This window comes from Hevea brasiliensis, chromosome 4, assembly GCF_030052815.1.
Source record: "Hevea brasiliensis isolate MT/VB/25A 57/8 chromosome 4, ASM3005281v1, whole genome shotgun sequence".
NCBI classification, from domain to species: Eukaryota; Viridiplantae; Streptophyta; class Magnoliopsida; order Malpighiales; family Euphorbiaceae; genus Hevea; species Hevea brasiliensis.
In genome coordinates, this window is record NC_079496.1 from 95,743,255 (window position 1) to 95,887,433 (window position 144,179).

The following is a 144,179-nucleotide window of genomic DNA, read 5'->3' on the forward strand; positions in this document are numbered from 1 at the left end:
CTACCCATATCCATATACTCCAAATACACACCAACTCACACCCACAACTTCAGATTCTCAAAATACAGCAATCAAAGTAATATCATCAAGTATAAATGTAAAACAGGGCATGCCTAATATTTAACTACATAAATATAAGTATAAGTGATGCATGAACATGCCAGAAATATAATAATGTTAAAATTATAAATAAAATAAATATCTACTCACGGATTGATCAGAAACTGCTGCAGTGGCTGAGAAGTGAAGGATGACTAATCCTGAACACCTAGATAATTATATTATAAATCTATAAGTACTAACCCAAATCAAGGATTTTAAATAAATAAGGACATCCTAATTTTGTGCCGAAAATCTGGCAGAGTCTCTCCTGTACTTAAGACATACCCAACCTATAAAGTAGTTCAAATAACACTTCTTAAATCACACATCTCAACCCATATCTCATCAATATCATATGGCCTCTCCTGGGCTCTCCAAACCAGGTAATAGTCAAAATTTGAAAAAGTATGTTTTAGCCCCTAAAACGGATATTCTGCAAAAATCATCAAAAAAGCTCTAAAAATTTTAAAACTTTGCCTTGCGGTCCTCAATAATATTATAAAGCTATTGCAAAAAGAATTATAATTTTCTAATAACTCCCGAATATTTTATGGATTTTTATTCTAAACCCGACATTAAATAATTGAAGAAACTTTGGGTTCGGGTTTACTTATGCCAATTCTAAACCTTGAAATGCGTCCGGGGCATCTACAAATGGTGGGTTAGCCTTTAACTTTGATCCGGTTTCAAAATGGTTCTAACAGCTTATCTGTTCGGCCCTAAATTGCAGATCCAGGCAATGATCTAATTTTCACGAAAACGAAAGTAACTACGCGAAGTCCATAATACCAGAATTAAAATAAAATATTTACATATAAAATAATTATTTGAAAATTAGGGATGTTACATTTTTCTTTAGCATAAAATAAAAATTTTTGTACAAATATATTTTTTGTTAGTAAATTATTTGTGGTATTAATTTTTAGTCATTTTTTTTTGGTATAATATATATGGGGTAATTTTTTTTGTAATTTGTCTTCTAAATATTTTTTTATATTTAATTTTTTTGTTTATATTTTTTTTATAATAGTTATTGTTAGTAATTTTTTTGATAATATTTTATATTAATTTTTTAGTACTAATTTTTCATTAATAATTTATTATTTTAGTAATTTTTAAAAAAATTATTTATTTGAATTTTTATTTATTATTTGGAAATTTAATTTTTCATATTTTTTTTTAAATTAGCAACCTACTTTTTTGTTGCTAAATTAGTTATAAATAACAATCGATTTACAAAATTGTTGCATGCAAATTAAAATTGCCAGGGAAAATATCATTTCAAATCTTTTTAAAATAAATCTAATTAGTTAAAAATAATAAATTTTATTAAAAATTCTAAATTAAAAAATATTCAAATATAATAATTTTATTCAAAACCTAATCTGACTTATCAATAGTGAATGGTATATTTACTTGACAAAATCAAATTCGAATCCCTCACTTTCTAACTCTTCTATTAAATAAATAAATAAATAAATAAATAAATATATATATATATATATATATATATATATATATATATATAATAAAATTCATTTGTTTCAAAGTGTCTTTAAAACATAATGAATTTTAATTTAACAATATAAAAAAATTATAAGATTATAAATTGAAACCTATGGAAGCCTATCATATTAAACTACATTATCAACATGTTATCATTACAAATTTGTTCCCTTTCAATTGTTTGGAAGTAATTATTCTTCAATTGGACAATAAAAATTAAATTACAAGAAGTGGATGATCTCTCATCAATCATTGTGACTGAATTTTTTTTATTATGTTTGAATTGTATGAATGGCAATAGCAAAGACATGTTTATTAGAAGGGGACAATTGCTCCTCTTTGTTTATACTAGGGGCTAGGACTAGCATTTGAGTATTATTAAAATTTCAAACTATTCCTCACGTTAATATTTATCTTCATTGATATTGACATTGATATTTATCTTCTCTGTCTTCATTGATATTTATCTTACATCTAAATAAATAAATAAATAAATTTTTATTTATTTAGCCATAAAAATAATTTGAGGATATTACTAACAAATTAAGCTCAAAATTAATGATATAAAAATCAGGAATTCAGAATTTTTTTTTCCTTAAATATAAATTATGTTGTTTAATTTTCAACAAATGCACGGATTATTATCATTATGTATTATTATGAATTTTTTTTATTTCCCACTAATTAAATTAGTGAGCTATTATTCCTAATATTGTTTGATTTTGCATTCATATTATTTGAAGAGAAATTTTTAGGTAGATTCTACCACATTATTAATTTAAATTAAGTCAAAAAAATTATGTTATGATCATAATTAATATAGATGATATAAGTGATTTAATTGATTTAATTTACAAATGACGTGATAGACGAAATCTATTTAAAAATATCTCTTATTTAAATGGAGAAAAAAAAGGGGAAGTTTGTGGTAATTTCATGACTAGTAATTATATATTTATTTATTTATTTTTAAAATGTAATATTAATATTTTCTTATATATTGAAGATAATATTAATTATAAAATTACACCATAATTAGATGAATTGTTATTTTCAATGTGGTATAACACTTCTAAAATTAGAGTTATGTATAAATAACTGAAATTGTTATTGAATTAAAATTAAAGGGCTAACTTTATAATTAGGAGTATAATGAAAATGGATAAAATGGTTGGCATGCATAAAGTATTAAAGAACCTTTATAGAAGGGTCTCTCACTAATTATTGAGAGTCTTGAGACTTGAGAGACTTTGCTTTATTTTTATAACGCACCTTTTGTAATATATTTGGTGGCCTAGAAAGTAATTTAATTATGTTTAGAAAAAATAATATAGGATTAAATTATTTTATTTATTAATTATATTATGGAAGTATATTGATTTCTTATATGTAATGGGATGGATGCATAGAATGAGATTTTAAGTCTAATACTTTATTTTTATGATTTGATTGATAGTGAATTGAGTTTTGAGATTGATATAGCTTTTATTATAATTGATATAATATAGATTATACTTGTCAACAAAAATTAAATAATTTTTGCCAAAATTGATAAATTTTGGTAATTTTTCCAAAATACTTTCTGATATATATATATATGTAAAAGCATAAAAAATCAATTTATAATTTGAAAATTGATTAAAAACAACCAGTTTAATTTTAATGTGATCTTTTTTTAAACTTTATTTTTTTTTTCTGCATCAACCAAATTGGTTTATTTAATTAAGATAAATTATGCCATTCAAAAAAAACGTTTAAAATTTGATTCGGTCATAACTTTTCGTACTTCTATTCGTTTTTGTCAATTAACCATTAGTTAGCGAACTAAAAAGTGATAAAAAATATTGAAGTGTTAATAATGATAAAAATTAAAGTGTACATAATAACACAATTTAGAGATTTAATAATCATAAAATTGAAAAAAAAAATGAAGAGACGAAAGTGTATGAGAAAATTAAAATTTATAGATGCTTTTATTTTTTTTTAAATATATAAATTTAGATATTAATTATGGCGTATAATATAGAAATAAAAAAATTCATGAGAAATAAGAATTAAAAAAATAATTTACCCAATTGATTAACAATGATCTTTCTCAAACAATTCTTAATAATAATAATAATAATAACAATAAAATCAAAATTGCAATTTTTTTTGGTTTAAAACAGATTGAATTTTTTTAATTTCCAAAGATACAGAAGATACCTCTATTCCTTTCATCCAATGGACACTAGAAATAAAGTGAAGTGGGATGATGAAAAAGGGTAATAATAAATGCATGGTGAAGGGAAAATGCTATAGCTTGAGAACAACCGTCCAGCAAATGGGTAGCCCAATCTTTCGTCCCAAGCAAAAATAATGTAAAATGCCAATTCAGGGGAGATGATGGGACCCATCAATGAAATGAAAATGGAGACCCGCCGAAGAAGGAGATATGCGCCGCCTGGTGGAGTCCCACCACTTCCCACTAACGCCACCACTTTGGTGTTTCATTGACATGTTTGTGCTCTCCATATACCCCCTATCCCCTATCTATTTCACTAGGTGACCCTCACTTCTTCTGCCTTTCATCCTTTTGTAGCCTTACAATCCATGCTTGCTTTTCATTTTTCAATTTGTAGAAGGTTGAATATATAAATTTATCTTGAATTTTATCATAAACGTCTAGTGATATTTTGATTTTCTTTAAAAGATTTTGTAACGACAATTTAATTTTTAAAAAAATAAATTAAGAGAATGTTGTGATCGCATGTATAATCACATTATCATGGATAAATGAAATTGACATGAACAAGTGAAAGTTTAAATTTTTAGAAAATTGAGAAGTTTATTTTTTAGTTCTCCACTTGGAAAACTAGCATATTTGAACATGAAACTCTATTTTACAGTTTTCTTAGAAAACTTTTGTAGGAAACTACTCTAATTTTTCTTAAGTGAACATACTCTAAAAAAATTCACATATTTCAATTAAAATCAAGTAATCCTAAAGTACTCGGGCGTGGTGAAAGGCAAATCTTGGAGTGGAGGTCGCAAGTAGAAGCTACAACAAGGGATTACAAGAAGAGGAAACAAATAGCTTTCGTGAACTATGATAAAACCGACAAGGAAAAAGAAATGACAGTGACCAATTAAAATATCATTGACAAGGAAAAAATGGAAGAGAAAGTTAAAAGAGGAGCAAAGCCAACTACGAAGTAATATTGCAACAAGACGAGGCAGCCACTGCTAAGTGTCGATTACTACTCTGTTGCAAGAGATAAATACACGAGATGGGTTGAGGCTATAAAGGAGAGGAAGGCTGTGAAGGAGAAGGATTTTATTGTATTTAGTAGTTTCTAGTCTATCTGAAGCTTAGTTTATTTTTATTTTTATTTTTTTAAAATTTTTATTTTTTTTTTTAAAAAAAAATTCCTTCCCTTCGTTAGAAACAACTGAAGAAGGAATGAAATGAAAAGAGCAGAGCCAATAGACAGAATTACAATGGTGACTTATTACAACTAAAAAATAAGTGATTTTGAAAGAAATACGTTGATAAAGCGAATTTGTTTTACCATTAGGTTTTTCTTTTTTTCTTTTTTTTTTTTTCTTTTCCATGCTGGAATTTTTCTCTGATCTCTCACTTTCTCCTTTGCAGGGGTGGTGAAAGAAGGGGCTAAGGGTGGCTTTGTGCTTTGGTCAGCACGAGGCCTCCTAAGTCCGTAGCAAACTAACTTACATCAAACTTTCATTTGAGGACCTATACTATTCAAATAAATACTTTATTAAACATAAAATATAATTATAATTCTTTTATATTGCAAAACACTAAGTGGCAAAGCACAGTAGTATAATAGCAAAATTACATGTCACCATAAAAAGAGTTTCACAAAATGTATATATACATTTAAGAAAAAATGAGGCATTTACCTCTGGAACTCAATTGGCCAAAATATGCTAATTGGATCTTCTATGTTTGTTCTTGAAGGGGAAGACAAAGAAAGAGAGTAAGCCAAGAAACCCTATGTTGGGGAAAAATAACATAAAATAAAATATTTAGATTTAAGCATATGAATGTGCAACAATCACATAGAGTTCATAGCACAAACAGTTCACATTAAGGTAGTCTATGTCACTAGGGGTTCCTTAGCCATTCCATAATCATATCATATCATCATTTATCCCAGATGCCTGATTTATTATAGGAGCTCCTCAAGACTTTCTCTTAATAATATCATATTTGTCGCATGGTATTTTGTGGTCGCCTGGACAAACACTCACCGAAGTGGGAAAGGGTGAGGAGTCGCCACTTTAATTTTGAGGAAAATTAAAGAAAACCATTTATGATAAAAAAAAAAAACTAAAAACCACTTTAAAAACAGAGATTCTAGGTTCGGGGTCCGTGTACAGGTAGGGAAGGTGTTAAGCACCCCACCTCGTCCCTCAGTGAGGGTAAGCAGATTTAATATTATGCTCTTTATAAATTAAAGTCAATAATTAGGGGGTTAAAATGATGATGTTAATCCTTTGGACAGATAAAAAGGAATATTTGATATTTCACTGGTTCAGGTTACCCGAGTACGTAAGTACATGAGATAACCCTTAGTGAGTCGGTGTTGTGTAGCGAGTTTTTGTTTAGGAGGTTACTTTGTGTATTGTGATATTTTAGTTTGGATTTAAGAGAATTCGGGTAAAAACCTCTCCCGATCTCTTAGAGTAATCTGTTTAAAGTTTAAGTGAGGAATCTCGGATAAGAACTCTCCTCTAATCTCCACATATTTAATAAAGTTTTTGGTTGAGAATCAGATAAGAACTCTCATCCGATCTCTTCAAGCATTTAAAGTTTAGCGTGAGGAATCTCGGATAAGAACTCTCCTTCGATCTCCACATATTTAATAAAATTTTTGGTTGAGAATCGGATAAGAACTCTCCTCTGATCTCTTTAAGTATTTAATTTAGAGTTTAGCGTGAGGAATCTCGGATAAGAACTCTCCTCCGATCTTCACATATTTAATAAAATTTTTGGTTGAGAATCGGATAAGAACTCTCCTTCGATCTCTTTAAGTATTTAATTTAGAGTTTAGCGTGAGGAATCTCGAATAAGAACTCTCCTCTGATCTCCACATATCTATTAAAATTTTTGGTTGAGAATCGGATAAGAACTCTCCTCCGATCTCTTATTTATTAAAATTTCGTCTTGTACAATCTTATGAATTAAGGAATGTAGTGACCGACGGCGCAAAAGACCCACGTGTAGATTTTTGAACCCACTGAACCTTATCTAGAGGGTAGACACGATACTAAACTTCTTGCCGATCTCTTATTTGATCGCCTTATCAGAAATCTTTAGTCCGATCTCTTTGGTTGCTCGCTAGGAATCCGAATTTATCGGATTCCCGATTTATTACATCATCCTCTGGGCTCGCTCCATGGCCCGACCTCTAGACTTATTTGGTTTAACCCACTATTTGACCTTTTGTTACAACTTTCTTTTTTATCATTTTTATTTTTTTTGAAAACTCTTATATCGAAATTTCCATGCCTACGCTCTTTTGAATAGTTATAAGTTGCCTACGGGATGAACGTCTACTGTTGAAGAAAATAAAAACCAGATGATGATAAAAGGGATTTACAAATAAAAATAAGAGAAGATATAGGAAATGACTACTGGCCTAGACAACTTGTTCTGAAACTGGATATGAAAGAAACCTTAAAAAAACTGGAGAAAACCAACCGAGGATATTCAACAAAATAACAGTTTACTGCAACTGTTTTGGGATTTTAGTGTAACTGAACATAGAAGAAATTTTAAAAAGGAAAGCTGGAGAAGATAGACAAGGGCATTCAACAAAATGGCAGTTAAAACACTTACCTGTGGAAGATTGAGGCTATTGAACTAACTCTGGAGCCACAAATATTGCTGCATTGAAGGCTGGTGGTATAAGGACCAATGCTTACTTTGAGATTGGGAGAACCAAGTTGAAATGCGGTAGAACCAAAGCGACGAAAACCGGGTCAGAATAAGATCAAGCTGAAAGAAATAATGGGTTGAGATTGGGGGTGATGCAGACGAGACTGAACGAAAATGATTGAAAATGAAGAATTTCAGGATTCATAAACTCTGTCAATGGAGATACTCAAGAAAACTAGTTCCTGAAGTTCCTCGGTTTTATGTAAGCTCAAAGTAGCAAGACTGAATTAATTTTCAGAGTCTTTCCACTATAATCACCACCACCCTTTTTTTGTCCGTCCTCTCTACAGTATTGCATGCAGGTATTTATAGGGAACGGGTGTTACTAATGAAGGGTCAGGATCTTCCCTTAGGGAGATGGAAGGTTTGGATTCAAAAGGACATAATCCAATGTCTAAGAATTAAAGAGAATCAAAATGGATGGCTAGGATCCCAATTCAGAATATTTGTCCTTTCTCTTTTCCAATCCAACGGCTCAGGATCTTCCTGTCAAGATGGATCCGAAGGTAGGGAATAAAAGGCGCCGGTCCTGTCGTCTACTTTTTGATCCAAGGGCTCCGGGTTTATCCTTACGAGTAAAATCAACGGTGGAGATTGAAAAGCATAGGACTGTCATAACTGTCCTGGCGTTTGTCAGCATTGTGGGTGATTCTGCACATGAAGCGTGCGGTGAAGATTTGATCTTGCCTGCAGCGCTTTAACTACCTCGACTCTGATTATGAAGGAGGTTATTGGAAGTCTTTTGTCTTCTTTTTCGATCTTCGTTCCTTCCGTTCTCTTAGTCATAACTCTTTTTCGATCTCTCTCACATTAGGTCCCTCATCCCTTCCCGATTTGAGATCGCCTAAACGATGAAGTTTGATCTTTAAATGTTCTCTTAATGATGTAATCCGATCTCTTGGGATCGCCCCAAATGGTGAAATCTAACCTTGTGGAAATGAAATGAAATTTTATTTAAAGGTCCTTATTTAATTATTGCATTGGTGAAATTTCCGATCTCTGATGTGCCTACCCGATCTGGTTATTAACTAAATTGTCTTTAGCCGGTCTGTGACTCTGAACATTTACCTTATTTCGACGACCTTAGCTAGCCAATCTCATTTTATTTTATTTATTGTGTTTCTGGAACTTTCCTGCGACGCGTCAAAAAAGAGGGCAAATTACACCAACCGATGCACCGCTTGGGACTCTGTGAGCATTGAATGCTCACACGGGTATAAATAGAGGGAGGGTCCCTCAGTTGCTCCCCTATGCCATTTTCAGCAGTCTGCTTGCAATTTCAACTTTCTCTCATTTCTTTAAGTTTTTCCGGTACCGATCACACTCCGGTAAGGACTTTAATCCTTCTCTTACTTAAGCTTTTTTATTTCTTTGAAAATGAGTGGCGTTGAGGTCAGAGAGCGACAAGCCCTCCTTCCGTCCATGTCTCATGGTCATCAGATGAAGTCGAGGTGGTCAGGCCAAGTGGGCAATCTGAGCCTCCTACGACTTCCGCTTTAGTTCGTGGTCGAGCAGCTCAATCAAGACAGACATCTTCCTCTGGTAGAGAAAATCTTCCGGTGGATGAATTGCCGTCAGTCCTCCAGGAAACCGATCTGCAATCCATTAGCCAAGAATACAACCTTCGAACCGACTCCTTCGAGCTTATCAGATGCCATGGCGATCTCCGAGCCGATCACTTTTTCGATGAAAATGATGCGATCATGGTGTACGAAGAGTAATTAAAAGCCAGGCTTCGGTTTCCCCTTGATGACTTCTTCAAGGACGTCCTGAAATTTCACCATGTCTCAGTAGCCTAAGTACATCCGAACTCGTGGCGAATTCTGGTAGCTTTCAGAGGCTTATGCCTGGCCAAGAAGCTCGATCCTACTGCAAAGGTTTTTGCCGAGCTACATAGGCTTACTCGCCGAAAGGACGACGAGTACTGGTTCTTCCAGGCAAAACCGCACTGTGGGCTTTTTATTGATCTCCCCTTTTCACTGAAGAATTGGAAAAATTGCTTCTTCATGTTGAGGAGCAAGATTCCAAATGGTTTCGAGGGTTTCCCCCGTAGCTGGCAATATCTGGTCCCGCCAATTCTGAAGCATGTCGCTTTGAGTAAGGATGAGGGTGCCATGGTAATGGAACTTAAGGATCAAGTGGCCACCCAGAAGTTCTCTTGCTTATATGCGGTGATGGACGAGCTGAAACATTGGATGATGCGGCTGATCACCGATGAAGGATACGAGCTTCAGCTCTCTGACCTTAGCCCTGGTACCTTTCCCATCTCTGATCTCTGAACCTTAGCGAACTCACTGACTTTTCTTTGTGCAGGTATGGTGGGCAGCGAGGCTTCCAAAGAGAGCCGTAAGCGGAAGAGGGAGATCTCCAGAAAGGTGCGGGAAATGAAGATCGTCGCGGTATCACAGACGCCGAGGTGAGATTCAGAAGAAGTGCCAGGAGACTCGTCCCGACCTTCGGGATAACCGGTCCCGGAAGTAGAAGTAGCTCTTTTTTCCCCTCGACCAGAAGGGCCACCGCCTCCACCTATTCCCGCAAGTGCGGAAGGGGGACCTTCCCAACCTACTGTGAGGACCTTTTCCCATAGCGCCCAGGTCCTCATTCACTCTCTGGAGAAGAACTGATCTGTTCGGGAGAACCCAGGCTTGGCCAAAGTTCTGGGCACTACCATATGCCTTCAGGAGGATCGGAATAGGCTGACCTCGGGTAGCATTGCAATCTCCTGGCCCAGACGATGAGTTTGAGCATAGAGAGCTTGGTGAACCAACATATAATCAGGGAAAAGCTGATCTTCTGAGGCAGAAAATTCTAAAAGCGGTCAAGGACGCATCCTCTGCCCAAGCTCAACTTTCATCCGCCCAAGATTATATTGCCGAACTTGAAGGTCGGATGAAGTCCTATAAGTATAAATTGGCCTAACAGGCTCATGAACTCAGAGAGGCTCGGGCGCTCCGAACTGCTGATGTCGCTCGCCTCACTGAAGAACTCAGAGCGAAAGAAAAAGAGACTATGACAAGGGAAGCTGGTGCTTATGTGAACACCCACAACGACCTTTTGGCTGAGCTTAGGAGGCGTTATCCTGAGGAAGACTTCTTTTGGATGGTGGACCTGGCTCTTCGAGACGAAGAGAAGAGCGAGGAGGAATCAGAGAGAGAGAGGGAGAATGAGCGAAATGTACCGAGAGATCAGGCTGGGGGAGATCCTCCAGCCGAATGACTTGTAAATGTTTACTTTGGAATGAAATGAAGTCTTTTGCTCAATTTCTTGTTGAGATCGGAAAATGTCCAAATTGTATGAGTACTTAATTGTTTTGCATGCACTGGACGGTAAACTTTAAAAGCAACCATTAACCAAATTATGAGAGATCGGAAAAACATTACAAATAAACTTGAGATTAGGCTGAGCCCCGACCAAACACCCGGTAAATCTTTAGAACATTAGAAAGACTTGATTTGAATTTTAGGATCGGGATCATCAATAGACCAGACATAAACCTTTAGCTTTATTTTGAGAAATAGACCGGACATAAACCTTTTAACTTTATTTTAAGAAATATCTGGAACACACAAGTGCAGGACCTAATTCTAGCATTAGCTAAATGATTTTCCACTACATTTGTAAAGAGAGATCGGAGACGAGACCGAATGGCATGGGGACCGGGTGTTGGTTTGATTCCCTTCGACGAGAGATCGGAAATGAGATTGGATGGCATGGAGACTTGACATTTGTTTGACCTCCTTTAACGAGAGATCGGAAAGCCATCGACTAGATGGGAGATCGATTTATTTCCTGGTCGAGTCATTTGTAACCGAAAAATGTCGGGTGGGAATCGATTTCAAAGTCGATTGACTTCGGGGGTTGGCCAAAATATGTTGTCGACAATATTAAACAAATAGGGCCAGAGACATAGAATAGTCTTACCTGAGCATCCTGTGGCATAAATAAAGTAAGGTCGTATTGCATGTATGCCATAACCTTTACTTCACTTTCCTTTCCCATTGGGAACCAGTGGGTCATCCATGGACTACCAACACAAGATAACAAATTATACAATATCTTCGTGATATGCATTTCTAATAAATACAACTAATCATATAATTATAATTAGGATATATCACATAGCTATAGTGATGCATGAACATGCATGGAATGTAATAAAAACAATTTAATAGAATTAGTTAAAAACAGTTAAGTAGGTTCTACTCATAGACTAGTTGACCCTTTAATGTTATTGAAATTATAAAGACTGATAATACTGTTAGTTAGATTAACATATGCATATATGCTAACTTTTATTAAACACTTGATCATTAATTAACCTTAATTACATAAATAACTTAATTATCCTGCCAGAAATTTGGTACAGTTTCCCTGTAACTAGGCCTATCCTCCTTGTAAAGCAATATAAACATAGGGCCTCAAGTCCACAACAATCTCACAATGCCTAACTGGAGCTTACAACAATCCTAATCTAAGTCCAATAGTTTAATTCTCCAGTCAGAGTTTCTAATCCCTCTATAGTCCAATCACTTATGTCTAGTGTTCCAAAATTTATAGAAATATTACTGGAGGTCCGCTGCAGTATTCTTATATTATTACAATTTATTTTACATAATTATATCATGCTAGGAATATTTTATAAATTAATTATAGATAAAACTACCCAAGTTGAGATCAGGATTACCATTGTCAATTTTGCTACTTGAAACAGTGTCCAGAATGTCTAAAAAGCTTTAGGATTGATTGTAAGCATGACTAGGTTCTAGTTTAACCTACCAGGTGCTCGAATTAGGCCGAAAAGCTAGTCCCGAGTACTAGAAAGTTATCATCAATTCGATCGTATCTAAACAAAGCCTAAAATGTGTTATTAGTTATCATATAATTGTATTTAATAAATAGGAATTAAAAATGCTTGAAAATCTCATTGAACGATCTGGACCATCTAATGATCGCCTTTCTCAAATGATGTCTGATCGGAGCAGGGGTTAGCCCTATCTTGAAGGGTCCAACTTATTGAGTTCATTTATAGTTTCAGGGTTATCGATCCAATGATTGAGCTGGCTTGTTCCATCTTCCTTGATCAAGCTATACACAACACAACCAATGGTGGTTTTGGTCTAAAAGGGAAGCTTGAGCTACTACAAATTTGATGCCATTGATCCCATGCCCTTACATCACCAAAGATGGCCGAAATCGACCTTAGAAGTTCTCAGCCTACAAGCGGGCGTTACCTTGGTTTCCCTCTTTGTACGACATTGCTACCCACTAGCTAGTTTTCCTTCAACATTGTCAGTGATACACCATGGCCAAGGAGGAAGCTCACTAATAGTTACTATTTGATCAAACCAGCAAAGCGAGAGAGGAGAGACTAGTTTCTCATGGATGGAAGTGAGAGAGGGAGGGTAGGTGTAGTGTGCTCTCATTGGTGGGTTTAACCTCTTCTTCTTCTTCTTCTTCTTCTTCTTCTTCTTCTTCTTCTTCTTCTTCTTCTTATTATTATTATTATTATTATTATTATTATTATTATTATTATTATTATTATTATTATCATCATCATCATCATCTTAAAAATAGTTAAAAAGCTAAAATATCTTACCTACCACGTAATATATTCATATAAAACATAATTTAATCAAATATTTATTCTAGATCAATAATTGATAATAATATAATAACTACAACAGTAAGTATTATATTTGACACAAATTAGCATTTTAATTAATTAAAATGTCATCAATTAATATTAATTATCTCAAAATTATATTATTTTCTTTTTTTATCTTTTTATGTATTTTATTAGCCTCTATTAGTCGAAAATGTACGAATACTTTATCTCCATACGGTTATTCCAAGAGACTCCAGGAAGGGGTATTAGAATTTTACTTAGATCTCTCCATTTAACTTAAATCTCATAATTTTACATTAAAACTTAAAACAACCTTAAACCAATTCTTTTACAAAATACTACCCTAAAACCTTTAAACAAACTAAGAAGAAGGAAAAGAAAGCTTACATCTTCTACCTAGGGTTTCCAAAGGGAGGTGTTCCTCCCACTTCTTTCCAATTCACTTGAAAAAGGAGAAAAAAATGGTGTTCTTTACCCTTTTTAAGAGGTTTAAAGGGATTCTCGTTCATATGGGAGCTATGGTGGAGAGTTTTACAGCTAGAAAGGAGATGAAACAAAGGGAGTAGAGAAAAGGGAAGCGAGTTGGAGAGAGTGAGGAAGAGAACTGGTGAAGCTCCTAACCCTTTCATTTTTATATTTTGTCCAGAGCAATCTCAGTGGTTGAACTTACTTGGACATGCTTATTAAAATTTAATCCCTCTTTTCTTCTCTCTTGAAACACTCCGCTTTCTTTCATTACAAAAAATCTACCGATATAACAATGAATTCTACCAATGGATTTGGATCCGTTGGTAATTACCAATGGATTTTAAAATCTGTTGATAAATTGAGACATAAAAAAATGGTTTTTCAAATTACTAATGGATTAGCAGATTGTGAAATGGGTAGCTAAATTACCAACGAATTTTGAAATTTGTTGCTAATTTATTAGACATAAAAAAATTGAGTGTTTAAATTACTAACAAATTTGAAACCGTCAACATTCACTAATGGATTATAAATCCATTGGCAATGTATGAGACAAAAAAAAAATTGGGTGTTTAAAATTACAAACGGAATTTAAATTCGTTGATAACTTACCAACCAATTTCAAATCTATTGGTATTTTACTAACGGATTTTAAATCTGTTGATAATTTGTAAGATGTAAAAAAAATTGAGTAATTAAATTACCAATGAATTTCAAAATCCATTGATAAATTACCAAGGAATCCATTGGCAATTTAAAAGTCTTAAAAATGAGTGTTTTAAATTACGAACAGATTTAATAATCTATTAGTAATTTGCCCACAAAATTTTGAATTTCATTGATAATTTGTGAGATATAAAAAAACTAGGAATGGTAAATTACCAATAGATTTTGGAATTTTACCAATCCATTAGTAAATTTCAAAGGAAAATCCACTTTTCTTTTTTAAAGTTTACCTTTTTTTTTTTTTTATTTCTGAATGGATTACCAATGAATTTTAAAATCCATTCGTAAATTTCAAGGAGAAAATCCTGCCTTTCTTATAAGAAAACCAACTTTTTTTTTCCTTAATTTACCAATGATTTTTAAATTTTATTGTTAATTTGCCAATAGATTTTAAAATACGTTAGTAACCGTATGAGAGAATTTTTTTTTTTTAATTTTGCAACACATTACAATCCTTTGCTAATCTGTTGGTAAAATGCTCATAAATACATATAAACATATATTTCCTTTACTCATTTCAATCATTTCATAATTTTCTTTTCTCCTGTTTCAATTTTCCTTCTCCTTTCTCTTATTCCCTATTTTTCTCTCATTTCCTTATATTTTGTTTCTCTTTTTTTTTTTTTTTCTATTCTCTCATTATTTTCTTTTCTTTTCTCTCTCATTTTCTTCCATTTTCTCTTTTTTTTATCCTCTCATCATTTCTTCTTTTCTCTCATTTTCTTGCGTTTCTATCATTTTCTTTTATTTTCTCTCATTTTCTTTTCACTTTCTTCGTCATTTTATTATGTTTTTCTCATTTTTTTTATCCTTTCTCTATTTTTTTTATTTTTTTAATCATTTTCTTCACTTTCTTTTTCATCTACCTTTTAATTTTTACCTTATATATTTTCCATTCTTATTAATATAATCTTCCCTCGTCTCATTTCCTCATCTTTACTTTTATCCTTTTTCGAATACCACTTTTTCCTCATATTATAATTTATTTATAGTAATTATTAGTGATAAAATAATATCATATTTATAATAATAAAATAATTTGAAGGAAGAAATAATCTAAAAATAATAATAAAAAATTTTATTATTATTATTATTATTATTATATATATATATATATATATATATATAGATTTACCAACAAATTTTAATCTGTTGATAAATTTACCAATGGATTGCATTGCTAATTTTGATTTCTTTATTAGATTTATCGAATTTGAGGCAAAATTTGTAACATTCTCATTTTAGCTAGTCCGTACAGTCTACTGTTCCGGTGACCAGTGTCGGTCCGGATAGTTAGAACGATCAGAAAAATATTTAAACTAAAGTGAGGAACCAAAAATTAACTAAAATAATTAATAAAAAAAATTAATTAATAAAAAAAATTTAGGAAAAATTATAAAACAATTCTTAGGACCCCAGAGAAGGGTCATTGAGGTTCTTATGACATTAGAATGCCAAGAAAATTCTAAGAAAAATTTTTCAATCGGTAAAGACAATTTTTGCCCGTTAAGCCAAACGGAGGGCATTTTGATCATTTCATCTTCAGAGATGATTTTTGGGCCAACTTGTCCATTTAAATAAATAATTTGTATAACATAAAATATGATTAAATGTTGTTAAAAATTTAATTGAAATTAATTGGACAAGAAAAGGATGAAAAAATAAAAGAAATTGAAATTATGACATCATAAGGATGCCATTAAAAGTCTCTAACCCAATCAAGTGTTGACACATGTCACCAAGGTATTTAAAAAGACTTAAGTGGCAGAAAAAGAAAGAAAAAGAAGCCCAAAAATTCGTGAAGCTCCTCTCTCCTTCTTCTTCATGCCACCCCCTTTGCCCTCCATAACCAAAGCTTTACCAAGCTTGATTTCTTGGGTTTCTATCCATTAAAACCTAAATTTCCCAACACAAAAAATTGTTCTAGCATCTTGGAGATTCTTTTGGGAGCAAAAAGAAAAGGAAAGGAAGAACTTTAGCAAATTGGAAAGCTCACTCCTTTAAGGTTAGTGACCTAACCATGAAATTTTCTTTAAATTTATGTTAAGAACTTTGAATATGTGTAAATTACAAAGAAAAAAAATTGTTGAACACCATTTGGATGGAAACCCTAGATTTTTGGTAGCCATGGTTAGGGTTTGATTGTGTTGAGTTTAATGAAATTAAAAGGCTATCATGGCTTCCCACAACATGTATTTACTAAATGGATTGATGAAATGAAGTGAAAATGCATTTGGAGTGATGTTTGAGATGTTAGGGTTAGGGTTTGGGGTGGAAAATGGGACTTTGAGCATGTAATGATGAAAGTGAGTTTTAATGGTCAATTAGTGATCATTTGGTTATGTGTAAACAAGAAATGAGGTGGTTTGATTAGTGGGAATTGCAGTTGGTGTGGCTGCCCATGGTGACCTGCAGAATTGGACATGAGTCCAGCAAGTTTGGGCAGCCATATCTTGAATTTTACGGGTTCAATTGGTGCAAGGCCAATTGGACATGAAACTAGACACATAATGGCACAACTTTGGTGAAGAAACCATGCCCATAAAATCAAACCAAGTGGATCAAAAGCTTGCTCAAATCCGGGTGAACTGCAGGCTGTTTCTGCAGAATGACCAAATGAACAGTAATTGTTCATTTGGCCATAACTCAATGTAGAAAGGTCCAATTGACCTGAAAGTTTACCAGCAACAACCTGATATATAGGCCAACAACTTTTATGAAGAAACCTACCCAAAATTATGACCAGAACCTATCTAACAAGTGAGTTGCAGTTGGTGACCTGCAGTCTGATTCTGCAGAATGACTAAATGAACAGTGATTGTTCATTTGTCCATAACTCAATGTAGAAAGGTCCAATTGACCTGAAATTTTACCAGCAACAAGATAAGATATAGATCAAAAACTTTCATGAAGAAACATACCCCAAATTATGAGCAGAACCTATCCAACAAGGGAGTTGCACTCACTGTTCACTGCACTATAGATATGGTAAGTCCAGAAAAATTCCAATCCGGCCAGTTGTGATTTTTGGACCATAACTTGAGCTACAAAACTTCAAATGGAGTGATTCAAAAAATGAAATTCAACTAGAAAAAATAAGGAACAACTTTCATGTTGATCATTTTACCAAATTCCAGTTGCAAAAATGACTAATGAAACAGTAAAAATGAGGCATGAAAACTGAAAATTCTGCTTACTTAACATTAAGCTTAGAAATGGTATTGGCAACTAATACCAACAAAATTTGAATGCAAAATGTGGTATGTTGGGAGTATTAAAACTAATGTACCTATTGTCTATGCAAAAGTCAACATTTTGGTTGACTAATGAAGTGAATAGTAACACCAAAACTTGAAATTCAAAAAATTGTAAAACTTAAAAGTGTAAAATGCCCTAGTATACCTAACAAGATTGGTTTTGATAGCTTGACATGCCAATAGGGTTCTGTTAGCAGTACTGCATATGGCTTCATACCATTATGTGTTTCATGGCTTGCCCATGCCATTCTGTGAAATAATAGCCTTTGGCTATGTTATTTGAGTTGATATGCTTGGGTTTTGACCCTGATAATTATTACGACTTATTCGCTCACATTACACGGGTGACACAATGTGACCGATGGTGTGATGGTTCGAGGTACTTAGTACCCAGTGCCGGTTTACCCATTTATCCAGTCCAGTCAACTAGTATGGGTTACTCGGGCAATGATAATAAATCGTATCAAATTTTAAGTGAATAATACTACAAACAATACCAGAAATTAAGTCTACCTAAAAATGAAATCAACACTCTGCATAATTATTTTATTTTATTTTATTTTATTTTATATTGTCACCACTAAGCAAAATTGCTTAGCGCGTCACTTTTGCCACGCGCAGGTACTGGAGACCTAGCTGGGGAGCCCAGCAGACATCAGACGGGGTGAGTCTTGAGTATGTCAGAGTCCAGAGTCACCTCACATCTGCACTGCATATGGTAGGACATTAGGACTATAGGTGGCCCTTTTGTATTTTGCATTTTGTATTAGTTTGGATTGTAACTATAAACTCTTGTAATTATGTATTAATGTAAATATATGAAATTTCATATTATTGAGATTTTCTGCATTATGTATGTTGATAAATGAAATGTTGAGAATTATTTGTGAATATGCTTCAAGTGATGAAGTGAACAGAAAAGTTTTGAAAATAATATCGTGATTGAGATTGAGATTTTGAGATTGACTTGAATATATATAATGGAGTTTAGATTTGGAAATTATTTTGGAAGTGTTTTTTTTAAATAGGTTCAGAAGAACTGTTTTGCCAAATTTACAACTGGCACTCTGCCAGATTTTCTATAAAATTTACGGATAAATTCAGATTTATTAAAATTGAAAATAAATGAATTATAAAGGGATAAATTGTAATAGAAACATAAATTGGTGCTCCGGCACATTGAGTGGCATAACTTGCTCGGCTACATTGTAGACGGGTAAGAGATGTCACATTTAGTGGTATCAGAGCATCGGTTTAGGCATTTCTGGGCCTAGATAGAGTACATACTATTGCATTGCATTTGTAAGTGTTGAGGTGAAACTGATGCAGATCTGTTTATTTTCTTATTTTGAATAGGATATGGATCCTGCTTCGCAAAGAGCAGTTGAGGATGAGGTGGAGAGTCGTGCTCCACCAAGGGCTGAATCTGGGGGCAGGGTAGAATCTGCTCCACCAGCAGCTGAGGCACCTGCCCAACCTCAGTTTGCATTATTTCAGCAAATGACTGAATTCTACCGACAAATGATGGGGGCAATTCCACCGCCACAACCACAGCCACAACCACCACCAGCACCACAGAAATGTCATTTGGAGAAATTGAGGAAGCATGGGGCTGTAGACTTCTTTGGGAAGAGGGAGGATGATCCCATGGCTGCAGAAAATTAGTTGGATAGAACCATCAGAGTGCTGAAACAGCTAAATTGCACCCCCGAGCAGAACCTGGTGGGTGCTGTGTCCCTGCTTCAGGATGATGCATATCAGTGGTGGGACACAGTAACCAGTGAGGTGCAACCTGAACGGATCACTTGGGAATTCTTCCTCACAGAGTTCAGGAAGAAATATATTAGCAAAGTGTATTTAGAAGAGCGAAGAAGGGAATTTATCAGTCTGAGACAGAGACAGTTGTCAGTGGCTGAGTATGAGCGTGAGTTTGTCAGACTGAGCAGATATGGGAGGGAGATAGTCCCTACAGAGGCAGAGAGGTGCAGACGGTTTGAAGAAGGGCTCAATGACAACATCAAAGTCATGATCACAGCACTGGAGATTACGGATTTTTCTAAACTGGTAGATGCAGCATCAAAAGTGGAAAGGGTCAGAATCAATGAACAAAATAGAAGGGAAAGACAGCAGAAGAGGGGTCCGGGTCAGTCCAGTACATTTTCTGCTCCCAGTAAGAAGAGTAAGGGTCCTCCTGCTCAGAGTTCAGGACCACCACAGGGTCAGGGTCAGTCTCAGGGGCCCAGACCACAGTTCACACCTAGGAGAGGCCAGTCCACACCATCAATGGGCAGCTCTCCAGGGATGGTGTTTAGGGGACCAGCCCCTGCATCTTCTGCTTGTCAGCATTGTCAGAAGTGGCATAAGGGAGAATGTTGGCGAGTGATCGGTGCATGCTTATGGTGTGGATCGACAGAACACCAGATCAAGAATTGTCCGAAGAGGACTACTACAGTTGCTCCAACACAATCTGACAGACCTACTCCTGCACCATAAAGGGGTAGGAAGCCCGGTAAACCTGAGGTAGCTGGTCCATCACTGAGGCCTGCATTTGAGTCAGCTGAGAGGCCTGACACTAGAATACCAGCCAGGGCCTATGCCATTAGAGCTCAGGAGGAGCAAGATGCCCCGGATGTCATCAGGGGTATGTTTTCCCTCTACAACACTTCTATACATGCATTGGTGGATCCAGGATCCACTCATTCCTACATTTGCATCAAACTACCCATAGAGAGGGGAGTTCCAGTAGAGGAGAGTGATCAAGACATTCTGGTCACAAATCCACTAGGCAACAGTGTGGTAGTAAATAAAGTGTATAAGGGTTGCCCGTTGAGGATTCAAGGGTATGAATTCTCGGCAGACTTAATTGAGTTGCCCTTCCACGAGTTTGACGTGATTTTGGGAATGGACTGGTTGTCACATCATCAGGCAATAGTTAATTGCAAATTGAAGAGGATTTCTTTGAAAACTTCTGAGGGTAATGAGATCACTGTTGTGGGTGAAAGGACAGATTTTCTGTCCAATGTTATCTTAGCCACGGTTGCAAGAAGATTGATGAGAAAAGGCTGTGAAGCTTACCTAGCGCACGTGGTTGATACTAGGCAAGCTAAGCCAAACCTGTGTGATATACCCACATTGAGAGACTTCCCAGATGTGTTTCCTGAAGAGTTGCCTGGTTTACCACCAGAAAGGGAAGTTGAGTTTGCTATTGAGGTAATGCCGGGTACAGCACCCATTTCTATTGCTCCTTATAGGATGGCACCCACTGAATTGAGGGAGTTGAAAACTCAGTTGCAAGAGTTGCTAGATAAGGGGTTCATACGCCCCAGTGTGTCACCATGGGGAGCTCCGGTGTTGTTTGTGAAGAAGAAAGATGGAACTTTGAGATTGTGTATTGATTACCGGCAGTTAAACAAAGTAACTGTGAAGAATAAATATCCGTTGCCCAGAATTGATGATCTGTTTGATCAGTTGAAAGGAGCCGGTGTATTTTTAAAAATTGATCTCAGATTAGGGTATCATCAGTTGAGGGTAAAGGATGCAGATGTGTCAAAAACTGCATTCAGAACTCGGTATGGACACTATGAATTTTTAGTCATGCCATTTGGTTTGACAAATGCACTAGCAGTATTTATGGACCTTATGAACCGTATCTTCCATCCATACTTAGATCGGTTTGTAGTGGTCTTTATAGATGATATTCTGGTGTATTCCAATACCAGGGAGGAACATGATGAACATTTGACGATTGTTCTGCAAATCCTGCGAGAAAAGAAGTTGTATGCTAAGTTGTCCAAGTGTGACTTTTGGATGAGTGAGATCTCTTTTCTTGGACACATAGTATCAGCTAAGGGGATTAGAGTGGATCCCAAAAAGATAGAAGCAGTAATGGAATGGAAGCCTCCCAGAAATACAACTGAGGTCAGAAGTTTCTTGGGGCTAGCTGGGTATTACAGAAGATTTGTGAAGGGGTTCTCTCTTATAGCTGTTCCAATGACTAAGTTGTTACACAAGAATGTGAAATTTGGCTGGAACGACAAGTGCCAAGCCAGTTTTGAGAGGCTGAAGGCTATGTTGACAGAAGCACCAGTGTTAACACAGCCAGTGTCGTGAAAAGACTTTGTGGTCTACAGTGATGCCTCACATAATGGGCTAGGGTGTGTATTGATGCAAGAGGGCAAAGTGGTCGCCTATGCTTCCAGGCAATTAAGGCCACATGAATAGAACTACCCTACTCATGACACGAGTTAGCGACAATTATCTTATGCTTGAAGATATGGAGGCATTATTTATATGGTGAAAAATGCTACATCTATACAGACCACAAGAGTCTAAAATATTTGCCAACCCAGAAGGAGCTCAACCTCAGGCAGAGGCGATGGATTGAGTTCCTGAAGGACTATGATTGTGTGATTGATTATCATCCTGGGAAGGCAAATGTAGTTGCTGATGCTTTAAGCAGGAAGTCCATCACAGCTTTAAGATCACTAAATGCCTGTTTTTCCTTAGCTCAAGATGGAGCTATTTTGGCTGAGTTGCAAGTGAGGCCAACCTTGCTACCGCAGATACAAGATGGGCAGAGGGCAGATGAAAAACTAATGGCCATTATGGGTAAAATTCCAGAGGGTAAGGAAACTGATTATGAGGTGAAAGCAGATGGGTGTCTGCACTACAGAGGAAGAGTGTGTGTACCAGATGATGGGGAACTGAAGACTGGTATTCTGAAAGAAGCACACACTAGTGTTTATGCTATGCACCCAGGAAGCAAAAAAATGTATAATGATTTGAAGCCTCATTATTAGTGGCCTGGTATGAAGAGGGATATAGCTAACTATGTGACTAAGTGTTTGACATGTTAGCAAGTTAAAGCAGAATATCAAGTTCCATCAGGATTGCTACAACCTATAAGCATACCTGAATGGAAATGGGACCGCGTCACTATGGATTTTGTTAGTGGTCTACCTCTCACCCAAAGGAAGCATGATGCAGTGTGGGTGATAGTGGATAGATTGACAAAGTCAGCACATTTTCTGCCAGTTAGGACTAACTACTCATTGGAGAAGCTAGCAGAATTGTATATCAGTGAGATAGTTAGACTACATGGAATCCCACTTTCCATCATATCTGACCGAGACCCAAGGTTTACATCGAGATTCTGAAAAAAGTTGCAAGAAGCCTTGGGCACACAACTCCGCTTTAGCACGACTTTTCATCCCCAGACTAATGGACAGTCAGAACGAGTAATCCAGGTAAACCTAAGAACTAATTGAATTTTTTGCAATTAATAAATTGAAATGATAGTAACAATGTGAATTATGTGATAGATCCTGGAGGATATGCTAAGGAGTTGTGTCATTGAGTTTGAGGGGAGTTGGAATAGATACCTCCCACTGGCAGAATTCGCATACAACAATAGCTACCAAGCTAGCATCCAAATGGCCCCGTATGAAGCACTGTATGGGAGAAAATGTAGAACCCCAGTGTGTTGGACTAAATTGGGTGAAGATAAGCTGGTAGGACCAGACCTGGTGAAACAGACTGAGGAAAAAGTGAAGATAATCAAAGCTAACCTGAAGATTGCCTCAGATAGACAGAAGTCTTATGCCGACCTGAAGAGAAAAGAGATAGAGTATGCAGTTGGCAATAAAGTGTTTCTCAAAGTCTCACCGTGGAAGAAAGTACTGAGGTTTGAGAGAAAGGGTAAATTAAGCCCTAGGTTCATTGGCCCATATGAAGTCATTGAACGTGTGGGACTAGTGGCCTATCGGCTAGCTTTACCACCAGAACTGGATAAAATTCACAATGTGTTCCATGTTTCTATGCTGAGAAGATATCGCTCAGACCCTTCACATGTCATTTCCATGGAAGAGATTGAAATCCAATCGGACTTGACATGTACAGAGGAACCTATACAAATCCTAGCTCAGGAAGTGAAGGAACTGAGAAATAAACAAATTCCACTGGTGAAAGTGCTTTGGAGGCAAAACAACACTGAAGAGGCAACTTGGGAAAGTGAAGAGATAATGAGGCAACAGTTCCCTCAACTGTTTGCATCAGGTAAATTTCGAGGACGAAATTTTTATTAGAGGGGAAGAGTTGTAACATCCTCATTTTAGCTAGTAAAATGCAGTCTCTTTATTCCGATGACGATGTCGGTCGAACCTAGAAACGTTGGAAAAATATTTAAACTAAAGTGAGGAACCAAAAATTAACTAAAATAATTAATAAAAAAAAAATTAATTAATAAAAAAAATTTAGGAAGAATTATAAAATAATTCTTAGGACCCCAGAGAAGGGTCATTGAGGTTCTTATGACATTAGAATGCCAAGAAAATATTTAGAAAAATTTTTCAATCTGTAAAGACAATTTTGGCCCGTTAAGCCAAACGGAGGGCATTTTGGTCATTTCGTCTTCAGAGATGATTTTTGGGCCAACTTGCCCAGTTAAATAAATAATTTATATAACATAAAATATGATTAAATGTTGTTAAAAATTTAATTGAAATTAATTGGACAAGAAAAGGATAAAAAAATGAAAGAAATTGAAATTATGACATCATAAGGATGTCATTAAACGTCTCCAACCCAATCAAGTGTTGACACATGTCACCAAGGTATTTAAAAAGACTTAAGTGGCAGAAAAAGAAAGAAAAAGAAGCCCAAAAATTCGTGAAGCTCCTCTCTCCTTCTTCTTCATGCCACCCCCTTTGCCCTCCATAACCAAAGCTTTACCAAGCTTGATTTCTTGGGTTTCTATCCATTAAAACCTAAATTTCCCAATACAAAAAATTATTCTAGCATCTTGGAGATTCTTTTGGGAGCAAAAAGAAAAGGAAAGGAAGAACTTTAGCAAATTGGAAAGCTCACTCATTTAAGGTTAGTGACCTAACCATGAAATTTTCTTTAAATTCATGTTAAGAACTTTGAATATGTGTAAATTGCAAAGAAAAAAAATTGTTGAATACCATTTGGATGGAAACCCTAGATTTTTGGTAGCCATGGTTAGGGTTTGATTGTGTTGAGTTTAATGAAATTAAAAGACTATCATGGCTACCCACAATATGTATTTACTAAATGGATTGATGAAATGAAGTGAAAATGCATTTGGGGTAATGTTTGAGATGTTAGGGTTAGGGTTTGGGGTGGAAAATGGGACTTTGAGCATGTACTGATGTAAGTGAGTTTTAATGGTCAATTAGTGACCATTTGGTTATGTGTAAACAAGAAATGAGGTGGTTTGATTAGTGGGAATTGCAGTTGGTGTGGCTGCCCATGGTGACCTGCAGAATTAGACATGAGTCCAGCAGGTTTGGGCAGCCATATCTTGAATTTTAAGAGTTCAATTGGTGCAAGGCCAATTGGACATGAAACTAGACACATAATGGCACAACTTTTGTGAAGAAACCGTGCCCATAAAACCAAACCAAGTGGATCAAAAGCTTGCTCAAATCCGGGTGACCTGCAGGCTGTTTCTGTAGAATGACCAAATGAATAGTGATTGTTCATTTGGCCATAACTCAATGTAGAAAGGTCCAATTGACCTGAAATTTTACCAGCAATAAGCTGAGATATAGACCAACAACTTTTATGAAGAAACCTACCCCAAATTATGACCAAAACCTATCCAACAAGTGAGTTGAAGTCGGTGACCTGCAGTCTGATTCTGCAAAATGATTAAATGAACAGTGATTGTTCATTTGGCCATACCTCAATGTAGAAAGGTCCAATTGACCTGAAATTTCACCAGCAACAAGATAAGATATAGACTAACAACTTTCATGAAGAAACCTACCCCAAGTTATGACCAGAACCTATCCAACAAGGGAGTTGTACTCACTGTTCACTGCACTATAGATATGGTCAGTCCAGAAAAATTCCAATCCGGCCAGTTGTGGTTTTTAGACCATAACTTGAGCTACAAAACTTTAAATGGAGTGATTCAAAAAAGGAAATTCAACTAGACAAAATAAGGAACAACTTTTATGTTGATCATTTTACCAAATTCCAGCTGCAAAAATGACTAATGAAACAGTAAAAATGAGGCATGAAAACTGAAAATTCTGCTTACTTAACATTAAGCTTAGAAATGGTATTGGCAACTAATACCAACAAAATTTGAATGCAAAATGTGGTATGTTGGGAGTATTAAAACTAATGTACCTATTTTCTATGCAAAAGTCAGCATTTTGGTTGACTAATGAAGTGAATAGTAACACAAAAACTTGAAATTCAAAAAATTGTAAAACTTAAAAGTGTAAAATGCCCTAGTATACCTAACAAGATTGGTTTTGATAGCTTGGCATGCCAATAGGGTTCTGTTAGCAGTACTGCATATGGCTTCATACCATTCTGTATTTCATGGCTTTCCCATGCCATTCTGTGAAATAATAGCCTTTGGCTATATTATTTGAGTTGATATGCTTGGGTTTTGACCCTGATAATTATTACAGCTTATTAGCTGTTCTGTTGCACACCGGGAGACACAATATGACCGATGGTGTGATGATCCGAGGTACTTAGTACCCAGTGCCGGTTTACCCATTTATCCAGTTCAGTCAACTAGTATGGGTTACTCGGGCAATGATAATAAACCGTATCAAATTTTAAGTGAATAATACTACAAACAATACCAGAAATTAAGTCTACCCAAAAATGAAATCATACACTCTGCATAATTATTTTATTCTATTTTATTTTATTTTATATTGTCACAACTAAGTAGAATTGCTTAGCGCGTCACTTTTGCCATGCGCAGGCACTGGAGGCCTAGCTGGGGAGCCCAGCAGACATCAGACGGGGTGAGTCTTCAGAGCTGTATCAGGAGTTCAGAGTCACCTCACATCTGCACTGCATATGGTAGGACATTAGGACTATAGGTGGCCCTTTTGTATTTTGCATTTTGTATTGGTTTGGATTGTAACTATAAACTCCTGTAATTATGTATTAATGTAAATATATGAAATTTCATATTATTGAGATTTTCTGCATTATGTATATTGATAAATGAAATGTTGAGAATTATTTGTGAATATGCTTCAAGTGATGAAGTGAACAGAAAAGTTTTGAAAATAATATCGTGATTGAGATTGAGATTTTGAGATTGACTTGAATATATATAATGGAGTTTGGATTTGGAAATTATTTTGGAAGTGTTTTTTTTAAACAGGTTCAGAAGAACTGTTTTGCCAAATTTACAGCCGGCACTCTGCCTGATTTTCTATAAAATTTGTGAATAAATTCAGATTTATCAAAATTGAAAATAAATGAATTATAAAGGGATAAATTGTAATAGAAACATAAATTGGTGCTCCGGCACACTGAGTGGCATAACTTGCTCGGCTACATTATAGACGGGTAAGGGGTGTCACAAAATTAATGAATTGAAATTTGATAGCTTGAATTTTATGGAAAAAACAACGAGAGAAAAATATAAGAGATGTCAATTATAAAGAGAGAAGATAGAGAGTTTTGTTTTCTAAGAAAAATAATTTTTCACATCATTTTTTTTTAAATTGGTCAAATTTGATTAGATAAATTTTTAGAGAATTTAATTGCGATTATTTAAAAAAAAAATTACTGGCTGAATTATTAAAATTATAAAGCTATGTTTTAAAACTCGAAATTGCTCAGTTAATTAATCCAAAATTTCTAGAGTCGGGCTTATGACCATTTTAATCGTGATATCCATTTCTCTAAAAGATAACTCTAAACTACTACTGATATTGATAATGCGAGTTTATTATCAGTATTTTTGATATATTTATTTATATTATTGATAAAGTAGTTGTTCACAAAAATAAAATTAATAAAATATAAGTATATAAAACATTTTATTTAAATATTTAAATTCAACTATCAAACTTTGTTTTGAAGTAAAATTTGTTCAATTTAATTATATAAAATAAATTGTTACAATCTCATTAAAATTAGTTAATGGAATATTCATATATTTCCTCTAAGTATCATTTTTTATTATACACTTAGACATAAAAATTAATAAATTATTGATCAATTAAATATATAAGCAATATATCAACATAAAATATAATATTATTTTTATTAACTTTATATTTATATTATAATTAAATCGCCATGTGATGAATATTGAAGTAATTTTTTTAATCTTGAAAATAGTGTATGTAACACCCTTCAAATTATAGTGTTTAGAACTGACCTTTAATGAGTTTTTTTATTCAACTCTTTTCAATTATTATATATATATTTTTATTATAATTGAATATATTTTTAAGATTATTTATATATGTTGAAATTAATTTTTTTTTAAATGATGTTAAGAGTATAATATTTCAGTGTGTGAACCAAATGAGCTTTATATATTTTTAAATAATTTTAGAATATTTTACACAGAATTAAAAAAAGATCATTTGAATTTTTTTACCAATTGAATTGATTTTATTATGTGACTAAACATGCAATTGTTACTATATTAAAATAGGAATATAAAATACTAAAAAAATGAAATGTAATTATTATTTAGTCTAAAGTATTGAAAATTTTTAATTATTAGCCCTTTTTGTATTTCTTTTCACAAAAACCTTTACTTCATTTTTTAAAAAAAAATAAATTTTATAAAAAAAATAGCTAAAGAAATAAAAAATTTACTGACAGTTCATAAATTTGCAAAAGATTTATATATAATTGTCACGACCCAACCTATGGGCCGGACCGGCACTAGGACCTTGGCCAGCCTAAAGCCCCCGAGGCCCGTAGTAAGCCTAACTGTTCATTTACCCAATGCTGAGGCCCATTTGGGCCCAATTTCAAGAAAACAAACGGACAGAGTCCGGCCATAAAATGGACTTACCAACGGGGAGTTTTTGACTCACCCGACCTGTAAACACAATAAACAATCCATTGGGGAGCTCAGCTCACCCTCCACATACTCATCAACATAATAATAAATGGGAGCTCAGCTCCCTCATCCAATCCATCAAACAGACTTAAAATATTAAGTTTACAGGTCCAACATGATAATATAATATTACAGACCAATTTCAAATAATTACTGCTAACACATGCGGAAATTCTAGGAGTAATTAAAATTACACAATATTGATAAACAACCTGCGAGGTAGAAAAGCAGGTTAACCCAGAACAAAATATCCTCCTGTGGCCTGTAAAAATTTTTGAACAGGAGTGAGCGTTCGACTCAGAGAGTAAAATATCAATTTTAACCATAATCTCTATAACTATCTAAAACTCATGCAACCTGTGGAATGAAATGCAACATCAGCAATAAATTCACATCATAGCATCAAAAAGGTAATTTGGAGCACTCACACACTCTGTAGTATCAATCATAATTTATTGGGGTGATCCCTATCTGACTCTCTTAAATCCAACACAGTGCGTGAAGAACTCAAGCGGACTTTCGCTTAATAAAGCAAATCGAGGGTCAGTGAAGAACTCAAGCGTGACTACCCCTCGAAGAGCAGGTCCCGTGAAGAACTCAAGCGTGACTACCCGTCCTATCCATAGTCCACACCACATCACACATGCGCCAACGCATGCACACTGCTCCAAATTACCACAACAACAACACTCATGGCACATTAACAGTTATGAATGCAACATAATTCGTGCCTAGAGTTTAACTACATAAATATATGCATATAAGTGATGCATGGGCATGCTGAACATATAATAATATCGAAATTACAATTAAAATTAATATTTTACTCACAAACTTGTGACAAATTCTTGTGGCGGTGGGCGGAGGAAGAAGGTGTCGCTCACGACAATTACATTACATCTATTTAATAAATTTGACACAATACAAACAAAGAAAAATATCAAATCGTCCTAAGTCGTCTAGAAAATCGTGAGTCTCCCTATACCTAGGACCTACCCAACTGCAAAGGGCTAAAAGCACTTCTATACTCACAATCCATATATCAACAGTTCAATCATATCACACAGCCCCTCCTGGGCTCATCAAATCAATCATCCATCACAATACGCAAAATTTCAATTTAGTCCTTATTATTGATCATTTTTGCAAAAACTACCCAAACAAGCTCTAAAAATTATAAAACTTTGCCCCGTGGTCCTTAGCAATATTACTAAGCTATTGCAAAAAGAATCGTAATTTTCTAAGCTACCACGAATATTTTATGGATTTTTAATCCTATTTAAGCACTAGAAAATTACGTAAAAACTACGTTCGGGTTTACCTTTGCCGATTCCGACTTCGGGGACGCGCTCGGGACGTCTGACAATGGGGGGCTAGCCAAAGCCTCGGTCCAATTCGGAGACTTTTCCGTGCAGTGCATGCGGCGAAATTTCTGAACCGATCCAAGCTGTCGAATTTTCGCGAATCGAGGATACCTACACGAAGCCCATAACACGGGGGTTAGTACATAAATTTTTTAGAATTTTCTAAGCTCATTTAATGGTCGAAAATACACTGCGAAGTTCCATGGGACCCACCGAAAAACGGTGTCGAAAAAATTTGAAATTTATGTCGTTGCGAAGCTCTCGACGAATGGAGCGTGCTGGTGGCCTCGGTTTCCTCGTGGGATTCACGATTTTCGAGAAATCTAGCCCAAAAGTCGAAATGGGCTAAAATCTTCGAGCAAAAATCGGACAATCGCTCGATGGATTTGGCGTTCTTGGTGTCTATGGAAAGCTCGCCGAGTAGATGATTTTGGACACAAGACCGATCAATCGGTGGCGGATCGGCTGATTTGGCGAAGAAGTCGAGCGGCAGCGTGCGCATGGCGTTTTCGCGCTCGTTTTTCCGGCCGGGCGGCCGGCCCATTTTGGTGAGGCGGCGCTGCTGCGGCTAAATTTGGCCGTGGTGAGAGAAGGAGAAAGCGAGAGAAAAGGAGAGAGCCATCGCGCGAGAAGAAAAAAGGAAGAAGGAAAAGGGCGGTCGATTCGGCCGGTCCGATCCGATTAGATTCGGCGGTTCGATTCGAAATACAAAATTTTGAATTTTTACTGCCTCGGGGCCAAGCGAGGTCCAAAAATTGAAAAAATTCCATAAAACTCGAGAAAAATCGTAGACTCCAAATATATTTTTAGTTTTGCCACGTGGTCTTTAAATTAATTTTTAAAAATCATCAAAGTTTATATTTTGGAAAAATCGAACCCGATTTTTAAAATCAGAAAATATAAACTTTGATGATTTTAAAATTAATTTAAAGACCACGTGGCAAAACTAAAAATATATTTGAGTCTACGATTTTTCTCGAGTTTTATGGAATTTTTTCGAATTTTGGACCTCGCTGGCCCCGAGGCGCAGTAAAAATTTAAAATTTTGTATTTCGAATCAAACCGGCCGAATCGATCGGACCGGATCGGCCTGATCGAACGGCCCTTTTCCTTTTCTTCTCCGGCGATGGCTCTCTCCTTTCTCTCGTTTCTCCTCTCGCCCGACCGGCCACCGACGACCGGCGGCCGCCAACCGGCCGACGCCCGACGCGCGTGAAAACGCCATGCACGCTGCTGGGCGTCGACTTCTTCGGCCGATCCGCCACCGATTGACCGGTCTTGTGTCCAAAATCATCTACTCGGCGAGCTTTCCATAGACACCAAGAACGCCGAAATCCATCGGCCGGATTGTCCGATTTTGCTGGAAGATTTTAGCCCATTTCGACTTTTGGGCTAGATTTCTCGGCGTGAATCCCACGAGGAAACCGAGGCCACCAACGCTCCATTCGCCGAGCTTCGCAACGACATAAATTTCGAATTTTTCGACACCGTTTCGGTGAGTCCGGAACTTCGCAGCGTATTTTCGACCATTAAATGAGCTTAGAAAATTTTGAAAAATTTATGTACTAACCCGTGTTATGGGCTTCGTAGGTATCCTCGATCGCGGAAATTCGACGATTGACCGGTTCGCAAATTTCGGGCGATGCACTGCATCGAAAAGTCTCGTTGGACCGAGGCTTTAGCTAGCCCCATTGTCGACGTCCCGAGCGGCCCTCAAGTCGAATCGCAAAGGTAAACCCAAACCTAGTTTTTACGTAATTTTCTAGTGCTTAAATAGGATTAAAAATCCATAAAATATTCGTGGTAGCTTAGAAAATTACGATTCTTTTGCAATAGCTTAGTAATATTGCTAAGGACCATGGCAAAAGTTTTATAATTTTAGAGCTTATTTGGCGCTTTTGCAAAATGATCAATAATAAGGACTAAATTGAAATTTTGCGTATTGTGATGGATGATTGATTTGATGGGCCGAGGAGAAATGTGATATGATTGAACTGTTGATATATGGATTGTGAGTATAGAAGTGCGTTTTAGCCCTTTGCAGTGTAGGTCCTAGGTATAGGAGACTCACGATTTTCGCACGACTTAGGACGTACTTGATATTTTTCTTTGTTTGTATTGAGTCAAATTTATTAAATAGATGTAATGTAATTGTCGTGAGCGACAGCCTTCTTCCTACCCGGCGCCACAAGAATTTGTCGTCAAGTTTGTGAGTAAAATATTAATTTTAATTGTAATTTCGATATTATTATATGTTCACATGCCCATGCATCACTTATATGCATATATTTATGTAGTTAAACTCTAGGCAGAATTATGTTGCATTCATAATGTTAATGTGCCATGAGTGTTGTTGTTGTGGTAATTTGGAGCAAGCGTGTGCGTTGGCGTGCGTGATGTGGTGTGGACTATGGATAGGCGGGTAGTCACGGCTTGAGTTCTTCACGGGACCCGTTCCTTCGAGGGGTAGTCACGCTTGAGTTCTTCATTGGGACCTCGATTTGGTTTATTAGCGAAAGTCCGCTTGAGTTCTTCACTGCACCAGTTGGATTTAAGAGAGTTGTATGGGATCACTCCCAATAAATTATGATTGATACTACGAGTGTGTGAGTGCTCCAAATTACCTTTTGATGCTATGATGTGAATTTATTGGCGATGTTGCATTTCATTCCACAGTTGCATGAGTTTTAGATAGTTATAGAGATTATGGTTAAAATTGATATTTTACTCGAGTCGAACGCTCACTCTGTTCAAAAATTTTTACAGCCACAAGAGGATATTTTGTTGCAGGTTAACTGCTTCTACCTCGCAGTTGTTTATCAATATTGTGTAATTTTAATTACTCTAGAATTTCCGCATGTGTTAGCGAGAATTATTTGAAATTGGTCCAGAATATTATATTATCATGTTGGACTGTAAACTTAATATTTTAAGTCCGCTTGATGGATTGGATGAGGAGCCGAGCTCCCATTTATTATTATGTTGATGAGTATGTGGAGGGTGAGCCGAGCTCCCAATGGATTGTTTATTGTGTTTACGTGTCGGTGAGTCAAAAACTCCCTGGTAAGTCCATTTTATGGCGACTGACTGTTTGTTTCTTGAAATTGGGCCCAAATGGGCCTCAAGATTGGGTAAATGAAGCTAGGCTTACTACGGGCCTGGGGCTTTAGGTCGCCTGTGTCCTAGGCCGGTCCGGCCCATAGGTTGGGTCGTGACAAATGTGGTATCAGAGCTTAGGCTCCAGATTCTTAGGGAATGTTGTCTAAAGTGTTGGGAAGAGTCTATTAGGAGTCACATGCGGAAATATAGGGTCCACATTCGTCTTGCATTGTCATCTTTGCTTCTAGTTTCTGCTCCATATGTTATGTATAAATATGAGTCTATAGAGCTGTGTAATGTGCAGTTTTGAATTTTGTGGGCTAATGCTGCTGAATTTCAGGAAAATGCGTAGAAACAGGAGAGCTGCCACTGCACCAAAGCCAGATGTGCCTGATGAGGTGTCAGCACAGGATGAGGCGCCTGCCCCGAGGAGGCGGGGTAGGAGGCCTAGAGCTGCTCAAGTAGAAGAGCAGCTACCCACAGTTCAGGAACAGTCTTTCATGGCACAGGGTCCTATGGACCCCATGGCAGCTACTCTAGCTGGTCTGCAGAGAACCATCGACATGATGGCGCAGTATATGGTCCACCCTCTATAGCAGCAGCAGTCCACCGCACCAAGAGAGGAATCTTACAAACAGATCATAAATTTCAAGAAGTTGGTGCCTGGAACCTATGATGTGTCAGACGATGCATATCGATTTTTAGATTCTCGCATGACGGCGAGCAGTCTGATTGGTGATAGAAGATTGATAGAGTGTATGCAGCACGTCATGGGGCCCATGCCTAGGCAATGGATGAATGACTACGTGTTACCCCGGATGGAGGGTTTGACATGGGCTCAGTTTGTGGAACTTTTTATCAACCGGTTTGTGCCAGAAAGTTTCAGAGATCAGAAGCAGTGGGCCTTTGAGGCCTTAAGGCGAATGGCAGTGCAGCAGATGAATATGCTCTGCAATTCGGAATTGAGCAGATATGCCCCTACAAAGATATCTCTGAGAGACTATGAAGGTGAAAAGATTCCTAAAGGGGCTTGACAGGAGATATGCAAACCTGGCCATGATGTCTGATCAGTCTTTTGATGTGGTGGTTGACCGAGCTAGACAGATTGAGATCAGTTATGCTGTAGATGACAGCGGAAGAGCAAAGAAAAACAGAGCAGAGGGTTCCTCAGGTGTCCCTTCCATGGGTACTCCGGATAGTGGTGGCCAAAGTAATTACAGAGGAAAGAGTAGGAACAAGAAAAGTGGTTTTAGACACAAACCACGAGGATTCAGACCAGGGTACGGATCCAGCAGTGGTCACGATTCGAGTACAGCGATTGGTGCTGCTCAGATCCTCCTTGGCACCTTGTGCACAGTGTGGAAGAGGACATTCAGGACCTTGTTTGATGGGATCAGGAGTATGCTTCAGGTGTGGCCAATCGGGTCACTTTGCTAGAGAATGCCCCATGTTCAGCGAGCCACAGATGGGGTCACAGGGTTCTGTTGCGAATGTTCCTCGACAGTTGTATCCGGGCGCTTCCAACATGGCAGCGATACCAATGTGGCCGAGGACATGGGGGACGTGTATTTGGAGGCGGATCGAGGTAGAAGTCGATGTCGTGGTTACGCCACTCAGGGGTCAAGTCAAGCTGGTTTTCACCCTGACCCACCAGGATGCTCAAGCTTCAAATGCAGTTGTGGCAGGTATTCTTCTGGTCTGTTCTTATGAGGCTCGTGTTTTGATAGATCCGGGTGCTACGCACTCATTTGTCTCCCCTGTGTTTGCCATGAGGTTGGGTAGAAACCCTACAACTTTAGAGTGCCCTTTGTCAGTAGCTACCCCACTTAGTGACAACATAGATGTAGATATGGTATTTCCGGGTAGCCCAGTGGTAGTGGATGGAAAGATCCTCCCAGCAGACTTGGTTCCTCTACCAGTAATGGATTTCGATGTAATCCTGGGGATGGACTGGTTGGCAACTCATTATGCCACCTTAGACTGCAGGAACAAAAAGGTATACTTCCACATACCTGGTGTGGAAGAGTTTAGCTTTGATAGTGACAGGAGCGTGGCTCCATATAATTTGGTGTCAGCGATTAGTGCCAGAAAAATGTTGAGGCGTGGATGCCAAGGGTATTTGGCATTGGTGAGAGATACATCTGTAGAAGATGTCAGCATGGAAAATGTTCCTGTTGTCAGAGAATTCATGGATGTCTTCCCTGAGGAGCTTCCAGGGTTGCCACCAGGAAGGGAAATAGAGTTTTGCATTGATGTTGTGCCAGGTACAAACCCCATATCCATGCCACCTTACAGGATGGCACCAGCAGAATTGAAAGAGCTGAAGGAGCAACTACAGGAGCTTTTGGACAAGGATTTCATACGTCTGAGCACTTCACCCTGGGGTGCTCCTGTTCTATTTGTGAGAAAGAAGGATGGGTCATTGAGGTTGTGTATCGACTACAGACAGCTGACAAAGGGTACTGTGAAGAACAAGTATCCTCTTCGTCGGATCGATGATTTGTTTGATCGGCTCAAGGAGCTAGATTCTTTTCAAGATAGACTGCGGTCGAGCTACCATCAATTGAGAATCAAGAATGAGGACGTGTCCAAAGCGGCTTCGGGACAAGATATGGTCATTATGAGTTCTGGTGATGTCTTTTGGACTCACTAATGCACCAAAGACCTTCATGGACTTGATGAATAGGGTGTTCAAGCCATTTTTGGACCGTTTTGTCATCGTATTCATAGATGACATTCTGGTATACTCTCGGACCGAGGAAGAACACGTGTGGCACTTGAGGATGGTGTTGCAGACTTTGAGGGAGCACCAGCTATACGCCAAATTTTCGAAATGTGAATTTTGGCTAGAAAACATCTCATTCTTGGGACACGTGGTTTCTAGAGCGGTATTCAAGTGGATCCCAAGAAAATTGAAGTATGGCCCGATTGGCTTAGGCCTACAACAGTCACTGAGGTGCGAAGTTTTCTGGGTTTAGCTGGCTACTATAGGCGTTTTGTACAAGATTTCTCGAGGATAGCAGCTCCCTTAACTAAGTTGACCAGGAAGAATGTTCCATTCATTTGGACAGATGACTGTGAGGTGAGTTTCGAGCTCAAGGAGTGTCTAACCACGCCTGTGTTGACACTACCTGTGAGTGGTGAAGGATACACCGTGTATTGTGACGCCTCCAGAGTTGGCCTAGGGTGTGTTTTGATGCAGAATGGAAAGGTAGTGGCTTATGCTTCAAGGCAGCTGAAGAGGCATGAGCAGAACTACCCCACCCATGATTTGGAAATGGCGGCTGTAATCTTTGCACTGAAAATCTGGAGACACTACCTGTATGGCGAAGTGTGCGAGATATACACCGACCACAAGAGTTTAAAGTACATCTTCCAACAGAGGGACTTAAACTTGAGACAGAGGAGATGGATGGAGCTTCTGAAAGACTATGATTGCACCATCCAGTACCACCCTGGGAAGGCCAATGTTGTAGCAGATGCCTTGAGCAGAAAATCTTCTGGCAGTTTGGCGCACATTTTAGTAGAGAAGAGACCATTGATTTAGGAGGTACATGAGTTGATGGATCAAGGTTTAATCCTAGATCTTTCAGATGAGGGGGTATTGTTGGCTCACTTTTCAGTGAGGCCAGACCTGAGGGACAGAGTTAGAGTTTCCCAGCACAGAGACCAACAATTGATGAAGATCGTAGAAAGAGTACAGCAAGGTGAAGGTGGTGAGTTTGGATTTGCCAATGATGGTGCCCTAGTACAAGGTTCTAGGATATGTGTGCCCGATGTGGACAACCTCAGGAATGAAATCATGCGAGAGGCACACTACACACTGTACAGTGTCCACCCAGGTTCCACCAAGATGTACCATGATGTGAAAGATAGCTATTGGTGGAATGGCATGAAGAGAGACACTGCAGACTTTGTGTCCAAGTGCTTGACTTGTCAGAAGGTAAAGTTTGAACACCAGAGACCGTCAGGGAAGCTGCAAGAGCTCCCTATCCCAGAATGGAAGTGGGAAATGATCACTATGGATTTTGTGACTGGATTGCCTCGTACCACGCGAGGATATGATTCGATATGGGTAATTGTAGACCGCTTGACCAAATCAGCTCACTTCTTACCTGTAAAGACTACATACTCTGTGGCACAGTATGCCCGGCTCTACATTCGAGAAATAGTCAGATTGCATGGAGTTCCGGCTTCCATAATATCTGACAGAGGGCCCCAGTTCACTTCTCGGTTTTGGAGAAAGTTGCAGGAGGCACTTGGCACCTGATTGAACTTGATCTGACCTTCCACCCTCGCAGACAGACGGTCGAAAGGACAATCCAAACACTGGAAGACATGCTTCGCATGAGTGTCTTGGATTTTGGAGGTCAATGGGATGAGCAGCTAGCTTTGGTGGAGTTTGCCTACAACAACAGTTACCACTCCAGCATAGGGATGGCACCCTATGAGGCACTATATGGAAGAAAGTGTAGGTCTCCTCTGTGTTGGACAGAAATGGGGGAAGCGAAGGTGCACGATGTAGACCTGGTGCAGTACACTTCAGAGATGGTTCCCTTAATCAAGGAACGACTGAAGACAACTTTCAGCAGACAGAAGAGTTATGCAGACCCCAGACGGAGGGATGTGGAGTTTGCAGTGGGCGACTATGTATTCCTGAAGGTTTCTCCAATGAAGGGAGTCATGAGATTTGGAAAGAAGGGCAAGTTGGCACCTCGGTATATTGGACCTTTTGAGGTTACGGATAGAATTGGAGCAGTTGCCTACCGGTTGGAGCTACCACCCAACCTCTCTCACGTTCATTCCGTGTTTCACATCTCCATGCTCAGGAAATACATTCCCGATCCTTCTCATGTACTGCAGCCGGATGGGATAGAGCTAAAGGAGAATTTGACATTTGAGGAGCAACCTGTAGCCATAGTGGACTACCAAGTAAGACAGCTAAGATCCAAACAGATCCCTATGGTTAAGGTTTTGTGGAGGAGTCAGTCGGTGGAAGAGTGCACCTGGGAGTCAGAACGGGACATGCGTAGCAAGTACCCTTACTTGTTCAATGTATAATCATGTACTTTATTCTGCCTTGTGTAAAAATTCGAGGACGAATTTTCTGTAAGGGGGGAAGAATGTAACACCCCCAAATTTTATTATTTATGAGTATTTTTGGTATTTTAATTTTATTTAAATTTTAGAAATTTTTTTGAGATTTTTCGGGTGAGTCAAAAACTTCCCGTTGGTAAGTCCATTTTATGGCGGGACTCTGTCCGTTTGTTTTCTTGAAATTGGGCCCAAATGGGCCTCAGCATTGGGTAAATGAACAGTTAGGCTTACTACGGGCCTCGGGGGCTTTAGGCTGGCCCAGGTCCTAGTGCCGGTCCAGCCCATAGGTTGGGTCGTGACAATAATAAAATTATATATTAATAAATCTCAATCTAAATGAAATCCTATTTATACATAAAAAAATTTCAAAATTGTTACTTATTAACTTAGGTTGATAAGTAATTCTAAACTTAGATGGTCCTTGAAAAAAAAATTTAAATAGTCCTAAAATAAATGGTGTAATACTTATAATAATAATTTTAATTCTACAAAACTAAATTAAATTATAAATTAAAAAAAAAACACACCGCCAATATTAAGAAAATATGCATATGCAAATATAATATATAAAAAAATATCATAAATTTTTTTAATTAAAATTAATACCTAAAACATCCAAATAAAAGAAGAAATTAAATTTTCATTATTTTTGTATAAAAATATTAAATTAAAATTAAAAATTTTAATTTAATTCAATTTTGTTATTTAAATATTTTATGCAAAAATTTTTATTCCAATTTATAAAAATATAAAAGAGAGGGTATGATATTAAAATTATTATTATTTTTTTATATCAATGTCAAGCTGATATAATAATAAAAAATTTAACAAAAATATGCTAAATAACTTTATTGTTTATAAATCAATATCCAAAAAATTTTATATTATAAATTAAGTGAAGTTCATGAATAACTTCATTATAAGGGTTAAAATTAAAAGGTGAAGAGATGAAATTTACACAAAAAATTAAAAATTCATTGAATTCCTAATACAAGTGAAATAATATAATTTATATATTTAATATTCATGCATTCATACATTATATAATAATCTATAACATATGTGAAACTTAAATTTGATCCGTTTATTTTGATTATTGATTTGTTATTATATTAGTAGTATTGTTTGATTCATCTTTATTATGTGTTTACTATAAACATAATTTCAATGAAATTATAATAAAATGACGAGTAAAATTATTTAATATTAAATATACTAATGTGCATAAAAATTTAAATCGACACTCACATTATAGATATTCAAAAATAAAATTATCATATTTTTAAAAAAGTTATTTTATAATTTTACTGTGCATGAATTTTCTAATAATAATAAAATAATAGTTATAAAACATTTCCTATATATATATATATATATTAGAAATTTATATAAAAAAAGAATCGTTAAATTTATTTTTTCCCCATAAAAATCATTAGAATCAAATCCAACGGTGGAAGGAAGCAGCGGCTGGTAAAGTGTATTCCAATAAGGTACTTACTGGTTTGAAAGTAATGAAGACTGTAGTCTGTTCCATGAATTATTCAATTTGATAGTGGTCCAATAGTTTGAAGACGGAAGGATACATTGGATGGTGAGGATTGAGACAATTAATCCAAAGTTGTTAGGAAGTTAACCATTTCTCTTGAATAAAATCTCCCCCCCTGGCACAGGAGAGTTTCAGTACTTGGGTCTGTACCCAGTTCCTCTGTTCCAGGATTTCTCTGTCCTGATTCGAGAGACCACAGTAGTTTCACCTCTTTTAAATTCTCTCAAACTAATGCTATTGATCTGCTTTCTTTAAACCAATCTCTGATCTGCCATTTTCATGGAAAGAACAAGAAAGATCATTATCTGTGCAATACAATTTCATTCCAACGTTTATATCTCATCAAGATCGATTCACGGCTTCTTTTATTTTTGTTTTACATATCCATTTTAAAGTTTTAGAATCTTTGATTTGGGTCTCCTGTTTTTGTCATCTCAGAGACCACAGATAAAAACCCAGAAGCTTTTTTGAACAGATCTCTTTCTTTTTCTTTGAAAACTAGCAGTAGATCATCCAACACTTAATGGCCAATCTGTTTCCAAGCTCTGTTTTCAGAAGATTGGAGGCGGCTATTTGGGTTGCAAAGTTGGTGTTGTTTTCAGCAGGGATCATATCCACTGTAATTTTGTTCAAAGTGGCAATAATCCCATTTGCATTTGATCTTATTCTTTCTTCTTTACCCAAGATTTGGATCTCTCTCCGTAGTTGGCTTGCTCCACCTTACATCTATATCATTCTCAACTTCATCATTATCACCATTGCTGCTTTCTCCACGCTTCAGCATCAAAATTACACCAAACCATCCTCTGCAAAAACCCATTTTCTTTCTACAGACAAAAGTCCAAGCAATTTCTGGCAAGACATGGACGTTGAAGAAGATGAAAAACAAGTGAACTTTGCGACACCCATTAATCCATCTCAGGAGCCCTGCAGCTCCTCTGACTCTGGTTTGATAGATTCTGGTAAATCACTCCAGATGGGAGAAGAGAAGATGACAACGGCGATCCCAGAAGATGCAACAGAGGACACGATGGAGCAGACGTGGAATTTGATCATGGAAGGCCAAGGGAAGGTACAGTCGCGGAAGCTGAAGAAGAGCGAGACGTGGGACACACCTCCTCGGGTGGTGGTGGTGGCAGCAGCAGCAGCAGCAGCAGTGGCGGATGATGATGATGATGATAATGATGAGATTGATCCGGTGGCGTGGGCTCGGCGAGAGCTGAGAAAGTCGGAGACGTTCAGTGACAGAGCATCGTTAAGGAGGGAGAAATCGATGAGTCCAGAAGAGTTGAATCAACGAGCAGAAGCGTTCATTAAAAAGTTCAATAATGAGATGAGACTTCAGAGACAGGAATCTTATCAACGTTCCATGGCGATGTTTAATCGTGGTGTTTAGTTTGTAATTAAATATGTTTGGGTTTGTTCATCCTTTGCATTAGGGCAAATAATTGAAGCTTTGGTCATGGAGTTTTAATTGAGATGTTGTCCAAAGTTGAACATTAGAGAACCTTTTTTCAGAAATGAAAATTATGAATTTGGTGTACCAAATTCATAATGAAGAGAGAGAGAGAGAGAGAGAGAGAGAGAGATTAAGTAATGAAAGGAGATTCTGTTTATTTCAATTATGTCTTTAATTCCATCTTTTTTGTAACATATTCGTAGGGATGTTCCCTTGGAGTATCAACTCTCAAACAATGTTGCCTTTTTTTCTTTCTTTTTTTCTTTTTTTTTTTAAAGATTAATTCAATTTAATAATAGTTATGTATTAAAATGATGACAAATTTACTCAACTTTAAATTATAATATTGCTTTTTTCTTAAAAAAATAGCATAATATTTGCTTTTGTCATGATTTCAATAGTACTACAATATTATGATTAATAAAATTTCGGTTTTGAAAATTTAAATTCCTATCATGTATTAGATTAATTTTAAAAAAATATATAAAATTATAAAATTTAATTAAATATCAAAATTAATTTGTGGATTAAAAACATAAATGTATGCATGAGTTTCACTTATTTTATATGTAAATTTCTTTCTATGTGTTTTATTTTGAGTTTACAATAAATAAAGTTAAAAAATTATTCTAAATATTAAAAGCTTAAAATTTTTTTTATATAAATTAATGAAAAATTAATAAAAAATAATTAAAAAGGCTTATCATTAAAAAGAAAAAAATTAAAGAAATTCAATAAAAATATTCTGTTTCATTAAAAAAAAAAAAGAACTTACAATCAATAAAAATGATTTTTCTTTATAGAAATGGAGAGAGAGAGAGAGAGAGAGAGAGAGAGAGAGAGAGAGAGAGAGAGAGAGAGAGAGAGAGGGGACTAAAAAGGTTTGGATTTTCAAATCATGCAACGTTAAAGAGTGGAATTTGAATTAATCTTTATTTGTATCCTAATTTAATTAGGCGAAATTAAAGACCTATCTTCTTTTAAATTTTTATTTAAATTTATTGTGTTTTCTGACTCTAATTAATTTTCGTTAACAATAGATCTTAAATCAATTTAATGAATTAATTTTGAGATTCTTGAGAAAAAAAAAATAAAATTCATGCGATACTAAATTAAAAGTACTTCATTTAAGTAAATTATTAAATGCATTTAGTATATTAAAAAATAATACACCCACCACTAATAAAAAATCAATTATTTTCTAAATTTAAGAGCATGAAACTCATAATTTAAAGCGTGAAGAGGCACATGCACCGAAAATATTTAATAATTTACCATTCATCTATTATAAATAATAATATATGTAAATATGCATGCCAATTACTTAATGGTTGATAAGTCTAATAAATATAACAAATCAAAAATAAAATTTTAAGAGCATAATATGTTCAAATATTAGCTAAAGTGAATTATTATTATTATTATTATTATTATTATTATTATTATTATTATATGCCTTGTTTTTGGTCAGATAATATAATCACTTATATATCATATTAAATAATTATCAAAATTAAGTGAGACTGCCATAATTTGAATAATATTCACATTGAACAAACTATAACAACTTGAAATTTTATGACTAGTGAAAGTCCTCAATACCAAATTTAACAAATAACGGCTTATTGAAAAAAAAAAGTCTAATAGTATTGTCTTTTGACAATTTTATCTTACCCTGTCAATAACAGTAGAATCGATGATAGTTTCAAAACATACAAAAATTTTATTCAAATTTTTTGAAATTTTAAAAATTATTCAACCTTACCAATGCTATCAATTATTTTTAAACTTTATTTTGATATTCATGATACATCAAAATTCTTAATTATTTTATCAAATTGAATGATTTTAGTCATACATTCTCTTTCCTCATTACTACTAATTCTCATCACTGTTTAATACTTAATAATTATTAAAATAAAATTATGAAAGAGTTAATGAGCATGATAACATTAGATTTTTCATGGTAGCTATAAACAAATTGAAAAATAAAGTTAAAAATTCAATAGATGAAAATTAGATATAATTTTAACAACTTTTAGAAATTTAACCAATTTTTCTAAAATTGAGAGGATTTAATAAAATTATCAAAATACGATAAAGTTTGACTTTTTTAACTAATAACCCGTAAATTACAAAATAATTTATTGAAGGTTTGTGTGGTGTTAATTTTATTTTTATTACTCGAATTATAAATTATTTTTTGAAAATAAATTGAAGAAACAAGAAAATCAGTTTTCTATTTCTTGTATTACAACTTGTTTTTCTTTTGTTTTATAATATTAAAAAAATAAATTTTATATAAATTTTATGAATAATCGGATAATAGAAGTTAAAAAGATGGAATCTCTAAATAAAACTATGTGACATGCAGAATCTTTAATTTTAAGTTGTATGCAAATGGCTATTTTCCAATTTGTCGTTTACAATGGCGCTGTGCTTTTTATTGGGACGGGATAGACAATAGACAATAATAAATCCCACAGTTTGAGTCCTGCCTTGAGCTGTCAATCCACTCTACTTGGGGCCAAGATAAGCTTTTGTTAAAAAAAAACTTTGCCCGACATAAGAGTCCAGCGCAAGAGGAACCTGCTTGTAATGAATAATGCATAGCAAGAAAATACAATATAACTCATTATTTTGGTTTGTTCGTAATATAGGTAATATTAACTTAAGATAAAATTTGTTATCTCGTTTTATATTTATTTTTTAAATAATTATTTAGTCCTTATGTTTTAATTTTATTAATTACTTTAGCCTATATTTTAAAAAATATATTAAAAAAGTCATTTAATTTTGACTTTGTAATATTCGTTATTTTTTTTTGTTTATTTTATTATTAATAATAAATGAAAAGTCTAAATTCCTTTGCTTAACCTTCTACCCTCCTCCTATTCTGTAATACCCTTTCTTAGGATATCCGGAATCCACACTAAAAAATGGAATGTTTCTTAAAGTCGCTAAGAAAAGAAAACCCAAAGGAAGTAGGTATTGGAGAGACAATGAGAAAAGAAAAGTTAAATTTTAAAAAGTTGTCCAGGTATTGTTGACCGTTGAAGTTTACAAGTTCGGGAGTTGAAGTTGCTGAGGATAGAATATAAACCCCAAGGGTTTAAAGCCTCACCAGCTCTTTCCCTCACTCTCTCCACTTCTTTCCCATTTTCTCTCCTTTCCCTTTGATTCCTCTCTTTATAACTCTATAACTCTCTACCGTAGTTTCCATATGATGGAGAATCATCCCAAATCTCTCAAAAAGGTAAAGAGCACCCTTTTCCCTCCTCTTACAAGTGGTTTAGAGAAGAAGTTAGGGAAACTCCTCCTTTTGGAAACCCTAGCTAAGAGAGCTAAGCTTCATTTTCTTTCTTCTTAAGTTGTTTGAAGGTTTTAGATTAGTATTTTGTAAAAAAATTGGATTAGAATGAGTTTAAGGTTGCTTTAGAGTTTAGTATAAAAGTTATAGTATTTGATTTTAAATCTAAAAAATTTAAGTTAATAAAGAATGTTTATACTTCTTTAAAGTCTAAAATGATATAATAGACCTAAAATGAAAATCATAGGATTGAATGTTGGGATTTAAGAGTTTAAACCATAAGATTTGCACTGAGGACGAATTCAAGGAAATCCTAGGTTCGACTGTTGAAATATGAAAGTTCAATAGTCAAAACGTGTGAATAGTCACATAAACAATGCATGGCAATTTTGACCATTGAACATGCACTGATTGAGAATTTCAAATAGGATTCAATCAGTTTAAGTCTTTATTAAGAACCTCCAAATCCCTTTCCTTGTAAACTTAAAGATAAGGCATAAAGGACCTAAAGTCAAGGAGTTTAAGTGTCGTCTAGCAATAAATGAAGTAATAAAGTCCAACAACTCTTAGTGCGTAAAACCTACCAAACTCTTTTAAATAAATTTTTTAATGCATACACATGCATTCATGCATTCATGCATCATGATATATTTTATTAGATATAATTGCATTTAAGGGTAATTTATATAAATGTGAGTTTTATGCTCACGAATATATTGCATAATTACTTGTGATGAGCTGGTAATTTATGGATGACCCACTAGTTCCGAATTGGAAATGATACGATAAAGGAAAGGAGTGACATCCATGAATAATGAGCTCACTATGTTAGAGATGTTTGGGTAAGTTAATTTTGTGTCTTTAGCTCCACTTATTTGATATGATATGATAAGAGAAAGTCCTGAGAAGCTCCTATAATGGGCTAGACACATTGGATATATGATCATGGTTATGACATGGCTTGGGAAACATGAATCACTTGATGTGATTCATTTGTATTATGATAACATAATGGGAATGTTGCACCTTCATATGCTTGAAGATAATTATTTAATTATATGTTTTATTCCCTTATGTAGGCTTTTACTTACTGAGCCCTAAGCTCATTCCCTTCTTCTACATTCCCCTTAAGGAAAAATAGTTGAAGATACAATCAACATTTCCAGGCTATGAGTTCCAAAGGCTATCAAGTCACTATGTTTTAAAAGGTATATGTAAAGATTTTAAAACTCTTTTTATGATATGTAGTTGTGTAAAGATTTGATGTGCTTGCTATCAAATATTTATGATGTAAATGAATTGTTTTATATGTATAAAAAAGAGTTTTATGACATTTACGAGCCCAATTAATGTTTATGAATGTAATGTTCGAGCTTGCTATGGGTTTAGGTGGCTCCTTGCCTACTTGTTCCCTTAGCATTGTAATGGTCTCGAATTTGGGTCATTACAAAGAAGGTATCAAAGTACTAGATGCCAGTAAAGCAAAGTAATGAGAAAGGAAAAGAAAGAAAAAGAAAATGAAAGAAAAAGTATGGCCCACTTATGTGAAAGAAAATGAATTTTAAATGGCAAGCACAGTAAATTTTGTATACATGTTTCATGATTTTAGATGCTGACTGTATATTTAATATCTTAGTCCTCTCTTGTAAAGTTTTGTTAGTCAGTAAGTATGCGTTTAAAGTCAAGTAAAAGTTTGTTAAGTCATTAAGAGCCATTGGGTATGGAACCAGGATTAATTGACCCTAGAAGGAATTCCTTTTTGGTTTTAAGGTCTGAACTTGATTTAGAAATGAAAATTGAATAGAAAAGTAAAAGACAAATTAGGAAACTATTTGGGGGTTTTTAGGAGGCAATGTGGTCATCAGAAATAAGTTTGGGCGGCAAAGTAAAATGAAAAGAAAGAATGTAAAGAGGGGCTTGGGCAATCGAAAGTGCCTAGAGAACAGATATTAACATTGCCTAGATAAAAAAGCTTATGGGTTGTGCTCTCTTTTGTAGTGCCCAACTTGCTATTGTTGCCAAATATGCTCTAAGGTTGTCTAGGTTTATCATCATAAATGAGTCATCCATTAGATTTCATTTGTGTATTTCTGGGTTAAAATTTTGTAATTTGATTGAATTTGTTTTGAGATAGCTCTTGGGTTTTGAGGTTTCACATGTGAACTACAAGGAAGAAAAAAGCTTATGGGTTTTTCTCTCTTCTATAGTGCCCAACTTGTTGCCAAAAATGCTCCAAGGTCGTCTAGGTTTCCAATTCAAAAATTGGATAAAATTTCCAAGAATTTAAAAAATAGGACTATTTTGCCAAAATTAAAACATAAATTTGTGTGAAGATATGAATATTTTTATAATTAGACCTTTTTTTTAATTAGTGAAGGAAAAGGAGTCTGAGATCACTTACGATAGGTCAATCCAAACCATAATTTTTTTATATTAATTAAATATAAAAAAGAAAGTTGACTACTTAGATGTGGGGAGGGAACTCCTCATGCATGCAGGACATGAAAGAAAACTTCCTTTGTAAAAGCTATCGTTTCAGTTGCATATGGCTCAAATTGGGTGGAGTGTATAGTGCAGAGTCAAGTTCCATAGGCATAAAATTGAGAGCATTTTCTAACTATAAGAGTGCTTTGTGTGGTTCATTTTTGTGCTTATTGGGTATGTCTAAACTATGTCATCCTTTCTCTCTCATTTGAATTAATCCCTTAGAGCAACTAGTTGTGAATTTTTGCAATTCTAGGTACATTATTATGAATTATAGAACATAATTGGTTATTGCAATGTGATTGTATTCTAAACTAGTGATACAAGGTTAGGGCAAAGGGTTAATACCTACATGACATGCATAAACTCTTTGTAACATGAATGTTTAGTTTGTACATTTTGATCTACCATTAAAATTTAAATTTTTACAAATTTAGAAACATTATTAATGAAACCAATTTAGGGTTCACTTACAAACATAATAAAGTGTTAATAATCTCTTTAGAAAGTAGACATGACAATGATTTCGATAGTATCATGCTTCAATTATTTTTCTTAGATAAATAAGAAAATTTTGAATGTTAGAACTTGAGAAAAAAAAATCATTTTGGGTCTGTCAAAACTTAAGGTTTCTGGAGGTTGAAGATGACTCTCTTGGATTTTTGCCACTCTAAAAAATAGCATATGATATCCCAATCACAGGGTTAAGGAATTGATTTTGCATAAATTTAACTCACCATTAGACCCCTTACTAAAAAAGGTCTAGAGTCTAAATAGAAATTGAAAGGGCAACACATGACACTCACTCACCATAGACGATAAGTGAGGCATGTGGTGTGCCTTGCATGTGCACCTAGCATTGGGCTAAGCCTAGTGTGCCATTAGGCCTACTTTGGCACATTTCTAAGCTTGGAATTGGGCTTACCCAAATGTGCTGTTGGGTTTAGGGATAATAATATGTTTAGTATTTTTGGATACTCAATCTGACCATGTAACACCCTCCCTGTAGCAACTCCGTACATTCTACTGTTCCGGTGACTAGTGTCGGTCCGGACAGCTAGAACGTCCGGAAAAATATTTATGTAACACCCCCGTTTGCATAGCCTGGTAGATTTCATTGTTCCGGTGACCGGTGTCGGTCCGGACAATTAAGGGGATTAGAACCACACTTAAGACAACTTGAGAAGCCATAAACACAAATAATTAATAATGTTCAATTAGTTAAGTATAAACAAGAAAAACAGAACATAAGAAGTTAAACGAGCCGAGAGTCACAGCGATGAGTGACCTCCTCGGGAACGACTGCGAAGTCATTTTAAACTCAAATTTCGAATCGTAAAAAGTGACGTTGTGGTCCTTAGGACCCTTATGAACACAGTGGAAAAGAGAAAATCACGAAAAAGAACTGTTAAGCCAGTCAAATAATTAGGTCAGTGAGCCGGAAGAAATATTAGATTATTTACAAACCAGGATGAACTGGCGAGGGGCAATTTGGTCAATTGACCCCGAGAGCTGACTCCTGACCTAACTGTCAAATAAATTTGGAGAAAAGAAAATTTTGGAATCGAGAATTAAATTAACGAACTAATAGAAAAAAAAAAGAAGAGAAAATGAAAAAGTTAAAAAGGTGTAGGAAGATGACATCATGCATGATATCATGCATGATGCCATAAGTCATATAATTAATAAATTAATTAAATGGATTAATTGTTGTCTTCCATAAGGATAAAAACATAAAAGAAAAGAAAAAAAAATCATTCTTCTTCTTCAAAAACGTGCATCTCTCCTCTCTCTCTCTTTTCTCCTTAGTTTCCTCCATAGCCATGAAATTCAAGCTTTCAAAGCTTGAATCAACCCCATAAACTCCCCAAAAATTCTACTAAATTATGATTAAGCTTTGTTTGGGCTACTAGAAGAGGAGATTGAAGAAGCAAGAAAGAAGAAAAAAGAGAAGAAAATTAGTGATTGGAAAATCAAACAAAGGTTAGTATATAAATTTGAATTCTTTTACTAAATTTCTATGTTCTTAGTTTAGTTAACTTATAAAGTAACTTAAAATGAAACAAAAATAATTGTGAGGGATCAAAGCTGAATTTAAGCTAGCTAGGGTTTGATGTGTGTGCATGAATTTGATGGACTTAAAGGTGTATATGAGCTTGATAGAGTTAAAGAAGCATGTATATATAGGCATTGAATTGGTTAAATGAAACAACTTAGTGAGTTAGGGTTTTGGGACTTAGGGTTTGTGAACCAAAAATGTAAGAAATGAGTAAATGGCATGTTTGACCTATTGTGAAATGAAAAATGGTCAATAATGACCAAAAGAGATATGTGGGAATTGTTGGAATGAAAACCAAATTCGTAGGTCAAATGGTCATGCTGCTGGCAGCATGACCAAACCCACTTTGAAGGACCAAAACGAAAATTTTACAAACCCAATTGATATGCCACCAATTGGAGATGAAAATAGACATAAAAGGGCACAATTTTCATTAAGGAACCATGCCCAAAAACTGACCAAAACTTAGTGAAACAATTGACCAAAGTGAAATGAGAGCAGGCTGCCACTGCACCAAACTGACCAAATGAACAGTAAATCATAACTCGAGTTAGGAAGGTCAAAATGACCTGAAATTTTACCAGCAATTAGATATGATATAGATCTAAAACTTTCATGAAGAACACCAACCCAAATTATGCCATTAACCCATTCAAATTATTGAGCAAATTTGAGTTACTGTACCTACGATTCTGCAGAATTCCATTTGAGCAGTAATGTTTGAAGGGCAATAACTCTCTCTAGGAAACTCGGATTTAGGTGATTCTTGAACCGATGGAAACCTAAGACATAGTAGAACATTTCATATGAAGAAATTTAGATCAAATTATGAACTTAACTTGATCAAATTACTGAACAAAGTTAGACTAAAAATCTGCCAGAACCAAAATCTCAGCATGAACAGTGCACGTGAACAGTAATTGTATTTTGGCTATAACTTGAGCTACAAAACTCCGATTGAGGTGATCCAAAAATGAGAATATACTTAAGACAATAAGGAACATTTTCTATGAAGGAAGTTTTGCCAAATTCCAACAGTAGATTGACCAATGGAATAGTGCAACTTCGGAGCACCAAAACCGAAAATTGGCAATTTTGCCAAAATGACTTAAGCTTTGAGAAAATGACCAAAACCAACAAGTTTAATGGCCAAAATGTGGTATGTGGGTGAAGTTGGAGTTCCCATACCTATTAAGCCTTAAAAAGTCAACAATTTGACTTGAATAGTACAGTGAATAGTAACCCGAAACACAAAATTTCATGAACATCAAATTTAGCACGTTAGAGCTAGGTAAAAGTGAAGTTAAATTTATTTTTGGATTTATGTTAAATTATGGTACTGAAACACTATAAAATTGTGTGTTTCAGTGGAAAAGAATACCGGGATAGAACCCGAGGAGTCGAGTCAAGGCCAACAGGCGACTCATTTGAGGTTTGTGCACAACTAACTCTTTTGTTGTTTTTCAATTCCAAATTGATTTGAAATAAATTATTATATGATTCATGATTTTTGTTGTGTTGAGAATTTTAACTTATTGAATGAAATTGTATAATTTGAATATAAATTTTCTTATGCATTTAAGGATTTATTGCATTGCTTTAATGATTGTAAATATTAAGTTTGATGTGTTGCCAACCTTGAACATGAATTTATGATGATTAAATATGCTGATGATTTGTAAACACTTTGTAAATAAAAATTATTTTGAATATGATTTGAAACCATAGTTGACATGACAAAATATGTTGTGAATTCTCATTAGCTTGTCTAGTGAGATAACTCCTCCACTTAATGGGGCGAGTTTCTTCTTCTCTGGCTTGCCAGTTGGGGAATGATGTGAATGAGTACTCATATATACTAGCTAGTCTTTGTTTCTCCCTTTTAGCCTCGGTTATTGGGAGAATGTGAAATGTCATGGTGTACAACACGGCATTTATTCGAATTTTGGGTCATGGGTTATCAGGTGTATTGTTGGCAACGCCCTTTAAACTATGCATGATTTGATAAATTGTGATTGAAATAAATAATTTGTCAGTGATTCAAAAATTTTTGTATTGTTTCGGAATTTAAAAGAAATGTAAATAAATAGTTACTATTTGATCAAAATGTTATTCAAATGAATAATTTGCATGAATGAAAATGTTGATTTCTGAAGGTCATGAATTTTGAAGAATTTAGAAATTTTAAAATTCTATTTGTTATGAATTGTCAAACATAAATTGTATTAAGTTTTAAATTATTAGTTTGTGCAGCACTGAGTTCACCACTCAGCGATAGCTTTGTATGCTGTCGCAGATATAGAGACTAGAGGAGCAGCATATTGAGTTGCTGAGGACAGGGGAGTTACCTGCTAGAAGTTATCGGGTATAATTTATACCCTAACTGTAAATATTTATTTTGATGTATGTATTGCACGTAATTGTATGGACATGTAAAATCGGTCTTAAGCAGCTTGTACAAAGTTTGTATAAAGTTGTAATATTTATTGTAGTTTGAAATTCTCTTAATGTAAATTTTGTAATGATGTATCTAAATTATTTTGTTTCTAATGAAATATGAATGATATTGATTGACAGTATTTTGAGAATTATTGAACTTGTGAATTTGAGAAATTGATTGAGATTGAGTATGAAATTGAAGCAGTTGTTGAGAAAAATTTTTAGAAGTGCTTTTTACAGGTATTTGAAGAACTGTTTTCTCAAAATACAGAGGGAACTCTGTCAAAATTTTTATAAAATTTGCGGAAAAAGAAAATGGGCTAAAATTTCCAACTAGATTTAATTTAACTAAATGTTTTAAATACCTATTGGAAAATGCTCACTACTTATCAAAAATAAGAAAATTGTTTTAAAATCCCTTGTAGGGTACTTAATGAGTTATCGGTAGGTGAAGTTCGGTAGTTCATTAGGTATTCTACGGGATCATGTTATGCCTTACAGAGGGGTAAGGTGTGACAATTTAAACTAAAGTGAGGAACTATAATTATCTCAAATATTAATAAGAAAAATTTAGAAAAAATTTTTATAAATAAAATACAACCAAGTTAAATGAGCCGGTGCCCTAACGATGGGTAACCTAGTGAGAAGTTACGGTTCTCGCAACTAGGAGCCCTAGACCCGGGGAAAAATTCATAAAATAATTTTTGAGACTCCAGAGAAGGGTCATTGAGGTTCCTATGGCATTGGAATGTCAAGAAAATATTTAGAAAAATTTTTCAATCGGTACAGACAATTTTGACCCGTTAAGCCAAACGGAGGGCATTTTGGTCATTTCGCCTTCAGAGACGATTTTTGGCCAACTTGTCCAGTTAAGTAAATAATTATTTTGATCTAAAATGTGAATAAATATTGTTGAAAAATTGAATTGAGAATGAGTAGAAAAGAAAAGAAAAGAAAAATCAAGGAAATTAGGGATAATGACATCACATGATGTCATTTACTTACTCCCAACCAATCAAAATTTAACAAGCTATTAAACATCACTTAAAAGAGTATAAAATGAAGGAAATAACTAAAAGCTATCAGCCATCTTCTCCCATCAAAACCAGCCGCACCACCATAGCCATGGATGTAACACCCCGAAGTTCGGTAGTGCGTTCTACTGCTCCGGTGACCAGTGTTGTCCGGACAGCTAGGATGCCTAGAACCGTACTTCAATATGAGTGAGGAGACATAAAATAATGAAATACAAGAAAAGAAAAACAAAAGAAAAATCATAGTAAAGAAATGTGATCAAGTTAAACGAGCCGGGAAACCTAGCGATGGGTGACCGCACCGGGAAGTCACGGCGTGGACCGTTGACTAACCCTGGACTGCGGGGAACCCTGGAAAATATTTTTTTGGACATAAATAGACCCTTATTGAAGAATAAATATCATTAGAAAGATCAAAGAAAAATTAAATAATTAGTACAAAGAAAAGTGAGAAATCGAAAAACAGACAAAATACGGTGTTACCGAAAAATCGGGAAAGCCACCCGAACAGGGGCATTATGGTCATTTGACATCCCGAATTGTCTTTTGACCTAAATGTCCATTAAAAATAAATAGTATTACACTTAGAAAATAAAATGAAAAATTAATTTGGTGGTACCTAAAGAAAATAGCTAAAATCATGGGTTAAATGTGGAATAAGTGAAAGTTTAACTTATAAAATGATTTAATTTTAAGTGGACCACTAAGGGGATTAATTAAATACTTAGTGGGACAAGTGTACACTTAAAATGCAGCTGAACTTCATCTTCCTCATTTTAGATTTCAACATTGCCGTGAGTGAAGGGAGAGGAAACTCCATGGACGTTTTGCATGAGCTCACTTAACCTCCCCATTTTCAACTCCAATCTCTTTGGTTCCTTCATGAAAAATGGTCTACACACCACAAGGAAGATATTGATACCAATTTTGGGAAGTTTAAGCAAGGTTTAACAAGCTCCAAGCATAAGGTAAGTTCATAATTTTGAGAATTACTTTGTTAAAGTTTATGTGCATGTTATGGGTATTGGTTTGGTGAAGGAAAATTTTGAGTTTGAAGGGTTATTGTTGTTGTCATTTTGGACAGCCATGGTCACGTTTTTGATGAGGAAATTGTGCATATAATTGTTGAGAAATAATGTTGTTCATGGTGATTTAGTAACCTAGTGATTTAATGCATGTATATATGGTGAATTATACACTTTGATGGAAATTAACTTATGGTACGGCAATGTGATGTTGATGAGCGATTTGTGGCAGCTTGTGGACACTTGAGAAAGGGTGTATATTGAAGGAAGTGTGGGCAGCATATTGACCTAGAAGGATTGATGTTAAGTATGTAAATTAAAGTTGTAAAGTGTATGTAATGTTTGTAGTGTTTAGGTGTAATTGTAATGGTACTTAGAATTGTGATTGTGAATGATAATTGGTGTGTTGATGGTGATTGGAATCTGCCCAAAATAATGCTAATGTAATGTAGAAAAAGTTGTTGGTAATGTGCCAAAACAGTTTGGTAGGGTATGGAAGTAAACCTTGCAAAGGTAAGTGTGTGTTTGAAGTTGGGATGTGAATTGCATATTGAGGGCAGTGTATATTTTAGCCTATAACCTTGAATGTGTAACCTCAATTGGTATGAGATCAATTTGGGGTGAAACTAGGCACAAAATGTGCCAACTTTCATTGAGAAACCATGCCAAAATTCTGCTTGCAAGGTGACCTAAAAATTTGACCAATTCGGATTAGATGCAATTAGGACCTGAAAAATGACCAATTGGGCAGCAGTGAGTGTTTAGGCCATAACTCACTCAAACCAGGTCCAATTGACCTGAAATTTTGACCAAGAATAGTTAAGACCCATACCTACAAGTCTTATGAAGACACCAAAGCCCAGAAATGACCATAAGCAAGTCAAACAACTTGCACAAGTTCGGGTCCAAAAACTGGCCGAACCAGAATTGACCAATTTGACCTAAAATTGACCTAAAATGGTACCACTTGACCAGCAATAGTGTAATGACCATAACTTGGTCTACTTAACTCGGATTGACCTGAAATTTTGCACCGCGTGCAATAAGACCTAGATCTACAAGTTTGTAGTTTTGACCGAGACCCAAAAACCGAGGGAACTAGATCGTCCGGTTAGGTCAAACCAGTGTCCCGGAATCCAGCAATTTGCATTAAAATGCACTAAGCGAGGAAATGACTTTGGTAAAACATACCAAACCTAAAACCCTATCGAGTGTGACATATTAACGACACTAAAACCTAATTTACCTAAAACGCATCGAGGGTCGGTATATTAGGTGATTAAGCGAATAATTGAGTTCAGTGCATTATTTACCAAACCCTATCGATAGAGATAGTTTAATTTGGTACTGAAACACTTCAAATTGTGTTTCTCAGTTAACAAGGACTCATCAAAAGGGAAAGAAATACTGAGTCAAGACCAGGAGACAAATATCAGAGGTTTGTGCACAACAACTGTTTCTTTTGAATTATTTTCAATGGAAATAAATATTGATTATTTGTATATCATTATTTTAAATTGTGGAAATGTGTTTGAGGAATATTTATTGATTGAAAAATATTGTGAATAGTTTGAAATTGTGAAAAATGGTTTGAATGACATTGATGGATACTTATTGATTAAAAAGCATTAGAAATGGTTTGAAACCACAGCTATCATGTATATTGATTGTATTCCTCTCTAGCTTGTCTAGTGGGATGAATTGAATTCCCTCTCTGGCTGAAGTGTTGAGGTGTGTGCCTGTTGAGGACGAATAGAATGAGTACTCATATTTTTGCTAGCTAGCCATGTTATTCCTCATTAGTCATCGACTTTTGGGATGAATTGAATACCTCATTAGCCATCGGCTTTTGGGATGAATTGAATTATGGATCATGATTAAGCTGTGTGTGATTTATTGATGTGTATTGTGAGATTGTGAAATGGATTTAAACTCTCATTGACATATACTGTCTTTTGAATTCAAACCTGATCTGACTTATGGAAAATTATTGTGATATTGAGAAATGGAGTTTAAATTCTTGTTGACAATTATTGTCTTGAATTTAATTATGATTTTAAGTATCCACTATTTACATGACTTATGAATTGTGATTTAAATTGGATTTGGTTAATGTTGTGCACCACTGAGACATTGTCTCAAATGATAGCTTTTATTGTCGCGCAGTAGAGAGATAGACAGAAGCAGACTAGGCCGTGCATATACATCCAAATGAGGGATTACAGTATATTTAGTATACCGCTTTTTCTTTTTGTAATCAGAATGTATGACATCGTATGTACATATTGTATTTGGTTTTGCGCAGTTGTAAATTAAATTAAATTGTACTTGAAGTTGTAAATTAATTATGAGTGTTTTGGATTGTAAAAGTTGTATTATATTTCCTTATCTCAGACTTTGAAAAATTTCTATGGAATTGAGTTGATGAATTGTTGTGTTGAGAAATGTATTGAAGTTGAGATTTGGAAAATTATAGAAGTGCTTTTACAGGTTTTCTGAAGAACTGTTTTATCTAAAATAAAGATGGCACCTTGCCAAAATTTTTACATAATTACCAAATAAATCAAATGAGTTAGTTGTTTCACCTCAGTTAACCAAAGTTTTTAACACTGTAAATAGTGCTCACCATCGTAAAAAGAAGTAAGAAAAGTTTTAAAATCCCTTGTAGTGTATTTAATGGGTTATCGAGACGGAGTTGGTAATTCATTAGGTATACTACGGATCATGTTATGCCTTACAGAGGGGTAAGGTGTGACATGTTTTAGTGGTATCGAGCAATGTTTTTAAATTGCTTTCACTGTTATTTGAATGTTCTTTCTTCATAGTACAACCGCTCAATATCATTGTTTGATACATACAAGACATTACAAGATAAATATGCACTAACGAGTAAATATCCTTGTGTTATTGTTCAGAAAGCTAAGATCCTCGCATTGAATATGGAAGAGGGTGATCGCTCATCGATCGTCTATTGAGGCCGAGGTGCAAGGATGCCCAGCATACAAAATGTCGGTGGTTCAAAGAAGACCACCGCAGCATCAGCTTTCCTCGCTTCGCTTCACAGATGGTCGCAATATTCCAACAAATGGCTGGTAATGCACCTACTCAAGTCCCAATTCAGACACCAGTGGTACAACCACAGTCTCCTACGAGGCAGTATGATAAATTGATGAAGTATGGGGCTACAGAGTTTAAGGGGACAGTAGATCCTCTAGAAGCTGAACAGTGGTTAGAGAGGATGGATAGGGTGTTCAAGAAACTTCATTGTACAAAGGAGCTTAGACTTGAATACTCAAGATCCTTACTACAAGGGGATGCTTATGACTGGTGGAAAACCATTCCCACACCGTAGAACTGCAAGGTCGACTGAATGACTTCCTCGTGGAATTCGCATAAATACATCCTCGATGCTTATGTAGACCAGAAGCTACAAGAATTCTTAAGTTTGAAACAGAGGGGCAGATCAGTGGCTGAGTATGAAAGAGAATTTTCCCGCCTTAGCCATTATGCAGTGAGTCTACTCTCTACCAGCAGGGAGAGATGCAAGAGGTTTGAAACTGGCTTGAAGCCCAGTATCAGAGTACAAGTGCTCGGCTTCAAACACACTAACTTCTCTGAACTTGTTTCTCAAGCCCTAGAGTTGGAAAGAGTTGAGTTTGAGACTGCTCCTGAGAAGAAGAGGTCAGAGAAGACAGAGAAAGAGGGAAAATCAGTAGATCAGAGTTCCAGTGGTCATACTGGAAAGAGGAAGAACTATGGGGGACATGGCAGAGGTGGCAAGAAATCTAGTAGGGGAAGACATTCGGGACAGAGACCTCCCCTATCTGGTCAGCAGAGTACCAGAAGTTCCTATCCTCCCCGCCAATGTGAAACTTGTGGAAAGAATCATGGTGGGATCTGCTACAAGGCTATTGGAGCCTGTTATAACTGTGGAGGCACCGGACACTTTGCCAAGGACTGCACCAGTAGTCGCAGAGTTGGACCACCTCCTACTACTGCAGAAGGGTCAGTTCAGAGCCCTGTCACCAGAAGCTCACAACCACCTAGCAGAGGTAGAGGCAGGGGTAGAGGTAACCCAAAGAGGCCAGGCACAAACAAATCGAACAAGACGGTGCTCGATCGAGTCTATGCCATGAGACAGAGAGAAGAGGCAGAGACGTCTGATGTTGTGGCTGGTACCTTCTCAACTTTTAACCGTAATGTATTTGTGCTATTTGATCCGGTTCTACCCATTCTTATGTGAGTGCTAGCATCATTGATTGCATTGCTGTTACATGTACAAAAATGGACTTTGAGGTGCTAGTAACAAGTCCGCTAGGACAGGAGGTCAGGGTTAATAGAATGTATAGAGATTGTCCTTTGGTGATCCAAGGACACACTTTCTGTCGATCTCATTGAAATGCCCTTCAGAGATTATGATATCATCTTGGGCATGGATTGGTTAGCTAGGCATCATGCCATGATTGATTGTAGATCAAGATCACTTTTGGTCTCCTCAAGATGCTGATGTGGTGATACATGGGGAGAGGCAGCTATTGCCATCCAACATCATTTCGGCTGCACTAGCCAGAAAAATGATCAGAAAAGGGTGTGAAGCATACTTGGCACATGTGGTAGACACCCAAGTGGGGAGTCCAGCATTGAAGGACATCCCTACAAGACATGACTTTCCGCACGTGTTTCTGATGAATTGCCGGATTACCTCGGAAAGAGAAGTGCGATTTGAAATTAATGTTCGCTGGTGTGGATCCAATCTCCATAACGCCATACGAGAATGGCACCAGCAGAGTTGAAGGAGTCAAGATACGATTACAAGAATTACTTGAAAAGGGCTTCATCCGCCTAGTGTGTCACCTTGGGGAGCACGGTGTTGTTTGTTAAGAAGAAGGATGGTACTCTCCGCTTATGCATTGACTACGTGCGGTTGAATAGGGTGACAATAAAGAACAGATATCCATTGCCTCGCATTGATGATCTGTTCGATCAGTTGAAGGGTGCAGCAGCATTCTCCAAAATTGAGTTGTGATCTGGTTATCATCAGTTGAAGGTGCAAGAGCAGAGTATTCCAAAATCGCTTTAACTCGATATGGCCACTATGAGTTTCTAGTAATGCCATTCGGGTTGACAAATGCTCCACCGCTTTTATGGATCGATGAACACTACCTTGGACCATATCTTGATCAATTTGTGGTGGTGTTTATTGATGACATTTTGATATACTCGAGGAGTGCAGAGGAGCATGATAGACATCTCGGATTGTATCGCAGACTTTAAGGGAGAAAGCATTTGACGCCAAATTGTCGAAATGTGAATTTTGGCTGAAGGAAATCTCCTTTTTGGGACATGTTGTGTCAGCTGAAGGGATCAAGGTAGATTCCAGTAAGGTAGAAGCTATCCTTAATTGGAAACCGCCCAGGAACATCACAGAAATTCGCAGTTTTCTGGGCTTAGCTGGATATTACCGTCGGTTTGTGAAGGGATTTTCTATGTTATCTTCTCCACTGACCAAGCTGCTTCGGAAAGATGTAAAATTTCAGTGGACTGATAAATGTCAGCAGAGTTTTGATGAGTTGAAGAGGTGCTTAATCAAGCTCAGTTCTCACTTTACCTACTCGGGTAAAGAATACACGCTTTATAGTGATGCTTCTCACAATGGGTTAGGTGTAATCGATGCAAGATCGAATGTCATTGCTTATGCATCACGCCAGCTGAAACCGCATGAGAGGAACTACCCAACACATGATCTGGAGTTAGCAGCTATTGTTTTTGCTCTGAAGATCTGGAGACACTATTTGTATGGGGAGAAATGCTACATTTACACAGATCACAAGAGCTTGAAGTACTTAGGCACCCAGAAGGAATTGAATTTGAGGCAGAGGAGATGGTTAGAACTCATTAAAGATTATGATTGCTTAATAGACTATCAGCCAGGGAAAGCAAATGTGGTGGCTGACGCCTTAAGTCGCAAGACTATGGCAAGTCTCAGAGTTTCTCCTTTGTCCATGGTATATGAATTGAAAGCACAAAGATGCCGCTTTAGAGGTTGATGATGAGGGATGATAAGAGTTGCATGGCATGTACAACCGTGTTGATTGATCGATCGTAATGGCTGCACAGAGTGATGAAAAATATCGGAAGTCACGAAAGAAGTTCACAGGCAAGAAACCTGAATTCTCTGTGAGAGATGATGGTTTATTGCTACATCAGGGCAGAATGTGCGTTCCTAGTGATGTGGAACTAAGACAGATAATTATGAAGGAAGCACATGAGTCTCCATTTGCTATGCACCCTGGTGGAACTAAAATGTACAGAGGGCTGAAAGAGCATTACTGGTGGATGGGCATGAAAAGAGATATAGCTGAATTCGTTTCCAAATGCCTAACTTGTCAGCAAGTAAAGGCAGAACATCAAGTTCCAGCTGGTTTGTTACATCCTTTGTCAGTACCAGAGTGGAAATGGGAACGGATAACTATGGATTTTGTTACAGGACTTCCAAGGACACAGAGTAGTCATGATGCAGTATGGGTTATAGTTGACAGATTGACTAAGTCTGCTCACTTTTGCCGTTCGGATCGACTATAGCACGGAAAGATTGGCCGATTGTACATATATGAGATTGTAAAGCGCATGGAGTGCCGAGCAATTGTGTCCGACAGAGATCCTAGGTTCACTTCTAGATTCTGGGTAGTCTTGAGAGCCCTAGGAACTAGATTGAACTTCAAAGACAAAGATTCCACCCACGCATGCATGGCCACCCGAGAGGGTTATTCAGATATTGGAGGTTATGCTACGAGCTTGTGTGATTGAATTTGAAGGTAGTTGGGATACACACTTGCCTTTGATTGAGTTTGCTTATAATAACAGCTACCAATCAAGCATAGGGATGCCTCCATATGAAGCTTTGTATGGCGTAAAGTGCAGAACTCCCTTATGTTGGGATGAAGTAGGTGAAAGGAAGATGATTGGGCCGTAGATTGTCCAAAGAGACAGAGGAAAAGATCGATTGATCGAGATAGGCTCAAGGCATCGCACCGCATCAAAAGTCCTATGTTGATCTGAAGAGAAGAGATGTTGAGTATGCAGTGGGTGATAAGGTATTCCTCAAAGTTTCTCCTTGGAAGAGGATTATGAGATTTGGCTGAAAGGGGAAAGTGAGTCCTCGTTTCATCGGACCATATGATGTTCTGGCTAGAGTGGGTCCCTTGGCATACGGGCTGGCATTTCCTCAAGAGATAGCAAGGATACTCAGTGTCTTACATGTGTCCTTGTTCAGGAGGTACAGATCAGACCCATCTCATGTCTTGTCGATTGAAGAGATTGAAGTAAATCCAGACCTCTCATATGAGGAAGAACCCATAAAAATTCGCTTATGAGGTGAAGCGGTGAGAAACAAACAGATACACTGGTTAAAGTGTCTTTGTGGAACCATCATTCAGCCAGAAGCAACTTGGGAACGTGAAGAGGATATGAGGAGACAGACCCACACTGCTCAGAGACTAATGCTGTAAAATTTCGAGACGAAATTTATTTAAGGGGGAGAATTGTAACACCAAGTTCGGTAGTGCGTTCTCTTGCTCCGGTGACTGATGTTGTCCTGGACAGCTAGGATGCCTAGAACCGTACTTCAATATGAGTGAGGAGACATAAAATAATGAAATACAAGAAAAGAAAACAAAAGAAAAATCATAGTAAAGAAATGTGATCAAGTTAAACGAAATGAAACCTAGCGATGGTGATCAGACCGGAAGTCACGGCGTGGACCGTTGACTAACTCCCGATCGGGGAACCACGGAAAATATTTTTTTGGACATAAATAGACCCTTATTGAAGAATAAATATCATTAGAAAGATCAAAGAAAAATTAAATAATTAGTACAAAGAAAAGTGAGAAATCGAAAAACAGACAAAATACGGTGTTACCGAAAAATCGGGAAAGCCACCCGAACAGGGGCATTATGGTCATTTGACATCCCGAATTGTCTTTTGACCTAAATGTCCATTAAAAATAAATAGTATTACACTTAGAAAATAAAATGAAAAATTAATTTGGTGGTACCTAAAGAAAATAGCTAAAATCATGGGTTAAATGTGGAATAAGTGAAAGTTTAACTTATAAAATGATTTAATTTTAAGTGGACCACTAAGGGTATTAATTAAATACTTAGTGGGACAAGTGTACACTTAAAATGCAGCTGAACTTCATCTTCCTCATTTTAGATTTCAACATTGCCGTGAGTGAAGGGAGAGGAAACTCCATGGACGTTTTGCATGAGCTCACTTAACCTCCCCATTTTCAACTCCAATCTCTTTGGTTCCTTCATGAAAAATGGTCTACACACCACAAGGAAGATATTGATACCAATTTTGGGAAGTTTAAGCAAGGTTTAACAAGCTCCAAGCATAAGGTAAGTTCATAATTTTGAGAATTACTTTGTTAAAGTTTATGTGCATGTTATGGGTATTGGTTTGGTGAAGGAAAATTTTGAGTTTGAAGGGTTATTGTTGTTGTCATTTTGGACAGCCATGGTCACGTTTTTGATGAGGAAATTGTGCATATAATTGTTGAGAAATAATGTTGTTCATGGTGATTTAGTAACCTAGTGATTTAATGCATGTATATATGGTGAATTATACACTTTGATGGAAATTAACTTATGGTACGGCAATGTGATGTTGATGAGTGATTTGTGGCAGCTTGTGGACACTTGAGAAAGGGTGTATATTGAAGGAAGTGTGGGCAGCATATTGACCTAGAAGGATTGATGTTAAGTATGTAAATTAAAGTTGTAAAGTGTATGTAATGTTTGTAGTGTTTAGGTGTAATTGTAATGGTACTTAGAATTGTGATTGTGAATGATAATTGGTGTGTTGATGGTGATTGGAATCTGCCCAAAATAATGCTAATGTAATGTAGAAAAAGTTGTTGGTAATGTGCCAAAACAGTTTGGTAGGGTATGGAAGTAAACCTTGCAAAGGTAAGTGTGTGTTTGAAGTTGGGATGTGAATTGCATATTGAGGGCAGTGTATATTTTAGCCTATAACCTTGAATGTGTAACCTCAATTGGTATGAGATCAATTTGGGGTGAAACTAGGCACAAAATGTGCCAACTTTCATTGAGAAACCATGCCAAAATTCTGCTTGCAAGGTGACCTAAAAATTTGACCAATTCGGATTAGATGCAATTAGGACCTGAAAAATGACCAATTGGGCAGCAGTGAGTGTTTAGGCCATAACTCACTCAAACCAGGTCCAATTGACCTGAAATTTTGACCAAGAATAGTTAAGACCCATACCTACAAGTCTTATGAAGACACCAAAGCCCAGAAATGACCATAAGCAAGTCAAACAACTTGCACAAGTTCGGGTCCAAAAACTGGCCGAACCAGAATTGACCAATTTGACCTAAAATTGACCTAAAATGGTACCACTTGACCAGCAATAGTGTAATGACCATAACTTGGTCTACTTAACTCGGATTGACCTGAAATTTTGCACCGCGTGCAATAAGACCTAGATCTACAAGTTTGTAGTTTTGACTGAGACCCGAAAACCGAGGGAACTAGATCGTCCGGTTAGGTCAAACCAGTGTCCCGGAATCCAGCAATTTGCATTAAAATGCACTAAGCGAGGAAATGACTTTGGTAAAACATACCAAACCTAAAACCCTATCGAGTGTGACATATTAACGACACTAAAACCTAATTTACCTAAAACGCATCGAGGGTCGGTATAGTAGGTGATTCAGAGACAAATTGAGATCAGTGCCTTATTTACCAAACCCCATCGAGAGTGATAGTTTAATTTGGCATCAAACACTTCAAATTGTGTTTCTCGATTAACAAGGACTCAAAGAAAAGGGAAAGAAATACTGAGTCAAGACCAGAGACAAATATCGAGGTTTGTGCACAACAACTGTTTCTTTTGAATTATTTTCAATAGAAATAAATATTGTGTATTTGTATATCATTATTTTAATTGGTGGAGATGTGTTTGTGGAATATTTATTGATTGAAAAATATTGTGAATTGTTTGAAATCGTGAAAAATGGTTTGAATGACATTGATGGATACTTATTGATTAAAAGCATTAGAAATGGTTTGAAACCACAGCTATCATGTATATTGATTGTATTCCTCTCTAGCTTGTCTAGTGGGATGAATTGAATTCCCTCTCGTCTGAAGTGTTGAGGTGTGTGCTGTTGAGGACGAATAGAATGAGTACTCATATTTTTGCTAGCTAGCCATGTTATTCCTCATTAGTCATCGACTTTTGGGATGAATTGAATACCTCATTAGCCATCGGCTTTTGGGATGAATTGAATTATGGATCATGATTAAGCTGTGTGTGATTTATTGATGTGTATTGTGAGATTGTGAAATGGATTTAAACTCTCATTGACATATACTGTCTTTTGAATTCAAACCTGATCTGACTTATGGAAAATTATTGTGATATTGAGAAATGGAGTTTAAATTCTTGTTGACAATTATTGTCTTGAATTTAATTATGATTTTAAGTATCCACTATTTACATGACTTATGAATTGTGATTTAAATTGGATTTGGTTAATGTTGTGCACCACTGAGACATTGTCTCAGCGATAGCTTTTTATTGCTGTCGCAGGTAGAGAGATAGACAGGGCAGTAGACTAGGCTGCATATACATCCAGCGAGGGATTACCTGGTATATTGAGTATACCGCTTTTGCTTTTTGTAATCAGAATGTATGACATTTGTATGTACATATTGTATTTGGTTTTGAGCAGTTGTAAATTAAATTAAATTGTACTTGAAGTTGTAAATTAATTATGAGTGTTTTGGATTGTAAAAGTTGTATTATATTTCCTTATCTCAGACTTTGAAAAATTTCTATGGAATTGAGTTGATGAATTGTTGTGTTGAGAAATGTATTGAAGTTGAGATTTGGAAAATTATAGAAGTGCTTTTACAGGTTTTCTGAAGAACTGTTTTATCCAAAATACAGATGGCACCTTGCCAAAATTTTTACAGAAATTCCAAATAAATCAAATGAGTTAGTTGTTTCACCTCAGTTCACCAAAGTTTTTAACACCTGTAAATAGTGCTCACCACTGTAAAAGAAGTAAGAAAAGTTTTTAAAATCCCTTGTAGTGTATTTAATGGGTTATCAGTAGACGGAGTTGGTAATTCATTAGGTATACTACGGGATCATGTTATGCCTTACAGAGGGGTAAGGTGTGACAATGGAAGCCTCCATTTTTTCTTTTCCTTCTAGCTTGGATTTCTCTCTATTCTTACCCCAAAACCCTTAGGTCCCTTCACTAAAATTTGTCACCCAACCTTACTAGAGTGTTTGGCAGCCGAGAAAACAAAAGAAAGTGAAGAATTCATAAGAGAAAATTCTGCCCTACTAAGGTTAGTGCTTATTTATGCATATATCTCACTTATTCCATGTTAGGGACTTAAAATGGGTATGAAAGTGTAAATTAAATGAAATAAAACTTATGTGTATATACACCATGGAATCCGGCAGCCCTAAGGAAGGGATAATATTGATTGTTTTGATGAGCTTAGAGTGGATTAGAGATGATGTTTAAAGTATACACATATATGGATAATGAATTAGTGTGTTTAACTAAGGTATGTTGTGTGAAATTGAAATGGGGAATTAGGGTTTTGGAGAGAAACTTGGACTTTGCTTATGTAATGGTGAATGAACATTCTAATGGTCAATTAGTGACCATTTGAGGTAAGTTGACCATAATTTGGAGTGAATTATAGCATGACAAACTGATTTGGTATGCTGCCTAGTGAGAGCAGCAGGTGTGGCTGTGAGTCCAGCCTGTTTGGACAGCCATAACTTGGGCTGTGTAGGTTCAATTGGTGTTTGGCCAATTGGACATGAAACTAGACACATAATGGCACAATTTTGGTGAAGAAACCATGCCCAAAAGTGTAACACCCTCCCGATAACAACTCCGTACATTCTACTGTTTCGGTGACCGGTGTCGGTCCGGACAGCTAGAACGTTCGGAAAAATAATTAAACTTAAGTGAGGGACCATAATTAACTCAAATATTAATAAGAAACACTTAGTAAAAATTTTAGAAATAAAATACAACCAAGTCAAACGAGCCGGTGCCCAAGCGATGGGTAACCGGAGGGAAGTTGCGGTTCTCGCAACTAGGAGCCCTAGACCCGGGGCAAAAATTATAAAATAATTTTTGGGACTCCAGAGAAGGATTACTGAGGTTTCTATGGCATTAGAATGCCAAGAAAATACCTAGAAAAATTTTTCAATTGGTACAGACAATTTTAGCCCGTTGAGCCAAACGGAGGGCATTTTGGTCATTTCGCCTTCAGAGGTGATTTTTGGCCGACTTGTCTAGTTGAGTAAATAATTAATATGACATAAAATATGAAGAAACATTACTAAAAATGAAATTGGAAATGAGTAGTGGAGGAAAGAAAAGAAAAATACAACATATGCAATTTATGACATCATTGTGATGTCATTTAAAATTACCAACCAATCACAATTAAGCAACTATTTGACTAACAAATAAAAGAGACTAAAAGAAGACCAAAATAACAAAAAAATGCAGCAGCCATCCCTCTTTCCCATTGCAGCCGAAACCTAGTCCCATAGCCACCCTCCATTAAAGCTTTTTCAAGCTTTAGATTTCCATCATTTCCACCATATTTCCCTACCCTCTAAGTACAAAAATTAATTATTTCACCTTGAGAAGAAGATTGATAGTAAGAAGAAGAGAAGAAAGTGAAGAATTTGAGCTTTTGAAAAGCTCCTAAGTGAGGTTAGTGCTATACTTTCACTCTCACTCCTTTAATCCTTGTTAGAGCATCATTTTAAGACAAGAAATTGTAAGAATTTGAAGTAAATCATATATGTTAGGGTATCTTCAATTTTCGGCAGCCCTAAGGAAGGATGAGTTTGATTGTTTTAATGAACTTAGAGTGGCTAGAAATGATGTTTAAGGTATGAATATGCATGGATGTTAAACTAGTATGCTAATTAAGGTTTATGTGTAATTTGAATTGGACATTAGGGTTTTGAGAAGTGAAAAATTGACTTGGCTTAGGAAATTGTTAGAGAACATTTTAATGGTCAATTAGTGACTATTTTAGGCTTTGGACTGAAAAATAGTATTGCAAAGTGAAGATGTAGGCTGCCCTAGGACAGCAGCAGAGGGACTGAAAATTCAGTCCACTTGGACTGCCATAACTTGGGCTGTGTTGGTCCAATTGGTGTTTGGCCAATTGGACATGAAACTAGGCTTATAATGGCACATTTTTGCTGAAGAAACCATGCCCAAAAGACCAAAGCAAGAGGACCAAAACTTGGCCCCAATCCGGATACCCTGCAACTGATTCTGCAGAATGACCAAATGAATAGTAACTGTTCATTTGGCCATAACTCACTGTAGATTTGGTCAATTGACCTGAAATTTTCACAGCAACAAGTTAAGACATAGACAAACAACTTTTATGAAGGAACCTACCCCAAATTATGGCCAGAACCCATCCAACCAAGTGACTCTATTTACTGTTCATGTTACTGTAGATATGGTCAATTCTGCAGATTGGCAATCCGGCCAGCTGTGGTTTTTAGACCATATCTAGAGCTACAAAACTCCAAATGGAGTGATTCAAAAAAGGAAATTCAACTAGACAAAATAAGGAACAATTTTCATGTTTTCCATTTCTTCAAATTCCCATTGCAACAGTGTCCAATGGAACAGTAAAATTAAGCTACAAAAACTGAAATTTCTGCTTCCCTTGGTTTAAACTTTGAAATGGTAAAAATGCTTAATGCCAACAAGTTTTGAATGCCAAATGTGGTATATTGGGAGTGCCAAAGTCAATGTACATATTTTCTATCCAAAAGTCAACATTTTTGTTGACCAATGAGATGAATAGTGACACCAAAAACTTGAAATTCACAAATTGAAGAATTTAAAGGTTTCAAATGCCCTAGTATACCTAACAAGATTGGTTTGGATAGTTTGGCATGCCAATAGGGTTTGGTTAGCAGTACTGCACATGGCAATATGCCATTCTGTGAATTTTATGGCTTTAAGCCATTCTGACCTTGTATTGAGATTTGGCCTTGTGCCTGATATTATTTACAGTTTATTAGCTGTTCTTTTGCACATCGGGAGATGCATATGTGACCGATGGTGTGACGGCCCGAGGTACTTGATACCCAGTGCCAGTTTACCCGTTTATCCAGTCCAGTCGTCTAGTGTAGGTTACTTGGGCAACCAAATGAATGAAGGTGAACAAAGTTAATAAAATGATGGATATGCCAATACCAAACAAACAAATCATACACATTCTATACATATTTAATTTCTGCTATTTTCTTTTATTATATTATTGCACCACTAAGCATTATTGCTTAGCGCATTGCTTTTGCCATGCGTAGGTTTTGGAGATACAGATCGTGAGCCCAGTAGACCACAGACTGGGTGAGTCCATCCTGCAGTTCTGCTCAGTGTCCGTGTCACCTCAACTTCTGCAGTGCATTGGTAGGACACTAGATGTCATTTTATCATTTTGTAATTAAATTTTTATTTTCTCATATGTATTTGGGATTTATGTAATGTATTTTGAGGTTCATGTAAATAATAAAGATTTATGGTTATGTATGGAAGTAATTTGAGTATTTAATTGTTGTTTATATATGAGAACCCTGAGAAATGGATGTTTGAGAAATGAAAAGGTTGTTGAGACCTGAAATTGAAAAATTGTTGAGACTCTATTGATGAATTGAAGTTGGGATTGTTTTAAAATTATTTGGAAGTGTTTTTAACAGGTTCCGAAGAACTGTTTTCTCCATTTTTAGCCGGTACTCTGCTGGATTTTCTATAAAATTTTCGGAACCTTAAATGAATAATACTTTTGATAAATGGCCTAAATAAATTATATTTCATAAATTATATTCAAAATTATGATGAAAATTAATTAGGGTATATTAGAGTGTGCCGGTACACCGTGTGGCATTACTTACTCGGTATAATCGTACAGTGCACGGTGTCACATTTAGTGGTATCAGAGCACGGTTTAGGCGTTTCTGGGCCTAGATTGAGTCCATACCATGCATTGCATTTGTAAGAGTCGAGGTGACACTAATGCATATCTGTTTGTCTTTCTTATTTTGAATAGGATATGGACCCTTCATCACAGAGAGCAGTTGAGGAGGAAGTGGAGAGTCATGCTCCACCTGCAGTAGCTGAGATTGGGGGCATGAGAGAATCTGCTCCGCCAGCTCAGGCAGAGCCTGCTCAGCCTCCACAGGCCATGTTCCAGCAAATGGCCGATTTCTTTAGACAAATGGCCGGGGTAATGCCAGCACCACCACCACCACTAGCTCCACAGCAGAAATCACACCTGGAAAGGCTAAGAAAGTTTGGAGCAGTGGACTTCTATGGTAAGAGAGAAGATGACTCTGTTGCAGCCGAGAATTGGTTGAACAGAATAGGCAGAGTTCTAAAACAACTCCACTGCACCGCAGAGCAAAATTTAGAGGCTGCCATTTCTCTGTTGCAAGATGATGCCTATGAGTGGTGGGACACGGTATCCAGTGAAGTGCAGCCAGAGGTTATGACATGGGACTTCTTTCTCTCTGAGTTTAAGAAGAAATATGTGGGTACTGTATACCTGTAAGAGAGAAGAAGAGAGTTTATTAACCTGAGGCAGAGACAGTTGTCAGTGGCTGAGTATGAGAAAGAATTCGTCCGATTAAGCCGCTATGGAAGGGAGATAGTCCCTAATGAAGCTGAAAGATGTAAGAGATTTGAAGAGGGACTAAATGACAACATCAAGATCTAGCTCACTGCCTTGGGAATCACAGAATTTACCAAGTTAGTGGAAGTTGCAATAAAGGTTGAAAAAGTAAGAATCAGTGAGCAGACCAGAAGGGATAGACAGCAGAAGAGGGGCCCGGATCAGTCTAGTTCAGCTCCTGCATTTGGGAAGAAGTTCAAGGGTCCTCCTGCACAGAGTTCGGGTCAGCCACAGGGTCAGGGTCAGTCTCAGAGGCCCAAGCCACAGTTTACCCCTAGGAGAGGTCAGTCCATACAATCGTGGCGCCTCCAGTGGATGGGGTTCAGGGACCACCAAAGATCTTCTGCATGTCCGCACTGTTTGAAGTGGCACAAGGGGGAGTGTTGGAGAGTGACTGGTGCCTGCTTGAGGTGTGGGTCAACAGAGCATCAGTTAAGGAACTGTCCATGCAGAACTACTACAGCTACTCCAACACAAGCGCATGCACTGCTCCGCACTACGCAGAGGTAGAAAATCTGTAACTGAGGTCGTTGAACCATCACAGAGGCCTGCATCTCGAGCGCCAGAGAGGCGACAGACCACCAACAAGAGCTTATGCTATTAGAGCTCAGAGGAGCAAGATGCCCTGACGTCATCGTGGGTAATGCGTTCTTCCTCTACACTACACCTGTGCATGCATTGGTGGATCCAGGATCCACTCATTCATACATCTGCATCAACTTACCCGTAGAAAGGGGGATACTAGTAGGGGAGAGTGACCAAGACATTCTGGTCACTAATCCATTGGGCCACAGCATAGTGGTGAACAAAGTATACAAGGGTTGCCCGTTAAGGATTCAGGGGTATGAATTCTTGGCAGACCTGATTGAGTTGCCCTTCCACGAGTTTGATGTGATTTTGGGAATGGATTGGTTGTCACGTCATCAGGCAATGGTTGATTGTAAACTGAAGAGGATTTCTTTGAAAACTCCTGGGGGTAATGAGATCACAGTTGTGGGGGAAAGGACAGATTTCTTGTCCAATGTTATCTCAGCCACAGTTGCAAGAAGAATGATGAGAAAAGGCTGTGAAGCCTACCTAGCACATGTGGTGGATACTAGGCAGGCTAAGCCAAACCTGAGTGACATACCCACGAAAGGACTTCCTGCAGGTATTTCTGAAGAATTGCCCGTTTGCCACCGTAAAGGGAAGTTGAATTTGCTATTGAGACAACGCCGGTACAAAGACCCATTTCCATTGCTCCTTATAGGATGGCACCCACGGAATTGAGGGAGTTGAAAACTCAGTTGCAAGAGTTGCTTGATAAGGGGTTCATACACCCCAGTGTGTCACCATGGGGAGCTCCAGTGCTGTTTGTAAAGAAGAAGGATGGGACTTTGAGGCTTTGCATTGATTACCGGCAGTTGAATAAAGTGACTGTGAAGAACAAATATCCGTTGCCTAGAATTGATGATCTGTTTGATCAGTTGAAGGGAGCAGGAGTATTTTCTAAGATTGATCTCAGATCAGGGTATCATCAGTTGAGGGTGAAGGATGCAGATGTGCCAAAGACTGCATTCAGGACCCGATATGGGCATTATGAGTTTCTAGTGATGCCCTTTGGCCTAACTAATGCACCAGCGACATTCATGGACCTTATGAACCGTATCTTCCATCCATAACTAGATCGGTTCGTAGTGGTCTTTATTGATGATATTTTGGTGTATTCCAAGACCAGGGAAGAACATGATGAGCATTTGAGGATTGTTCTGCAAACCCTGAGAGAAAAGAAGCTGTATGATAAGTTGTCCAAGTGTGACTTTTGGTTGAATGAGATTGCATTCCTTGGACACATAGTGTCAGCTGATGGGATTAGGGTGGATCCCAAGAAAATAGAAGCAGTGATGGAATGGAAGCCTCCCAGGAATACAACTGAGGTCAGAAGCTTCTTGGGGCTAGCTGGGTATTACAGGAGATTTGTGAAAGGATTTTCCTTAATAGCTGCTCCAATGACCAAGTTGTTACACAAGAATGTCAGATTTGACTGGAATGACAAGTGTCAGACTAGTTTTGAGAAGTTGAAGGCTATGTTGACAGAGGCACCAGCAGCAACACAAACAAGGTCGTGAAAGGACTTTGTGGTCTACAGTGATGCCTCACATAATGGGCTAGGGTGTGTATTGATGTAAGAGGGGAAGGTGGTCGCTTATGCTTCCAGGCAGCTAAGGCCACATGAACAGAATTACCCTACCCATGATTTAGAGCTTGCAGCAATTATCTTCGCACTGAAGATATGGAGGCACTACTTGTATGGTGAAAAGTGCTACATTTACACAGACCACAAAAGCCTGAAATACTTGCCAACCCAGAAGGAGCTCAACCTTAGGCAGAGGCGATGGATTGAGTTCCTGAAGGATTATGATTGTGTAATTGACTACCATCCTGGGAAGGCAAATGTAGTTGCTGATGCTTTGAGCAGAAAGTCCATCATAGCTTTGAGATCATTGAATGCCCGTCTATCTTTGGTTTGAGATGGAGCTATTTTGGCTGAGTTGCAAGTGAGGCCAAACCTGCTATAGCAGATTTTAGATGGGCAAAAGGCAGATGAAAAGTTAATGGCTATTATGAGCAAGATCTCAGAGGGAAAAGCAACTGACTATGGGGTGAAAGCAGATGGGTGTCTGTATTACAAAGAAAGACTGTGTGTACCAGATGATGGAGAATTGAAAGCTAGTATTCTAAAAAAGGCACACACTAGTGTATATGCTATGCACCCAGGAAGTACAAAGATGTATCATGACCTGAAGCTTCAGTATTGGTGGCCTGGTATGAAAAAGGACATAGCTGACTATGTGACTAAATGCTTGACATGTCAGCAAGTCAAGGCAGAGCATCAAGTTCCATCAGGTTTGCTACAGCCTATACGCATACCTGAATGGAAATGGGATCGGATCACCATGGATTTTGTAAGTGGTCTACCCCTCACTTAGAAGAAACATGATGCAGTATGGGTGATAGTTGATAGATTGACAAAGTCAGCACACTTTCTGCCAGTTAGGACTGACTACTCACTGGAGAAGTTAGCAGAATTGTATATCAGTGAGATAGTTAGACTGCATGGAATTCCACTTTCCATCATATCTAACCGAGACCCAAGGTTTACATCAAGATTTTGGAAGAAGTTGCATGAATCCTTGGGTACACAACTCCACTTCAGCACAGCTTTCCATCCTCAGACGGATGGGCAATCAGAAAGAGTAATCCAGGTAAATAATTGAAACCAATGAAATTGATACAAATATTGAATTGAAATGATAACAATAACATGAAATATATGTCAGGTCCTTGAGGATATGCTGAGGAGTTGTGTCATTGAGTTTGAGGGAAGTTGGGATAGATACCTCCATCGCGTAATTTGCATACAACAATAGCTATCAAGCTAGCATTCAAATGGCCCCATATGAAGCAATTGTATGGGAGAAAATGTAGAACTCAGCAGTCCGGACTGAATTGGGCGAAGACAACTGGTAGGGCTGCACTGTGAAACAGATCGAGGAGAAAGTGAAACTAATCAAAGCCAACTTGAAGGTTGCCTCGCATGCATGTAAATCTTATGCCGACCTGAAGAGAAAAGAAATAAAATATATGGTTGGCGACAAAGTGTTCCTCAAGGTGTCACCATGGAAGAAGGTATTGAGGTTTGGAAGGAAAGGAGTTGAGCCCTAGGTTCATTGGCCCATATGAAGTCATTGAACGTGTGGGTCCAGTGGCCTATAGGCTAGCTTTACCACTAGAGCTGGACAAGATCCACAATGTGTTCCACGTATCCATGCTCAGAAGATACCGCTCAGATTCTTCACATGTCATCTCCAGGGAAGAAATTGAAATACAACCGGATTTGACATATGAAGAAGAACCTCTACGGATCCTAGCTCGGGAAGTGAAAGAATTGAGGAACAAGCAGATTCCCCTGGTGAAAGTGCTTTGGAGGCACCACAACACCGAGGAGGCAACTTGGGAAAGTGAAGAGACGATGAGGCAATAGTTTCCTCAACTGTTTGCATCAGGTAAATTTCGAGGACGAAATTTAAATTAGAGGGGAAGAGTTGTAACACCCTCCTGATAACAACTCCGTACATTCTCATCGCTCCTGGTGATCGGTCTAGTCCGCATGCCTAGAACGTCAGAAAAATAATTAAACTTAAGTGAGGGACCATAATTAACTCAAATATTAATAAGAAACACTTAGTAAAAATTTTAGAAATAAAATACAACCAAGTCAAACGAGCCGGTGCCCAAGCGATGGGTAACCGGAGGGAAGTTGCGGTTCTCGCAACTAGGAGCACTAGACCCGGGGGAAAAATTACAAAATAATTTTTGGGACTCCAGAGAAGGATTACTGAGGTTCCTATGGCATTAGAATGCCAAGAAAATACCTAGAAAAATTTTTCAATCGGTACAGACAATTTTAGCCCGTTGAGCCAAACGGAGGGCATTTTGGTCATTTCGCCTTCAGAGGTGATTTTTGGCCGACTTGTCCAGTTAAGTAAATAATTAATATGACATAAAATATGAATAAACATTACTAAAAATGAAATTGAAAATGAGTAGTGGAGGAAAGAAAAGAAAAATACAACATATGCAATTTATAACATCATTGTGATGTCATTTAAAATTACCAACCAATCACAATTAAGCAACTATTTGACTAACAAATAAAAGAGACTAAAAGAAGACCAAAATAACAAAAAAATGCAGCAGCCATCCCTCTTTCCCATTGCAGCCGAAACCTAGTCCCATAGCCACCCTCCATTAAAGCTTTTTCAAGCTTTAGATTTCTATCATTTCCACCACATTTCCCTACCCTCTAAGTACAAAAATTAATTATTTTACCTTGAGAAGAAGATTGATAGTAAGAAGAAGAGAAGAAAGTGAAGAATTTGAGCTTTTGAAAAGCTCCTAAGTGAGGTTAGTGCTATACTTTCACTCTCACTCCTTTAATCCTTGTTAGAGCATCATTTTAAGACAAGAAATTGTAAGAATTTGAAGTAAATCATATATGTTAGGGTATCTTCAATTTTCGGCAGCCCTAAGGAAGGATGAGTTTGATTGTTTTAATGAACTTAGAGTGGCTAGAAATGATGTTTAAGGTATGAATATGCATGGATGTTGAACTAGTATGCTAATTAAGGTTTATGTGTAATTTGAATTGGACATTAGGGTTTTGAGAAGTGAAAAATTGACTTGGCTTAGGAAATTGTTAGAGAACATTTTAATGGTCAATTAGTGACTATTTTAGGCTTTGGACTGAAAAATAGTATTGCAAAGTGAAGATGTAGGCTGCCCTAGGACAGCAGCAGAGGGACTGAAAATTCAGTCCACTTGGACTGCCATAACTTGGGCTGTGTTGGTCCAATTGGTGTTTGGCCAATTGGACATGAAACTAGGCTTATAATGGCACATTTTTGCTGAAGAAACCATGCCCAAAAGACCAAAGCAAGAGGACCAAAACTTGGCCCCAATCCGGATACCCTGCAACTAATTCTGCAGAATGTCCAAATGAACAGTAAACTCACTGTAGATTTGGTCAATTGACCTGAAATTTTTACAGCAACAAGTTAAGACATAGACAAACAACTTTCATGAAGGAACCTACCCCAAATTATGGCCAGAACCCATCCAACCAAGTGACTCTAGTTACTGTTCATGTTATCAGAGATATGGTCAATTCTGCAGATTGGCAATCCGGCCAGCTGTGGTTTTTGGACCATATCTAGAGCTACAAAACTCCAAATGGAGTGATTCAAAAAAGGAAATTCAACTAGACAAAATAAGGAACAATTTTCATGTTTGCCATTTCTTCAAATTCCCACTGCAACAGTGCCCAATGGAACAGTAAAGTTGAGCTACAAAAACTGAAAATTCTGCTTCCCTTGGTTTAAACTTTGAAATGGTAAAAATGCTTAATGCCAACAAGTTTTGAATGCCAAATGTGGTATATTGGGAGTGCCAAAGTCAATTTACATATTTTCTATCCAAAAGTCAACATTTTTATTGACCAATGAGATGAATAGTGACACCAAAAACTTGAAATTCACAAATTGAAGAATTTAAAGGTTTCAAATGCCCTAGTATACCTAATAAGATTGGTTTGGATAGTTTGGCATGCCAATAGGGTTCGGTTAGCAGTACTGCACATGGCAATATGCCATTCTGTGAATTTTATGGCTTTTAGCCATTCTGACCTTGTATTGAGATTTGGCCTTGTGCCTGATATTATTTACAGCTTATTAGCTGTTCTGTTGCACACCGGGAGATGCATATGTGACCGATGGTGTGACGGCTCGAGGTACTTGATACCCAGTGCCAGTTGACCCATTTATCCAGTCCAGTCGTCTAGTGTAGGTTACTTGGGCAACCAAATGAATGAAGGTGAACAAAGTTAATAAAATGATGGATATGCCAATACCAAACAAACAAATCATACACATTCTATACATATTTAATTTCTGCTATTTTCTTTTATTATATTATTGCACCACTAAGCATTATTGCTTAGCGCGTTGCTTTTGCCACGCGTAGGTTCTGGAGATACAGATCGTGAGCCCAGTAAATCACAGACTGGGTGAGTCCATCCTGCAGTTCTGCTCAGTGTCCGTGTCACCTCAACTTCTGCAGTGCATTGGTAGGACACTAGATGTCATTTTGTCATTTTGTAATTAAATTTTTATTTTCTCATATGTATTTGGGATTTATGTAATGTATTTTGAGGTTCATGTAAATAATAAAGATTTATGGTTATGTATGGAAGTAATTTGAGTATTTAATTGTTGTTTATATATGAGAACCCTGAGAAATGGATGTTTGAGAAATGAAAAGGTTGTTGAGACCTGAAATTGAAAAATTGTTGAGACTCTATTGATGAATTGAAGTTGGGATTGTTTGGAAATTATTTGGAAGTGTTTTTAACAGGTTCCGAAGAACTGTTTTCTCCATTTTTAGCCGGTACTCTGCCGGATTTTCTATAAAATTTTCAGAACCTTAAATGAATAATACTTTTGATAAATGGCCTAAATAAATTATATTTCATAAATTATATTCAAAATTATGATGAAAATTAATTAGGGTATATTAGAGTGTGCCGGTACACCGTGTGGCATTACTTACTCGGGTATACTGTACACGGGTACGGGGTGTCACAAAAAGACCAAAGCAAGTAGACCAAAAACTTGCCCCAATCCGGATGTCCTGCAACCAGATTCTGCAGAATGATCAAATGAACAGTGATTGTTCATTTGGCCATAACTCATTGTAGAATGACCCAATTGACCTAAAAGTTTTACAGAAACAAGTTAAGATATAGACCAACAACTTTCATGAAGAAACCTACCCCAAATTATGAGCAGAACCTATCCAACAAGGCAGTTGTAGTCACTGTTTACTGCACTACAGATATGGTCAGTTCTAAAAATTTTCAATCCGGCCAGTTGTGGTTTTTGGACCATAACTTGAGCTACAAAACTCCAAATGGAGTGATTCAAAAAAAGAAATTCAACTAGACAAAATAAGGAACAACTTTCATGTTTATCATTTTCTCAAATTCCCATCAGACAAAGAACTAATGGAACAGAAAATTAGGGTATAAAAACTGAAAATTCTGCTCCATTAGTTTTAAGCTTAGAAATGGTATTGGTGATTAATGCCAACAAGTTTTGAATGCAAAATGTGGTATGTTGGGAGTGTTAAAACCAATGTACCTATTTTCTATGCAAAGGTCAATATTTTTGTTGACTAATAAAGTGAATAGTAACACCAAAGCTTGAAATTCAAAAATTGTAAAATTCAAAAGTATCAAATGCCCTAGTATACCTAACAAGATTGGTTTGGATAGTTTGGCATGCCAATAGGGTTCAGCAAGATCGCACATGGCATTATGCCATTCGTGATTTCATGGCTTTTAGCCATTCGACATTGTGTTGAGACTTGGCCTTGTGCTCGATGTTATTACAAATTGTTAGTCGCTGCTGCACACCGGAAGATACATATGTGACCGATGGTGTGACGGCCCGAGGTACATGATACCTAGTGCCAGTTTACCCGTTTATCCAGTCCAATCGTCCAGTATAGGTTACTTGGGCAACCAAAAATGAAAGTGTATAAATGTAATGAAATAATGAATATAATCAGTACAAACTAAGTACGACTACAAATACTCAAAGAAAATTTATTTACTATGAGACATTAATACATTCACTACATATTTATTTTCTGTTATTTCTTTTTATTTTATTATTGACACCACTAAGCATTATTGCTTAGCGCGTTGCTTTTGCCACGCGTAGGTTCTGGAGATCCTGACCGAGAGCCCGGTAGACCACAGACTGGGTGAAACCTCCTGCAGCTCTGCATAGTGTCCGTGTCACCTCACCATCTTCAGTGCATTGGTAGGACACTAGGTTTCATTTTGGTATTTTGTAACTAACTTTTATTTTCTTTTGTGTAAATGGAATTTATGTAATGTATTTTGATGTTTATGTAAATAATGAAAATTGTGATTCTGAATGGAAAAATTTGAGTATTTACTTATTGCTTATATATGAGTACCATGAGAAATGAATGATTGAGAAATGGAGATGTTGTTGAAAATAAAAAATTATATTGAGATTTTGATATTGGAGTTTGAGAATGATTGAATATGAATATTGGAAGTGTTTTTCACAGGTTCCGAAGAACTGTTTTCTCCATTTTTAGCCGGTACTCTGCCAGATTTTCTATAAAATTTTCGAAACCTCAAATAAATTGTAATTTCAATAAATGACTTAAATGAATTATATTTCACAAGTTATATTCAAAACTATGATAAAAATTAATTAAGATAAAATAGAGTGTTCCGGTACACCGTGTGACATAGCTTACTCGGGTATACTGTAGACGGGTATGGGGTGTCACCTTTAGTGGTATCAGAGCACGGTTTAGGCGTTTCTGGGCCTAGATTGAGTCCATACCATGCATTGCATTTGTAAGAGTTGAGGTGACACTAATGCAGATCTGTTTGTCTTTCTTATTTTGAATAGGATATGGACCCTACATCTCAGAGGGCAGTTGAGGAGGAAGTGGAGAGTCATGCTCCACCTGCAGCAGCTGAGACTGGGGGTAGGGAAGAACCTGCTCTGCCAGCTCAAGCAGAGCCTGCTTAGCCTCCACAGGCCATGTTCCAGCAAATGGCCGAATTCTTCAGACAAATGGCTGGGGTAATGCCAGCACCACCACCACCACCACCACCACCTCCACAACCAAAATCACACCTGGAAAAATTGAGAAAATTTGGAGCAGTGGACTTCTTTGGCAAGAGAGAAGATGATTTTGTTGCAGCTGAAAATTGGTTGAACAGAACAGGCAGAGTTTTAAAACAACTTCACTGCACTCCAGAGCAAAATCTAGAAGCTGCTGTATCTCTGTTGCAAGATGATGCATATGAATGGTGGGATACGGTGTCTAGTGAAGTGCAACCAGAAGTAATAACTTGGGACTTCTTCCTCTCCGAATTTAAGAAGAAATATGTGGGTAGTGTATACCTGGAAGAGAGAAGAAGAGAGTTCATTAATCTGAGGTAGAGACAGCTGACAGTGGCTGAGTATGAAAAGGAATTTGTCCGATTAAGCCGCTATGGAAAGGAGATAGTCCCTAATGAGGCCGAAAGGTGTAAGAGATTTGAAGAGGGATTAAATGACAACATAAAGATCATGATCACTACCTTGGGAATCACCGACTTCACCAAGTTAGTGGAAGCTGCAATAAAGGTTGAAAAGGTTAGAATAAGTGAGCAGACCAGAAGAGAGAGACAGCAGAAGAGGGGCCCGGGTCAGTCTAGTTCATCCCCTGCATTTGGGAAGAAGTTCAAGGGTCCACCTGTACAGAGTTCAGGCCAGCCACAAGGTCGTGGTCACCTCAGGGGCCTGTGCCACGCTTACCCCTAGGGAGGTCACCCACACCATCAGTGGGCAGCTCTCCAGGGATGGGGTTCAGGGGACCAGCCCCAGCATCTTCTGCATGCCCACATTGTTTGAAATGGCATAAGGGGGAGTGTTGGAGAGTGACTGGTGCCTGCTTAAGATGTGGGTCAACAGAGCATCAGTTGAAGACCGATCCACGCAGAACAACTACGGCTGCTCCAACACAAGCAGATAGACCTGCTCCTGCACTACAAAGGGGTAGGAAATCTGGCAAATTTGAGGCAGTGGGACCATCACAGAGGCCTGCATCTGAGCCAGCAGAGAGGCCTGAGGGCAGACCACCTGCCAGAGCATATGCTATGAGAGCTCAGGAGGAGCAAGATGCCCCGGACGTCATCAGGGGTACGTTCTCCCTCTACAATACATCTGTGCATGCATTGGTGGATCCAGGATCCACTCATTCATACATCTGCATCAACCTACCCGTAGAAAGGGGGATACTAGTAGGGGAGAGTGACCAAGACATTCTAGTCACTAATCCATTGGGTCACAGTGTAGTGGTGAATAAAGTATATAAGGGTTGCCCGTTAAGGATTCAGGGATATGAATTCTTGGCAGACTTGATTGAGTTGCCTTTCCATGAGTTTGATGTGATTTTAAGTACGGACTGGTTGTCACGTCATCAGGCAATGGTTGATTGTAAATTGAAGAGAATTTCTTTGAAAACTCCTGGGGGTAATGAGATCACAGTTGTGGGGGAAATGATGGATTTCTTGTCCAATGTCATCTCAGCCACAGTTGCAAGAAGAATAATGAGAAAAGGCTGTGTAGCCTACCTAGCACATGTGGTGGATACTAGGCAGGCTAAGCCAGACCTGTGTGGCATACCCACAGTAAAAGACTTCCCAGATGTATTTTCTGAAGAGTTGCCTGGTTTACCACCAAAAAGGGAAGTCGAGTTTGCTATTGAGACACTGCCGGGTACAGTACCCATTTCCATTGCTCCTTATAGGATGGCACCCACTGAATTGAGGGAGTTGAAAACTCAGTTGCAAGAGTTGCTTGATAAGGGGTTTATACGCCCCAGTGTGTCACCATGGGGAGCTCCAGTGCTGTTTGTGAATAAGAAGGATGGGACTTTGAGGTTATGCATCAATTACTGGCAGTTGAATAAAGTGACTGTGAAGAATAAATATCCGTTGCCTAGAATTAATGATTTGTTTGATCAGTTGAAGGGAGCAGGAGTATTTTCTAAGATTGATCTCAGATCAGGGTATCATCAGTTGAGGGTGAAGGATGCGGATGTGCCAAAGATTGCATTCAGGACCCGATATGGGCATTATGAGTTCTTAGTGATGCCCTTTGGCCTAACAAATGCACCAGCAGCATTCATGGACCTTATGAACCGTATCTTCCATCCATACCTAGATCGGTTCGTAGTGGTCTTTATTAATGATATTTTGGTGTATTCCAAGACCAGGGAAGAACATGATGAGCATTTGAGGATTGTTCTGCAAACCCTGAGAGAAAAGAAGCTGTATGCTAAGTTGTCCAAGTGTGACTTTTGGTTGAATGAGATTGCATTCCTTGGACACATAGTGTCAGCTGATGGGATTAGGGTGGATCCCAAGAAAATAGAAGCAGTGATGGAATGGAAGCCTCCCAGGAATACAACTGAGGTCAGAAGTTTCTTGGGGTTAGCTGGGTATTACAGAAGATTTGTGAAGGGATTTTCCTTAATAGCTGCTCCAATGACCAAGTTGTTACACAAGAACGTCGACGGACTGGAATGACAAGTGTCGCACCGCTTTGAGAAGTTGAAGGCTATGTTGACAGAGGTACCAGCACACAGCCAAGGTCGAAAGGACTTTGTGGTCTACAATGATGCCTCTCATAATGGGTTAGGGTGTGTATTTGTAACACCCTCCCAGAATAACTCAGACATTCTCATCTGCTCGGTGATCGTGCAGTCCGGACAGCTAGAACATCCGGAAAAATATTTAAACTAAAGTGAAGAACCAAAATCAACTCAAATTATTAATAATAAAAATTTAGTAAAAATTTTAGAAATAAAATACAACCAAGTTAAACGAGCCGGTGCCCTAGCGAGGGGTAACCCAGAGGAAAGTTGCGGTTCTAGCAACGAGGAGCCCTAGACCCAGGGGAAAAATTATAAAATAATTTTTGGGACTCCAGAGAAGGATTACTGAGGTTCCTATGGCATTAGAATGCCAAGAAAATACCTAGAAAAATTTTTCAATCGGTACAGACAATTTTGACCCGTTAAGCCAAACGGAGGGCATTTTGGTCATTTCGCCTTTAGAGGTGATTTTTGGCCGACTTGTCCAGTTGAGTAAATAATTAATATGACATAAAATATGAATAAACATTACTAAAAATTGAATTGAAATCAAGTAGAAAAGAAAAGAAAAGAAAAATGAAAAAAATGGGACTTTTGACATCACATGATGTCATTAAACTTTCTCTCCACCAATGACAATCAAGCAATTTCATTAAAAAGGGAAAATGAGGCAAAATTGAAACAAAAATTCTGTTCTTCTCCCTTCATCAAACGGAAGCCTCTCTCTCCCTCTCTCAACCTCCATTAAACCTCACTTCTCAAGCTTGATTTCTACTTTGTTTCACCACAAAACCCTAACCTCTCTTCATTAAAATTTTACCCCACACCTTAAACAACCTTTTGGCAGCCTAGAAAATGAAGGAAAGTGAAGTTTAGAGTTGGGAAAAATCTGCCCTATTCAAGGTTAGTGCACTATATACCTAAAACTCTTTAATTTCATGAATAGGAACTTGAATTTAGTAAGAAAATGTAATTTAAATGAACAAAACTCATGTGTATGTGTACATGAATTTCAGCTGCCCTATTGAAGGAATTGGAATGAATGTTTTTGATGAGCTTGGAGTGAACTAAAAACCATGTTTGAAGTTTATAAACATAAGAATAGTGAATTAGTAGCTAACTAAGGTAAATTGTATAAATCATGACTTTGAACTAGGGTTTTGGGAGTAAAATGTGAACTTGGTTTATGCAATTGTTAAAGAATATGCTAATGGTCAATTAGTGACCATTTGAGGAGATTTGACCATAATATGGACTGAAAAATAGCATGGTAAAGGGAATGACTATGTTGCCTAGGGACAGCAAAGAATGGACTAAAATTTCAGTCCAATTACACAGCCATAACTTTGGCTGTGTTAGTCCAATTGGTGTTTGGCCAATTGGACATGAAACTAGGCTTATAATGGCACATTTTTGCTGAAGAAACCATGCCCAAAAGACCAAAGCAAGAGGACCAAAAGTTGGCCCTAATCCGGATACCTTGCAACTGATTCTGCAGAATGACCAAATGTTCATTTAGCCATAACTCACTGTAGATTTAGTCAATTGACCTGAAATTTTTACAGCAACAAGTTAAGACATAGAAAAACAACTTTCATGAAGAAACCTACCCAAAATTATGGCCAGAACCTAACCCAAATGGCAGTGGCAGTCACTGTTCATGTTACTGTAGATATGGTCAATTCTGCAGATTGGCAATCCGGCCAGCTGTGGTTTTTGGACTATATCTAGAGCTACAAAACTCCAAATGGAGTGATTCAAAAAAGGAAATTCAACTAGACAAAATAAGGAACAACTTTCATGTTTGTCATTTCTTCAAATTCCCACTGCAACAGTGCCCAATGGAACAGTAAATTTGAGCTACAAAAACTGAAAATTCTGCTTCCCTTGGTTTAAACTTTGAAATGGTATAAATGCTTAATGCCAACAAGTTTTGAATGCCAAATGTGGTATGTTGGGAGTGCCAAAACCAATGTACATATTTTCTATCCAAAAGTCAATATTTTTGTTGACCAATGAGGTGAATAGTGACACCAAAACTTGAAATTCAAAATTTGAAATTAGAAATGCATCTAGGGGACTTTAAATTGCAATTGGCAATTAATACTAGCAAATGTAAAACTCAAAATGTGGGATCTTGGTGTAATTAGAATTAATATATCCATTAAGTATAAAAAAGTCAACATTTTGGTTGACTAGTAAGGTGAATAGTAATCAAAATGATTAGTAAATTAAGATGAAGACTTAGAACCAATTCTAAGCTTAAATGCTTAGAATTGTATGACAAATGTGGACTATGCATCCTAGTCAAAATTGTTAAAAAGAAATTAAGACCATAAATTTGAAATCCATGAAATATTCATGGATTACTTGAAACATGAAAAATAAGTCACCTAATTGATGTGAATACATAGTTAGGGCTTATATGCCCATCACAAATGGAATTCATAAAATATTAGTAACTCAACTTGAAATATAAAATTTGTAATTACATAAGTAGATTCTTGAATGTATAAATGAGAAAGGAAAAATGTTTTGAATACAATGGTACATGTGAACCATTGTTTAGAATTGTGACCAATATGAATAACATAATGAATGAATAAATGAACTATATTAATATATGAATGAGACATTAGTTCTCATTATTATGGAAAGGAGAAGTATTTTGAATACAATGGTATAAAAGGATAATTGATGTGAATTGTGATCATATAAATGATCAAATGAATGTATGAATTATAATTGAAATTTATCTTGAAATAATGAATTCATAAAACACAATGTATTAATATTTAATGATATTATGTGCCCTTGTATTGCCTAGACACGTGTGTCAGATTGGATAGATTGGCATGCCAATAGGGTATTGTTTTAGCAGTACTGCGAAAGGCTTTATGCCTGTATTCATGGCTTTGTGCCCTTATTCATGGCTTTATGCCCGTATTCATGACTTTATGCTATCATTCATGGCTTTTATGCCCGATTATGTGTTATCATGGCTTTTTAGCAATACTGACTGCATACGTGGTTGACGTTCTGCGTCCCATGGTATGACGGCCCGAGGCACCGCAGTGTCCAGTGCCAATGACCCGTTATCCAGTTTAGTCAGCCTGTTGTAGGTTACTTGGGCAGTGTAATTTATTGAAATAAATTAGGACTATTAGTAATTAAAAATATTAGAAATTAAATAAATGAGTTAACAAGACTTCAAAAGAATTAGTTAGAATTATGAAATGATCCAAACCACATAAAAATTGTTAAGTAAAAAAAAAAAAAAGAGTTGCAAAAATAGGTATAACTTAACTAAATATTTTAAATGTACCTTCTATTGCCATATGAATGTAAACTGAGTATTTTTATTAATTCTGTATATTGTACATTATCACTGTGAATTTAGGAATTAAACGCTTCCAAAGCGGAATAAATTATAACAAAAGATAATTAATATTAGACACATTGTATTAAATTAAATTGATTCTTAAATATTCAAGTTATGCTTCGTTCTTTCTTTATTTGTATATTTTATTTCCTTGTTATATTATTGCACCACTAAGCAGCAATGCTTAGCACGATGGAATTGTTTCCTCGCGTAGGTACTGAAGGTAAAGCCCAGATCAAAATATTAAACAGAGATTTTGGAGTTCTGATCTGCAGAAGTGCCTGAAGTATTCAAGGTTGTCACCTCCTCAGCAATGCATGTAGATAGGGCCCATATAGAAGATATTTTATATTTTGTATAAGTTGCTTAGATATTGTATTGTAATGTATATTATGAGTAGGTAATTAATAGGAATGCGATGTAAATTAATAAATTAGCTTTTTCATATGTAATTAACTTATATATCATGTAAATTAATGAAATTTGAAAATTTTACTTATGTGATTTGAGCATGAATGAGATTGTATGGATTTGAAGACAGATTTGAAATATATAGATAATGCATGGAAATGAATATGAAATTGAGATATATGAATGAGATGTGAATTATGAAATTGTTATGAAAATAATTGATGAGATTTTTATTGTAAAATATTATTGAAATTTTCAAACAGGTGAATAGTATAACACATCAAACGATAATAAAATAGGGGAAACTCCGCTGGTTTCTCCGTCGAAAAATAATTAATATTAAAATATAATGAGATCAAAATATGAAAGGAATAAAGTAAGATAAGATAGGGTGCTCCGGCACCGAATGTAGCACACTTTGCTCGGCTACACTGTAGTCGGGTGAGGGGTGTTACAGTGTTGATGCAAGAGGGGAAGGTGATCGCTTATGCTTCCAGGCAGCTAAGGCCACATGAACAAAATTACCCTACCCATGATCTAGAACTTGCAGCAATTATCTTCGCACTGAAGATATGGAGGCATTACTTATATGGTGAAAAGTGCTACATTTACACAGACCATAAGAGTCTAAAATATTTGCCAACTCAGAAAGAGCTCAACCTTAGACAGAGGCGATGGATTGAGTTCCTGAAGGACTATGATTGTGTAATTGATTACCATCCTGGGAAAGCAAATGTAGTTGCTGATGCTTTGAGCAGAAAATCCATCTTAGCTTTGAGACCATTGAATGCCCGTCTAACTTTGATTCGAGATGGAGCTGTTTTGGCTGAGTTGCAAGTGAGGCCAAACCTGCTACAGCAGATTTTAGATGGGCAAAAGGCAGATAAAAAGTTAATGGCTATTATGAGCAAAATCTCAGAGGGAAAAGCAACTGACTATGAGGTGAAAGCAGATGGGTGTCTGTACTACAAAGGAAGAGTATGTGTACCAGATGATGGGGAATTGAAGGCCAGTATTCTGAAAGAGGCACATACTAGTGTTTATGCTATGCACCCAGGAAGTACAAAAATGTATCATGATCTGAAGTTTCAGTATTGGTGGCCTAGTATGAAGAAGGACATAGCTGACTATGTGACTAAATGCTTGACATGTCAGCAAGTCAAGGCAGAACATCAAGTTCCATCAGGTTTGCTACAGCCTATACGCATACCTGAATGGAAATGGGATCGGGTCACCATGGATTTTGTAAGTGGTCTACCTCTCACCCAGAAGAAACATGATGCAGTATGGGTGATAGTAGATAGATTGATGATGTCACACCCTACCCCTCTGTAAGGCATAACATGATCCCGTAGTATACCTAATGAATTACCAACTCCGTCTACTGATAACCCATTAAATACACTACAAGGGATTTTCAAAACTTTTCTTACTTCTTTTCTGATGGTGAGCACTATTTACAGTGTTAAAAACCTTTTTGAATCAAGTGATAAACCGACACATTTGACTTAATTGGAGTTTCAGAAAATTTTGGCAGAGTGCCATCTGTATTTTGGATAAAACAGTTCTTGTAAAACTCAGAAACAAAGACTTCAATATGTATTTGCAAATCTCAACTCCAATATATTTCTCAACACAACATATTTCTCAATTCAAATCCATAGTGATTTTTCAAAGACTGAGATACAAGAAATATAATACAAAACTATTTAAGTAAATGAAATCTCAGATTTACATTCACGATAATTTTCATTTAATTACATACCAAAATATTTTACAAGAGTTTCTATACAACTGCTCAAATAATTTACATACATATTATTACATGCTTACATCAAAACCTATGTACATGGGTATATCTATGATATACCTGGAGCTGATCTGAATGTATCCTCAAAGCAACTTAATCACTGCTCTATGCTCGCTTACTCATGACAAAGATACAAAGCTATCATTGAGTGGTGAACCTGGTGCACAACTATAATTTAAAACATAGTACAATATACATTGACAAATTTTACAGTAAATAATTTGAGAATCTGAATACTGATCAAATTCCAAAACTCAAAATATTCATTGCCAATAATGTAAATCATTTGTATAAATGACTTTGATCACAAAATTTAATTTATCAAATCATGACTAATCATTTAAGTAATTCCAACAAAATCAATTATACATAAACCATAATTGAAATCACAATTCCTTACCATTCAAAAGCCATTATGTATCTCAAAAATCATTATGTATCTCAAAAACCATGTTGTATCTCAAAAATCAATCTTTATCTCACTAACTATGCAAGACTAATCCGAAAGGGCCATATTCGATGTGATTCTAACTCCCTATGGTCGGGGAGGTCGAATCTGATTCTAACTCCCTATGGTCGGGGAGGTCGAATCATCGTGCACAGTACCATCACAATAATGAATCTTCCGTAAGGGCCATAACGATAAAATAAACTTAGATCTAACCTCAAATCAGAGGAGAATCTAAGCCTGTGCACGTACCATGGTAATCAAAACACAACTCACTCCATTGTCTTCTCAACAAATGAGAGAGACGGGTAATAACCTAGTCAAGCATCTATAGTGAGATATAAAACAATATCACAATCCTTTTAGCGAGCATAAATCACAATATAATTCGATTCAAAGTCAATTCCAATATCCAATAATTTTTATGCTCATCACAATTCAAATAATAAAGTTTTCATTTTTTCCATGAATATTACCATCACAATTCAAAACATATTCTATCACAATTTTCCAAAACATAATTTACTTAATCCATAACAATGCTTAATACTTATGGAAATACCATTTCACAAAGCCTCATGGAATTAAATCCAATGCTTGTTAAACATAATTCATAAGAAAAATATATCATTTAATCATATGAAATATTCAAAACAAAATCAGTTAAAAACTAGTTGTGCACAAACCTCTGATGACTGTCTCCCTGATATGGACTCAGTGTTTCCTTCCCTTTTGCTGAGTCCTTGTTAACTGAGAAACACAATTTGAAGTGTTTCAGTGCTAAATTAAACTGTCTCTATCGATGGTGTTTGGTAAATAATGCACTGAACTCAATTATTCACTTAATCACCTAATATACCGACCTTCATTGCGTTTTAGGTAAATTAGGTTTTAGTGTCATTAATATGTCACATTCGATAGGGTTTTAGGTTTGGTACGTTTTACCAAAGTCATTTTCTTGTTTAGTGCATTTTAATGCAAATTGCTGGATTCCGGAACACTGGTTTGACCTAACCGGACGATCTAGTTCCCTCGGTTTTCGGGTCTCGGTCGAAACTACAAACTTGTAGATCTAGGTCTTATTGCACGCGGTGCAAAATTTCAGGTCAATCCGAGTTAAGTAGACCAAGTTATGGTCATTACACTATTGCTGGTCAAGTGGTACCATTTTAGGTCAATTTTAGGTCAAATTGGTCAATTCTGGTTCGGCCAGTTTTTGGACCCGAACTTGTGCAAGTTGTTTGACTTGCTTATGGTCATTTATGGGCTTTGGTGTCTTCATAAGACTTGTAGGTATGGGTCTTAACTATTCTTGGTCAAAATTTCAGGTCAATTGGACCTGGTTTTAGTGAGTTATGGCCTAAACACTCACTGCTGCCCAATTGGTCATTTTTCAGGTCCTAATTGCACCTAATCCGAATTGGTCATTTTTTTAGGTCACCTTGCAAGCAGAATTTTGGCATGGTTTCTCAATGAAAGTTGGCACATTTTGTGCCTAGTTTCACCTCAAATTGGTCTCATACCAATTGAGGTTACACATTCAAGGTTATAGGCTAAAATATACACTGCCCTCAATATGCATTTCACACCCCAACTTCAAACACACACTTACCTTTGCCATTTGTTTACTTACCTACCAAACTGTTTTGGCACATTACCAAAAGCATTTTCTACATTACATTAGCATTATTTTGGGCAGATTCCAATCACCCTCAACACACCAAATATCATTCACAATTACAATTTCTAAGTACCATTACAAACACACCTAAACATTACAAACTTTACATACACTTTACAATGTTAATTTACATACATATCATCAATCCTTCTAGGTCAATATTCTGCCCACACTTCCTTCAATATATACCATTACTCAAGTTTCCACAAGCTGCCACAAACCATTCTTCAACATCACATTGCCGTCCCATATACCAATTCCCATCAAAGTGCATAATTCACCATATAAACATGAAATAATTCACTAAGTTACTAAATCACCATGATTAACATTATTTCTCATCAATTATATGCACAATTACCTCATCAAAAATGTGACTCATGGCTATCCAAAATGAAAACAACAATAACCCTTCAAACTCAAAATTTTCCTTCACCAATCTAACACCCATAACATGAACATAAACTTTAACAAAGAATTTCTCAAAAATGCAAACTTATCTTTAGTTGTAACTTGCTAAACCTTCACCAAACTTCTCAAATTTGGTATCAATCTCTTCCTTATGATGTGTAGACAAACTTTCATGAAGATAGGTGTGGGAAAAGGAGGCTTGATCATGGAGTTGTAATGGTTTGAAGGTGGGTGGCCATGGGAGAGGTTTGAGAGTTTCATTCACGGCAATGGGAATTTTCAATTGAGGAAGATGAATTGCAGATTGTTTAATGAACCTACACCTGCCCATTTTATGTTTAATTTATCCTATAGTGGCCCACTCACTCAAAGTAATCATATAATAAGGTAATTGTTCATTTATTCCACATTTAACCCATGATTTTTGCTATTTACTTTAGGTACCACTAAACTAATTTTTCATTTTATTTTCTAAGTGTAATACTTTTTATTTTTAATGGACATTTAGGTCAAAAGACAATTCGGGGTGTCAAATGACCATAATGCCCCTGTTCGGGTTACGTTCCCGATTTTTCGGTAAAACCGTATTTTGTCTGTTTTTCGATTTCTCACTTTTCTTTGTACTAATTATTTAATTTTTCTTTAATCTTTCTAATGAGATTTATACTTCAATAAGGTTCTATTTAAGTCCTAAAAATATTTTCTAGGGTTCCCCGCAGTCCAGGGCTAGTCAACGGTCCACGCCGTGACTTCCCGGTGCGGTCACCCATCGCTAGGTTTCCCGGCTCGCTTAACTTGATCACATTTCTTTGCTATTATTTTTCCTTTGTTTTTATTGTATTTTCTTTTCTTGTATTTCATTATTTTATGTCTCCTCCCTCGTGTCAAAGTGTAGTTCTAGGCATCCTATTGTCCGACAAAGACTAGTCACTGCAATGCAGTAACGCACTACCGAACTTTGGGGTGTTACAGATGAAGTCAGCACACTTTCTGCCAGTTACGACTGACTACTCACTGGAGAAGTTAGCAGAATTGTATATCAGTGAGATAGTTAGACTACATGGAATTCCACTTTCCATCATATCTGATCGAGACCCAAGGTTTACATCGAGATTTTGGAAGAAGTTGCATGAGTCCTTGGGTACACAACTCCATTTCAGCACAGCTTTCCATCCTCAGACGGATGGGCAATCAGAAAGAGTAATCCAGGTAAACAATTGAATCAATTGAATTAATACAAATATTGAATTAAAATGATAATAATAACATGAAATATATGTCAGGTCCTTGAGGATATGCTGAGGAGTTGTGTCATTGAGTTTGAGGAAAGTTGGGATAGATACCTCCCACTGGCAGAATTTGCATACAACAATAGCTACCAAGCTAGCATCCAAATGGCCCCATATGAAGCACTGTATGGGAGGAAATGTAGAACTCAGGTGCTAGACGAATTGGGTGAAGACAAATGGTAGGGCTGACACTGTGAAACAGACTGAGGAGAAAGTAAAACTAATCAAAGCCAATCTGAAGGTTGCCTCAGATAGACAGAAATCTTATGCCGACCTGAAGAGAAAAGAAATAGAATACACAGTTGGCGACAAAGTGTTCCTCAAGGTGTCACCATGGAAGAAGGTACTGAGGTTTGGAAGAAAAGGTAAGTTGAGCCCTAGGTTCATTGGCCCATATGAAGTCATTGAACGTGTGGGATTAGTAGCCTACAGGCTAGCTTTACCACCAGAGCTGGACAAGATCCACAATGTGTTTCACGTGTCTATGTTAAGAAGATACCGCTCAGATTCTTCACATGTCATCTCCAAGGAAGAAATTGAAGTACAACCGGATTTGACATATGAAGAAGAACCCATACGGATTCTGGCTCGGGAAGTGAAAGAGTTGAGAAATAAGCAGATTCCATTGGTGAAAGTGCTTTGGAGGCACCACAACACCGAGGAGGCAACTTGGGAAAGTGAAGAGACGATGAGGCAACAGTTCCCTCAACTGTTTGCATCAGGTAAATTTCGAGGATGAAATTTAAATTAGAGGGGAAGAGTTGTAACACCCTTCCTGTAGCAACTCCGTACATTCTACTTTTCCGGTGACCAGTGTCGGTCCGAACAGCTAGAACGTCCGGAAAAATATTTAAACTAAAGTGAGGAACTATAATTAACTCAAATATTAATAAGAAAAATTAAGAAAAAATTTTAGAAATAAAATACAACCAAGTTAAACGAGCCGGTGCCCTAACGATGGGTAACTTAGTGAGAAGTTGCGGTTCTCGCAACTAGGAGCCCTAGACCCAGGGAAAAATTCATAAAATAATTTTTGGGACTCCAGAGAAGGGTCATTGAGGTTCCTATGGCATTGGAATGTCAAGAAAATATTTAGAAAAATTTTTCAATCGGTACAGACAATTTTGACCCGTTAAGCCAAACGGAGGGCATTTTGGTCATTTCGCCTTCAGAGACCATTTTTGGCCGACTTGTCCAGTTAAGTAAATAATTATTTTGATCTAAAATGTGAATAAATATTGTTGAAAAATTGAATTGAGAATGAGTAGAAAAGAAAAGAAAAGAAAAATCAAGGAAATTAGGGATAATGACATCACATGATGTCATTTACTTACTCCCAACCAATCAAAATTTAACAAGCTATTAAACATCACTTAAAAGAGGATAAAATGAAGGAAATAACTAAAAGCTATCAGCCATCTTCTCCCATCAAAACCAGCCGCACCACCATAGCCATGGAAGCCTCCATTTTTTCTTTTCCTTCTAGCTTGGATTTATCTCTATTCTTACCCCAAAACCCTTAGGTCCCTTCACTAAAATTTGTCACCCAACCTTGCTAGAGTGTTTGGCAGCCAAGAAAACAAAAGAAAGTGAAGAATTCATAAGAGAAAATTCTGCCCTACTAAGGTTAGTGCTTATTTATGCATATATCTCACTTATTCCATGTTAGGGACTTAAAATGGGTATGAAAGTGTAAATTAAATGAAATAAAACTTATGTGTATATACACCATGGAATCCGGCAGCCCTAAGGAAGGGATAATATTGATTGTTTTGATAGGCTTAGAGTGGATTAGAGATGATGTTTAAAGTATACACATATATGGATAATGAATTAGTGTGTTTAACTAAGGTATGTTGTGTGAAATTGAAATGGGGAATTAGGGTTTTGGAGAGAAACTTGGACTTTGCTTATGTAATGGTGAATGAACATTCTAATGGTCAATTAGTGACCATTTGAGGTAAGTTGACCATAATTTGGAGTGAATTATAGCATGACAAACTGATTTGGTATGCTGCCTAGTGAGAGCAGCAGGTGTGGCTGTGAGTCCAGCCTGTTTGGACAGCCATAACTTGGGCTGTGTAGGTTCAATTGGTGTTTGGCTAATTGGACATGAAATTAGACACATAATGGCACAATTTTGGTGAAGAAACCATGCCCAAAAGACCAAAGCAAGTAGACCAAAAACTTGCCCCAATCCGGATGTCCTGCAACCAGATTCTGCAGAATGACCAAATGAACAGTGATGGCCATAACTCATTGTAGAATGGCCCAATTGACCTGAAATTTTACAAAAACAAGTTAAGATATAGACCAACAACTTTCATGAAGAAACCTACCCCAAATTATGACCAGAACCTATCTAACAAGGCAGTTGCAATCACTGTTCACTGTACTGTAGATATAGTCATGTCTGAAATTTTTCAATTCGGCCAGTTGCAGTCACTGTTCACTGCACTGTAGATATAGTCATGTCTGAAATTTTTCAATCCGGCCAGTTGTTGTTTTTGTACCATAACTTGAGCTACAAAACTCCAAATGGAGTGATTCAAAAAAAGAAATTCAACTAGACCAAATAAGGAACAACTTTCATGTTTATCATTTTCTCAAATTCCCCTTTAATATGATAACTAATGGAACAGTAAAATTAGGGTATAAAAACTGAAAATTCTGCTCCATTAGTTTTAAGCTTAGAAATGGTATTGGTGATTAATGCCAACAAGTTTTGAATGCAAAATGTGGTATGTTGGGAGTGTTAAAACCAATGTAGCTATTTTCTATGCAAAGGTCAACATTTTTGTTGACTAATAAAGTGAATAGTAACACCAAAGCTTGAAATTCAAAAATTATAAAATTCAAAAGTATCAAATGCCCTAGTATACCTAACAAGATTGGTTTGGATAGTTTGGCATGCCAATAGGGTTCAGTTAGCAGTACTGCACATGGCATTATGCCATTCTGTGATTTCATGGCTTTTAGCCATTCTGACATTGTGTTGAGACTTGGCCTTGTGCTCGATGTTATCTGACTTGTTACATTACATTGTTACTGCCGGGAGATACATATGTGACCGATGGTGTGACGGCCCGAGGTACGTGATACCCAGTGCCAGTTTACTCGTTTATCCAGTCCAGTCGTCCAGTATAGGTTACTTGGGCAACCAAAAATGAAAGTGTATAAATGTAATGAAATAATGAATATAATCAATACAAACTAAGTACGACTACAAATACTCAAAGAAAATTTATTTACTATGAGACATTAATACATTAACTACATATTTATTTTCTGTTATTTCTTTTTATTTTATTATTGGCACCACTAAGCATTATTGCTTAGCGCATTGCTTTTGCCACGCGTAGGTTCTGGAGATCCTGACCGAGAGCCCGGTAGACCACAGACTGGGTGAAACCTCCTGCAGCTCTGCATAGTGTCCGTGTCACCTCACCATCTTCAGTGCATTGGTAGGACACTAGGTTTCATTTTGGTATTTTGTAACTAACTTTTATTTTCTTTTGTGTAAATGGAACTTATGTAATGTATTTTGATGTTTATGTAAATAATGAAAATTGTGGTTCTGAATGGAAAAATTTGAGTATTTACTTATTGCTTATATATGAGTACCATGAGAAATGAATGATTGAGAAATGGAGATGTTGTTGAAAATAAAAAATTATATTGAGATTTTGATATTGGATTTTGAGAATGATTGAATATGAATATTGGAAGTGTTTTTCACAGGTTCCGAAGAACTGTTTTCTCCATTTTTAGCCGGTACTCTGCCGGATTTTTTATAAAATTTTCGGAACCTCAAATAAATTATAATTTCAATAAATGACTTAAATGAATTATATTTCACAAGTTATATTCAAAACTATGATAAAAATTAATTAAGATAAAATAGAGTGTTCCGATACACCGTGTGACATAGCTTACTCGGGTATACTGCAGATGGGTATGGGGTGTCACAGACCAAACCTTATTGGGACAGGTTCAAGTAGTATATAATTAGGTTTATGATGACTTTGGGTTTGAGAAATAGTACTTATGTCAAGTATGGTTTTTATATACTGAGTGCCTATTTAAATAAATAAATAAATATATGTATATATATTTATAATGCTATTTATAAATTTTTAATATTATACTTAAATGAATAGAAATTAAATATTTATAAGATTATTGATATTATAAAGAAAAATTATTAACTAAAATATATAAACAAAATGATTTTGTGTAGTATTTGCGTAATAATAATAGAGTTTAGGATACGTACAAGCAATTTATGATAAATTTGAATCGAGTTTTAAATGGATTAGGATAAGGTATTTTTGCGGGTAGCCTTGATTACATTAAATTATATAGTCATTTAAGGTTAACATTCATTGCATTTTGTTAGCATTTAGTCTCCTGTTATGTTTATTTTTATGTGTTTTCATTATTTTTTTGAAAACATGTTAATCCAACTCAATTCAATGATTTTTATATTTTATCAGGTGTTTTTATATGGTTCTAGAATAAAAAATGAGTTTGGAAGAGATTTAGAGGTCAAAACGTGAAGAATACAAGGCTAGAAGTAGTACACGGGCCGTGTAACCTGCCCCGTGTTACTTCCTGGACCCCGTGCAACTCTCTGGACTAAAGAAACTTGAAAAATGAAGTGGCAGAAAGTTACACGGGGCATGTATCACTACATGGCCCATGTAAAGTCCCCTGACAACAATTCTAATGTAGCTTTTCTTGCTTCCAACTTGACCCGGATGGACTCCTAAGGCTTCTAGGACTTTAAAATTAGGGTTTTTACACCATATATAAATATAACAAGTCAAGAATTGAGAGGGGAGAGTTTTGAGAAAGAATTTACATTCAAGGATGCACATCAACTTCAAAAGAGGCAAGGGAGAAACAAGATCTGCAAGATTGCTAGAAGGGATTTTCAGTTGAAGTTCAAAAAGTCTAAGGCTGCAACTCTCTTTCTGGGTTCTTTCACTTTATTTTCTTTTAATGTCTTCTCTTTATCTTTTTATAAACTTAATTGTAAAACTCACCATGTGTGAGTAGTATCTTTATTCTAGGGTTAGGGATGTAGCACTCTCAATTTAATTATAGATATGATTTGATTTTATTTAATATATTAGGGGTTTTGTTCTTTGATTCAATCTCTTGTATTTTTAATGCATGCTATATGTTGGTACCCACCTAGCTATGATCTAAGATACTAATTATAGAACTAAAAGGTAAAGATTAGTATTAGAAACTCAAGATTTTGAACCTAGGAAATCTGACCTAGAGATAGGCTGAAGACCTTTATGGAGTTCCAAAATTAATCAAAGATCTTAAAGGATTTTAATTAATTTAATCACCACAAAAGTAGGGTTTAGGTTAATTAAAATACACCTTGAGTGCCTTGAGAGAGGACTTAAGATAACTTAGGATTAATTTTCATCAAAGTAATAATCTCCTAATTATTAAATGAATTAGATTGATTCTATAATTGATTGAATTGTGAACCCCTAGCTCTTGAATATTCTCATCCATTGGTATTTTAGTTTAGATAATTGTTTTAGACTTTATTTCTTTTAGCTTAGATTTAATTATTATCTCCCTATAACTTGATCGTCTAGATAATTAAAATCATTATAGTTCAGTACTCAACACAATCCTCGTGGGAATGATACCTTACTCATCACTTTATTACTTGTTAGCAATCCGTGCACGTGCGGTTATTGTAAAACCAGCAAATAAGTTTTTGGTGTCGTTGTTGGGGAATGGTGCTTGATATTGAATGATTAGTGATTTGATTAATCTAGACATTCTTATTTCTTTTGTAGTTTATTTCTTGACTAATTTTGTTTTTACTAGTTTTTCTTGTGAGGTACATTGAGATGTTTCATCGATAAGTTTTCACAAGTTTTATTCAACAACACAATCAACCTTTTTATAATGCTTGGAGAAGGTTTAATGAATTGGTAGAGTAATTTGCCAATCATAATCTTTCAAATTATGAACTCACTCTCAATTTCTACAATGGTTTGGATGAAGCAACAAGGAATTGGGTAGATTATGGAGCTTGGGCCACCGGTAATCACATTCTTTAAAGAAACCATAAGGATGCCATTTACTTGTTAAATGACGTGGTAGATTTTGATTACCATTGGTATTGGGATCCTTCACTGCAGGGTTGGAGTCACCAATACCCTCCAGACATCTATCAACCTAATATTTCACACTAACCATTCAAGCTACAATTAGAGAAGGGAGTGGGACTTAAAGAGATGGTAGCTCCATTGGAAAATTTTGACAATCTAATGGTAAACAATAAGCTATCACTTTATGAGGATGAATCAAATGAACAAAGTTAGAAAAATGAAGAAGCTTCATGGGAATTTAAACCTATAGAAGAAGTTGAACCTCAAGAACAAAATTCCTATGAAGGTGACTTACCAATAGAGTTTCCACAAGAGCAGGAGTTACTTGAAGAAGAAATTGAACCTGAAGTTGAAGAAAACAACTCCTTTATTGTTGGTGGGTCATTAGAAGAGTGCTTACATTAAGACAAATCATAGATGAAGGTGGTAGATGAAGAAATTAATAAGACTATTAATTTAAGTTCATTAATGATGCTTACACATACACCACCAGAAGACCCTTTTCTATCATGGACACCTCCTGCATCATCATATTATCTCTATGAGCTAAAATAGTCGTCTTCCTAAGCATATCACTCTAAGCCATGTGTTGTTCATTCTGCATGCAATCTTATTTCAGATCTTGCCAATCTTGAGGGCACCACAAATCAAAACCCATATGTGGTATTGCATGACAACTACTATGGGTGAAAACCACTTTTTGATCAGCAATTCTAAAAGGGGTCAAGCTAATGACTTTAAGTTAGCGCTTCTTGGGAGGCAACCCAAGTTTTAAATTTAATCTTTGCATTTTCCTATTTCTTTGGTTTTATTACCCTCCCAAACTTGATTTCGATGTTTGTTCACTTTGTAGGTTCAAGAAGCACTTAAAAGGTGCAATGGAGATCAAACTCACGAATCTTCAAGGGAAGGCATGCTTCAAAGGGGAGTATTTTATATCCATTAGCTTTTCCTTATTATTACATTTATGATATTGCTCTTGACCTGATGGTGATATCTTGATGACATTGAGGACAATGTCAAATTTGAGTTTGGGGGTGCATTTCATGCATTGCATACATATATTGCATTTCATAACCTTATTATGTTTATATTATATTTGTGTGTCAAAAATCTAGAAAATTTTTATAAAATTTGAAAATTCTAGACTTTTTCAAAAGGCTTTTAACTTAGAATTATAACTAAAACCTTGATGAGCTAATGATTGGACTCTCTGTGAAAGAGGAATGAATGTAACTGGATAGGAAGAAAGGCTTCAATATATTGTTTGTGAAAAACTAAATCACCAAAGTGGAGTTAAACTAGTTAAACCCCTTTATAGCCATTAATCTGTCACATTGAACTTGCAAAATTAGAAGAAAACTTTTAAATTACAAGCAAACCTAAAAATGCCTCACCAGCTCTAGAACATGTCTTTTGGACTTATTGAGATGAAATCCTAACATATGCTTGATGAAGAGATGATTAAGGCATTCTTTGATATAGCCCTATTAAGTTATAGCCATCCTTAATTAAAATATATATCCCTTGCAGCCAACTTGAAGCTAATATTTATCCCTTCGAATTTATTATTTACCCATGTTATTTACCTAGCCCCTAGCCTAAACATCTACCCTACCCTTTTAAGGAAGCTAAATGCATAAGTAAAAAATATACTAAGTGTAAAAAAAAAAATGGAGAGAGGATGTAGAACTCAAGAAAGAGTGCAAGTGTGCAATTGAAATCAAAGAAAAATTTGCCTTTCCAATGCAGCAAAAGAAATGAGTTTAGGGGTGAAGGAACGGAAGCGTGAAAAACACAAGTTTATACCATTGAATTCAAAAATTTTCACCTAGGGTCACATGCATCATGCAAGATTTATTTTTTATCTATTTGATTTCAATGATAAACAACATATTAAAACTCTTTTAATATGTTTTTGGATCTGTATTTGCCATTTAAGATTTTAAAATTAATCAGATTAATTTTAGAACCCTAGATTAAATCAAGAACGATTACACTAACCTCTTGATGCGCTGCAGCGTGTCTGCGCCTTTGAGATTCATCTTCAGGACACCAGATGTTGTCCCTCTAGCTTGTCCACACCAAGAACACCTATGGCAGCCCTTGAAGAGCTTCTAAAGCTTTTTCTATTAATTAGAAAATCAAGTTCTACCTTTTAAGAGATTAAAGATGTAAACAGGACACTAGAAACAATTTCTAGTGTTCTTAATTCAAGAGATTGATGGCTAATCTCTTTGAATTGATGAGAGATGAAGAAGAATAGAGGGAGGGCTGCAAAATGGCATGACAAAGGAGTGTGGCTGCTGGTTATCTTTTATTTTCTCATAACAACACTTAAATAGCTAGGTTAACACATTAAACCCTTGCCACATGTCACCCTTTGATTAGCTCTAGGTTTAAGTGATCCAATCACATTGTGCCAAGTGTCAAACCTATATTTAATCTTGATTTTAATCATCTTAAATGATTAAAAAACATTTGGCAAGCTTATGTGTTATGCCATGTGTCACCATCTCATGGTGCCACGTGTCACACTGCAAAATGACCAAAATGCCCCTGTGTCTTAATTTTGAGTTCTTAACCCAAAATAATTATTTTCTTCTTCTAATTAATTTATATCAAATATAAATTAATTAATTAATCTCTATTAATTAATTTCTCATTAATTAAATTTATATTTAAACACTTTAAATATAAATTTAACTTATATTATACATCCAATAATCTAGATTTGGTTTCAAGTCATGCTAGGGACTTTGCAATCTAATTGCAAACCAAACCTATTTAATTAATCAATTTAAACTCTTTAATTAATTAATTAAATCATATTTAATTAGGTGAAAACTTGTGTATGTGTGTGACTTACTAGGCTCATCACTAATTAGCAATGAGACATGATATCAACTCTTAATATCATCAGAACTCTTTCTTACCATAAATGATTTCTCTAAATCATTTTATGAACCTCATAGACCATGGTTAACACCTAGCATAGCATGCCATAGCCACCCAATTAGTAATAAGGTTTACCTTAAATGAACCTATAATCATATGTTACCATGCACTAGAATCTCTCTGTTACAAAATCCCAACTCAAACTGGAGTCATGGTTTATGTCAAACTCCATTTGCTATGAATATTATGTTCTCTTTTAATTCCAGTTCTTGATTAAAAAGATTTTCTCATCAGAAACTCTTTTCTGAATAAATCTATCTGTCCTGGCCAGGAACTTGAAACATTAAGAACAATTAAATGAACATAGGATTTTATCTCTATTTACTTAGAGGAACAGATTCCATCTTGATCAACACCTACCTCCATATATAACTAGTAGGAGCCAACACATGCCCATATACCCATACACAGTACAAGTATGAAAGCAGTATCAAACTCAAACTACCTATATACAAGATAAGCTGTGCTATCTCAGTCTAAAGATTATATGCCTTGATATGATTTATGACAAAACATTGACAAGAATAAACTCCATGTGCTTGTCATAAGTGTCACCGGTTGGCCTACTTATCATTTATAAGTGCCTATCATGTTTGTTATATGGCAGACTCACCATTCCATCTTATTTATATCTCATATAAATAACTTGGGAACAAACATGAATACAATCTTTCTGGATAAGTCATGTCCTTATTATGAAGTATCCTCGATTGTGAACCTATTTATGATACTTTGTGCTAGAAATATTGTCACTCATATTCTTAACAACTTAAGAATAATATTTCTAACAAAATATCAATGGACCTTTTTTATTACACATAAATATATTATGTAAACGAAAAAGTGGAAATGCCTTTTATTAATAAAAATATGTACAAGATACATACTAAATGATATGCTCTAGGGCATACTACTAACAAGGGGAGAGGACAAAAGGGACATAAATAAAAAAAAGAAAGAAGAAGGAAAATAAAATAAAGAAAAAGAAGTCCCAAGATAAGTATCATGGAAGCATGCTTGGCATTATAAAAAACGAAAAGCCCTTCCTCTCCATACAAAATCAGTAGAATAAACTTAGTATACTTGGTATTTTATGCATACATGCTATCCTCATATTTACATTCCCTAAAAATCTTTCATTGGCAACCAAGTCATTATCCCTTTAGCCTCATTACAACCCTTTTAAAGACCTTTGATCTTTTAAAAAGTGTATGCTATATTAGTGGAGATAGGAAATTGAGATATGCCTATGGAGTTGGAATGAAATCAAACTCACCACAATCATCCTCTTTAGAGGCAACTTGGGAAAGTAAGTGTTTCTTAAGTCTATCCTGATAAAATAGGTTATTTGTGACTTATTAATGGTCTCATATAGAGGAATAATTAGTTGAAACACCATAAGGGGGTGAGGTTCTAGCAGTAAACTATTGAGGCACCTATACCTTGAAAGTAGCAATTGGTATGAAGGTTGAAGCGTGTCTAATTATGTACAAGTTAAGTTTTTAGTTATGTTTCTAAGTACCCTAATGAGTTTTTATAAAGTTTTATTTTGCTTGAGGATAAGCAAAGGTTTGAGTTCGGGGGTATTTGATTACATTAAATTATATAAACATTTAAGGTTAACATTTATTGCATTTTGTTAGCATTTAGTCTCCTGTTATGTTTATTTTTATGTGTTTTCATTATTATTTTATAAAACATGTTAATCTAACTCAATTCATTAATTTTTATATTTTATCAGGTGTTTTATGTGGTTCTAGAATCAAAAATGAGTTTGGAAGAGATTTAGAGGTCAAAACGTGAAGAATACAGGGCCAGAAGTAGTACACGGGCCGTGTAACCTGCGTGCAACTTTGTGGATCCTGTGCAACTCTCTGGATTGAAGAAAACTTGAAAAACGAAGTGGCAAAAAGTTACACGGTGTGTGTATCACTTCACGGCCCGTGTAAAGTCCCTTGACAGTAATTCTGATGGGGCATTTCTTGCTTCCAACTTGACCCGAATGGACTCCTAAGGCTTCTAGGAATCTAAAATTAGGGTTCTTACACCATATATAAATATAACAAGTTAAGAATTGAGAGAGGAGAGTTTTGAGAAAGAATTTACGTTGAAGGATGCACATCAAGTTTAAGAGAGGCAAGGAAAAAATAAGATCTGCAAGATTGATAGAAGGGATTTTCAGCTGAAGTTTCAAAAGTCCAAGGTTGCAACTCTCCTTCTGGGTTCTTTCACTTTATTTTCTTCGCATGTCTTCTCTTTATCATTTTATAAACTTGATTGTAAAATTCACCATGTGTGAGTAGTATCTTTATTCTAGGGTTAGGGATGTAGCAATCTCAATTTAATTATGGATCTGATTTGATTTTATTTAATATATTAGGGGTTTTGTTCTTTGATTCAATCTCTTGTGTTTTTAATGCATACTATGTGTCGGTACCCACCTAGCTATGATCTAAGATACTAATTGAAGAACTGAAAGGTGAAGATTAGCATTAGAAAATCATGATTTTGAACCTAGGAAATCTGACTTAAAGATAGGCAGAAGATCTTTGTGGAGTTCCAACATTAATCATCTAATGCCCTCACTGTAGGTAGTCCATACGTTCTACTGTTCCGATGACTAATGTCTATTCGAACAGTTAGAATGCCTGAAATTACACTTAAATGATACTGAGGAGACATAAAATGATGCAATACATGATAAGAAAATACAAGAAAAATTAAGAAAAAATAAAAGACAAGAAATTCAACTAGGTAAAATGAAGGATTATTTGAAATAATTAAAACCTTAATTATTATTATTAATATTTAAATATTTAGTGGGGTATATAAGAGCACATGAAGACAAACTCCACTAATTTCATCTTCTTCTTCAACCTTCTCATCCATGGTCGAATTCCCATTCACATTTTCCTCCATGGCCGTTTCATGTACGCTTCCATCCTCCATTTTCATGCCATGATTCTTGCAACTCCCTTCATTAAAATTTATCCTCACACTTTGGGAAGACTATAGGCAGCAAAAGAAAGGAAAAATTTGGAAGTTTTACAAGCTTGAAAATTTCTTGATTCAATGTTAGTGCACTAAAACTTGTCCTTCAACTTCTAAATGTAGTACACCTACCAAATTAAATGTGAATTATATGCAATTATAAGAAACTGTTAAGGGTATGACTACTTCAAATTTTGACAGCCTTGAGATTCTTAAGGGCTTGATGGATTCTTGACCTTGATAGAGATTAATGATGTTGAGTGGTGAAATTATATGAATTAGAAATTTGATTGCATGATTATGCTTGATAATTGCTATTTTGAGTTAGGGTTTGTCCTAACAATTGGATATTTTGTGGAATTGTTTCATTTTGGCAGCCTTGTGAACATGGGAGATTGATTATTTCATGAATTTAAATGGTGATTTATGATGTTGATAAATAAGCAAATGAGGGCTATATGTTGATTGATGAAAATACTTATATTAGAAAGTTTATTGAATGTGAATTGTTGACTTTGACCATTTGAATTAGGGTTTTGAATTGATTATTGGGGATTTGATGTAATTGCTGGACAATTGACCAAATTGATATTTGATTGATAATAATTAGAAGTGCCTTGTATGCAATTTGAAGTTTGGGAGTTGGAGGAATGCAATTTGGGAGTGTTCTTTTGTGTTGGTTGAGAAATTTTTGAAAATAGTGTGTATTTTGAGCTATAATTGACCTTGTGTGACTCTAATTGGTATGAGGCCAATTGGAGGTGAAATATGACCTAAAACACTCCAATTTCCATGAAGAAGCTCTGTCCAAATTCTGCCTAAAAAGAAACCTAAACTTTGCCCTAATCCGGATTACCATTTGGTGAACTTAGAAAATTGACCAAATGAACAGTATTCATTCATTTGGTCATAACTCACTCTAGACAGGTCCAAATGACCTGAAATTCATACCATTGGAAAGCTTAGACATAGGGCTATAACTTTTATGAGGAGTACAAATCTCAGAAATGCCATTAACTAAGTCAAATTACTTGTCCAAGTTGGGGTACCAAAACTGTCCAGAACCAAAACAACCCAGAATTGCTAGACACATACTACTTGACCAGTTTTGATAAAGAGGCCATAACTTGCTCCATAGAACTCCAAATGCCCTGAAACCAGTGGAAAAATTTCAATACGACATAGACCTACAATATTGGTAATTTAACCAAAAACCAGAAATTAAGGGAACTAGGTCGATTAGCTTAATTAATTTGGCATACCAATTCTGGAAATTGTATAAGTGACCATTGACTCAAGAATAGTCTTTTAATGATATCTCCCATTAGAAATCTTAATTGAAATGAGCCATACCATTCTGGAAACCTAAGAAACAGATCTTCAACTTTGTTTTAGACATCTTCCTCAACTTATGATTGCAAGAACCTTAAATATTGGGTCAAAGCTATAGACCTAATTGAAATCCTGTTGCCATAAGATACTTAAGTCCAGTCCAATAATGTGGCTATAATTAATTCTACAAGATTTGAAAAATTGTAACTAGAAATTCTGAGTGATCATAAGACATAGGGCAACAAATCTTATGAAGAACACTAGGCCTAAATGTTGTTACAACCTGTTCAAATAAATTGGTCATAGTATGTTACCCAAATTGTCTAATTGAAGGAGCGGAAGCATGAAAAATATTAGTTTAGATAATTGAATTCAAAATTTTTCCTCTAAGGTCTCATGCATCATGCAAGATTCATTATTTAACTATGTGATTTCAATGTTCAATAGTATATTAAAACACTTTTAATATGTTTTTGGATCTACATTTTCCATTTAAGATTTTAGAATTAACAGATTAATTCATTAGAACCCTAGATTAAATCAAGAACATGTGCACTAACCTTTTCATGCACTGTAGTTGTGTTTGGTACCTTTGGGATGCACCTAAGACACCAGATGTTGTCCCTCTAGATCACCAATGGCAGCCCCTTGAACAGCTTCTCAAGCCTTTCCAATCAATTAGAAATTGACGTTTTGCCTTTTAGAGAGGTTGCAGATGTATATTAGACACTAGAAACGATTTCTAGCAATTTTAATTAAAGAGAATGTTGGCAATTCTTGTGACACCCCTTACCCGTGTACAGTATACCCGAGTAAGTAATGCCACACGGTGTACCGGCACACTCTAATATACCTTAATTAATTTATATCATGCTTTTGAATATAATTTATGAAATATAATTTATTTAAGCCATTTATCGAAATTATTATTTATTTGAGGTTCTGAAAATTTTAAAGAAAATCCGGCAGAGTACCGGCTAAAAATGGAGAAAACAGTTCTTCGGAACCTATGAAAAACACTTCCAATATTCATGTCTCATCATCTCACACTCCAATATCAAAATCTCAACAACATTTCTCAATTTCAGTTCTCAATCATCCATCACATGTGATAATCAAGTATAATCACAATTATATATTTACTTTTCCATTCACAAATACAATTTTCATAATTTACATGATCAACAAAATACATTACATAATTCTACATACATATGAGAAAATAAAAATTTGTTACAAAATGCCAAAATGACACCTAGTGTCCTACCAATGCACTGCAGGTGATGAGGTGACACGGACACTGTGCAGAACTGCAGGATGGACTCACCCAGTCTGCGGTCTACTGGGCTCACGATCAGTATCTCCAGTACCTATGCGTGGCAAAAGCAACGCGCTAAGCAATAATGCTTAGTGGTGCATAAAATAAAAGAAAATAGTAGAAAATAAATATGTAGTGAATGTATATGTTTTATTTGTTTTGAATTTGTATATCATTAACTTTGTCCACTTTTATTCATTTGGTTGCCCAAGTAACCTACACTAAACGACTGGACTGGATAAACGGGTAAACTGGCACTGGGTATCAAGTACCTCGGGCCGTCACACCATCGGTCACATATGCATCTCCCGGTGTGCAACAGAACAGCTAACAAGCTGTGATAACATCAAGCACAAGGCCAAAGCTCAATACAAGGTCAGAATGGCTAAAAGCCATAAAATCACAGAATGGCATATTGCCATGTGCAGTACTGCTAACTGAACCCTATTGGCATGCCAAACTATCCAAACCAATCTTGTTAGGTATACTAGGGCATTTGATACTTTAAAATTCTTCAAATTGTGAGTTTCAAGTTTTGGTGTCACTATTCACCTCATTGGTCAACAAAAATGTTGACTTTTGGATAGAAATTAGGTACATTGGTTTTGGCATTCCCAACATACCACATTTTGCATTTAAAACTTGTTGGAATTGGTCACCATTACCATTTCTAACTTAAAACCAAGAGGGCAGAAATTTCAGTTTTTGAAGCCTTAGTTTACTGTTCCATTAAGCACTGTTGCAGTGGGAATTTGAAGAAATGACAAACATGAAAGTTGTTTCTTATTTTGTGTAGTTGAATTTCCTTTTTTGAATCACTCCATTTGGAGTTTTTTAGCTCCATATATGGTCCAAAACCACAGCTGGCCGGATTGCCAAAACTGCAGAGTTACCAAATCTACAGTACCATGAACAGTGACTGTGATTGCATTTTTGAATAGGTTCTGGCCATAATTTGGGGTAGGTTTCTTCATGAAAGTTGTTTGTATATGTCTTAAATTGTTGTTGTAAAAATTTCAGGTCAATTGACCATATCTATAGTGAGTTATGGCCAAATGAACAGTTACTCATTTCTGCAGGTGCTGTTGCAGGGTATCCGGATTGGGGCCAACTTTTGGTCCTCTTGCTTTGGTCTTTTGGGCATGGTTTGTTCAGCAAAAATGTGCCATTACAAGCCTAGTTTCATTTCCAATTGGCCAAACACCAATTGGACCTACACAGCCAAAGTTATGGCTGTGTAAGTGGGCTGAAATCTCAGCCACTCTTGCTGCTGTCCCTAGGCAGCATACTCATTCACTTTGCCATGCTATATTTCAGTCCAAATTATGGTCAACTTACCTAAAATGGTCACTAATTGACCATTAAAATGTTCTCTAACAATTTCCTAAGCCAAGCCAAATTTTCACTTCTCAAAACCCTAATTCCCATATGAGTTTTCACAACATGCTTTAATTAACTAACTAATCCATTATACTTATATTTACATACTTTAAACATAATCCCTAGTGCACTCCAAGTCCATCAAAACACTCAATCTTGTTCCTTACTTAAGGGAAGCCGAAATCCATGGGCTACATACACTTAACTTTTGTTCATTTAAGTCACAAGTTCATGTTGATTTCAAGTCCGTAACATAGAAAATAAGAGTTTTAAATAGATAGGTGCACTAACCTCTTGTAGGCGGATTTTTCCCAAGTTCAAAACTTCACTTTCTTTCCTTTTTCTTGGCTGCCAAACACTTCCCAAGAGGTATAGACAAGTTTTTGGTGAAAGGTGTCTAGGGTTTAAGGTGAAATAAAGAGGGAAATTGAGTTTTGATTGAAGTTGTCAATGGAGGTTTGGGCATGCAAGGGTTTCGGCTGCACTTGAGGAAAGAGGGATGGCTGCTGGTTTTTTGATGATTTTGGTCTTCATTTATCTCTTTTATTAGTTAGTCAAATGGTTGCTTAATTGTGATTGGTTATAGTTTTTAAATGACACCATCATGATGTCATAAATAAGCCTTTTTCCTCATTTTCTTTTCTTTTCTTCACTACTCATTTTCAATTTAATTTCTAGTAATGTTTATTCATATTTTATGTCACAATATTTATTTACTCAACTAGACAAGTCGGCCAAAAATCGTCTCTGAAGGCGAAATGACCAAAATGCCCTCCATTTGGCTTAACGGGTCAAAATTGTCTGTACCGATTGAAAAATTTTTCTAAATATTTTCTTGGCATTCTAATGCCATAGGAACCTCAATGACCCTTCTCTGGAGTCCCAAAAATTATTTTATGAATTTTTACTTGGGTCTAGGGCTCCTAGTTGCGAGAACCGCAACTTCCCTCTGGGTTACCCATGACTTGGGCACCGGCTCATTTGACTTGATTGTATTTTATTTCTAAAATTTTTATTAAATTTTTCTTATTAATATTTGAGTTAATTATGGTCCCTCACTTTAGTTTAAATATTTTTCCGGACATTCTAGCTGTCCGGACCGATACTGGTCACCGGAACAGTAGAATGTACGGAGTTGCTACCGGGAGGGTGTTACAATTCTCTTTGAATTGATGAGAGATGAAGAAGAAGAGAAGAGAGGTACTCAATGGGTGGCAGCACACAATGAAAGAAATCAGATTGTATGTTTTGATCTTTCATCCTTTCCCTTATATAGCTAGGTCAACACTTAAAACCCTTGCCACATGTCATCTTCCGATTGGCTCTTAGTTTAATTGACCCAATCACATTGTGTCAAGTGTCAAACCTACATTTAATCTTGACTTTGATCATCTTACATGATTAAAAGAAAAATGGCAAGCTTATGTGTAGTGCCATGTGTTACCATCTCATGGTGCCACATGTCACCCTGTGACCAAATTATCCTTGTGTCTTAATTTTGAGTTCTCAATCCAAAATAATTATTTCTCTTCTTATAATCAATTTATATCAAATATAAATTAATTAATTAATATCTATTAATTAATTTCTCATAATTAAATTCATATTTAAACACTTTAAATATAAATTTAACTTATACTATACATGTAATAACCTAGATTTAGTTTCAAGCCATGCTAGGTACTTTAGAATCTAATTACAAATCAAACCTTTTTAATTAATCAATTAAACTCTTTAACTAATTAATTAAATCACATTTAACTTGGTGATTACTTGTGTGTGTGTGTGAGTCACTAGACTCATCACTAATTGGCAATGAGATATGATATTAACTCTTAATATCATCAGAACTCTTTCTTACCATAAATGATTTCTCTAAATCATTTTATGCACCTCATAGACCATGGTTAACACCTAGCATAGCATGCCATGGCCATCCAATTAGTAATAAGGAATACCTTAAATGAACCTATAATCATATGTTAACCTGCACTTGAATCTCTCTGTTACAAAATCCCAATTCGAGCTGGAGTCATGGTTTATGTCGAACCCCATTTGCTATGAATATTATGTTCTTTTTTAATTCCAATTCTTAATTAAAAAGATTTTCTCATCGGAAACTCTTTTCTGATTAAATCTTTCTGTCCTGGCTAGGAACTTGAAACATCAAGAATAATTAAATGAACATAGGATTTTATCCCTATTTACTTAGGGTAACAGATTCCATCTTGATCAACACCTACCTACATATATAACTAGTAGGAGCCAACACATGCCCATATACCCATACACAGTACAAGTATAAAAGCAGTATCAAACTCAAACCACCTATATACAAGATAACTGTGTTATCTCAGGTCTAAAGATTATATGTACTAATATGATTTATGATAATGCATTGACAAGAGTAAACTCTATGTGCTTGTCATAAATGTCACTGGTTCGGCCTACTTATCTTGCATAAGTGCCTATTATGTTTGTTATACGGCATGAGACTCACCATTCCATCTTATTTATATCTCATATAAATACATTGGGAATAAATATGAATACAATCTTTCTGGATAAGTCATGTCCTGTGTGAAGTATCCTCGATTGTAAACCGATTTATGATATTTTATGCTAGAAATACTGTCACTCATATTCTTAATAACTTAAGAATAGAATTTCTAACAAAATATCAATGGACCTTTTCTATTACACATAAATATATTATGTAAACAGAAAAGTGAAAATGCCTTTTATTAATAAAACATGTGCAAGATACATACTAAATGATATGCTCTAGGGCATACTACTAACAATCTCCCACTAGCACTAGAGCCATTCATTATAATATCTTAGACCCATCTTCTCAAGATGTCGGTCTAGCTGAGTTTGTGACATAGGCTTAGTGAATGGATCAACTGGATTTTCAGCTGATGCTATTTTGTACATGGTTACATCACCTCGCCCAACTATTTCTCTAATAATGTGATAGCGCCTTTCTATGTGTTTGGATTTCTGGTGAGACCGGGGTTCCTTATATCCAAACAGCTTCTTTTGCAGCATCTGATGCAGCAATATACTCGGCCTCTGTAGTGGAATCTGCAGTCGTACTCTGTTTGGAACTCTTCCAATTGATTGCGCCTCCATTACAAATAAACACATACCAAGAGGTAGCCTTTCTATCATCGATATCTGATTGGAAATCAGAATCAGTATAACCGTCCAAATTGCAAGTCACCACCTCCATAGATCAAGAATAAATCCTATGTTCTTCTCAAGTACTTAAGGATATTCTTGACAGCTATCCAGTGTTCCAAACCTGGATTGGATTGATACCTGCTAGTCAAACTAACAGCATATGCGATATCCGGCCTAGTACACAACATTGCATACATCAAACTTCCAATAGCAGAAGCATATGGAATCTTGGCCATTTTATCTCTTTCTTCAGGTGTCTTTGGAAACATCTCTTTAGAAAGGTGGATACCATGTCTCACTGGTAACAATCCTCTCTTGTAATCAAGCATGTTAAACCTCTTTAACACCTTTTCCAAGTATAAACTTTGGGATAAACTAATTATTCTTTTTGCTCTATCTCTAAAGATGCGAATCCCAAGAATATAGGTTGCCTCCCCTAAGTCTTTCATGGAGAATGTGTTTGATAACCATACCTTTACAGTTGTCAACATGCCTGTGTCATTACCTATCAACAGAATATCATCCACATATAAGACAAGGAAAGTGACAGCACTATCACTAACCTTCTTATATACACATGGCTCATCCTCATTTTTGATAAAACCAAATGACTTAATAGCATCATCAAAACAAATGTTCCAAGTTCTCGAAGTTTGTTTCAACCCATAAATGGATCGCTTTAGCTTGCATACTTTGGAACCATCTTGGGATTCAAAACCCCTAGGTTGTTCCATAAAAATGTTTTCTTCAATGTATCCATTGAGAAAAGCTATTTTGACATCCATTTGCCAAATCTCATAATTATAGTATGCAGCTATTGCTAATAGAATCCTAATTGATTTAAGGATGGCAACAGGCGAGAAAGTCTCCTCATAGTCGATTCCTTGCCTTTGGCAAAACCCTTTCGTTACTAACCTTGCTTTATAGATCTCTACATTTCCATCAGAACCAATTTTCTTCTTGAAAACCCATTTGTTCCCTATAGGTACAATACCTTCAGGTGGGTCAATAAGATCCCAAACTTGATTCTTATACATGGAATCAATCTCGAATTTCATAGCATCAATCCATTTTGAAGAGTCTATATCTGATATAGCTTCTTCATAGGTAAGTGGATCATCTCCATGATCTACTTCTTCATGAGTAGACAACTCTTGTTCTTCTTCATGAAGGTAACCATATCTCACTGGTGGATGAGATACCCTGGTTGATCTATGAGGAACAACTGTAGATGTTTCATCAATAGGTGTAGGTTGACTAGATGGATCCATATCCATCTGATCTGTTGGTTGGTCAGAATTCTCCAATTCTAACTCTATTTGCTTTCCTTTGCCTCTTTCTTGAACAAACTGTTGTTCAAGAAATGTGACATCTCTACTTACCACAACCTTTTGTGATGCAGGCAAATAAAAATAATATCCAAAACTATCTTTTGGATATCTAACAAATCGACCCTTTTCTGATATGGTTTCCAATTTATCAGTGTTCAGCTTTTTTATATAAGCTGGACAACCCCAAATCTTAACATGCTTAAGACTTGGTTTTCTTCCATGCCACATCTCATAAGGTGTGGAAGATACTGATTTTGATGGAATCCTATTCAGAATATGCAAAGCTAATTCTAATGCAAATCGCCAAAAGGAGATTGGCATATTAGTATAGCTCATCATACTACGTACCAAATCTAATAGGGTACGATTTCTCCTTTCAGATACACCATTCAGCTGTGGTGTTCCTGGAGGAGTTAGTTGGGAAACAATGCTATGCTCTTTCAACTATTCATGAAATTCAGTACTCAAGTGTTCACCTCTATGATCTGATCAAAGAGGTTTAATACTTTTTCCTGTTTGATTTTCTACTTCAGATTTAAATTCTTTGAACTTTTCAAAGGATTCATATTTGTATTTCATCAAATACAAATACCCAAACCTTGATTTATCATCAGTAAAGGTAATAAAGTAATGAAAACTATCTCTAGCCATTTCCTTAAATGGACCACATACGTCACTATGTATTAGATCTAAAATATTTTCAGCTCTTAGTCCTTGTCCAATAAAGGGTGATCTAGTCATTTTTCCTTGAAGGCAGGATTCACAAGTTGGAGTAGATCCAAAACCCAATGAGGATAAAATCCTCATTTTCTCCAGCTTTGCAATCTTATCTTCTGCAACATGACCTAACCTTAAGTGCCAAATATATTTTGAACTTGAGTTGATTTTCATCATGGCTTTGCATTCTTTTAGATTGCTTGCATTAGATTTGTATTTAACATTTTTATCTAAATTATAAAGTCCATCATGCGTATAACCCGAACCAATATATTTATTTCCAAAATAAATATTGCAAACATCATTTATGAACTGAAATTCATAACAATCTCTAGTCAAACTAGATATAGAAATGATGTTCTTAAAAAGCATCAAGTACATGCAAAACCTTATTTTAATACAAAATATGTCCACACATGTATAAAGATTGAGATCCTATGGCTAAAGCTTCAACAGTTGAGCTTTTGCCAACCCGGAGTCTAATATCTCGTTACTGCAAGCTGCTACTACTTGCTATATTCTAGGCAGTTTCTATTCCTATGCCCATCCTTCTGGCAGTGGAAACACTTTTATTTGCCTCTATCAGCTTTGGTCTTCCCTTTCTGTTTAGCTATCTTCTTGGAAGGACTAGGAATTTGAGGTTTCTTTTTCTTATTGCCCTTCTTCTTGTTGGACTTTCCAGCAGAAGAAGATGCAATCAAAGCTACCTCTTTTCCTTTATTGCCTGGCATATTCTTTTGGGTAATAACCAGCATGTTAAGCAGACCAACCAAGGTGTATTCCTGCTTAGTCATATAGAAATTGTCACAAAATTCCCAAATGACTCAGGAAGGGACTGAAGGATCAAATCCGTATGCAGTTGGAAATCCATGTTAAAGTCAAGATGTTCCAGCTGCTCAATAAGCCAAATCATCTTGTAGACATGATCCCCAAAATTCTGTCCCTCAGTCATCCTCATGCGAAATAGCTGCCTAGATATCTCATACATGGCATTCCTGCTATGCTCACCACACAACTCTTGTAGGTGAAGGAGGATCTCACTAGCACTTTGCATATTTTCATGTTGCTTCTGTAACTCATTACTCATAGAAGCAAACATGTAACACTTGGCTCTCATATCATGCTCCTTCCACTTGTCCAAAATATCATGTTCCTCTTGAGTGGCCTCTAGAGGTAAGGGACCAGGAACATTTGAGTCTAGAACATATCCTATATGTTCAAGGTTCAGGACAAGTTTTAAATTTCTTAGCCAATCAGAAAGATTAGGTCTTGTCAACCTATTGTGATCAAGTATGTTCATAAGGATATTGGATGGTGGTGGTTATTGTGTGCTCATTATTATCAGAAAATTAACTGCAGAAAATAACTAGATTAATTAGTAAATGTATCATGTATTTAACCAAAATGATTATGGTCTTTTAATCAAATTGGTCCTCCTACTAACTTAGCGAATTCTACACTTCCACAGTAGGAAATGGAAATCCTAATTGGATGGATTTCTAGTGGGTGATTGAATTCTTATAGTCTTATTGATCATCCTCTGTAACACCCCGAACCTCCGAGTTATGAATAGTACCATTTTTGGTCCGTGACTAGTACTATTCAAAGACACATTGAGGACCAAAAATAAATAGAAAATCTATTGAGATAGACACAATAAAAATTCAAGTAACAAAAAAATATAAGGATTCACCAGGTATATTGTAAAAGAAGGATTATGACCCGGTAAGGGGCATTTTGGTCAATTCACTTTAAGAGTTAATTTTTGACCAAAATATCAATTTAATTAAATGAAAATAAAATATTTAATTATGAAGAAATATTAAGAGACAAATTAGAGTAAAAGTGGAAAGAAAATAAAAGAGGCAAAATCTAGAATTTAAATTCTATTTTTGACCTAATTAAAATTAATGACTTATGGGCTTTTGACAATTAAACTTAATTATTTAATTAAAAAGGAATAAATAAGTATAAAAGAAGACAAGTCTCCTTCTTTCCCTTCTTCCATGCCACCACCCATTTTTCCTCTCCCTCTCTTTTCTTTTCTCTTCTTCTTCAATCTTCTTCCACCATTGTTTTCCCTTCCAAGTCTTGATTTACTTCAATTCCCTTCATAAATCCCATAACCCACTAAAAGAAAAGATCAAAGAGAACTTTGATTGAGGCATTAGAGCAAGTAGAGCAAAAGAAATTGTAAGAAAAATTGAAGTTGAAAAGAAATCACTTGAGGTAAGTTTCTTTTCATGTTAGATTAGTTGTATAAGCCTTGAATGAAGTTAACTTATGATGAAATTTCATGATAAATTGAAAGGAAACATGCATAGAACTTAAACTAGGGTTTTGGCCAACTTAGGGAAAATTAGGGTTTTGATGTATTTTAGTTAAATTGATGATAAATCTAAGTGAAATTGAGGTAGTATGCATGATTGGGAGTAGTAAGATTTCATGGGATTGCATAAATTGAATTATAGAAGATTAGGGTTTATGGGAAAATTGGGTTTTGGTGCTAGAGAGTGAAATTGGTGAGTGTAGTGTTAAATTATGATCATTTGAGGTTTATTTAGTTTGCGTTGACATTGGGTTGATGAATGGAAGTAATGAAATGATAGGATTAGGGAAAATTACAAACTTTGGTGCTTGAAAATTGTGGGGTTTGTGCTAGGAAGTGCCATTGATGTGTCAATGCTAAATTATAGTCATTTTGGGTGAATTAAATGTGAATTAAGGTTGGTTAATGTAAGTAATCAAAGAAATGAAAAATTGAACTTAAGGCAGAATTTTGCACACAGAATTCAGTGTATTTGGAAGCCCATAACTTAAGCTACACAGCTCCAATTGGTGTGAAACCAATTGGAAACAAAACTTAAGACATAGGGTTAGAATTTTTGTGAAGATACCCTGTCCCGAAAATGACCTTAAGCTATCTGAAATGAGCCTTGAACTTAGAGACAAAATTCTGGAACCTGCAGAATTTGACCATATGAATAGTAAACTTTACATGGCCATAAATCTCTCTAGAAAGCTCTAATTTAGGCGATTCTTGAACCAATGGAAACCTAAGACATAGTAGAACATTTCATATGAAGAACTTGAGGCCAAATTTGTAACACCCTCCCGGTAACCACTCCGTACATCCTACTGTTCCGGTGACCGGTGTCGGTCCGGACAGCTAGAACGTCCGGAAAAATATTTAAACTAAAGTCAGGAACCATAATTAACTCAAATATTAATAAGAAAAATTTAGTAAAAATTTTAGAAATAAAATACAAACAAGTTCAACGAGCCGGCGCCCAAGCGATGGGTAACCGGAGGGAAGTTGCGGTTCTCGCAACGAGGAGCCCTAGACCCAGGGGAAAAATTATAAAATAATTTTTGGGACTCCAGAGAAGGGTCATTGAGGTTCCTATGGCATTAGAATGCCAAGAAAATATTTAGAAAAATTTTTCAATCAGTCTGACAAATTTTGACCCGTTAAGCCAAACGGAGGGCATTTTGGTCATTTCGCCTTCAGAGGTGATTTTTGGCCGACTTGTCCAGTTAAGTAAATAATTATTATGACTCAAAATATGAATAAACATTACTAGAAATTAAATTAAAAATGAGTAGTGGAGGAAAGAAAAGAAAATGAAGAAAAAGGCTTAATAATGACATAAGGTGATGTCATTAAAAAGCCACCACCAATCACCATTAAGCTACCATTTGACTAAACCATTAAAAGACATAAAATGAAGACCAAATGGACCAAAAACCAGCAGCCAAAAACGTAGAGAGAGGAAAGAGAGGGTTTCCACCATAGCCACCTCCATGAAAGCTCTTTCAAGCTTTAAATTCCATGCTTCCTCACCCTAAAACCCATAAGTCCCTTCATCAAAAATTAATCCCACACCTAGACAAAGCTTTTGGCAGCCAAGGAAAGGAAGAAAAGTGAGGTTTAGGGCTTTGGAAATTCTGCCCAATCAAGGTTAGTGTATATGTACACTTAAAACTTTTAATTTCTATGTTAAGGACTTGAAACCAACAAATATTTGTGAATGAAATGAACCAAACTCATGTGCATGTCCAATATAGAATTCGGCAGCCCTATTGAAGGTATAGGAATAAGTGTTTTGTTGGTCTTAAAGTGGACTAAAAAGGATGTTGAGGATATATATATATATATATATATATATATATATATATATATATATATATATATATATATATACATAGGTGATGAATTGGTATGCTAACTAAGGCACCTTGTAGAAATTATGTTGTGAAGCTAGGGTTTTGAAAGATGAAAATGTGATTTGGCTTAGGGAATTGTTAGAGAACTTGTTAATGGTCAATTAGTGACTATTTTAGGTATGTTGAACACAATTTGGACTAAAAAATGGTAGGGCAAAGTCAAGGTATAAAGCGCCTAGGACAAGATAGGGACTGAAAATTCAGTCCCTTTGCACTGCCATAACTTGGGCTGTGCTAGTCCAATTGGTGTTTGGCCAATTGGACATGAAACTAGGCTTATAATGGCACGTTTTTGCTGAAGAAACCATGCCCAAAAGACCAAAGCAAGAGGACCAAAACTTGGCCCCAATCCGGAACCCTGAAACTGATTCTGCAGAATGGACCAAATGAACAGTAGTAACTGTTCATTTGGCCATAACTCACTGTAGATTTGGTCAATTGACCTGAAATTTTTACAGCAACAAGTTAAGACATAGAAAAACAACTTTCATGAAGGAACCTACCCCAAATTATGGCCAGAACCCATCCAACCAAGTGATTCTAGTTACTGTTCATGCACTTTAGATATTGTAAATCTGCAGATTTGGCAATCCGGCCAGCTTGGGTTTTTGGGCCATATCTAGAGCTGCAAAACTCCAAATGGAGTGATTCAAAAAAAGAAATTCAACTAGACAAAATAAGGAACAACTTTCATGTTTTACATTTCTTCAAATTCCAACAGTAACAGTGTCCAATGGAACAGTGAAGTTGACCCACCAAAACTGAAAATTCTGCTAGTATTGAGTTACACTTTGGAATGGTATTAACACTTAATGCCAACAAGTTTTAAACACCAAATGTGGTATGTTTGGAGTGCCAAAGTCAATGTACATATTTTCTATCCAAAAGTCAATATTTTTGTTGACCAATGAGGTGAATAGTGACACCAAAACCAAAAATTGGCAATTTTGCCAAAATGACCTAAGTTTTGAGAAAGTGACCAAAACTAACAAGTTTTGAATATAAAATGTGGTATGTTGGGAGTATTAAAACCAATGTACCTATTGTTTATGCAAAAGTCAACATTTTAGTTGACTAACGAAATGAATAGTGACATGAAAACTTGAAATTCAAAAATTATGAAACTTAAAAATGCAAAATGCCCTAGTAGGCCTAATGTGATTGGTTTGGATAGTTTGGCATGCCAATAGGGTATTGTTTTAGCGATCGCGAAAGGAAAGGCTTTTATGCCTGTATTCATGGCTTTATGCCCGTATCCATGGCTTTTATGCCCGTATTCATGGCTTTTATGCCGATTATGTGATATCATGGCTTTGTAGCCATACTGACTGCATACGTGGTTGACGTTCTGCGTCCCATGGTATGACGGCCCGAGGCACCGCGGTGTCCAGTGCCAACGACCCGTTATCCAGTCCAGTCGTCCAGTATAGGTTACTTGGGCATGGAAAAGTATAACTGTAATTGAACTGATTATTGAAGAAAATACGAAAACTAAATATCAGGAATGATTACGATAGAATACAATGAAAACTTAAAATTCATGAAGAAGTTAATATCATAAAACGTAATTAGCCCTCGACTAAACACTAAGTTGGTAATTATTCAGTTATTATGAACACAATGGCTAAGAAATTATGATTTTTATATTGCATATTATTTCTTTCTATTTCATTATTTGCACCACTAAGCTTTATGCTTAGCGCGTCGCTTTTGCAACGCGTAGGTACTGAAGATTGGACAGAGTGCCAGTAGACCACAGATTCGGTAAGGCAGTTCACAGTTCTGCATAGTGTCTGTGTCACCTCACTTGTCAATGATGCATTGGTAGGACGCTAGATGTCATTTTGGTATTTTGTAATTGATTTTATTTTCTCATATGTATTTGAAACTTATATAATGTATTTTGATATTCATGTAAATAATGAAAAGTGTGGTTGTAAATGGAAAAGTGAATGTTTATCTATGATTTATGCATGGTATCATATGAGATGGATGAATGAGAACTGAGATTGAACATTGTTGAGAATTTGATAAATGGAGTTGAGATGATGGAAAATGAATATAGGAAGTGTTTTTCACAGGTTCCGAAGAACTGTTTTCTCTATTTTTAGCCGGTACTCTGCCGGATTTTCTTGAAAAAATTCTCGGAACCTTAAATAAATTATAATTTCGATAAATGGCTTAAATAAATTATATTTCACAAGTTATATTCAAAAGGAAGAATAAAAATGAATTAAGATAAAATAGAGTGCTCGGCACATTGAGTGGCATAACTTGCTCGGCTACACTGTAGTCGGGTAAGGGGTGTCACAAAATTATGGACTCAACCCAATCAAATTGCTGAGTAAATTTGAATCACCGAATCTACAGAATTACAGATTTACCATATGAATAGTAAATTTTGAATGGCTATAACTCTCTCTAGAAAACTCCGATTTAGGCGATTCTTGAACCGATGGAAACCTAAGACATAGTAGAACATTTTGTATATAGAACATTAGACCAAATTATGGACTTAACTTGATCAAATTGCTGAACAAAATTGGATCAATAAATCTGCCAGAACTGAATCTGGAGTATGAATAGTGATGTGAACAGTAACTGTATTTTAGTCATAACTTGAGCTACACAGCTCTGAATTAGGAAATTCAAAAAGGAAAATAAATTTAAGACCTAAATGAACAATTTTCATGAAGAACACCTCACCAAATTATGATTGAAACTATGTAAAAATTGGGTTCAAATATTGGGGCACCAAGCTGTCCCAAAACCAAAATATTCTAAAATTTTCAAAGCTAACTTGGGATGCATTAGACATGCATGTAATGAGTTCTTGGCAGCAATTGAGATTGGTATTGAGGTATTCTATTTATGTATTTTTAGTAGAAAAAGAAGTTGGAACGGACAAGAAGAAGTAGGTAACAAGAAGGAGAATTATTGAAGGTTTGTGCATAACTAACCTTTTTTTGTTTTTAAACTTGTAAATTACTTGGAATGTGTTAAATTGAATGAGTTTGCTTTGAACAAGTTTACTTTGACTGAAATATGGTTTTTCTCTTTCATTTAAGAAATTTGGGTGTTGCCACCTTTATATGGATATTATGATGAATTTAAATGTATTTATTGGTTCATAAATGTGATTTTTAAGTGGGAAATTTTTGGGAACTGTTTTGAAACCACAGTTAGCATGATAGTCCATTTTGGAACTCCCTAGTAGTAACAACTACTTGGAGTTGATAATTGATATTGATTATTTCTCTCATTAATAACGGTTAGTGAGGTAAGACTACATGAGTACTCATTAGCTAGCTAGCCCTTCCCTCATTAATAATGGTTAGTGAGGTTGAGATTGCTTTGTTGTGGTGTACAACATGGCACTGATCGTGAAATTTTGTGTTATGGCCTAAACTGTGCGTTGATGTTGGCAATACTAATGCTTTGTGTATTGTGATTTATGAAGTGTGATTTCTCTTTTGAAATATTATTCCAATAAATGGCTCTTATGGACTTAGAACTATTATGAAGTTTTCATGCTTAAGAAAAATGTGATTTATTATGCTTTGACAAATTGTGTTTAACCTTAAGTTTTAAAGTTATTAGTTGTGCACCACTGAGTGATATACTCAGCGATAGCTTCTTTATGCTGTCGCAGGTAAGGGAAAGGAGAAGGCGGCCGAGTGAGAGACTTGGAAGCAGCATTTTGGTATTGATTGTGGGTATTTATGTTAGGTATACCCTTGTGATTCCTTTGGATGTATTTTGTACCTATATGTATGGATGTACGGACATTGAGCAGTTTGTATTAAAAAGTACTGCATTACTAAAGTATTTTGAGTTTATAACTATTTGTATTTTATTTTGAGACTTATGAAAATGTAACTTTTGTAATATTTAGTCTATTATTATTTCCAATGAATGTTTACATGGGATTTTAACTATTCTCATGCAGTTTTTCGCAAAAAGAATTGATAAGATAAAAAGCTATGATTTGTTTTAAAATCCTTTGTAACATAACTAATGGGTTATTGGTAGGTGGAGTTTAGTAATTCATTAGGTATGCTACGGGAACGTGTCATGCCTTACTAGGGATAAGGTGTGACATGTTTTAGTGGTATCAGAGCTTTGGTTTTTATATAAGTTTTGAAATTGTATGTTTGAAAATTTTTGATAAGTACAACTGCTCAACTATCATTAATTGATACATATAGTGCATTACATCATAAATATGGACTAATGGAGGGAAATCTCCTTGTGTTGGTTTTCCAGAGAGTAGAATTCTTTGTGATTTAGTATGGAAGAGGGGGATCACACAGTAGAGTAATCAGTAGCAACTGAGGTACAGGGGGAAGCCCCAGCTCCTTAGAATGCCAGTGGATCGGCTGCGCCTATCCCACCCATGCAATTTCCTGCTCAGTTCGCTCAGCAGATGGCTACACTATTTCAGCAAATGGCTAGCAATATACCAGTCCAAGCTCCTGTGCAAGCACCTCTAGTGCAACCACCATCCACAACTAGACAATATGACAAGTTAATGAAGTATGGGGCAACAGAGTTCAAGGGTATAGGGGACCCATTGGAAGCTGAGCAGTGGTTAGAACGGATGGAGAGGGTATGTAAGAAACTGCACTGCACTGATGATTTAAAGTTCGAATACTCGGTCTCTCTACTGCATGGAGATATATATAAGTGGTGGAAGACCATTCCTCACTGTTTGGTTGAGCCCCCTGTGTTGACATGGGATGACTTTCTAAGGGAGTTTAGATAGAAGTATATTCCTGATACTTATGTGGATATGAAGCTACAGGAGTTTCTCAATTTGAAGCAAGGGAATAAGACTGTAGCCGAGTATGAGAGAGACTTTTCTCACCTCAGCCACTATGCTGGAAGCCTACTCACTACCAGTAGAGACAGATGCAAACGGTTTGAGGCCTAGTTTGAGATTGCAAGTGGTTGGGTTTTGACATGACAACTTCTTTGGGTTGATATCACAGGCCCTTGAATTGGAAAGGATAGAACTGGAAGAGGCATCTTAGAAGGTAACCACTGAAAAAGAGAAGAGCAATAAGCCTATAGGTCAGAGTCCAAGTAACAATTCAGGTAAGAGGAAAAGCTTTGGGGGACTAAGTAACAGAGGATCTAGTAGGGGAAGATTCTCAGGGCAGAGGCCATCTAGATCCAGACAGTAGACATCTAGGGTTTCCTTTCCTGCTCATACCTGTAAAACCTATGGCAGGAATCATGGAGGAGTATGTTATAAGGCCATAGGAGCCTGTTACAACTGTGGTGGAAGTGGGCATTTTGCTAGAGATTGCACTAGTGCTCGCAGGTCTGGGCCGCCTACTACCACTGAGGGATCTGTTCAAGGTTCTGCTTCCAGAGGAAAACAGACAACTATAGAGGCAGAGGCAGGGGTAGAGGTAACACTTCTGGCAGCCAGGGCACAGTGAGCCAACCAGAGCAGAGTGGTGCACCAGTCAGGGTGTACACCATGCGCCAGAGGGATGAAGCTGAGACATCAGATGTTGTGGCTGGTACTTTCTCCATTTTTGATAGAGATGTATATGTGCTGTTTGACCATGGTTCTACACATTCTTATGCTAGCGCTAGTATTGCATGCTCTGTTGCTATTCCTTGTGTGAAATTGGATTATGATGTGCTAGTGACTAGTCCTTTAGGACAAGAGGTTAGGGTGAACAAATTGTATAAGGATTGTCCTTTGGTGATCTAAGGACATACATTCCTGTCAGACTTAATTGACATGCCCTTCTAAGATTATGATATCATCTTGGGCATGGATTGGTTAGCTAGGCATCACGCCATGATCGACTGTAGACTGAAGACAGTTACTTTTGGTCTTCCTGAGTATGTACACGTAGTGATACACAGGGAGAGGCAGTTATTGCCATCCAACATCATTTCAGCTGCACTTGCTAGAAAGATGATTAGAAAGGGATGTGAAGCTTATCTAGCTCATGTGATATACACCTAGGTGGGGAGTCCAGATCTTAAAGATATTCCTACAGTATGGGATTTTTCGGATCTCTTTCCGGAATAATTACCGGGATTGCCTCCGAAAAGAGAGGTGCAGTTTGAAATTGAGACTATGCCTGGTGTGGAGCCAATATCCATCACTCCTTATAGGATGGCACCTGCTGAGTTGAAAGAGTTGAAGGTGCAATTGCAGGAATTGTTAGATAAGGGTTTCATCTGCCCTAGCGTGTCACCTTGGGGGAGCACCAGTATTATTTGTGAAGAAAAAGGATGGTACTCTCTGCCTGTGCATAGACTGCAGACAGTTGAATAAGGTGACCATAAAGAATAGATATACTCTCCCACAGATCGATGATTTGTTTGATTAGTTGAAGGATGCAACTGTATTCTCCAAAATTGACTTGAGATTGGGCTACTACCAGTTGAGGGAGCAGGAGCAAAGTATTCCTAAAACTGCCTTTAGGACTCGGTATGGCCACTATGAGTTCTTGGTAATGCCATTCGGGTTGACTAATGCTTTAGCTACTTTTATGGGCCTAATGAACACTATCTTCAGGCCATATTTGGACCAGTTTGTTATGGTGTTCATTGATGATATTTTGGTGTACTCAAAGAATGCAGAGGAACATGATAAGCACTTGAGAATAGTATTGTAGACTTTGAAGGAGAAGCAGTTGTATGCCAAACTATCGAAATGTAAGTTTTGGCTAAAGGAGATTTAATTTTTGGGGCATATTGTATCTGTAGAAGGTATCCAGGTGGATCCTAGCAAAGTTGAAGCCATTCTTAATTGGAAGCCACCAAAAAATGTCACGAAAGTTCAGAGTTTCCTTGGTTTGGCCAAGTATTACCGAAGGTTTGTGAAGGGATTCTCCATGCTAGCATCTCCACTGAGCAAGCTACTTGAAGGATGTAAAATTTCAGTGGACTGATTGATGCCAGGAAAGTTTTGATGAGTTAAAGAGGCATTTAACTGAAGCTTCAGTCTTAACCTTGCCCACTTTGGGTAAGGAGTATACCATATACAGTGATGCTTCTCATAACGAATTAGGCTGTGTGTTGATGCAAGATAGAAACGTCATTGCCTATGCTTCACGCCAGCTTAAACCGCATGAGAGGAATTATCCTACACATGACTTGGAGCTAGCAGCCATTGTCTTTGCCTTGAAGATCTGGACACATTACTTGTATGGAGAGAGATGTTATATATACACAGATCATAAAAGTTTGAAATACTTGGGCACACAGAAGGAGTTAAATTTGAGGCAGAGGAGATGGTTAGAGCTGATAAAAGATTATGATTGCTTGACAGACTATCAGCTTAGAAAATCTAATGTTGTAGTTAATGCTTTAAGTCGCAAGACTATGGCTGGTTTGAGGGTTTCTGCATTGTCCATGGTGCATGAGTTAAGGGCATTGCATGCTAATTTGGAGATTAATGAAGATGGGCAGATGGTAGCTACTTGGCAAGTAAAGCCAATGCTGGCAGAACAAATTAAAGCAGTTGCATAGAAGGATGATAAGTATGTGAAGTTAATGGAAGAGGCTCGGGATGGCAAGAAACCAGAATTATCAGTAAATGATGAGAGCTTGTTGTTATATAAGGGTAGAGTGTGCATTCCTGAGAATGTTGAACTGAGGCAGACCATTTTAAAGGAAGCACATGATTCACCGTTTGCAATGCACCCTAGTGGAACCAAAATGTATAGAAGTCTAAAAAAGTACTATTGGTGGAGAGGAATGAAGAAATACATTGTAGAATATGTTACCAAATGCCTAGCTTGTCAGCAAGTAAAGGCAGAACACCAAGTGCCTGCAGGGTTACTACAGCCATTGCCAATTCCCGAGTGGAAATGGGAAAGAATCACTATGGATTTCATGACAGGACTTCCACGTACACAAAAGAATCATGATGCAGTTTGGGTTATTGTTGATAGATTGACCAAGTCTGCACACTTTTTGCCAGTGAGGATGGATTACAGCCTAGAAAGATTAGCCAAACTGTACATTAAAGATGTGGTGAGGTTACATGCAGTGCCAGTGTCTATTGTGTCAGACAGAGACCCAAGATTCACTTTTAGATTATGGGCTAGTCTCAAAAAAGCCTTAGGAACTAGATTGAACTTCAGTACAATATTCCATCCACAGACAGACGGCCAATCTAAAAGGATCATTCAGATTTTGGAGGATATGCTTCGGGCTTGTGTGATTGAGTTTGAAGGGAGTTGGGACACACACTTGCCTTTAATTGAATTTGCCTACAACAACAGTTATCAGTCAAGCATCGGGATGCCTCCATACGAAGCACTTTATGGAAGAAAGTATAGAACTCCCTTGTGTTGGGATGAAGTGGGCAGGAGGAAGTTGATTGGCCCAGAATTAGTGCAACAGACGGAAGAAAAGGTTAAGCTCATTAAAGACAGACTCAAATTTGCAACGGATAGACAGAAGTCATATATAGACTAGCATTTTGGTTCATGTATAATGAGATGTATGTAAAATTTGAACATTGTAAATAAATGTAGTTATATTTTGAGACTGTAAATAAGTTTGTGAACTTTGTATATAAATTTCCATATGAATGAGAGAATGAAATGATAGGATATGACATGTGAAAATATGAGACCTATATATGAAATTGTTTTTAACAGGTGGCTAGTGAAACCCATCAGATGCTAGTAAAATAGAGGAGACTCGGCCCGAGCTTTCACAGAAATAATTTGTGATATAAAAAAAAAAATTTACCACATGTTTTAGAAGAAGTTTAAAATTGATAATTGATAGGATAAGACAAGACAGGGTGCTCTGGCACCAAATGTGAACTCATTGCTCGGCAACATTGTTGACAGGTAAGGCGTATCACATTTAGTGGTATCAGAGTAGAGGTTTAGGTGGTCCTACACCTAGATAGATAGAAAGAAATAGTTTGCATCACATGCATGGGCCTTTAAATAAAGTCGAGGTGACACTAATGCAGATATGTTCTTTGTCTATTTTATAGGATCGATCTAATCCTTCAGAGCATGGGTTTCCTAGACTGATTGAGGAGGAGGCAGAGAATCACGCACCAGCACCTGCTTTTAGTAGGGAGCAAAGCATCATAGCTGAGTCATCTATGGGTGCTGTGGGTAGAGCACAACAGGCCTTCCTAGAATAGATGACATAGCTGCTCCATCAGGTCATCGGAGCTATACCTCAGCCATAGCCACCTCCACCTCCACAGCCTCAGCCACAGCCACCGCCACCTATACATCCACCACTACCCCCACAGCCACAACTCGTACACAGATCCCCATTGGAGAGATTGCGAAAATATGGGGTAGTTGACTTCAAGGGTAAGAAGAAGGATGATCCAACTGTTGCAGAGTATTGGCTGGAGAGGACAAAAAGGGTTTTGCAGTAGCTCCACCGCACCCCAAAGCAGTAGTTGGAGTGTGCTTTGTCATTACTGCAGGAGGATGCATATCAGTGGTGGGTGGCAGTATCGAGGGTAGTACAACCTACACAGATCACTTGGGATTTCTTCTCAACATAATTCAGGAAGAAATATGTAAGCCATGTGTATTTAGAGGCTAGAAGGAGAGAATTCCTAACACTTAGATAGAGGTAGCTTATAGTCTCTGAATATGAGCGGGAATTCGTGAGACTTAGTCGATATGCATTGGAGATAATACCCACCAAGGTTGATAGATGTAGGAGATTTGAGGACGGATTAAATGATAATATCAGACTGATAGTCACATCTCATCACTACACAGACTTCTCCCTGTTAGTAGCCTCAGCTCTAGATGTGGAGAGAGTCAGAAATGAGGAGCAGTCTAAGAGGGACAACCAACATAAGAGGGGTTCTAGATCTGGTCAGTTTAGTTCAGCAGCTATCGATAGTAAAAGGCCCAAGGAGTCTGAGGGTCAGACTCAGGGTCGAGGTAAGAGGTAGAGATCTCGGTTTGCTCCGAAGAGAGGAGGACAGTCTGGTATATCAGTGGGTAGTTCTCCAGGTCCAACTACATAGGGATCAGCCCCAATATCAGCCTATACACACTCTGGGAGGAACCATAGAGGATAGTGTAGATTATTGACTGGGGGATGCTTCAAATGTGGGTCTACGGATCACTTCTTGAAGGATTGTCCATAGAGGAGTGCTAGTGTTCCTACTGCTCCACCCCAGACAGAGAGGTCTACCCTGGTAGCACAGAGGGGTAGAAGACTTATGAGGCCTGATACAGCTGGTCCATCACAGAGGCCTACTGCAGAGACAGTTCAGAGGCAGGATGTCAGGGTAGCACCTTGTGCTTATGCTATGAGAGCTCGGGAGGAGCCAAATCCAGTAGATATCATTAAAGGTACATTTTCTCTTTATGATATGTTAGTATGTGCACTGATTGATCCCAGCTCCACACATTCATATGTGTGTATTACACCGCTAGCTGATAGAGGGGTACAGATAGAGGAGTTAGAGGAGGACATACAAGTTCCTAACTCTTTAGGCCATAGCGTCATGGTGAAGAAGATCTATAAGGGTTGTCCTCTAAAGATACAGGGTTATGTATTTCCAGCGGACTTGATTGAACTACCGTTCCATAAATTTGACGTGATACTAGGAATGGATTGGTTATCACATCATCAGGTAATGTTAGATTGTCGATTGAAGAGGATTTCATTACAGACAATAGATGGGAATGAGTTTTCAGTCGTGGGTGAAGGAATGGTTTATCTTTCTACCATTATATCAGCCACAGCAGCCAGAAGATTGATGAGGAAAGGCTATGAAGCTTTTTTAGCACATGTAGTTGACACTAGTAAGACTAGCTCGTGTTTACAAGACATCCCCACTATATGTGATTTTCTAGATGTATTTCTAAAAAAGTTGCTGGGTTTGCCACCAGATAGAGAAGTGGAGTTTGTTATAGAGGTTATGTTGGGTACTGCACCGATTTTCATTGCTTCATATAGGATGGCACCTACTGAACTGAGAGAGTTAAAAGTTCAGTTACAGGAGTTACCAGACAAGGGTTTCATATGCTCAAGTGTGTCACTATGGGGAGCACCGGTGTTATTTGTGAAGAAGAAGGATAGTGCCTTATGACTTTGTATAGATTACCGGCAACTGAATAAGGTGACTGTGATAAACAAATATCCTTTACCACAGATAGATGACTTGTTTGATCAACTTAAGGGAGCTGGTGTATTCTCCAAAATAGATCTCAGATTAGGCTACCATCAGTTAAAGATAAAAGAGACAGATGTTCCAAAAATTGCTTTTAGGACCAGTATGGACACTATGAGTTCCTAGTGATGCCATTTGGGCTGACAAACGCACCAACAGCTTTCATGGACCTCATGAACCGTATCTTCCATCTCTACTTGGATCGGTTTGTAGTGATCTTTATAAATGATATTCTGGTGTATTCTAAGAACTGGGAGTAGCATGATGAACACCTGAGAGTAGTATTATAGACACTGCAGGAAAAGCAGTTGTATGCCAAGTTGTCCAAGTGTGACTTTTGGTTAGATGAGATATCTTTCCTTGGACACATTGTATTAGCAGATGGGATCAGGGTAGATCCAAAGAAGATTGAAGCAGTAGTTAAATGAAAGCCTCCCAAAAATGTAACAGAGGTCAGAAGCTTCTTGGAGTGTAAGACTCTCAGTGTAGCAATTCTGTACATTTTACTGTTCCGGTGACTGGTGTCAGTCCAGACAGCTAGAACATCTGAAAAAACATTTAAACTAAATTAAGGAGCCATAATTAACTCAAATATTAATAAGAAAAATTTAGAAAAAATTTTAGAAATAAAATACAATCGAGTTAAATGAGCCGGTGCCCTAGCGATGGGTAACCTAGTGAGAAGTTGCGGTATTCGCAGCTAGAAGCCCTAAACCTGGGAGAAAATTCATAAAATAATTTTTGAGACTCTAGAGAAGAGTCATTGAGGTTTCTATGGTATTATAATACCAAGAAAAGGCTTAGAAAAATTTTACAATTGGTACAGACAATTTTAGCTCATTAAGCTAAACGGAGGGCATTTTGGTCAGTTCGTCTTCAGAGATGATTTTTGGCCGACTTGTCCAACTAAGTAAATAATTATTATGACATAAAATGTGAATAAATATTACTAAAAATTTAGTTAAAAATAAGTAGAAAAGAAAAATAAAATAAAAGTCATATTTATGACATAAGCATGATGTAACTAAAATCTCCACCCAATCACCATTTAATAAATTAACTAAAGGGATAAAAATGAAACAAAAAAATGAGATAAAAACAAAAAAAAAGTCAGCAGCCTCATTTCTTCTCAAACAGCCACACCAAAGAGAGAGAGAAAGTGAGAGAGAAACCACCATTGATGCTCTTTCCTAAGCTTATCAAACCTTGATTTTCTACCATAGAATCACCTATTCTCTTCACTAAATTTGATTCTCACACCTTAAATCACCACTAGGCAACAAAAAGAAGAAGGAAAAGGAAGTTTTTGCAAGCTTGGGAGTTAGCTCCAACAAGGTTAGTGCCAATCCCTTCTAAAAATGTTGTGTATACCTTATTTGGAGTAGGAATTAAGTGAGAAAATTAAGTGGAATTAAACAAAATTTGCATGATGAATTTTTACAAACTTCAGTAGCCATGGACTTATTAGGGTTTTGATGATTTCTTTGGTTTAAATGAGTATATAAGCTGCCCTTTAATATGAACTTAACACTTAGCACCTTAAATTGTAAGTTAATGGAAGAATAGAGAAATTGAGAACTTAGGATTTTGACCAAATTGAGGTTTTGCTCCTATAATGGTGTAGGAACATTTTAATGGTCAATTAGTGACCATTTGGTAAGTTTTAAACTTAATATAAAGTGAATTGAGTCATTAAATGTTAGAAAGGGTAGGTTGCCTTGTGTGCTGCAGTCTGGACTCTTGGAGTCCAGTGTGTTTGGGGAGCCTTAGCTGAACTTGTGTAGCTCCAATTGGTTCAAGGCCAATTAAAGGTGAGACTAGATACATAATGCCACAATTTTGGCGAAGGAAACCTGCCCAGAAAATCAACCTAAGTGGCTCTAAAAATTAACCTAATCTGGGTGACTAATATGCAGTCCCTAGAAAATGACCAAATGAACAGTGTTTATTTATTTGGTCATAACTCAGTGTAGAAAGGTCCAATTGACCTGAATTTTATACCAATAGAAAGTTAAGACATAGTCCTACAACTTTCATGAAGAAAACAAACCCAAATTTTGACCATAACATATCCAAAAACTCACCTATAGTCAATGTACAAAAACTGCAGAATTGATTCTACCCAGAAATTCTGGAAAAATTGCAATCTGGCCAGTTATGGTATTTAGGCCATAACTTGAGCTACAAAACTCCAACTGGAGTGATTCAAAAAGTGACATGCAACTAGACATAATAAAGAGCAACTTTGATTAAGAACACTTGGCCAAATTCTCACTGTAGAATGGCCAAATGGAACAGTGAACTCTAGCACCCGAAAACTGAAATTTTGATTTATTCTCCATTGGTTAGAAGTATGGATTAACAACTAATGCCAACACCTTTGGGAACCAAAATGTGGTAAATTTATGTGATAGGACTTATGTAGCTATTATGCATTGGAAAGTCAATAATTTGACCTAAATAGTAAAATAAATAGTAACCTTACATGTAAAGCATGAAAATTCAATCAATAACTTAGTAATGTGCCCTAATACACCTAGTAAGATTGGTTTGGATAGGTTGGTATGCCAATAGGGTTCAGTTAGCAGTACTGCACATGGCATTATGCCATTCTGTGATTTTATGGCTTTTAGCCATTCTGATATTATGATGATACTTGGCCTTGTACCTAATATTATTACAGCTTATCAGCTGTTCTGTTGCACACCGTGAGACACTATGTGACCGATGGTGTGACGGCCTGAGATACTTAGTACCCAGTGTCAGATTACCCGTTTATCCAGTCCAGTCATCCAGTATAGGTTACTTGGGCAACCAAAAATGAAAGTTGATAAATTTAATGAAATAATGGATATAACAAGTACAAAATAAATAAGACTACAAATAATTACCAAAAATTTATCTGCATGAGATATCAATATACACACTGCATATTTATTTTTTTTAGTTCTTTTTATTTTATTATTGGCACTACTAAGCATTAATGCTTAGCGCGTTGCTGATTACTACGCGTAGGTACTGGAGATATGGAGCGCAATCCCGATGAGACCAGTCGGTGAGAGTCGATCTGCGGTGTCCCGTGTCACCTCTCGATTCTGATGCATTGGTAGGATGCTAGGCTACATTTTGTATTTTGTGTTTTAGTATTTTTGTAAATTTTGTAATTAATCTTTTATTTTATCATGTATATTGAAACTTATGTGATTATCTATTAATGAAATTATCTATAAATGGTGTTCATAAATGAAAGTTGAGTATTTATTTATGATTTGAGTATAAATATGATGTGAATTGAATGATTGGAAAGTTTGAGAAATTGTTGAAAATTGATGTGATAAATTGGGAGTTGTGGAATAAAATGATTATTGGAAGTGTTTTTCACAGGTTCCGAAGAGCTGTTTTCTCCATTTTTAGCCAGTACTCTGCTGGATTTTCTATAAAATTTTTGGAACCTCAAATGAATTTATAATTTCTATAAATGACTTAAATGAGTCAAATCTCCCAAATTACATTTCATCATCATAAAGAAATAAATTAAGTAAGGATAAAAATAATTGAGATAAAATATAGTGTTCCGGTACACCGTGTGGCATATCTTGCTCGGCTATACTGTAGACGGGTAAGGGGTGTCACATGGGGTTAGCTGGATACTACAGGAGATTTGTGAAGGGATTTTCCCTTATAGCAGCCCCACTGACTAAGCTGCTACATAAGAATATCAAGTTTGACTAGAATGATAAATGCCAAGCTAGCTTTGAAAAGCTAAAGGCTATGTTCACAGAAGCTCCAATGTTGACATCAGGGAAGGACTATGTGATCTACAGTGATGCCTCTCCCAATGGACTTGGGTGTGTTCTGATGCAAGAAGAAAAAGTAGTTACCTATGCTTCCAGACAGCTAAAGCCACATGAAAAGAATTACCCAACACATGATTTGGAATTGGAGCAATAACATTTGCACTGAAAATATGGAGGCATTACCTATATGGTGAAAAGTGCTATATCTACACTGATCACAAGAGTCTGAAGTACTTGCCAACCCAAAAGGAACTTAATCTGAAACAAAGATTCCTTAAGGATTATGACTGCGTGATTGACTATCACCCTGGAAAGGCAAATTTAGTGGCTGATACACTGAACAGGAAATCCATGATGGCTTTGAGAGCACTAAATGTTCACTTGTCCTCAGTTCCAAATGGGACTATTTCAGATGAGTTGTGTGTAAAGCCAAGTTTGTTGCAGTAAATACAGGAAGCATAGATAAGGCATGAAAAGTTGATAACTATTATGGACAGAGTTAAAGAGGGGAAGGAGACTGATTATGAGCTGAAAGGAGATGGGTGCCTGTATTATAAAGGCAAAATCTGTGTACCAGGAGATGAATAATTGAAAAGGAATATCTTGAAAGAGGCACGTAGTAGCTTCCATGCTATGCATCGAGGAAGTTCCAACATGTATCATGACTTGAAAGCATAGTACTGGTGGCCTGGAATGAAGAAGGCGATTGGTGATTTTATGACCAGATGTCTGACATGCCAGCAGGTTAAAGCTGAGCATCAGGTTCCATTAGGATTGTTGCAACCTGTATCTATACTAGAGTGGAAATAGGACTGCATCACCATGGATTTTGTCACTGGGCTGCCATTGACACAGAAGAAGCGTGATACCATCTGGGTGATTGTGGATAGATTAACAAAGTCAGTTCACTCCCTACCTATCAGAATTGACTACTCACTGAAGAGATTAGCAAAAATCTACATAGCTGAGATAGTACGATTACATGGAGTGCAAACATCTGTTATATCTGACCGAGACCCGAGGTCTACTTCAAGGTTTTAGAAGAAGTTACAGGAATCGTTAGGCACTGAATTGCACTTCAGTACGGCTTATCATCCTCAGACAGATGGACAGTCTAAAAGGGTGATTCAGGTAACCCTTAGAACTTTGTAAATTGTTTAAATGTTAAAATATTGATAATAATGACATAACATGAATTACATGATAGGTGTTGGAGGATATGCTTCGGAGTTGCATTATTGACTTTGAAGGAAGTTGGGAGAAGTATCTTCCTTTGGTAGAGTTTGCTTATAACAATAGCTACCAAGCTAGTATAAAAATGGCTCCATATGAAGCATTGTATAGCAAGAGATGCAGGACTCCCTTATGCTAGACAGAAATGGGTGAGGAGAAAGTAGTGGGCCCAGACCTGATGAAACAGATAGAGGAAAAAGTGAAGCTAATAAGAGATAACTTGAAAGTTGCCTCAGATAGGCAAAAGTCCTATGCTGACCTGAAGAGAAAGGACATAGAGTATGAGGTTGGTGATAAGGTGTTTCTCAAGGTATCACCTTGGAAGAAAGTTCTAAGATTTGGCAAGAAGAGTAAGTTAAGTCCTAGGTTTATTGGTCCATACGATGTCATTGAACGTGTGGGTCCAGTAGCCTACAAACTAGCCTTACTACCTGAGCTAGACAAGTTTCATAATGTGTTCCAGGTGTTGATGCTCAGGAGATACAGATTAGATCCTTCACATGTCATTTTAGCAGAAGAAATAATTGTGCAACCTGACTTGACATATGAAGAAAAACCAATCAGAATCTTGGCATGGGAAGTAAAAGAGCTCAGAAACAAGAGAATTTTACTGGTGAAAGTCCTGTGGAGACACCATAAAACAGAAGAGGCAACTTGGGAGAGCAAGGAGACGATGAGGTAGCAATTCCCTCAACTCTTCACATCAGGTAATTTTAAGGACGAAATTTTGTTAAGAGGGGAAGAATTGTAACGCCCTCACCGTAGTTAGTCCGTACGTTCTACTATTTTGACGACTAATGTCTGTTCGGACAGTCAGAACGCCTGGAACTACACTTAAATGATAATGAGGAGACATAAAATGATGGAATACATGATAAGAAAATACAAGAAAAATTAAGAAAAAATAAAAGACATGAAATTCAATTAGGTTAAATGAGCTGAAACCGTAGCGATGGGTGACCGTACCAGGAAATCACTATGTAGACAGTTGACGATCCTAGACCTGCGAGGAATCCTAGGAAATAATTTCTAGGACTTAATTAAAGGTCTACTGAGGTACAAATGACATTAAAAATGTCAAAGAAAATTTATTTAATCGGTACTGATGAATATGGAAATTAAAGGAATCGTCGGATCAAGGATTTAATTGGTAGTACCGAAAAAGTTGGACTATGACTCGAAGAGGAGCATTTTTGTAACACCTTCCCGGTAACAACTCCGCACATTCTACTGTTCCGGTGACCGGTGTCGGTCCGGACAGCTAGAACGTCCGGAAAAATATTTAAACTAAAGTCAGAAACCATAATTAACTCAAATATTAACAAGAAAAATTTAGTAAAAATTTTAGAAATAAAATACAACCAAGATAAACGAGCCGGTGCCCTAGCGAGGGGTAAACCAGAGGGAAGTTGCGGTTCTCGCAACGAGGAGCCCTAGACCCGGGGGAAAAATTATAAAATAATTTTTGGGACTCCAGAGAAGGGTTATTGGGGGTTCCCATGGCATTAGAATGCCAAGAAAATATTTAGAAAAATTTTTCAATCGGTACAGACAATTTTGACCCGTTAAGCCAAACGGAGGGCATTTTGGTCATTTCGCCTTCAGAGGTGATTTTTGGCCGACTTGTCCAGTTGAGTAAATAATTAATATGACATAAAATATGAATAAACATTACTAGAAATTAAATTGGAAATGAGTAGTGAAGAAAAGAAAAGAAAATGAAGAAAAAAGGCTTAATTATGACATAAGGTGATGTCATTAAAAAGCCACCACCAATCACCTTTAAACTACCATTTAAATAACCAATAAAATAGACTAAATGAAGACCAAAATAAACAAAAATGCAGCTGCCTTCTTCTTCCTCCCAAACCAGCCGAAATCCAAGCTAGCCAAACCTCCATTGATTTTGCAACTCAAGCTTTATTTCTCCCTTTGTTTCACCACAAGACCCTAATCTCTCTTCATTAAAATTTTACCCCAAACCTTAAACAACCTTTTGGCAGCCTAGAAAGTGAAGGAAAGTGAAGTTTTGAGTTGGGAAAAATCTGCCCTATTCAAGGTTAGTGCTATACTTTCACTCTCACTCCTTTAATCCTTGTTAGAGCATCATTTTAAGACAAGAAATTGTAAGAATTTGAAGTAAATCATATATGTTAGGGTATCTTCAATTTTCGGCAGCCCTAAGGAAGGATGAGTTTGATTGTTTTAATGAACTTAGAGTGGCTAGAAATGATGTTTAAGGTATGAATATGCATGGATGTTGAACTAGTATGCTAATTAAGGTTTATGTGTAATTTGAATTGGACATTAGGGTTTTGAGAAGTGAAAGATTGACTTGGCTTAGGAAATTGTTAGAAAACATTTTAATGGTCAATTAGTAACTATTTTAGGTAAGTTGAGCACAATTTGGACGGAAAAATAGGATTGCAAAGTGAAGATGTAGGCTGCCCTAGGACAGCAGCAGAGGGACTGAAAATTCAGTCCACTTGGACTGCCATAACTTGGGCTGTGTTGGTCCAATTGGTGTTTGGCCAATTGTACATGAAACTAGGCTTGTAATGGCACATTTTTGCTGAAGAAACCATGCCCAAATGACCAAAGCAAGAGGACCAAAAGTTGGCCCCAATCCGGATACCCTGCAACTGATTCTGCAGAATGACCAAATGAATAGTAACTGTTCATTTGGCCATAACTCACTGTAGATTTGGTCAATTGACCTGAAATTTTTACAGCAACAAGTTAAGACATAGACAAAAAACTTTTATGAAGGAACCTACCCCAAATTATGGCCAGAACCCATCCAACCAAGTGACTTTAGTTACTGTTCATGTTACTGTAGATATGGTCAATTTTGCAGATTGGCAATCCGGCCAGCTGTGGTTTTTGGACCATATCTAGAGCTAAAAAACTCCAAATGGAGTGATTCAAAAAAGGAAATTCAACTAGACAAAATAAGGAAAAATTTTCATGTTTGCCATTTCTTCAAATTCCCATTGCAACAGTGTCCAATGGAACAGTAAAATTGGGTCTCAAAAACTGAAATTTCTGCCCTATTACATTTAAGTTGAGAAATGGAAATGGCAATCAATTCCAATAACTTTTAAATACAAAATGTGGTGTGTTTGGGGTGTTAAAACCAATACACCTATTTTCTATCTAAAAGTCAACATTTTTGTTGACCAATGAGATGAATAGTGACACCAAAAACTTGAAATTCACAAATTGAAGAATTTAAAGGTTTCAAATGCCCTAGTATACCTAACAAGATTGGTTTGGATAGTTTGGCATGCCAATAGGGTTTAGTTAGCAGTACTGCACATGGCTATATGCCATTCTGTGATTTTATGGCTTTTAGCCATTCTGACCTTGTATTGAGATTTGGCCTTATGCCTGATGTATTTCTGACACATTGCCTGCACGGAGATGCATATGTGACCGATGGTGTGACGGCCCGAGGTACTAGATACCCAGTGCCAGTTTACCCGTTATCCAGTCCAGTCGTCTAGTGTAGGTTACTTGGGGCAACCAAATGAATAAAAGTGGACAAAGTAAATGATATACAAATACCAAACAAATAAAACGTACACATTCACTACACATTTAATTTCTTGCTATTTTCTTTTATTATATTATTGCACCACTAAGCATTATTGCTTAGCGCGTTGCTTTTGCCACGCGTAGGTACTGGAGATACAGATCGTGAGCCCAGTAGACCACGGGTGAGTCCATCCTGCAGCTCTGCACAGTGTCCGTGTCACCTCAACTTCTGCAGTTTGGTAGGACACTAGGTGTCATTTTGACATTTTGTAACTAAATTTTGATTTTCTCATATGTAATTAAACTTGTGTAATGTATATTGAGGTTTATGTAAATTATGAAAATTGTATTTGTGAATGGAAAAGTAAATGGTTATTTATGATTTATATGTGATCATCACATGTGATGGATGATTGAGAATTGAAATTGAAATGTTGAGATCTTGATATTGAGTTTTGTGATGATATTGGAGTTGAGAATGAATGAATTTGTTTATTGGAAGTGTTTTTCACAGGTTTCGAAGAATTGTTTTCTCCATTTTTAGCCGGTACTCTGCCGGATTTTCTTTAAAATTTACGGAACCTCAAATAAATTATGATTTCAATAAATGACTTAAATGAGTTATATTTTACAAGTTATATTCAAAATTATGATGAAAATTAATTAGGGTATATTAGAGTGTGCCGGTACACCATGTGGCATTACTTACTCGGGTATCTGCAGTGCGGGTGTCACATTTAGTGGTATCAGAGCACGGTTTAGGCGTTTCTGGGCCTAGATTGAGTCCATACCATGCATTGCATTTGTAAGAGTCGAGGTGACACTAATGCAGATCTGTTTGTCTTTGTTATTTTGAATAGGATATGGACCCTTCATCTTAGAGAGCTGTTGAGGAGGAAGTGGAGAGTGATGCTCCACCTGTAGCAGCTGAGACTGGGGGCATGGGAGAACCTGCTCCACCAGCTCAGGCAGAGCCCGCTCAGCCTCCACAGGCCATGTTCCAGCAAATGGCCGATTTCTTTAGACAAATGGCCGGGGTAATGCCAGCACCACCACCACCACCAGCTCCACAGCATAAATCACACCTGGAAAGGTTAAGAAAGTTTGGGGCAGTGGACTTCTATGGTAAGAGAGAAGATGATTCTGTTGCAGCCGAGAATTGGTTGAACAGAACAGGCAGAGTTCTAAAACAAATCCACTGCACCCCAGAACAAAATTTAGAGGCTGCCATTTCTCTGTTGCAAGATGATGCCTGCGAATTGTGGGATACTGTGTCCAGTGAAGTGCAGCCAGAAGTTATGACATGGGACTTCTTTCTCTCTGAGTTTAAGAAGAAATATGTGGGTACTGTATACCTAGAAGAGAGAAGAAGAGAGTTTATTAACCTGAGGCAGAGACAGCTGTTAGTGGCCGAATATGAGAAAGAATTCGTCTGATTAAGCCGCTATGGAAGGGAGATAGTCCCTAATGAAGTTGAAAGATGTAAGAGATTTGAAGAGGGACTAAATGATAACATAAAGATTCAACTCACTGCCCTGGGAATCACTGAATTTACCAAGTTAGTGGAAGCTGCAATAAAGGTTGAAAAAGTAAGAATCAGTGAGCAGACTAGAAGGGAAAGACAGCAGAAGAGGGGCCCAGGTCAGTCTAGTTCAGCTCCTGCATTTGGGAAGAAGTTCAAGGGTCCTCCTGCACAGAGTTCAGCTCAGCCACAGGGTCAGGGTCAGTCTCAGGGGCCCAGGCCACAGTTCACCCCTAGGAGAGGTCAGTCCACACCATCAGTGGCGGCTCTCGAGGATGGGGTTCAGGACCAACCCGGCAACCTGCGTGTCCACACATGCGAAATGGCACAAGGGGGAGTGTTGGAGAGTAACTGGTGCCTGCTTGAGGTGTGGGTCAACAGAGCATCAGTTAAGGAACTGTCCACGCAGAACTACTACAGCTGCTCCAACACAAGCAGACAGACCTGCTCCTGCACCACAGAGAGGTAGAAAATCTGGTAAATCTGAGGCTGTTGGACCATCACAGAGGCCTGCATCTGAGCCAGCAGAGAGGCCTGACAGCAGACCACCAGCAAGAGCTTATGCTATTAGAGCTCAGGAGGAGCAAGATGCCCCGGACGTCATCAGGGGTACGTTCTTCCTCTACACTACACCTGTGCATGCATTGGTAGATCCAGGATCTACTCATTCCTACATTTGCATCAACTTACCCGTAGAAAGGGGGATACTAGTAGGGGAGAGTGACCAAGACATTCTGGTCACTAACCCATTGGGCCACAGTGTAGTGGTGAACAAAGTGTACAAGGGTTGCCCGTTAAGGATTCAAGGGTGTGAATTCTTGGCAGACCTGATTGAGTTGCCCTTCCATGAGTTTGACGTGATTTTGGGAATGGACTGGTTGTCACGTCATCAGGCAATAGTTGATTGCAAATTGAAGAGAATTTCTTTGAAAACTCCTGGGGGTAATGAGATCACAGTTGTGGGGGAAAGGACAGATTTCTTGTCCAATGTCATCTCAGCCACAGTTGTAAGAAGAATGATGAGAAAAGGCTGTGAGGCCTACCTAGCACATGTGGTGGATACTAGGCAGGCTAAGCCAAACCTGAGTGATATACCCACAGTAAGAGACTTCCCAGAGGTATTTCCTGAAGAATTGCCTGGTTTGCCACTAGAAAGGGAAGTTGAATTTGCTATTGAGACAACTAAGATGCAGCACCCATTTTCATTCCTCCTTATAGGATGGCACCCATCGAATTGAGGAGTTGAAAACTTCGATTGCAAGAGTTCTGGATAAGGGGTTCATACGACCCGATGTGTCACCATGGGGAGCTCCAGTCTTTGTTTGTAAAGAAGAAGGATGGGACTTTGAGGCTATGCATTGATTACTGGCGATTGAATAAAGTAGTATGAAGAACAAATATCATTGCCTAGAATTGATGATCTGTTTGATCAGTTGAAGGGAGCAGGAGTATTTTCTAAGATTGATCTCAGATCAGGGTATCATCAGTTGAGGGTGAAGGATGCAGATGTGCCAAAGACTGCATTCAGGACCCGATATGGGCATTATGAGTTCCTAGTGATGCCCTTTGGCCTAACAAATGCACCAGCGGCATTCATGGACCTTATGAACCGTATCTTCCATCCATACCTAGATCGGTTCGTAGTGGTCTTTATTGATGATATTTTGGTGTATTCCAAGACCAAGGAAGAACATGATGAACATTTGAGGATTGTTCTGCAAACCCTGAGAGAAAAGAAGCTATATGCTAAGTTGTCCAAGTGTGACTTTTGGATGAATGAGATTGCATTCCTTGGACACATAGTGTCAGCTGATGGGATTAGGGTGGATCCCAAGAAAATAGAAGCAGTGATGGAATGGAAGCCTCCCAGAAATACAACTGAGGTCAGAAGCTTCTTGGGGCTAGCTGGGTATTACAGAAGATTTGTGAAGGGATTTTCCCTAATAGCTGCTCCAATGACCAAGTTGTTACACAAGAATGTCAGATTTGACTGGAATGACAAGTGTCAGACCAGTTTTGAGAAGTTGAAGGCTATGTTGACAGAGGCACCAATGTTAACACAGCCAGTGTCAGGAAAGGACTTCGTGGTCTACAGTGATGCCTCTCATAATGGGTTAGGGTGTGTATTGATGCAAGAGGGGAAGGTGGTCGCTTATGCTTCCAGACAGCTAAGACCACATGAACAGAACTACCCTACCCATGATCTAGAACTTGCAGCAATTATCTTCGCACTGAAGATATGGAGGCATTAGTTGTATGGTGAAAAGTGCTACATTTACACAGACCACAAAAGCACAGAAATATTTGCCAACCTGAAGGAGCTCAACCTTAGGCAGAGCGATGGATTGAGTTCTGAAGGATTATTTGTGTAATTGACTACCATCACAGGGAAGGCAAATGTAGTTCTTGATGCTTTGAGCAGAAAGTCCATCACGACTTTGAGATCATTGAATGCCCGTCTATCTTTGGTTCGAGATGGAGTTATTTTGGTGAGTTGCAAGTGAGGCCAAACACTCTGGCAGATTTTAGATGGGCAAAAGCGGATGAAAAGTTAATGGCTATTATGAGCAAGATCTCGGAGGAAAAGCAGCGACTATGGGGTGAAAGCAGATGGGTGCTGTACTACAAAAGAAGGCGTGTGTACGGATGATGAGGAATTGAATACGGTATTCTAAAAGAGGCACACACCGGTGTATATGCTATGCACCGGGAAGTACAAAGATGTATCATGATCTGAAGCTTGAGTATTGGTGGCACAGTATGAAGAAGGACATAGTGACTATGTGACTAAATGCTTGACATGTCGGCAAGTCAAGGCAGAACATCAAGTTCCATCGGGTTTGCTCTGACCTATACGCATACGAATGGAAATGGGATCGGTCACCATGGATTTTGTGAGTGGTGCCTCTCACCGGAAGAAACATGATGCATATGGGTGATAGTTGATAGATTGACAAAGTCGCACACTTTCGCGATTAGGGATGACTACTCACTGGAGAAGTTAGCAGAATTGTATATCAGTGAGATAGTTAGACTGCATGGGATTCCACTTTCCATCATATCTGATCGAGACACAAGGTTTACATCGAGATTTTGGAAGAAGATGCATGAGTCCTTGGGTACACAACTCCACTTGACCTGACTTTCCATCCTCAGACGGATGGGCAATCGAGAAAAGAGTAATCCAAGTAAACAATTGAAACGATGGAATTGATACAAATATTGAATTGAAATGATAACAATAACATGAAATATATGTCGTCCTTGAGGATATCTTGAGGAGTTGTGTCATTGAATTTGAGGGAAGTTGGGATAGATACCTCCCACTGGCAGAATTTGCATACAACAATAGCTACCAAGCTAGCATTCAAATGGCCCCATATGAAGCACTGTAGTATGGGAGAAAATGTAGAACTCGGTGTCTTTGGGTGAATTGGCGAACAAGCGGTGGGGCGGACACGGTGAAGCAGTGAGGAGAAAGTGAAACAAATCAAAGCAAATCTGAAGGTTGCCTCGCATAAATCTTATGCCGACACGAAGAGAAAAGAAATAGAATATGTGGTTGGCGACAAAGTGTTCCTCAAGGTGTCACCATGGAAGAAAGTGTTGAGGTTTGGAAGAAAAGGTAAGTTGAGCCCTAGGTTCATTGGCCCATATGAAGTCATTGAACGTGTGGGTCCAGTGGCCTATAGGCTAGCTTTACCACCAGAGCTGGACAAGATCCACAATGTATTCCACATGTCCATGCTAAGAAGATATCGCTCAGACCCTTCACATGTCATCTCCAGGGAAGAAATTGAAATACAACCGGATTTGACTTATGAAGAAGAACCTCTACGGATCCTAGCTCGGGAAGTAAAAGAATTAAGGAACAAGCAGATTCCACTGGTGAAAGTGCTTTGGAGGCACCACAACACCGAGGAGGCAACTTGGGAAAGTGAAGAGACGATGAGGCAACAGTTCCCTCAACTGTTTGCATCAGTTAAATTTCGAGGATGAAATTTAAATTAGAGGGGAAGAGTTGTAACACCCTCCCGGTAACAACTCCGCACATTCTACTGTTCCGGTGACCGGTGTCGGTCCGGACAGCTAGAACGTCTGGAAAAATATTTAAACTAAAGTCAGAAACCATAATTAACTCAAATATTAATAAGAAAAATTTAGTAAAAATTTTAGAAATAAAATACAACCAAGATAAACGAGCCGGTGTCCTAGTGAGGAGTAAACCAGAGGGAAGTTGTGGTTCTCGCAACGAGGAGCCCTAGACCCGGGGGAAAAATTATAAAATAATTTTTGGGACTCCAGAGAAGGGTTATTGGGGTTCCCATGGCATTAGAATGCCAAGAAAATATTTAGAAAAATTTTTCAATCGGTACAGACAATTTTGACCCGTTAAGCCAAACGGAGGGCATTTTGGTCATTTCGCCTTCAGAGGTGATTTTTGGCCGACTTGTCCAATTGAGTAAATAATTAATATGACATAAAATATGAATAAACATTACTAGAAATTAAATTGGAAATGAGTAGTGAAGAAAAGAAAAGAAAATGAAGAAAAAGGCTTAATTATGACATAAGGTGATGTCATTAAAAAGCCACCACCAATCACCTTTAAACTACCATTTAAATAACCAATAAAATAGACTAAATGAAGACCAAAATAAAAAAAAATGCAGCTGCCTTCTTCTTCCTCCCAAACCAGCCGAAATCCAAGCTAGCCAAACCTCCATTGATTTTGCAACTCAAGCTTTATTTCTCCCTTTGTTTCACCACAAGACCCTAACCTCTCTTCATTAAAATTTTACCCCATACCTTAAACAACCTTTTGGCAGCCTAGAAAGTGAAGGAAAGTGAAGTTTTGAGTTGGGAAAAATCTGCCCTATTCAAGGTTAGTGCTATACTTTCACTCTCACTCCTTTAATCCTTGTTAGAGCATCATTTTAAGACAAGAAATTGTAAGAATTTGAAGTAAATCATATATGTTAGGGTATCTTCAATTTTCGGCAGCCCTAAGGAAGGATGAGTTTGATTGTTTTAATGAACTTAGAGTGGCTAGAAATGATGTTTACGGTATGAATATGCATGGATGTTGAACTAGTATGCTAATTAAGGTTTATGTGTAATTTGAATTGGACATTAGGGTTTTGAGAAGTGAAAGATTGACTTGGCTTAGGAAATTGTTAGAGAACATTTTAATGGTCAATTAGTGACTATTTTAGGTAAGTTGAGCACAATTTGGACTGAAAAATAGGATTGCAAAGTGAAGATGTAGGCTGCCCTAGGACAGCAGCAGAGGGACTGAAAATTCAGTCCACTTGGACTGCCATAACTTGGGCTGTGTTGGTCCAATTGGTGTTTGGCCAATTGTACATGCAACTAGGCTTGTAATGGCACATTTTTGCTGAAGAAACCATGCCCAAATGACCAAAGCAAGAGGACCAAAAGTTGGCCCCAATCCGGATATCCTGCAACTGATTCTGCAGAATGACCAAATGAACAGTAACTGTTCATTTGGCCATAACTCACTGTAGATTTGGTCAATTGACATGAAATTTTTACAGCAACAAGTTAAGACATAGAAAAACAACTTTCATGAAGGAACCTACCCCAAATTATGGCCAGAACCCATCCAACCAAGTGACTTTAATTACTGTTCATGTTACTGTAGATATGGTCAATTCTGCAGATTGGCAATCCGGCCAGTTGTGGTTTTTGGACCATATCTAGAGCTACAAAACTCCAAATGGAGTGATTCAAAAAGGAAATTCAACTAGACAAAATAAAGAACAATTTTCATGTTTGCCATTTCTTCAAATTCCCATTGCAACAATGTCCAATGGAATAGTAAAGTTGGGTCTCAAAAACTAAAATTTCTGCCCTATTAGATTTAAGTTGAGAAATGGAAATGGCAATTAATTCCAACAAGTTTTAAATACAAAATGTGGTGTGTTTGGGGTGTTAAAACCAATACACCTATTTTCTATCTAAAAGTCAACATTTTTGTTGACCAATGAGATGAATAGTGACACCAAAAACTTGAAATTCACAAATTGAAGAATTTAAAGGTTTCAAATGCCCTAGTATACCTAACAAGATTGGTTTGGATAGTTTGACATGCCAATAGGGTTCAGTTAGCAGTACTGCACATGGCTATATGCCATTCTGTGATTTTATGGCTTTTAGCCATTCTGACCTTGTATTGAGATTTGGCCTTGTGCTCGATGTATTCTGACTTGTTAGCCGCTGTTACACCGGGAGATGCATATGTGACCGATGGTGTGACGGCGAGGTACTAGATACCCAGTGCGGTTACATTATCCATCCGATGCGTCTAGTGTAGGTTACTTGGGGCAACCAAATGAATAAAAGTGGACAAAGTAAATGATATACAAATACCAAACAAATAAAACGTACACATTCACTACACATTTAATTTCTTGCTATTTTCTTTTATTATATTATTGCACCACTAAGCATTATTGCTTAGCGCGTTGCTTTTGCCACGTGTAGTCTGGAGATACAGATCGTGAGCCCGGTAGACCACGGTGGGTGAGTCCATCCTGCTGACTCTGCGCATGTCCGTGTCACCTCAACTTCTGCGATTGCATTGGTAGGACACTAGGTGTCATTTTGACATTTTGTAACTAAATTTTGATTTTCTCATATGTAATTAAACTTGTGTAATGTATATTGAGGTTTATGTAAATTATGAAAATTGTATTTGTGAATGGAAAAGTAAATGGTTATTTATGATTTATATGTGATCATCACATGTGATGGATGATTGAGAATTGAAATTGAAATGTTGAGATCTTGATATTGAGTTTTGTGATGATATTGGAGTTGAGAATGAATGAATTTGTTTATTGGAAGTGTTTTTCACAGGTTCCGAAGAACTGTTTTCTCCATTTTTAGCC

The 144,179-nt window shown here is 36.7% G+C and overlaps 1 protein-coding gene across 1 annotated transcript; it reads left to right on the forward strand.

Moving 5' to 3' along the window:
• The first annotated feature begins 39,630 nt into the window (after positions 1-39,630).
• Positions 39,631-41,322, forward strand: LOC110655146 (uncharacterized). Its single transcript, XM_021811338.2, has one exon. The coding sequence runs from the start codon at positions 40,132-40,134 to the stop codon at positions 41,002-41,004; it is 873 nt and encodes a 290-aa protein (XP_021667030.2). The 5' UTR covers positions 39,631-40,131; the 3' UTR covers positions 41,005-41,322.
• The last annotated feature ends 102,857 nt before the right edge of the window (positions 41,323-144,179 follow it).

What these genes read in the sequence shown, in the direction of transcription:
- LOC110655146 (XM_021811338.2), top strand. Translation starts at nt 40,132, where the DNA reads ATGGCCAATCTGTTTCCAAGCTCTGTTTTCAGAAGATTGGAGGCGGCT.